General features: G+C 45.6%; 11 protein-coding genes and 1 long non-coding RNA gene across 18 annotated transcripts; 5 read left to right on the top strand and 7 right to left on the bottom strand.

The window, feature by feature from the left end:
* Nucleotides 1-1,697: 1,697 nt before the first annotated feature.
* On the bottom strand, nucleotides 1,698-2,084 carry LOC6587534. The gene has a single exon (XM_002013043.2). The coding sequence runs from the start codon at nucleotides 2,071-2,073 to the stop codon at nucleotides 1,783-1,785; it is 291 nt and encodes a 96-aa protein (XP_002013079.1). The 5' UTR covers nucleotides 2,074-2,084; the 3' UTR covers nucleotides 1,698-1,782.
* A 15,267-nt stretch (nucleotides 2,085-17,351) lies between these two features.
* Nucleotides 17,352-39,359, bottom strand: LOC6587530 (Down syndrome cell adhesion molecule-like protein Dscam2). 2 transcript variants are annotated; one of them, XM_026995421.1, is made up of 33 exons: nucleotides 39,132-39,359; nucleotides 38,373-38,610; nucleotides 35,983-36,125; nucleotides 34,362-34,523; nucleotides 33,951-34,100; nucleotides 33,763-33,883; nucleotides 32,022-32,139; nucleotides 31,610-31,833; nucleotides 29,546-29,673; nucleotides 29,362-29,462; nucleotides 28,983-29,187; nucleotides 26,684-26,815; nucleotides 26,464-26,613; nucleotides 26,221-26,366; nucleotides 25,973-26,108; nucleotides 25,352-25,471; nucleotides 25,019-25,171; nucleotides 24,431-24,953; nucleotides 24,146-24,356; nucleotides 23,810-24,065; nucleotides 23,583-23,726; nucleotides 22,759-23,067; nucleotides 22,523-22,678; nucleotides 22,160-22,339; nucleotides 21,678-22,052; nucleotides 21,372-21,497; nucleotides 20,585-20,900; nucleotides 19,736-19,899; nucleotides 19,359-19,607; nucleotides 19,065-19,292; nucleotides 18,788-19,004; nucleotides 18,362-18,625; nucleotides 17,352-18,287 (listed from the first exon to the last, which is right to left on the bottom strand). In XM_026995421.1, exons 1-33 carry the CDS (start codon nucleotides 39,169-39,171, stop codon nucleotides 18,266-18,268), a joined length of 6,207 nt encoding a protein of 2,068 aa, XP_026851222.1. In that variant the 5' UTR covers nucleotides 39,172-39,359; the 3' UTR covers nucleotides 17,352-18,265. The 2 variants fall into 2 exon arrangements, with proteins under 2 accessions (XP_026851222.1, XP_002013078.1); XM_002013042.2 differs by having other exon boundaries at nucleotides 17,352-18,231.
* A 41-nt stretch (nucleotides 39,360-39,400) lies between these two features.
* On the bottom strand, nucleotides 39,401-46,640 carry LOC113567461. Its single transcript, XR_003409452.1, has 3 exons — nucleotides 46,608-46,640; nucleotides 45,035-45,178; nucleotides 39,401-39,431 (listed from the first exon to the last, which is right to left on the bottom strand). It is a non-coding gene; the product is annotated as an uncharacterized LOC113567461 (long non-coding RNA).
* Nucleotides 46,641-56,299: 9,659 nt separating this feature from the next.
* LOC6587264 lies at nucleotides 56,300-58,363 on the top strand. The gene has a single exon (XM_026994958.1). The coding sequence runs from the start codon at nucleotides 56,334-56,336 to the stop codon at nucleotides 58,134-58,136; it is 1,803 nt and encodes a 600-aa protein (XP_026850759.1). The 5' UTR covers nucleotides 56,300-56,333; the 3' UTR covers nucleotides 58,137-58,363.
* A 6,570-nt stretch (nucleotides 58,364-64,933) lies between these two features.
* On the bottom strand, nucleotides 64,934-66,543 carry LOC6587524 (ubiquitin-conjugating enzyme E2 J2). 2 transcript variants are annotated; one of them, XM_026986409.1, is made up of 4 exons: nucleotides 66,135-66,543; nucleotides 65,624-65,966; nucleotides 65,492-65,562; nucleotides 64,934-65,427 (listed from the first exon to the last, which is right to left on the bottom strand). In XM_026986409.1, the coding sequence occupies exons 2-4, from the start codon at nucleotides 65,919-65,921 to the stop codon at nucleotides 64,948-64,950; spliced, it is 849 nt and encodes a 282-aa protein (XP_026842210.1). In that variant the 5' UTR covers nucleotides 65,922-65,966; nucleotides 66,135-66,543; the 3' UTR covers nucleotides 64,934-64,947. The 2 variants fall into 2 exon arrangements, with proteins under 2 accessions (XP_026842210.1, XP_002013076.1); XM_002013040.2 differs by having other exon boundaries at nucleotides 65,624-65,955.
* A 1,186-nt stretch (nucleotides 66,544-67,729) lies between these two features.
* On the bottom strand, nucleotides 67,730-68,467 carry LOC6587457. The gene is made up of 2 exons (XM_002013039.2): nucleotides 68,309-68,467; nucleotides 67,730-68,244 (listed from the first exon to the last, which is right to left on the bottom strand). Exons 1-2 carry the CDS (start codon nucleotides 68,426-68,428, stop codon nucleotides 67,792-67,794), a joined length of 573 nt encoding a protein of 190 aa, XP_002013075.1. The 5' UTR covers nucleotides 68,429-68,467; the 3' UTR covers nucleotides 67,730-67,791.
* A 922-nt stretch (nucleotides 68,468-69,389) lies between these two features.
* Nucleotides 69,390-70,589, top strand: LOC6587522 (pyrroline-5-carboxylate reductase 3). The gene is made up of 3 exons (XM_002013038.2): nucleotides 69,390-69,517; nucleotides 69,581-70,246; nucleotides 70,357-70,589. Exons 1-3 carry the CDS (start codon nucleotides 69,439-69,441, stop codon nucleotides 70,428-70,430), a joined length of 819 nt encoding a protein of 272 aa, XP_002013074.2. The 5' UTR covers nucleotides 69,390-69,438; the 3' UTR covers nucleotides 70,431-70,589.
* LOC6587520 (nucleolar protein 14 homolog) lies at nucleotides 70,438-73,426 on the bottom strand. Its single transcript, XM_002013037.2, has 3 exons — nucleotides 72,772-73,426; nucleotides 70,755-72,711; nucleotides 70,438-70,689 (listed from the first exon to the last, which is right to left on the bottom strand). Exons 1-3 carry the CDS (start codon nucleotides 73,271-73,273, stop codon nucleotides 70,587-70,589), a joined length of 2,562 nt encoding a protein of 853 aa, XP_002013073.1. The 5' UTR covers nucleotides 73,274-73,426; the 3' UTR covers nucleotides 70,438-70,586.
* A 217-nt stretch (nucleotides 73,427-73,643) lies between these two features.
* Nucleotides 73,644-92,672, top strand: LOC6587518 (serine/threonine-protein phosphatase 2A 56 kDa regulatory subunit epsilon isoform). Of its 4 annotated transcripts, XM_026995007.1 has the most exons (10): nucleotides 73,644-73,811; nucleotides 75,735-75,838; nucleotides 88,929-89,249; nucleotides 89,317-90,202; nucleotides 90,302-90,501; nucleotides 90,572-90,766; nucleotides 90,830-91,020; nucleotides 91,086-91,419; nucleotides 91,489-91,718; nucleotides 91,783-92,101. In XM_026995007.1, the coding sequence occupies exons 4-10, from the start codon at nucleotides 90,061-90,063 to the stop codon at nucleotides 92,099-92,101; spliced, it is 1,611 nt and encodes a 536-aa protein (XP_026850808.1). In that variant the 5' UTR covers nucleotides 73,644-73,811; nucleotides 75,735-75,838; nucleotides 88,929-89,249; nucleotides 89,317-90,060. The 4 variants fall into 4 exon arrangements, with proteins under 4 accessions (XP_026850808.1, XP_026850810.1, XP_026850809.1 ...); XM_026995009.1 differs by lacking the exon at nucleotides 75,735-75,838; XM_026995008.1 differs by lacking the exon at nucleotides 75,735-75,838 and having other exon boundaries at nucleotides 73,644-74,189.
* A 4,148-nt stretch (nucleotides 92,673-96,820) lies between these two features.
* Nucleotides 96,821-98,375, top strand: LOC6587515 (solute carrier family 25 member 45). Its single transcript, XM_002013035.2, has 5 exons — nucleotides 96,821-96,936; nucleotides 97,255-97,367; nucleotides 97,420-97,660; nucleotides 97,720-97,834; nucleotides 97,887-98,375. Exons 1-5 carry the CDS (start codon nucleotides 96,891-96,893, stop codon nucleotides 98,293-98,295), a joined length of 924 nt encoding a protein of 307 aa, XP_002013071.1. The 5' UTR covers nucleotides 96,821-96,890; the 3' UTR covers nucleotides 98,296-98,375.
* A 1,821-nt stretch (nucleotides 98,376-100,196) lies between these two features.
* On the top strand, nucleotides 100,197-110,040 carry LOC6587510 (kinesin-like protein Klp98A). Of its 2 annotated transcripts, XM_002013034.2 has the most exons (12): nucleotides 100,197-100,243; nucleotides 103,467-103,690; nucleotides 105,684-105,997; nucleotides 106,054-106,223; nucleotides 106,295-106,724; nucleotides 106,789-107,520; nucleotides 107,584-107,757; nucleotides 107,944-108,066; nucleotides 108,181-108,294; nucleotides 108,354-109,407; nucleotides 109,477-109,655; nucleotides 109,723-110,040. In XM_002013034.2, the coding sequence occupies exons 1-12, from the start codon at nucleotides 100,197-100,199 to the stop codon at nucleotides 109,963-109,965; spliced, it is 3,804 nt and encodes a 1,267-aa protein (XP_002013070.1). In that variant the 3' UTR covers nucleotides 109,966-110,040. The 2 variants fall into 2 exon arrangements, with proteins under 2 accessions (XP_002013070.1, XP_026840251.1); XM_026984450.1 differs by lacking the exon at nucleotides 107,944-108,066 and having other exon boundaries at nucleotides 109,723-109,965.
* A 1,107-nt stretch (nucleotides 110,041-111,147) lies between these two features.
* Nucleotides 111,148-112,549, bottom strand: LOC6587508 (putative gustatory receptor 98b). Its single transcript, XM_002013033.1, has 4 exons — nucleotides 111,679-112,549; nucleotides 111,541-111,617; nucleotides 111,314-111,481; nucleotides 111,148-111,255 (listed from the first exon to the last, which is right to left on the bottom strand). Exons 1-4 carry the CDS (start codon nucleotides 112,547-112,549, stop codon nucleotides 111,148-111,150), a joined length of 1,224 nt encoding a protein of 407 aa, XP_002013069.1.
* Between the last annotated feature and the right edge of the window lie 1,696 nt (nucleotides 112,550-114,245).

The raw sequence follows: 114,245 nt of genomic DNA, 5'->3' as shown, positions 1-114,245 counted from the left end.
CACCACACAACACCATCCCTACTGTTGAAGAAGCCCCAACCAGGCAGTAATAAGTGTCAAGCCGTTCCCCGTCGGCCCTTTGCAATCACAATTTATGCTGGCCAAAGCACTTCAAAGAGCTGACGCCACAATAATAAACCATTGCACAGCCCCGAGGCGCAGCAAGTAGAGCGTCAGAGACAACAACCAACCAGAGAAATCGGAATTCAAGCAGCACAGCAGCCCAGTGCAGCTCGGTAAAGTTGCTTTAAAGAAAGCCTCTACTGACGGGATATTGAATCCGGTGAGCCTGGAGTTTTCGCTACTGTCAGCTGGCCGAAAATAGCTGGCCTTCAAGCGAGTTGGGGCAGCCACGACAGCATTGAGTCGCGTCTTTCTCCGCTTGCGCATTGTAAAAGTTTTCCTCTTTCTATACATACCCCGTGCTCGTGGAGTAGAAGGGTATATTGTTTGAGTAGATTGTTCTTCAAATAAGCTACCCAAGACAAGCCCAAAGGACTATATGCATGTTTCTGTACTTTTAATACAAATACATCCTGTAGGAGAATGTAGATGTAAGTTTGGTTTGGTATAAAGAAAATCTGATCAGGGTATCTTATTGTCGGAATATTGACTTTCGTATTCTGTTCCATGCTTTCTTTTTGGTGTTTTTTCCTTTTTTATTTGAGTTTTCACTTACCTTGTGCTTAAGTGTTTCTTCTACCAGGCCATTTGCCATTTGTTTCGTTTTTGGCGGCGCAACATTCTCTGTCGATGTGAAAACTTTGAGCCAAAGGTGGGTGAAATTGGGGAGCCGAAGCAGAGGCAGGGCGACCGAGCATGCGGGCTACTTTTATGATTATTGCTTTCCTGCCTGCTCAACCTCGCCAGGAAAGTATCTCGTATCTGTGCGCCTGAGCCTATGCCCATGCCAATGGCATACTTAGGCCTTAATGTTAATTTTAAGCATTTTCAACCATAAGCTTTTGATTTAAAGCAGCCACAAGGCCAGGCCATTCCATCCGAGCAGTCTTGCTGGCGTGCTGCCATCCCAGGACATGGACATGGACGCGGACATGCAGATGGTTGTGCTGTGCTGTGCTATTGCAACCCCGGCCAGGGCAACTGCAGCTGTTCTCTCCGGCTCTCTGGAAGTGCACTTCACTTTGTCTAATTGTAAAATAAATAAATGAGATAAGAACGGAAAGTGGCAGGGGCGTGTAAAAAATTCAAAGGAAATGAAAAATTGTGCACGAGTTGCGTCCTCCCTGGCCAACCGCACACAGTTACACACGGATGTGGTTGGAGATGCGGCTGCGGATGCTTATGCTCCCATGACTCCAGTGGGGCAGAGTGTGCTCCCTAAGCGCACGGCAAGTGGGTGTCTGTGGGGAGGACTGTCGAAAATAATAAATCAAAGTGACACATTGAAAATGTAAAGATCGCGCCCTGGCTTCCCGATGGGCGCATGCATCTCTGGGAGTTTTGCACCTGGCTGAGACAAAGAAAGTGGAGCTTTCAATTTCCACGCGCCTCAACGGCAAGACTGACGTTTGAAATACACAAGACGCTGCTGACTGGCAGGCAGACCCAAGGAGTGAGTAACACAAGAGGGATGCAGTCTCAGTCTTTGTGGAAGCCACCCTTTCGTCATTGTCAGACAGCCCGACAAACCCGACGAAGTTGTTTAAGTACTTTGCGGAGAGAATAGCTGGCTGTCGCAATTTAGATAAATTTTAATTTTAATAAAGTGTTTGCTCTGCACTTCTGGCCCACTTGAGCGGATACTCTGCGCATTATGAATTAATTATCGCAGTCCGCCGCCGGCTTTGGTTTGGACCGTGCCGGGAGCCGGCGAGGCTTGGGCGGCACGGCGTAGTAGAGCTCGCCCACTTGTCCTATGGTCTTGCATGCCATGCCCTCCTTGAGGGCCTCTCGTATGATCTTGTAGCAGACTTCGGCGGGAAAGCTGGTCTTGGTGGCAACAAAGGCACCCAGTTCCTGCAAGGAGGTGGCCTGGGAACTCTCCCGGAGCCCAGCTAGGATGAGTTCGAGGGGACTATTGATGCTGCGATCGTAGTAGATGAGAGCCATGCCGGAATTGTGTGATTCTGATAAAATAAACGTAAATTTTGTGCTGTCAACTGAAAGGAAAATCCATAAGCGCTTTTCAATATCAAATTTCGCTGGCAAAGCCATCTTCTCGACTTGAGCCTGTGGCCATCTTTGGGGAATCAGAAATCACTTGCTTCCCACACGCTGGTGCCACACGAAGCGTTAAGTTACTCATGAGATTTTTTTCTTTTTTTTGTGCCCCAGAGCAACAGTTTCTCACCCCTTTCGCCCTCGCACACATGCCTGCATCCAGACGTTGCCTGTCAAATTAATGCCGCTCTTTATGCGCCCCGTGGCGCCTCGCTGTGTGCTTTGCTCAGCTTTTTTGGGTCCACATTTATCGACTCCGTTTAAATTAAAATTAAAGCAGCTGGCTGTTGGGGTTTTACTGGCTACTGGCTACCGGCTACTGCCTGGCGATTTACCGACTCAATAACACATCGGCTGCCAGGCCAAAAAGTTCAAAAGGCGGTCAAAACTTTTCCGTTTCTTTCATTCTTTCTTTTCCATTGCAAACAATTTGAATGAGGCGCGCAAATTGAATAAAAGACCATTGCCACAGATCAAGCTGAAAAACTGCTGGCTGTGATAAAATCATCAGCTTTCATCCTCATTCCACGATTTCCTTTTTCTCATTCTGCAAGTTTTTTATAGTCATCCGTCCAGTCTACGTGGACCGAGCAGGATTGGATTGGTAAGTCAAGGCGTGGGGGAAGCTGCAAATAAATTTTTATTGCACGAACGAATTCAATAAAATGGGCAGCAGAGGAATGACGGCCAAAGGGAGGGATAATAGAACTAGAAGCGAAATAGGGAGAGATGCTCGCTACTTAATTAAATAATTCCGTTTTTGTTGGGATATAAAGACATTAAAAGATATATATATGGTATGAGAGCGACCAAAGGATACTTTAAAAATTGTTGTATTCAAGTGACTCTTACCATACTACCATAATACGAAGTCAAGTTCAACATTTTACAGTCATTTCCGAACAAAATATCATTAGAGTTATTCATGCAGATACCATATAAATGTAATTTATCTCATTTTAAAATATGTATTAGCTACATTTTATTTATTGTATTCGAACTGGCAGAGTTTCGTATCGGTTGGATAACCGTTTGGTGCTGATTACCGGCAATTATCCAATCAGCCACGTACGAGCTCATTTCGCACTGCCGTTTCTGACCGGAATATTCATATCCAACTCCATATCCAGCGTACATACATTAAACGCAATTTATGTAAATTGTGTGCCGTCATTTGCACTAAGCTAAAAATGGTACAGTGCCGTCCAGTCCAGCCCGACTAGGGTCAGTAAAAGGGGCGTGACCGGAGTGGGCATTACATTAAATCAAATTTGAATGCATTGAGCAGTCTGTGTGTCCGGCAAACACAATAGATGCAATAGAAAGAGGTTGGGGAGGGGGGTGGAGCCTGTGTGTGCGTTCGAATTGAATTTAATTTTATGCATTTGCAGTATCAACGCATAAATTATGATAAAAGGCATAAAATATGTATAGTGGTGGAGAGTGAGCCAAAGCGGAAGTCCAAGTAAATTATGTTGATGGCCGAGTGGAGAGGAGAGCGGGCCTCGAGAGAGGTCAGAGCCCATTCACGACTCACTAAATTTATGCAGCAACAATGGCAAAGATCACCCCGACACAGATGCTCACTGAATTAACCAGCGCAAATATTTATGGCCCTCTGAAAGGCGAAAAGAAGAGCAGGTTACGTAAATGTTTGTCACCTGCCACCTGTTCACAGTTTTCGTATGCGAAATATACATGGAGAAGGATGCAGGCGGGCAGCCAGGCAGGCGCAAGGGAGATCGAGATGGCAGAAAGCAGCTAATCCGACTGAGCGCCAATTGGGGACACATGTCCTGGCAGGGTCCTTTAGTTGCTGAAGCTGCAGCTTCCTCCCCTTTTGCCTTTGAAACTCATTTGGGGCAAAGGCAAAGCTGACAAGTCCCGGGCGGACACGACTTAGCCAGAGTAGACTGCTAATTGAACAGACGGTCATCTGGTGGGGCACAGGACATGCCAGCAGAGCATTCCTTTAGTATTCGTTCTTTTATTAATATGTCCCCAGCCGGCTGTCCTCGACTACACAGAAATAAAGCACAGGATGGCTGGGAAGGCACAGCGACAAGCGAAATGCAAACTAATTGAAAACACTTCAAAGGACATCAATATCAAAAGCATAGACAGCGACTCAGACCGAAGGGTACAGATGGAGATGGAGGAAGACCGAGATACAGAGAAATGGAGACAACCCGTCTTTCAGCCATCTAGCAGATGTCAAACGAACAAATCGAAAAATTGTCTAAGGTCCGCAGAATGTACCAAAAAAAGGAAAGAAGGAAAATGCACAGGGAAAGCATGGAATCCTCAAACGCTTGCCCTCGGTTCCGATTGGCCACAGACTCAGACACAATCAAATCAGAGCTATGCCAAAATTAAAAATATTTTCGCATTCTCCCAAATAAGTATATCCTTCAATCGAGGCACTTTTCCGCAGCAGTTTCCCTCGAGTCAACTAAGGTCCAGCTATGGAGCAGCATACTCGTCTGATATTCAGCTTTTGCGCAAACGAATCGGTCCGGTCGGAGACTTGTAGTTTCAGTTTCAGGTAGTGGCCGGGCCGTGCTGGCCGCCCCATGCAACAATAAGTGGATAAAATCCTTTTCATTTTCCCACAGTGTGTCCGGCTTGCTACAAAATCAATTTACAACGGAAGCTTACTTACATAACCCCCCCGAGACACATAATCCTGTTTATACGAGTATGTGCAGATGATTCGAGCCGACCCTCTCTCTTGCCCAGCTCCGGTCCTTTCCAACCCAATCGCCACTGAATATTGGAGCTGTCGCAGGCCGGGTCTCTGTTTTCCTTGGGCATTTCACAAAATATCACAGGTAACTGTCTAAGGACAATGTCATCACATCCTTCGGTTCAACTTTGTCGTTGCTGTGGTCGGAACTTTTGCATATCGGTCACATTGTCCTCTGGGGCAGCACGTGTCTTCCTCTATCCGTATCTTTCTCCAACCCCACCCCCGTTCTATTCATGGCGTGTGTGTGCGTAAAGGCTCCGATTGCACTTTATAATACGGTTATGCCTCCAGGCATTTATTTGCCTTAGTTAGATTTTGTTTGTTGGGAAAATTTCATAAATATTTACTTGCTGCCAGCTGCAGTTTCTGCTATTGTTCACGTACTCTTACTGCTATTCTCTTAGTACTGGACCGAATAAAAACCCAATTTGTCCGTGTGCACGAGGGAGTGTATTGAAAGCTGATATTGTTATGCGTTACGACATTTAATTACGAGTCCCCAACATGGCTGATGGCCATCGTTGCGTATGCGTGATTTGTTCAACCTTTCAACAGCGATTTGCCGGATATGCAGAGAGCAGAAATTAATGCTTACATATTACATGCTATCTTTTCTTATTAGGTCAAACTAGATTCCAGCTTGAATGCATTGTTACTGTTCGTGAGAGTGCTTCATAATCCTCTGCTGAATATTCAATTTGAATTAATACCTTACGATTGATTTAGTTTCATGAATTGAAACTTAAGTCGCACAGAAAGGTGCTTTGACAATCTCGAAAGCTGACATTTATTCAAAAAGCCCCGAAGTGAGGCTTTTAATAAACGAGTATGTACTTATTTGGGTCGATACGGACTGACAGGGAAAACTAAATTGAACATTTCCCCAAACTGCTAAGAGTAAATTTAAAATTCTGCACATTAGTCCGGGCACCATTAGATAAGTACGGAAAGACATCTTAATGCAAAAAAATATGAAATCAATGCATTTTGAAAAGCTCTCGAAAGACGAAGATTAGGAAGTGTACTCCTATGGGCTGTCGGCGACAGAACTTTTATGGCTTATCAGAAGTTAAGTGCTGGCGAACAGAAATATCATTAAATGTTAAATAAATTGAGAGCCGGCAGAAGTGCATTTCAAATGCAAATAAACGTAGTGCAACGAGTAACTCTGATTCAAGCTGCAATGTAAAACTGATGGCAAAGTAAACTGTGGCTCATACTCGTACCCCTGCTCGTGCTCGTAAGTTTCCCCTATTAACTGAGCCAGAACTTGAATATGCAAAATGATTATGTCTACGCCAACGGCGACTCACAGACTCGCAGACTCACAGACTGACTGGCTGACTCTCTGACTGGCTGAAGTAGATTAAAGACACCAAAAGCCACTCAAAGTCAACTGAATGGGATGCGAGAGAGACGGAGTGGAGTAAAGTTGGATGGGCACTCGAAAGTTTTTTTAAAGTTTTGTGCAACAATGAGATCCTTATTCTGCTCCTACTGCACCTTTATCCTGCTTCTGCAGTCAAAGTTGGCTGGCTGGCAACATTGCGCCAATTCAATTGATTTGCTTCTGAAGTGCAATGCGTTTTTGAGCGCTGTGCAAATAAAACTAATGCAATGTGTGCCCCGAAAACTTGGTTAAGTGATTGCCCACTCCCACTCCTTCTCCCTCTCCCTTTCTCTCCCCATGCTGCTTATAAAATTGAATGGATATTTTTTCTTTAATTAAACTGATTGGTATTTCGGATTCTGGCTAACCAGTTGGGTGTTTGCTGTTTGGTTTTTTTGGTAACTGGATTCCATCTCCTTGCTCAGCTTTAAACTCGCAAGCTGAGACTAGCCAGATGAGGGAGGTCTAGAATTTATTAGCCTCCGTTTTTCCAACACATTTTTATTGGCATTTTCCGTTTGCGTAACAAGTTTTGGCTAATTTATTACAATCGACGCATCGTAAATTGCGAAAACGAGTCGTTTCCTCATTCCTCATTCCTCATCCCTCTCCATATCCGTGTCCGTGTCCGTGTCTGTGTCCCTACTCAGTCCATGTCCGTGTTCGGCTGCTGTTTTCGAGCAATGAGCATGTTAATGCTGAAATTTATGCTCAGCAAACAACTCACGAATTTCATTTATTTTCCAAGGCGCTCAAGAGCGCTGTCCAGACAGTTTTCAACTTGGCTCCTGCATAATCCTGCTTAATTAGCTCCAATTGTCACTGTCATAAAGCGCATCCTCCAGAGACACTGAAGAGGCCAATTTGCAAATAAGTCAGTCAGCTTGGCAGGTGCTCGCCTACGCACCAAACTCTGACTAATTTTCTCAGCTCATTGGCAAATTAATTAGCTGTCAATTTGGTGAAAAGTTTACCTCACTGGCTGGGCAGCGGTTGCCCAAGTTTAATTGCGTTTTTGTGCTCGAAGTGTTGGGACCTTTCAGGCTCATTATGGGAAACTTTGGGGAGTTTTATTTGAACTGACAACGAGTCGGAAGCCCACATACCGAACAGCCGGCACATGAATCAAACCGTAGAACTAACAAGAGCCGAAAACAAACGCAAAAACACAACCCCCTGCCATGCTAACGAGTTCCTAAAGAGACGACAATGTCGATGGCGGCATTCGAGTTTATTCAAGCGTTATGAAATCTTGAAAAGCGAACAATTTTATTTGTCTTCCACCCTGCAGGAGCAGCGGGACCTTCATCCAACCACAAGGACACTCCGTATGTGGGAAGGTGTTTGGTTTTACAAATCGTTGCGATGTGGGAATAAAACATCTGTCATCATGGGGTAACATATAGCACATAGCTACAGAGCAGGGCATGGGATTATGTCCCAGGGTGTTGAACATAAAAAAACAGAACAAAATCGTATGGTTGTTCTCTCTTTTAAAAGTTTAATTTTATATAAGATATCGATAATAGGACTATGGGATACCCGAAGCTCATAATTAATTAGTATAAACTTAGGTTATCAGGTAGATCTCTAAACTCTAATAGAAGACGATTCTGCACATACCATACGTGCAAGTGGTAGAAAAATAAATTTTCTTCTTTCTGTTGTATATTTCACACCAATACGATATGCCCTGATACCTACAACGTACACCGAGTGTAAATTTAAAGGTAAACTAGAAGAGAAGTATTTATGAACAGCTGAATCAGAGGTCTCGAGAGAAAGAAAACTTTCAGAAACAGTTGCTCCACTTGAGAAAGATTTTTCAATTAAACTTTACCCTGTCGGCACACTCCATCTTCACCTGTAGCATGGGTGGTGGTGGAAGGTGAACCTACTTAAGTGCTGCGTCTCGCATAAATATGCACATACAAATGCTGGTTCTTGCTGGATACTCCTACTAGTACCCCTACTCCTACTCGTCTATAAACGTATTTACGACACGTGCTAACTTTGATTGTCTTTGCCAGTGGGCCATGGATACCCATGGGTGTGCATGGCTAGTATATGTACTTCTATATAGATTCTGTCAATGCTGACTGGCGGCAACTATCTCACGTTTTGTTCTTGGTGATAAATCAGACGCCCTTGCAGTCAGTCGGGGCCGACTTGGCCTTCTTCTTCTGGCCAACTTAAGTAACGCAATCAGCGAGAGTGCTTTTTCCAATTTTTCCTGGGCTGATGCTGGCTGTCCCTGTCGCTGTCCTTGCTATTACCTTATTTCGCTCTCTCTTTCCGTTTCGCTTTTGTGGAAGTAACAGAATTGCATTTAAATAAAGCACAAATCCAATCCATTGACCAGCTGAAGGCAAATTGAGTTATTTAATTTGCCCGGCAATTATACAAGCTGGCTCTGAGGCTGGTCCGAACAATGAGCTGCAAATTGGTTCGTTGCATAACGCTTTTGTTCCGTCATATAATAATAATGGCAATCATAGCCATCAGCCAACTTGCTGATGCGCTTTTGTTCATTAGTGCTTTAGAACCCAACGAAAAATTCGATGTACATACATATAGAACGCGTTGCCGGAGTACATCGAAGAAGTGCAAAATCCAGGCTGCTCTCAATTGAATGTTGCATAAATAATGGCAACGAATTCTCGCCGCCTTCCACAGCCAGCCACTTCCTCTCTGGCGACAACATCCGCTACAAAATCGCAAGTGTGCATTTCCGTTTGTTGCATATGGCTAAAAGCATATCACTCCTCAATTGACAATAAGAAATGAAATTTGCTGACAGCACATACATGGGGAGTGCGGGGCCACAGAGCCCCATTTGCAATGCCATCAAAAATGTATGAATTTGTTGATTTGACGGAAGCAAATATTTGGAAAGCGGATGTGTGTGTATGTGTTGTCGTCCTGCAGCCGCCGCCAGCCAGAGCATCTGGAAAATGTATTTTCTATGGCTTTGCAAGACGCAAACATTCGACGTGCATAAAGCAATCGATTGCACTGCCTCGGGGAACTACGGCTACCCCGCTCATTGATCATCGGTTGGCCGGGCCCCCAGGGGACAAACCAATTTCTTCTCCCTATCTCGCATGCAATTAGTTTATGCTGGCAACGGCGCCGCCTTCACAGCATTACTACCATTACCCTCCAAAGGCATTAGTGTTTGCATATGAGCGTTATCGCCGCCCCGTAGCGTAGCCAAAAATTGTATGCACAGTTCGATGGTTCTGCCCCTGCAGGCAAATGCAATTTTGGATGAGGCGCGTGCCTAATCTTTAATGTGACATGTTCCAATCGAACATTAAACCCATATGTTCACGATGAGACAGAGCCGAAAAATCCAAAAACATTGTAAAAAAAAAAGGAAAGAAAGAAAAACGTTACAGTGAAAGATATCGTCGTTGTAGTTGTATGCGCTGGTGCCGCCGATGCATCCGCCTAATGAGGCTAATGTAGAGTCATGTGTGTGCGAGCACGAGTGTATCTACGTGTTTGTGTGTGGGTCGGTAACTGTGTCCGAATGAGTGTGCTGTGTGTGTGTGTGACTGTGTGCGGGGCACGCATGCAGACACTCTAAAAATGGCTGCCTGCATGCTGCTCAACTAAGCATATCGACGTCAATAAATCATCCAATAATGCGCTGATGCTGATGCAGTGCAGGGCGCAAATGGCGCTGGTTGTTGGTGCTGCTGGTGGCTGTCGGTGGATGGTTGGATGCTGTATGCTGTATGCTGCTTGCTGCATTCTGGATGCTGGGACCATGTCTTTTGCCATTTCCGGAGTTACATACGATACGCCGCCTCTGTTCCTGCCTCTCGCTCCTCGCTGAGTGCTTTTTAACTTGATGCTGTGGCGGAGCCTGTGACTGTGGCTAAGGCTGATGCCGATGCTGATGCTGATGCTCAGACTGGTTGCTTCGAAGCACTTATGTTTGCAGATTGTCAGCATAAAATGCAAGCGAAGAGAGCATTTCACAGATTGAATTTTATTCGGCTGCGGTTATTGCAGCCATTACGAGTGCTGTGCCCCATGCGCTGCACTGCGTCGCGCGGGGTCGAGTGCATGCATCAATTTACTAGATGAAGCTTATGTGCTGCGATGGCAGACTTGCCACGATTCCGCTCTCGCACTGCAAAGTGCCTGCCATTTGTTCGGATAAATTTCGCTGGCGTCAATGTTGTTTTCCCAGCACACATAGACACATGCCACATGCCACCATCCTTTCAGCTTCAACCTCCTACACGCACCAAGCACCACCCGCCCGCCACTGGCAAAGTTCATTAAGTTTCATTTGTTTTTTGCTATGCGCGGGGCATGCGAACGCCCAACTACTTAACAACTTATCTTCGCCCTGCCACCCACACTGCATCCTGGAGCGCTTCGAGTGCGCCGCGCTGGGGTGGCAGTGGCAGCTAATCATTTTATCGTTAACGCCCCATTGCATCAACTTGCGTGGGGCGCGCCGCTCTTGGCCCGCTTTGCTTAGTCGTGTGAAAAATAGTTTCGTCATGCCAGACCGACTGACAATCTTCATAGATTTGATAAAATTGCTGCTGATGTTGCTATTGCGCTGGCAGCATTAATGCGATTTTAATGCTCTGATTTGATTGAAGCCAATTGACAGTTTGCCTTCGTGCCCCAGCATCCTGCTTCCCGCCTTGCGCTTCCTGATGGCAAGCGAAAGAAAACGGTGTTATCATTAATGGCACAGCCATAAGGTACTATAGGCATAGCAAGACACGCCGCTTTTAAAGCTAATATTGGGATTTACTTTATGTGAACTTTATGAGTTTAAAGCTGACTAAAATTTATATTTTTCACGGTATTTAAATCGTGGAAAATATACAATACAACCATTGTTACCGATTTCCATCCCTTTATTAAGCCCTGCCACTCAATCTTTTCCAGTTGTCTACGCAATTTGTGCAGATTGACACCTGTGCTCCGGCACCCGGCCTCTTGCCTATGGTGTCCTGATGCTCCTGCCAGCAGAACGTTTAATTAGACTAATTAAAACCTGACAACGAACAGTGCATTAATAAGCTGCAGTCTGCAAGTGCAACCTGCAATGCGGTAACCGCACATCAATTCATGCAAATCAGAGCCACGTCTTACGCAGCCTGGACTTCAATGCAACTGTGCACAACGTCTTTGATTTGAAGGCACAAATTGTCAATATTATACTGGATGGTGTGGTCTATTCTGTCCTGGCCTGGCCTGGCCTGGCGTGGCGTGGAGACAGCTAGCCTCGTCCTTGTCATGTAATTAACGCCATAATTGTCCTTCAGCGTATGACTCCCTCTCGAGTAATTCTTTTTAATTTGACATGCAAATAATGCCTGAGTAATTACATGCATATTTTATGCAAATTATTAGCATGCATGGCCAATGAGTGCCCTCCAAAGGAAATTATAATCATTCCCTGAATGAGGATGCTTCTGATTCGAAGGTTGCTGCAAGAGGCTTTGTACATTTTACACAAAGAGTTTCTGCTTTTAAAAATATTGCGACTCGTTTCAATTTCTTAGAATTTGCATTTCTGCCTTTGACAATACTTTTTTCTGTTGTATTTCTCTTGCTGTTGTTCTGTCGCTCTGTCGTTCTGTGCGTTGACTATTGACATGGGACTGTGTCCAGCATTGGCTAGGAGGAGGCAGTCCAAGTCCCATCCGTCCGGCAGGGTAAGTAGCCAGTGCCCGAGAGAGTCCTGGGCCGGCTGTGAATTTCCGTTTCCGGTGGCATGCGACACTCTTTGCAAGAGCACTCAAGCGCAAAAAGTGCCTTTCAACTTATTTTCCTGCTTCTATTTCGCCGTCTTCGGCGTCCTGCTGCGTCTTGTCTTCCGATGGCTCTGCGAGTGTCCCCTTTGTCTCGTGTTTTTTCTGATTAGATTTTTATTCTCATGAATTTTCATTTCCGTTCCTGAATTTTTTATTCGTATACGTACGTCCGGCGATTCATCAGTGCTCGTTGAATTCCTCGGAGTCGTGTCGATAAACAAAAAGCAAAAAGCAAAGAGCAAAGTAAATAAATAACAACTCTTCGGCCATTCTGCAATTGAAAATATATCTGTATCTGTTGTGTATCTGTATCTGTAAGCGTTTCTATATCTGTATCTGCGTCTCTGTGTGTATCCGTATCCTTAGCAGGCTCTCCGTTTGTTATCCGTATTCCCCGACGTGCGACTTAATGCACATTTCAAATTACCGGGCAGTTGTTGACCTGATTACAGATCAGCTCCCTCCGGCGCTACTCAGCCCACATTGGACCACAATCCCCTTCCCTTTGCCTTGTTTCCGTAACTATCTATTCATTTAGCGCCGCTTTAATTAAACCGGACGGATTTTTTCCCTTGCACTGTTGCGATAATGATTTTGTGGGCAATATTATAATAATATTGATTATGTAAACGCCAAAGGGAGAGAGTGGACTGGACTGGGGGTGTGCCAGGAATTTACTACACCAATCCCTACTGGGCACAATGTTTATTGAACCGAAATTAATTAGTGATTTTAAAGGGCAAGGTAAAAGCATAGTTTGTCATGCAACAGACATATTTATGGCCACGAGGGGTACGAACGGAAAAGGTGGATAAGATAGTATTTAATTTACAAGTTTAATCAAATTATGTTATCATTAAGTTTTTTGTTCCATTGAAGTTGGAATAAAACTAAAATGTGACAGTTATGATATTTAACCTCATATATAAATTTAGTTAGATTTACTTACGCGCTCGTTCCACCGATTCATTATACATTCATAAATGATTTCAATTTGAATTTTTCCATGTAGTCGTACACTCAATTGGCTGTGATTCCAGTTGAATTGGTTTCTGCATACCCCGGGCAATTGAGACGACAACCCGATACGACATCGTCGACAGCATCGATGACAACTGCACACAAGACCAAAGAACCCCCATGGAACTGGGAACTGGTAACAGGGAGGCGATCAACGTTGAATGAGCAAAAACAAAAGCCTGTGTAGGGGACTGAAAAGGTTTTGGCATAAAGGAAAAAGTTTGGCTAAACAAAAAAAGCTGGAACAAATTACAAAGTCTTCGTTCGGGGTGGACGAGCGTTCTGTCCAAGCGTGAAGATACCCCAGAAAGGGGAACCTTTCCCAAACAAACATCCCGTAAGACCATTGCGTGAAGAAAGTCAAAGCTAGGAGGAACGATTTAATTCCATTGAATGCTTAGCCGAGGACTAAGCGCCTGCAACAAAGGCTTTTGTGTTAAATAGTTGAACGGTGCAAGGAATTATCATGAATCCAACACCTCACATGTTGCACATGAATTGTGCTGTGGAATGGAGGGGTGGAGGAAGGGATGATAAACCTGTGATAATTCAAATAATCATGGAGCTGGTCTTGCAGACAGTCAGCCACATAGCAGCATCCGGCATTCGCACTCGTATCCGCATCCTGCCAGTGAGCCAAAGGCAGAGCCAGCCAGTCAGACAGGCAATGCAAAAGCACTTTATTTAAGTGAGTCCCACATGAATTGCACTTGGCTGTGCGTCTGGCTGTCTCTATGTCTCTCTGGCCGTCTGGCTGTCTGCCTGTCCGCCTGTCCGCCTGTCCGCTGGGCTGGCTGTCTGTCTCCCCTGACTGTTTGTATTTGTAACACTTCTTTGCATTTTTTATGCTCTGTCTTTATAAAGCATGCACCCACACCCACCCAGTCAGCCCTTTGGTGAGGCGGCAGCTACCAGCCCCAGTATCAAGTGCCTTTGGCAGCAGCTGTTTGGCATTTCTGTGGCGGTGGATGTGGCTACTGAATGTGGATCGAGGATGTGGCTGTGGCTTTGGCTTCTGATTCAGCTCCGACCTCGACTATGGCGGTCCGCGCCTGCTCATTATGTTAAGTTAGCGCCTCCTTTGCATTTCCCTTTGCCTGTGCTGCTGCTGCTGTTTGCTTGGACCCAACGCTTTCACGGCTTAAAGCGATTGCTTTTGCACTAAAGTTATACTCGTAGCCGGAGAGCACATCAAATATGGTCGAATCAAGTCAGATTTATAGCCACACATTCGCTTATGTCGAAAACATTTTACAATTTCTTTCAGTCATAAATCATAAGGATGTCAACGACCAGGCAGAGGCCAAGAAAGTCCCTGTCATTTTATGTATTAAAACGTAGCAGCAATTTATAGCTAGAAGCACTTGCAATGCGAATGGAACTAAAGCCATTTACCTTTAGTAATTTGAGAATTTTAATTAAAGGCACTGGCCGGGCAGCAGGCAACTGCATTTCAATCTACGACCTCGGATGGGAGCTAACGCACCCAGAGACACAGTGGGGCGCCATGTGCAAATGCATCAAAGGACATTTGCATTTGGCCGGCATTTGGAGATAATGTCCTACGTAGAGGAGGCCAACCGAACTGGACTATCTCTGGCATATATGGCCAGGGCAAGTGCTGGGACGAGGACGTTATTAAATGCAAGTGCATCAGGCGCAGGGCCGGGGACAGGGACAGGGCCAGGGCCAGGGCTGTGGTTGCCTAACGTCCTGCTGGCTGTCCTGTCCTGCATGTGCTTGTGTGTGTCCTGTGCGGGGGTGTGGCGGTGTAGGGATGGGTGGGCTGCTTCCTGTGTGCATTACAACTACATTGGAACAAGTGTGCTGCTTGTACTACTAACCTCTTGCAATTTTGGGTTTTGAATTTGCTTAAATTGCATTATTGTCGTTGTTGTTGTCGTCGTTGTTGGAGCTGGAGGTGGAGCTGGCGAGTGGGTTGTTGCTGTTACTCGGAGGCCTTCGAGCTGATTGCCCTGCATTGTGTTTGCTGCTCAAATTTATCCCTGTGCAATTTTGTGCTTATTTGTTGCAGACTTGCCTGCCTTGCAGCTTTAACTAATTGAAATCGATTTTGGCCGAACGCAGGGTAAGCGGTGTGGAAGAGAACAACGAGGGACCAAGTTTCCTTAGCTGCTGCCTGCTGTCTGCCGTCTCCTGTCTCCAGTCTACAGTCTCTCGTCTCCCGGAATCGGGAATCATGTCAGCGTTAAGCCTAAATACTACACCCCAAAGTGCATGTCGTGCGTGCGGTTTGCAGAATCGATTTTTGGAATTCCGCCACCCAGCGCAGGTCCTTCGCACTTCCTAATAAAACTTGCATGCGCCTTAAGTGCACTCCAACTTTCCACCAGCTGAACAAACTGTCTTCTGGCTTATGGATGCGGTTTGTATTTTCATGCTTAATTAGATGGCAATCGGGCCCAGAGAGCGTAAGAGTCCCATCCACATGCCACAGTCAGGCTTGTCTCATCCCAAGCCATAATTAATATCAGCAGGAGGCAACAGAGCGGCATGGCAGCCTGCACAATGGCAGCAGGCAAACATGCAGCCAATTACCGTTTTGATTACGCCCAACTGCCCCTCCTCTTTTCCCCGGCAAACGCCCCCTCAATTTGTAGACCCCATAAACAGTTCGATGGGAGAATTGTAAACTTTGCAACTGGCTTCATGTTAATTAGTAAAAGTTTTGTACTTGGCTTAGATGCGACTCACCTGGGGGCTCTGCTCTGAGTAGGTGGCACAGTACTGCCGTTAGGCTATTGTTAACCCATAAATAAACACGAAACGAGTTTTGCATTCTTCTCCCACCCAACTGTTATTTGTACTTGTAAATCTACTTTGGAACAACTTCTTAATGCAATTTTAGTCTACAAACAATCGATACATGGTAGCTTTTCGAATTTCAAACAGTATTTTTGTTCTCCAATGTGATGTGTTTAAGGGTAAAGCTCAAAGCAGTGGAGTTTATGGATGGGGGATATGGAAATATTAACCAAGGCAGCTGTTATCACATTTGAATTTGTCCCATAAAAGCACTATCAAAACACTTATCGGTGGATACGAATTGATCAGTAAAACAGTAAGGATATATCCCTTCGCACAAGAAAATTATTCCAATAAAATATGTATCTCTCTATTATATAAAAAAGTGTAAAACAATTGGGACGCGGGTTGGCTGGTGGGGCTATATTGAATATTATTATTATTCACCTGACACCACAGCAGACTCCCCATCAGTCATTTTCAGCTAATGATAGCAATCGTGGAGTGAGATCAATTCAATTCCGATTGTCTCTTTTATTACTCCATATACGCAATGGAAATTGTACCTCCCACAGGGTGCACTGAATATTTGCCTTCTAACTCTTTGGTAATCCCATTAGGTGGCGTTGTCTGGCTGTGTGTCAGTTTGCCACAGACAACACAAATGTTACCTCACACTGACAGGACTTCGAAAAAGTTGGCAACATTTGTGAAAATTGACAAAGTTTGAAGTCAGCAACAAACAGCTGGAAAACAGTGCAGTGCAGCGTCATGCCATGCATGTTTAATGCCGCTTCAACTGCGTTGCGTGTTCTGTATCTGTATCTGTATCTGTATCTGCATCTGTGCCTGTCTGTGAGTGTGTGAGTGCTTTGTCAAAGGCATCTTGTGGTTGCGTTTACCTAGGGAAATGGCAGCCACATTGTGGTGGCCATCGCTCCAACTTCCACTGATTGCCTAACTGACGTGCGTTCCATCTCCTGTCCCGGTGGCAACTTGGCCCTGGGATTGGGTTTGGGTTTGGGTTTGGGATTGGGCTGGTTCGTCTGGATGGCGACCGCTGGCTTGTGGTTAGTCTGCAGTGCTTTTGATTGATTTGGTTTGCTCTCATTTGCTTGCATAAATATTTGCCCAGCTCCAAGCAGAGGAAACGCAAATCAATAGAGTGGGGAAACCATTGAGAAAGGGACCCTGGAAGTAGAATATTCGGTTAGGCGGCACATGGAAGCCCAGCCTGGCATTTGCAAATTTGGTTTTAATGAAATTACTACGATTCGATTTTGTTTATTTTTACACATCTTTTATTTAATTAATTTGCTGCTATTTGGATTTTGGCTGTCGCCTCATCCCACATCTCCGCATCAACACATATTCGTTTAGATGTAATTTTCATACATACATATGTACATATGTATATGTATGTATATATAAATGTTTACCTATGGTAGCCATACAATTTTATTGTTGATTATCTACTTTTTAATTAAATTCCATAAATATTACAATAATTTTTGCCCAATAAATGCAGTAACAGATTTGCGTCAATTTCATCAATCAGTGAAAATGAATGGAAAGCCCTTTCCGGAAAACCAAATGACATCGAAAAAATACGAGTACATATCCGCAAACACCATCGGAGGAGTGCTCTGCTCCAGCGATAGAGAGTGTCAATCGAGTTAGGCTGTTCATTAACGCGACATGTTTTTTACATCGGCTAGTAATTCAGAACAATTTAATTTATCACAACAAATTGAATTACATATACATATATGAAATATAGGTGTAAACACGTGTACTTGTATATAGATGGATTGATACGGATAGTATATAAGTGTATAGTACTAGCTAGCAAATACAGTTCAACGGCCTACATCTGCATCTGCACTCGCCTCAAGATAAAGATCAAGATCAATATCAATATCAATATTGATTTTGAATATAACATCAGTTGAATCTTCAGTAATCGGTAATCGGTAATCAGTAGTCGTCAGTTATAGTTATAGATCAATTATAGCTAGATATAGTCTTTAATTTGCTCGAGTGTGCGAGAACTTCGGGTGCCTGCTTAATGCCTAGACTTGTTGTATAGTTAATGTATACACTTAATGAACAACACTTAAACTTGGCTAAATGCATTTAAATGCCACAATTTGTATTTCTTTGTGTTCGTGCGTGTTCGTTTTCGTGTTTCTGGGTGACTGGGTGACTGGGTGTCTGGGTGTCTGGGTGTTAGTAAACGCCATTAAGGTGTGAGCCAAGTTCTGAGTACTTAGTATTATACGTGTATCGTGTATTCTTGGCGCTCCTGTTCCTTCTTCTCGTGATACCTAGGGGGCGCAGGGCTGGTTAGTTATTTGCGTTTCAAGTGCGGGGTAGGTAGACGCTACGGGCATGCAATACAAGCTACGGTCAAGCACTGGGAGCAGCGATTCAATTCATTCACGACTGATAGTTTACCTTGCCAGCAGTGAGGTCAACTCCTCGCGGTCCATCTTGGCCAGTTGCGCGTCCCCGGTGCTCTCCATTACGCGCTGCACCTCCAGGTCCAAAGCGCGCTGCTCGCGCTCGCACTCGCTCTGGTCCTGGCTCGGGAACTCACGACCGTCGTGGAAGCCAGCGGGCGGACGGAAACCGCCCGTCAAATCCACTCCGGCTCCAGCCATGGCTGCTATAGAGGCGGCCAGCGAGGCAGCCGTCTCCGCATCGACCTCACTGTCTAAACTGCGGATGTGCCGGAGAAGAAAGGGAAGAAATTTGCTTAACTAAAAGTAGAATGGAATCATCTATCTTCCAGCTAATCTAGTCCGCTAATTCTGTACTCTTTTGATCGATTCATAACTTTTGATTGATTTGGATTGGTTAGGGTTTAGGTACCTGAACTACCTGTTGCTACTACCAGGGCACTTTCGTCGCTCCAACGTTTGGTTGCTGGGCTGTGCCGCGTGCTTGCGGCTGCGTTGGCCGGCGCTCCTCTTCTCGCCGACCACGCCCACACCCACGCCCAGGCCAAGGACGTGTCGGGGCGTATTGTGGCGCCGCTCGGGCGCCGGCGAGCCCTGATCGTTGTTGGACTCGGTGCTGGAGTCGGGCCGGAACATATCTGCAAGATAGCATGGGTTGGGTGCGATCAAACGCCCATGAGCCCGTGCTCTATACGAACCTACGACGGCGCGGCCGTCACTGCTACGAGAGGACTTGCAAGGAACTCGATAGGTGGGCATGTTAGAAAACTCGGTGCTGGGGCTGATACTCGTGTCCGACTCGGACTCGGCCACCACTCCGACCGAGCTGCCGGCGTTCTTGGCGCTGCGCCCCGCGCTCGACTTCTTCGAGTGACCGGCCTGCGAGCCGGCCACAATTGTCATCGACTTGCTCAGCGTGGACTCATCTAAGCGGAGAGATACATGAACATCAACATTGTAAGGCAATCTCCAGAGCTGGCTACCATCTTTACCATCTGTGTTGTAGTAGCGCTGCTTGTGCCAGCTGGACTTGCTCTTCACGTGCCCGAAGCCAGAGGTGGGCAGCAGCGGATATGCGGTGGCATTCAGATTCTCGCCCTCCGGGTGGCCGAACGTCTTGAATTGCATGGTGTAGTCAAGTGGAGTCTGTGCCGCTACGGCACGTGTGGGAGTCTTGGCCGGAGCCCCAGTGCGACCTCCATTCACGCTGAACGTGGCATACGGTGAAATCTCGTACATTTCTGCAGGAGTCAGAGCCATGCAAACGGGAGAAAAAAATGATAGAGGGAATAACAAGGATGCGGCCTTTGATTGCCTCTCTTCGCCCGGACACGTACACAGCCTACACCTCAATTGACTCTCGACTCACCCGACTCGTTGCCCTTGTCCACCGTCTTAACCGGCGAGGCGCTGTACACCTGCTGGTTGCGTCGGTTCTCGTGGTCCTCCTTGTAGTCCCCAGGAAGGGCACGACTTTCGTAGCCCTCGGCCATGGGTCCGCACAGAGTGCGGCGGTGCTTGATAGTCAAAGCTCTGCACGAGAAAAGATACATTTATGAATCTTCATTATGGCTTTAATTGAAAGATGACAAAAGAATTATTCCCCCAGTATGACTGGGAGATGACTGCTAATCACTAAGCAAGGAATAGTCCCTTCAGTCGTGGAATGACACTAAGTATACAATTTTGGCGTAACAAAATAATTAGTTATTACACTGAGATTTATCTTTCGAAGTTTGACTTGCAAGAACAATGTTTGATATATGATACATTCGCAAATTAATATTACAGCCAGGATAGGGAAAACAAGTTCACTGGAGAAGTTGTTTGTGACTCTTTCACCTTATCTCCCATAGTTAAATACTGAGCACATCGGGGAATGTTCTTATACTCGAAGCACACGCGTCGTATACGGAACATTTTTATAAATAATTTTCTTTCAGCGAAAAACCATCCATAAAGCTAGAAATAGTTAATAAATCCGTTGGATTGTCAATTATGTGGCACTTTTTCAAGCAAAGACAAAGTCTGTTGGGGTGAAAAACTCTAGTGTAAAGCCACTTTGAAGCTCTACTTTCCCACTACCATGACAGTTAATAAATCCTTAATTAACATTCGCAAGCAATTAAGAACCAGCGGCCCCCAATGCGGGCCTCCGCCCTCCCACTCGCTGTCCCCGATTGAATTCCCCAGTTACAGGCACCCAGGACGCACTTACATCGTTATGATGGAGACTGTGATGATGACGATGACAATTAGCGTCGAAAACCAATCACCGCTGGTGGGATTTGTTGCATTTATCAGATTGTTCATCAAATCGTTTTCCGAAGGGAAAACCGAGGGTGGCGGAATGGTGATGCCGTCAATGCTCGTTGTGCTGAAATGATAATGCTCCGTCGTTTTGCCCGCATCGTTGGTGGCGGAGATGCGCAGCTGATACCACTTGGCCGGCAGAAAGTCGCAGAAGATTAAATTTTCACGATTTTCCTCGGCATTCGAAATATCCGATGTGACAACTGTCCAGCGTATGTCGCCTGCGGGGTGATGTCCGAGGGCAAACATACACACACACACACACACACACAATGGAATAAAGAGAGAGGAAAAAAGGAAATTATGCATCATACGCCACGTTGCACACAGCAGGGAATACGGAATAAATTTGATAAATATTTATAGGTACAAATGGCTATAGATTGGTCAGTTAATTGAAAACAAAAATAATTATATTAACAGTATTTAATTTAATGGAAATACGTAGACAGAGAGAGCGGACAAGGAGACTGAGAGCCAAGCTGACGGCCGGATACTCTCAATTGTGCATTTAATAATTTATTTAATTAACAATTTTACAGCCAGTTGCAAATAGAAATAAGCTGATAGAAAACCAATTTTGGTTCAGTGGAGTAATCTAAAATTATTCATCAAAAGTTTAACTTATTCTATACACTGCGGCTGCAAAAAAGAGCTACGATATTCCCAATTCATTGCTAATTTGCACTCACCCAGCGGTCGGTGTTCTATGGAAAAATGATGAATACCACAGCCGCCGTTGTTCCACGATGACAGCTTCAGATTCACGCACGTCGCATTGGTGGCAATTAGTTCGTTGCCATTTGGCGCCTGTGAGGCTGGAAATGCAAATCGAAATTGCAAAATAGAAGGGAGAGAATGTGCAGAGCATGAGTATTCAGAATGTCGCTTCACCAAGTGGCCCTTGCGGTCGAGCGCACAAAAATTTGCATTCACTGGCGCACTGGTGGACTGGTGGACTGCTAGACTGCTGGACTTTGGTTTGGGCCTTCACTCACCTTTGCCTTTCGTCCAGACATTAATTTCCTCACTGGACACACCAGAGCCGACCATATTATGCGCAGACATTTTTATAATGTACTGATTTCCGCACTTCAGGCTCGTAATCGTGTAGGCGTTGTTCTCCGGCAGCAGCTCGGTGCTGAACCAACTCTCACCGGCCGTGTGGTGGGAGATGCTGTACCCCTGCAACGGGGCACCGCCGTCGTCTGGCGCATCCCAGCTGACACGTATGCTGTCGGCGGAAGCGTACTGCACGATGATTTGTGGTGCGCCGGGCGGCTTCATCGCAATGACCTGATATTGGATTTCGTCACTGCCAAAGAGATTGTTCGCCGTACATGTATAATTTCCGGACAGGCTGCCTTCGACGCCTGCCAGCCAGCCAGCCAGTCAAAGAGGAGAAACGACGAAACGACAGAGAAATGGAAAAATCGGTTATAAATGTTAATGTGTTTCAGCTTCGTCCCAGCCCACTTACGGTGTATCTTCAGGTTGCCCTCATTGGTCACCTCATAGAAGGGACTGAAGGTGACGGGACGGTCGCGGGTCAGCCAGCGAGCCCTCGGTGTGGGATTTCCCACAGCCAGGCACTCCAGCACTAGGCCGGTGCCCACAGCCTTGCGCACCACCTGACCAAATGAGGCGATGCGTGCTGGCGCTGAAAAACAGAGGACAGAGTGGAGCACAGAGGCCCAGGGCAAACAGTTAGGTGTGCGAAGTGTGCGAAATTAAAATGTTGCGGCTTTTGTGGCTTTTCGCCGGCTCGCAGAATAAATGTCAATTTTTAATTAAAGCGAAAAGTTCCCTGCTTTATGTATATGTGCACGAATACTGTATTTACCTCGCGTATTGGTGGCCTGGGCAACCACAGATGTGGGCTCGCCCTCGCCCACGGACGTGGACGCGGATACCCAGAACTCGTACATCTGATTCTCGGCCAGGCTGCGTGCCTCGAATGTCACCGGATACCCATTCTCGTCCACACGCACCATGTGGGCTGTTCGGAAAGAAAAATCACGTATACATACATACACACTATCCGTGTCCGTCGAGTCCGTTTCGTTTTGGGCTACTCACTCTTGGCCTGGCCCTTGCGGCCCGCCTCCCGTGCATACACCGTGTAGTGCGAGATGATGCCATTGCGATTCTTCGGCGTTAGCCATGAAATTAAAATTGAATCTGCTGTTAGCGCCGCCGCCTTAATGGCTGCCGGCGCATCGGGCACATCGTCGTCCGTCTGGCAGTACAAGGGCTGGCTGGCAAGGCCATCGCCAGTGGCCGTGTAAGCCAGAACCCTCAGCGAATAATTGCTGGCCTTGTGCAGCGTATGCAGATAGGTTTCCAGGTTCGAGGTGCGTTTGATCTCCAGCTTGGCAGGAAAGTCAACTATTGGGAATCGAAACGGAAGATAGATAAATGGTAGCGGATTTAAAATTAACTTTAGCTCGGAAAATATCAGCAAACTGAATGTATTCATATCGGGTTGCTGACAAAATTGATTTGATGAGATTTGATAAATCAGTGCCAAAACCAACAATTTGCAGGCTCATCAAGGGACCACCACTGCACCGCCCATTGAACTCCTCGCCAAAACCAATAAAGTCAAGCAACTGTTCGCTCCGCTTCCGTGCACTCCCTCTGATTCTGATTCTGACTTTTACTCTGCCCGGGCATATCGTGCTGGATGCCTGGATGAATGACTGGCTGGATACATATCATATCTATTGCTGTTTGCACAGCGCTCTTGCGCTGGCAATATCAACAAAATCAGCGTCATAAAGTGCCAACTCCCAGCGAACTCCCAGCCACATTCACAGTCGCTGGATACTGGCATTGGCACTGGCACTGGTACTGGTACTGGAATTGGAGCTATGGTAGCAGAAAGAAATGCATATACTCACTTTGGTGCACAATGGGGCGATATAAAATTTTATAGCCCTGTATGATGCCGCCATGGAATTGGAGCGGTGGCTCCTGCCACGAAATCTTCAGACTCTGCGAAGACAGGGCCGTGCAGTTGACATTCTGTGGCGCGGCCTCTGGCACTGCAAGAGTTACAGATACAGAAATACATCCGGATTGTAGTAGGACGGACAGAGACTGAAAATCGAGCTCATTAGATACCCACCTCCCTCGGCCGTGGTGCCGAAGATGGCCGCACTCCAGGGTCCAGAGCCAAAGCTGTTCAGGGCCCGGACGGTAACAGAATAGCGGGTATACTTGCGCAGATTCCGCAGCGTGGCCTTAGTGGTGGCCCAGCCGCTCACAATTACCGACTTCAGGGAGCTATTCACGACGCTAATGTAATTGATGTTCTGCTTCTCCTCTGTACAGTTCACGGTGTAGCCAATGAGTTCTCCATTCCAGGACTCTCGGGGTGGAATCTGCAATTAGTTAAAGATATTATAGGGTAACTCGTGTGACCCCCTCCCTCACTATCACGTCATCCCATCGCCCTTCGCACCTGCCAAGTAACTATTAGCTCGCTTTCACCGCCCGTCTGCACCTGCACATTGGACGGTGCCTCAGTGGGGGCCTCTTCCTGGGTCTTGAGGACGATTGCTTCGGTATAGGCGCTGCGTTCAATCTCATTGATGGCCTGCATGCGAATGAGGAACGTCGTCGCCGGCGTCAAGCCCGCCACAATGGCGCTCTCGCGCAGGTCACTGTCATAGCTGTCAAAGGAGGGAAACACAACATGGCAAACGTTCGACAAAGACAAACAGACCGAAGGGCAGCAGGCACATACCTGCGACTAATGCTCGTCGACGGCAGACTGACGTTGATGACGTTCAGCCCGTTCCAGTCGCCCCCAGCCGCACCAAGAGCCGCATGCGACTGCAAATACTTGAGGGCCTGATACTGCACCAGATAGCTGAGCACGGGGGAGTTTCCATCGAAGGGGCGACGCCAGCTCAGCTTCACTGTGCGGGAGCCCACCTCAAAGACCTCCAAGTTGGAGGGCGTGTCGGGTCTCTCCTGCACAGCCAGGAAAATGATTTGCTCGGCGCGACCGTAGGGATTTTCTGCGACGCAGCGATAGACGCCCGAGTCATGGCGATCAGACTGGCCGATGGACAGCTGTGAGTCCACTCCTTTGTCCGTCTTCATCTCGGCGATGCTGAACCGAAAGTTGTTCAGATCGATGCGTCCATTGTTGTGGGTCCAGCCAATGGTGATGGGTTCATCGCCCTTGGCATGGCAGTCCAGGGTCACGGGATCATTCCGACGGGAGCTAATATTGCGGGCGGGCTGCTCGAAGCGGGCGGGTTCTGAACGAAATAGGGTCATTAAAGTACCGCATTCGGGTTCTCTTCATTCGCTAACTTCCAATTACCATTCACATTGATGCGAATTATCTTCTTGAGGCCGGCTCCGATTTCGTTGGTGGCCCGGCACATGTAGTAGCCCTCATCGTTGTCGGTGGCCAGATTCAGCAGCAGCGAGTGATTACGCATGCTCAGGGGCTTGAAGTCCTTCGAGGCTTTGCCTGAAATGGGACTCTTTTAATTTAACTAATTGCCGAGCAGAATCCAGCACTGCCGAATGTTAATTGTCAGGTCGAATCCGGGCGTAGGCGTCCCGGCTCAACCCATTGGGATGGGAAGGGAGGGGACTTTAATGAGCCGTATGCCTAGGTCCGGGGTACGATTTTGATTGGCAAACTTACCCTGGCCCTTGAACCAGGTAATGGCTGGAATCGGATATCCTTCCGCCTCACAATTTATCGATATTGTATTGCCCAGCATAATGGCCGTGTCCATAGGCTCGTAGCTCCAGCGAGGTGCCACTAAAACGTGACCAGGACCCGGAGCCAAGCGTAACGAACGGAGCGGAGAACGAAGAACAAACAACAACAAAATTAACAACTCTCGGGTCGGTGGGCATGTGTGTGTGCGTGTGTATCTTTGTTTTGTGTGCATACACTGAGAGAAAGAATCTTTCTAGTTTCGGATATTTCTATTTTAGAATATAGCTCTAATCAAATAAATCCTTCCTTCAATCTCCTCTCAATATGAACATACAGTACAAAATCGCGTTAGGTAAATAAATAGACTATGCATACAATCCATCCAATCCTTCGTTGTTTTTAATTCTAACATAATCATCCCAATATTGGCACTTGCCCCCGCTTGTAGTCTTGATTTCAAAACCTTTTCTCTCAGTGTAGCCCGAAAAAAGGGCAAGCAACTGGCGCACAAATCCTGTGTGATTTATTTTTGAGTCAGCAGCGAGTCGCTTCAATAGACACACAATAGCATCGTATCCCATCCCAGTAGAGTCCACTCACCCCGCACTTGCAGCTCTGCCGTGTAGTTCACCTTGGCAGCCGCGTTGCCAGCGTAGCAGGTGTACTTGCCGCTGTGCTTTGCACTGATGTCCTTGAACACCAGCAGGGAGTAGAACTCCTCCTTCTTCTCGGTAATCTGGTAAATTGAAAGAAACACAGGAGTAGCGACAAAGACGTGCAAAACTTTCTCGATGCCATTTTGGACAGTTTGAAACAAAGAAGAAGGACTAGATGTACGAAGGACTTACCTGCAGGCTGCTCGGAATGGAGCTGTCGTCCTTCTTCCAGCTAAAGTAGATGGGCATGTCGCCCGAGGAGACTGCACAGGTGATTTGAGCGCGGCCGCCCTCCTGCAGGTTCTTGGGGAACTTAAAGGGCTCGATGACGGGCGGACCTTGATGAGCGATTAGCCAACAATGCGGACAGACATTAATGTGTGTCGGGAGGAGCCAAAGAGGGCAGGGACTGACACTCGAGTCCCCTCTACTTACTGTTCACGTTCAATTGCATGTCACGGCGCGCTTCCTCGCCGGCCCGACTCCGCACAATGCACGTATAGATGCCCTGGTCCCGGCCAGGCTCCACGTTCTTGATGACTAGCTGTCCCCCTTCGGCAACTGTGGCCAGCTCGAAGTGGGTGCCTGTGCAAGGGTAGGGGGAAAGGAGGAATGTCTAAAGTGCTGTCGAGCGCCCTTCTCCAATTTGTCTTACTCGTTGTCAATTCCTGATGCGCTTTCTCCCATCTAATTTGTTCGATGGGATAACCGGCAAACGGACAGTGCACAATTATGTCCTCCCCGGCAACGGCTTTGATCGGTCCGATGGCTCGCACATACGGCGGTCCTGGAAAGGAAACGTACATAAGATTTACTTACATGCAGTTTCTGTCATAAGAAAAGTTTATATACACATGTTTATGCTTTAGGAAAATATTTCCCAACCTGGCTAGACTAGTTTGGACTTTCATAAACTAAACTTTTAGAAAAATATATACAGGAATGTTATTAAAAATTCATAAACTAAGTAGAATCTGCATCAATTAGCTACATATATTCGGCATAGAGTACACCATAACTAAATTTTATACACTTTGAGAATAAATTGTGAGAAAGTAGCGTTCCTTTCTTTATATTTTTGTGGCAAAATTCAATTGGTTTTTCTAATACGTTTTGTAACTATCGATAATTTTTAAATTTAAATGAATGACAAACATTTATTTTGGGTTTGGTTTCTGTTGCAGATACAGCAATTAGGGCTCGGAATTGAAAACTACAGCGGGTGCTATTCAAGTGAGTGACAGTGCAGTAGCAGTAATACTATTACATTGACCGCAACTGTATGTGTCCGTGTTGGGGTATTGAGAAATTTATTAAATTAGTTACAAAATGCAATTAGGCAGGAATACGGCACGAATGCTGAATAATTCCAATTATATTCGTTTGGCGCACAAGCGACGCTAATGCATAAAATGCAGATGCAGCCACAAGGCTGCATTCGTTTTACTCTCTGTGTGTGTGTGTGTGTGTGTGTGTGTGTGTGTGTGTGTGTGCCGCATCTGTGTGTTTGTATGCATTTTTAGTGCTGCTAATGCGAAGCCTCTGCGTTGCATAAATTGCAATATTCATAATTAAACAGGCGGACCAAATCCTGTGGCTTCGCCGCCGCCCAATAGGCTTCATCGGGCTCGGCAGTACTCACAGCACTCGTATGTTAGATGGGTGGTATTGACGGGGCAGGAGGCGGTGGCTTGCTCATAATCGAAATCATTTTGACGCAATATAAGCAGCCCGTGTCTTTGAAAGTATAGGGAAAGCCACTAAAACCAAGATGGATATTGATTGGGTGCTGCCTGCACTCTGCAGGAAGATCTTCCGCCTCCTGATTTATTCACTCGTTTACCCATTCACTCACATTTTCCATACATCTTCAATAACTATGGCGAACAACTGGCCGTGGCTAATTTGATTTTCAATTCAGCTCCAAGTGCGGGCCGGACAGCTTTCAAAACAGCATCATTTATCATCAATACGCACGCCCACTTAAATATCAAGTATACGCAAGCACACACACACACTATCGTGGCACAGACAACCCCGAGCACACAGCATACAGCACACAGGGATTGAAAAGCTGCACGGAGCTGCCAGAGCCGTTCACCATCAATCATTGGGCATACAGGGCGTATGATTTATATCTGTCACATATCCATTCCTTTATGCATTATTAACACGTTAAGATTACGCATTCGGAACTGCTTATAATGCTCAAAAGCTCCAAGTTTGAGCGAGAGGAGGCAAGCGAAGGAATAACGAGTGAGATTCCCGTATGCTGACACTTTTATATTTACAGTTTATACTCCGATGTGACACAGAGATTATTTGTGAGTCTGTATGCGGGATAGCAGCCATTGGCAGAGGCAATTCACACGAGCCGTCTTCACAGAAGACTCAGAAGTTGGAGAGCAGCAGCTTGTTAGCGGGCTAAAGCCGAGGCATTGATGCCGTGGCTTTGGTTGCATATCGTGTGGCATGATTGGAATGAAAGAAACATCATCATCATCCTCATCGCCTGAATCCGCCTCCTTGTTGTCGCAGTCGATGGTGCTGCCTCAAGAGATTTTCTTTAACGCGCAGCCAAGCATTTTCTTGCTGAATAGCAGAGTTATTTTCCCCATATCTCTACACTCTACACTCCTTTTTACACATTCAGTTTTTGTTTCGTAGCCTTGGCAACATTTCCAATCAGCTCCCTCCTCGATTGGCGACTCCCGATTCCTGATTTTGCTGCCGCTACTGCTGCTTCTGTTGTTCCGGCGGCAGTAGCGAAATTCGTGGTCCGGAATTGGAGGCCTTTGTGATTTGCATTGTTTGGCCAGCACACAAAAGGGGCTTTTGAAGGCGCGATAACAAAGTGGACGGCGGCACCCATTTACAAAACATATATGTCACAATTAAGGGAGACGGGGTGTGGCAGGGGGAACTTCTGTTTGTAGGCCAATCTATCAACTTACCGTAAACATTTAGCCTGGCCGAGTGCTGAACACTGCCCATCGAGTTGGTGGCGACGCACCTGTACAAGCCGCCGTCGTCGGGACGCACATGCGAGATATTCAAATGGCTTATCACGTCACCAGACATATCAACAAATTGCCCGATGGCAAACCGATGATGCAGGGAGACGTCTATAATGGGCTGCGAGTCCAGCATCCAGGAGAACTGCAATGAACAGAGCAAAATCAATAAAAACCAGGAGCTCCGCCTAGTAGCTGGCCATAATTTCAGCGATTATTCAGCAATGTGTGGGTGAGTCGTGTACGTTATAATATTGCATAATAAGGCCAATAAAACATTTGTAGTTGCTGGTGTGGCACAGTGGGGGTCGCTGCTTACTTGGGGCGGAGGTGAGCCGCTGGCAGAGCACTTAAGCGATATTAATGGCCCGGGACGCACATTCTGCTCAATGAAGGTGTAAATCAATTCCGGCACAGTGTCTGGAAGGAGGTGAGAGACGGTAACCGCCTGATAAATGCCAAAACTCCGACTCATAAACTATGCATGTCGCCCGTCAACTTACCGCCCAGCTTCAGTTCGGCCATGGCCTGGGCACTGGCGCGCTGGTTCTCGACGAGGCATTGATAAACACCGCGGTCCCGTCGTCCTACGTTCTGTACCAGCAGCGAACTCTTCGATAGGAACCGTATGCTTCCAAGGACAAGGGGTTAACGTAAAAAAGACAAAAAAAACACGAGAAAAAGTGTTAAAAATGCCAAGTTTGTCGGGTAAACTCCTGAAAACTGACAACGTTGCAGAAAAAGCCAAGCAAGTCCCACAATTCCCCATAAACTCACACCAAGCCAGACACATGGAGACATGTGTGTATCTGTGTGCGCCCCTCGTAGCCCTTTGTTCATTCAGGCGAAATTTGTTATTTATTTTATTAGCATAAGCATACAAATTTCTGCTTGATTTGTAATGCTGATTTGCTCGGTCTCCCATTCGCCTTCTTATCCCCCCAGCAATTTTCTTTGGCCAGCAGCTGGCCATCGCAGCAACACAAACATACCTACACACACACACATACATATTTACATAAGTATACATATATGAGAGGGAGTGAGCCAGGGATGTTTGTTTTTGCCGGCCAGTTTGTTTGCCACCAGCTGCTGCTGTACAAATGCTGCCTTCTCTGGCTGCGAACTTAGTTTGCCTTCGGTTTCGCCCTGGCAATGGCAACGGCAACGGCTACGTATTATGCTGATTTCGTGTAATTTGCATTAAATTATCAAGATGTGTCCGAGCTATTCAGGCGAAAATATGCACACAGCATCTCTCTACCTCTGGGCCAAGGATATTCCCAGAGGCCTGGGTAAACACCCAGTATTCGGGGCATGCGATTTGCATCCATTATGCTGGCTGTGCACAGGTACATATACATGTGTAGGTGCTTGGATTTTCTAGGCGAGCCTTAATTAAAAACAATAGAATATATCTTTCTAATTGAACCGAGCTGCCCATACGCATACGCATATGCTGAGTGCGCTACGGATTAATTGCTTTTGGCCATCAGCAGACATCGAAAACCAATTCAAATGAAACTATCCGCAAACATTTATGCTGCATTATCAATGGAAACAATCAGAGTCCTTTGAGCACTGACCTTACACAGCATCACTCAATCAGCCCCCGCCGAAACAGAGCAAAGCTCTTAAACAATCAACCGAATCGAACAGAACCGAAGCGCACTGAACAGAACGAAAATAAAATACAGCTGCGGAATCAGAACTGCCACCGAAAAACGTCAAGCGTAATGCTGGTGTGACACTTGCTGAAAGTTAAACTGACTTTCAGGATTAGTGGACTCGTGCAGGGTCTGCATACAAAAAATTGTTTATTTGTATTATAAATAATACATTGCAAATGAAAATGTGTAGTTGCGACTTAATAAAAGATACGTGTTGTGGACGTTTTTTCTCTTTTGAATTCAGATGTTTTTACGGCTTTAACAAAAATATTTATGTTAACTAAAACTATTTTTTCCCAAATATTTCAGGCAGTGTAATATAAAACAGAATACATACGATTTTACAGAGAATTATTCTACGATCAGTACCTATACCAGTATCTATAAAGTAACTGACATACCCGTTCAATGGCGAAAAAATGAATTTGCGGCTGGCAGGCAATGAACTGCTATATAAAAATCGTTCGCTCACCCGCCCGTTGCCTTTGCCGTTGCCGTTGCCAGCCACGGCCACTCCGACCACGTTCATCAATAATAATAATAATAACAGTAACAATAAAACATTTTCGCTATAAGAAATGCCCTAACAACGCCGCCGAATAATAAAGGGCTGAGGGTAATCTATGGCTCTGTGGCTCCTTTTTTAATATTTTTGGGACGGAAGGCTTTGCAGCAACCGTTTTGCAACTGGCGAAACTGATAAAAATCGAAATCGGCTATACGTACAATGTTGCATGTGGGCTGTGGCTGCCAGCCTGGTTGCATGTTGCTCCTATTTCGCACGTCCTCTTAGTCCTCCCATGCCCCAATATACATATACGTAACAATCCCAATCCCGGTCCCAGTCCCCAATCCCCAATCCCAATCCCAGTTTTATTCTGGGCTGGCTCTACTTACTTATCCCTGCCGGTGGTGAGTGCATTATTCGCCTGCAGCGGCTTGCCATTGTGCAGCCAGTCGATGGCATCGATCGCCGAGCCCGTTGTGGTGCAATTGAAATTTGCCGTTCCGCCCGAATTGACAATTTGAACTTGCGGCAATATATGCACAGATACATACGAATTGACACTGAGTCGAATTTCGATGCGCTGCTCCCCGAACTGATTCGAGGCCTGGCATATCTGCAACGAGAACGGGAGCGACGAAAGGCCTCAGTTAGAGGGGAAATGGCAGATTTTTTTGGTATTTATATACGAGTACGAGTATGTTCGGAATGGAATCTCAATCCGAATGGGGGTATTCGAATGGTATGCGTATACGTCGCTCAGTGTTCTGTTTGTCAGCAGTTGGATGTTTAATGGTTACTTACCCACTTGCCCGCATCGCGTTCGTCAGCATTTTTGATGAGCAGCAACGTTCGGGAAAGTATCACTCGCTGTGACGAGGGTATGGGATAGAGGGCTGCAGAGTCGGAAACGCGATACCAGCTATAAATCAGAGAGTGTAAAGCGTAAATATGTAAAGTTCTTTGGCCATGCTTTAACTCATTATTGATTTAAATTTTGCTTTGTTTCACAGAAATTCATGTGGACCAAAAATGAACAAAAGATATGGAAAGATATAAAATGAGGCTCAAATTTGATAAGGAAACAAACTCCTCCTCATAAAGGTCACCCAGAGGGTATCAGTTTCGGGTAAGTATCGTTGCTCAAGAAATAAATTCAACCGCTTAAGGTTCTAAAATTATTTTACTAAATTTAAAAATAAATGTTTCACTGTTGAAATTATTAGAATAACTTGTTTTTCTTTCTCAATCTTCAAGCCACAGTACTTTATTCTATTCTCACTCAATCACTTAGGTTAGAATTTTGTTTTAGTCCGTCCTGCTTTCTTTTTCTATCCATTCCAAATAGAATACTTTTCAGCACGAACTCAATCACATACAGATTCATTCACGCTCGAGCACAAACACTCTAAAAAATCAATAAAGGACTCCTAGGGAATTTCCCTGAATAAGGATTCCGCAACTACCACTTCTGTTGGACATTCCAGCCACGTAGACAGCGGCTCACGCATAAACTTATGCTGAAAACAAAATTATCGCATTTTTCCCGCATTTATAGTAATCAGGGGAGTTCTCCCTCTTTCGCTGTTTGTTTGTAAAATATTTCTGGCAGTTTTCCTGTCTGCTTTAGCGTTTATGTTTTCCCACGGAAAACTTTGCTCTCAACGTGTTTGTCTTATGTTTTTTTTTTGTTCACAGCCACTCTTCGTGTCTGTCTGTCTGTCTGTCTGTCTGAATGACTGCCTGAGTCGTTGTCGCGTGTTTGCCCTTTTGCAGAAGGACTGTGAGTATGCCGGAGTTTGTGTGTATTAAGTGTTTAGAACTGCATGAAATTTTAATAAGCCCTGCTAAGTGAAACAGACTGTTAAATTATGTTCCCCCCGAGCATCGACGGGTCATACGAGTATCTTTTGCTAATTAGCTGTGACGGCCCGCCATGGGGTTACTTGATATGTGCTGTTCTTTGACTTTCATCCATTCATTACCATTCATTACTTTTTATTGTTTGGCCATCGAAGTGTTTGCCTTTGTAAGCCGATACTTTCCGAGTGAATAAACAAAATGATTAAGTTACTTCCAATTCCAACCAGACTGAGACTGGAGTAGCTTAGTCTTGTCCTGGCCCTTTATTAGTTTGTTTGTTGTGTGAGCCGTCGTCTGCTTCAGTAGATTCGTTGTCTATTAGCACATGGCTAATGCCCATGCCGGTTAGTGCCCCGGTGCTTTCAGCTGGTCGGTAAAGTCTCCTAATTAGCACTAAAACAGAAGTCCCTAATATGCAATAAAGCCAGCCTCCCCTGGCAAACATTCAAATGCACTTAAGTGTTGTCTATAACCTAGAACCCTCCTCCTGTCGGCCGCTGTGTGATGTTATTTTATTGCCAACTGCGGAGATACTCAGATACAGATACAGATTTGGGCCGCCAGCAGGCAATGGCACTGGCAGTGGCAGCAAACACGGATAAAATTAGCCCCCGAAACGAAACAGAACACAGAAAAGAGACGAACAAAGGCTATGGTAAAATATGGAAGTTGTATAACTCACGTGAATATGGGAAATGGATTGCCCTGTATGTTGCACGGCAGATGAACATCGTTTCCACGCTCCACGTGAATCTCCATCACGGGCTTCTGGGTGGTGCGTGGTGCCAGGTTCTTGCTTAGTTCTGTGGAAGTGTACAATGAGTGATTTTGCTGATGCTTCGCCCGCTGGGGTTGATTGTCGGAGCTTACCCTTGACCTGCAGCATCACTGCATCGCTGCGCTGCCGCTCCCCATTCAGAGTGTTGGTCACCAGGCAGCTGAACTTCATCAGGCCATCCTCGGAGCGTACAGAGCGAACGTACAGGTCCCCGGAGGCGGCCAGGACCACGTAGCGACCCGCTGTGCAGAAATAATAATCGTGGGTCAGAGAAGCTGAAAGAACTACAGCAAAATCAAAGCATTTCCCGCACCCACTGCGTATACGTAACCATTTCCAATAAATGTCAACGCTCTCCCATCCCAACCCCCCCGGAGCGATACTGCAACTTCATTGGTAGCACACAACAAAAAGAATTGTGTGCACATAAATTTCAGTAGCAGATAAACACCCACACCCACACAGGGGTGGGGGGGTGTGTGTTAAAATGTGGCAACACTCACCGACATCCGACAGATCCGGCAGCAGTATCTCCTCCCCGCGATGCCAGCTGGCCACGCGTACATAGGGTCGTACATATTCCGGTATGGCGCACTTAATCAACGCCGAATTTCCCAAATAGACTTCAGTGTTTTCCACGTGCACATGGAATTGACGACGCACCACTGAGAGGCGGAGGCAGAACAAGAACCAGACCCAGAGTCATAGTCAGAGTCAGGGCGAGCACAAAAAGAAACAGAAACAAAAATCAGAGAAAGACTGTCAGAGATATATCGTATATACGTATGCTGGATGCTGGAAAGGAGAGAGCAGGATCCCGAGTGGAAATAAAAGTCAACAAACGTTGCTGTCTGCCCGTTGGCGCAAACGGCGCATACAGATGAGCGCATAAAACGCTTTCGGGTGTAGCAGCATCGCAATCCATGGCGACCATCCCGACCATCGGGTAACGCCTGCGACAACAGCAGGACCAAGCGGGGGCAATAAACGTGGCACAATGCAAAAATGGCAGCAGTTTAAATGAATGAAATCGCTTGAAATTACATGCAAAACGGAAGTTGAAGAGCAGACAAAATACGAAAATCGAAAGAAAGGAAAAAGAATCACACAAGAGACGAAAGGATATATGTATCTGTATGAGTGTGTCGGTGTGTTTGTCAGTGTACTCATGGAGGAACAGATCGAAGCAAATAATAGCGCTGAAGTCGACTGTAAGATACCAACTACTAAAGTACCCTTCTTCAAGGTATATGAAGTTTCATAGTTCCATTTACAATCCACATTCTCACATTTTATATATTCCTCTTAAATTCTATTTCGAATGGATAAGGATTCCGACAATGAGTCGCAATACAACAGAAAAGCTGTTATTGATGATACAAAATTTCTGGGGTATACAAGGAGTCGATTCCTTTTGCCTGTTGTTCTTTTACCTCGTAGAAAAAGAGTGACACAAATGATACACATGGAAAATGCAGAGTGTAAATATTGAATGAGATTTTAAGCGACTATCATGCATCGTTGGTTTTTTGGGGACAGTGCTGGGGGATTGGTTTACTCTGGGCTTGGGGCTATGGGCCAGTAAGTAAATACGCTCAACGCTCGCTGTTTTCGAGGTCAAGCATTAAGAGGCCTGCGAACGGGGAAATGTCAACAGAGAGAGGATAAAATAATTAAGTTAATTTCGGGCAGAATGTTGTAGGGGAGGAGGGAAAATATGTTGCATTGATCGCCTCAAGGCATGATGGCAGCACATGTCAGGAAATGCACAGGAAATGAATGTTATATGAGGTAAAATAGGAAAAAAAAAAAATGGTGGAAAGAAAGAAAAACTGGCGCACAGGTGACAGGCCCAGGGTGGTGGCAGAAAGCAGAATCGCAAAGAATGCAGGGACACCCATCGGCGCAGAGGCATCCGCCAGCTCCAAACGTGAGCGGCTTCGAAATGCTGTCAACATAATGCGCCCAACAGCTTTCCCTCCTCGTGGATCCCCTGAAGCCCCACCATAGTTGGAGTTGCATGCTAATGGTGGGAGGCAGTGGCAGTGCCAGTGCCAGTACCTATAGCCTTCCACACTCCACTCTCAATAGTCGGCCAGCTACTTTACTGTACTTTACGCTTACCTGCCTGCACCTGAACGTTGCGACTGAGAATGGTGCCTGCCTCGTTGCTGGCCTTGCAGCGGTAGGTGGCCTCGTGCACATCCGTGCGATAATATTGCGCCAAAAACGGTGGGAAGTGCAGCGTGCCGTTGCCAGATATTTTCCTAGAAGTACACAAAAGAACCGAATAGCGAAAGGCAAAATGCAATATTTTAGTGGGCACATTCTTCGGGCTTCGTATTTATTTATTTATTTATTTGAAAGGAAGAAGGAGTGCGACTGAGGCGAGAACGTAACACACAAATTTGTTCCACAAAAGCGCCAGCAAAGTGCCTGCCATTTGCTGGCGAGTACCAGTATTTTTACGAGCATAGCACACAGGTCCAAGTACATGGAGCGCAAAGTGTGAATTTACATAAAAATGCAATAAGCGTAATGCTGTGTGTAGTCATAGAGGAATACTTATATCTATGTATAAACATATACACATATTTTACGTATGCATGTTGAACATAAATGATATGAAAGGGTCTAAGCTGCTGTAGTTTGCGGTAGTAGAGTCTGCAACAACAGCTTTGGGATGTCCAAAATCTGCCTTTGCATTCTGCATTTCTTAGTTATTTCGTATTCGAAATCAAATCGTAATTACTAACATTTCTCTCGCATTTCCAGGGATTCCCTTGCTGCCTGCCTGCCTTGTTCCGTAATCCGAATGTCAGTGCACATGAGATGCCAAATCAGACTTTAAGCTGCCACAGAGCTTTAAGCCATTTGATTATCGTTGTGGCTGCAACAGAACACAAAACCCATCAGGTTCCCATCACATAACTCATGCAGGCCCCATCATCCAGTCCTGCTGCAGTCTCACTGCCAGTGCCCGCTAATCATCTCCACTGCAGTCGGGACTAACAAGCACCAACGACAAGGATGAGGATTCGTATGGGGTCTGGGGCTGGGCTGATCCAGAGTTGTCCTTTGCGAGATGGCAAACAGCATCAACCGAAAAAGGGAAAACTTCATCAAGCGCTGTTTTCAAAAATGTTTAAGTGCCAGCAATTTGTTTACGTCTATTGCGTTCGCAGGGAGCACAGGGAAAAAGAGCTTGCCATTCCGTTGTCCGTTCTCCGTTCTCCGTTCTCGGCTGTCCGTCGACAGTTTTTCCGTCCGTCTATCCGTCTCTCTGTCTGTTGGTTGGGTAGATAAGTACACGTCCTATATATGTATGTACGTATACAACCCGTCACTTGAACTGAACTATGCTCTTTAGTAGCTTAAAATAAATTTTGTTTCATTTCTATGCACTGCCGTCGCATTCGAGTTCCTCTCCTCTTTTTTTTCGGGGGGACTCACACACTTGTAATGCCCGGCTTTTGCCGTGAGTATGCGCGTGTGTGTGTGTGTGTGTGTGTGTGTGTGGGACATATCCTGTGTGAGATCACGTATTTGGAATGACATTTCATTTTGCGAAACATAAAAATTCTTTTAGTAAATTTCGTTGCCATATGTGTTGCCCTGCGTGTGTTTTTACAATGTTTTATAGGTATTCATTTTCGGGTCGTGCCGTGGCATGTGCGCTATTTTTTACGATTTATTTCGGTTTCCGTTTGGTTTTATTTCCGCGTGCTTTCGTTATATAATAATCCGTTTAATAGCCCTCCGTATGGATCAACAGCAATTTGTTAACAGCAGCAGCAGCCTAACCCAAACAAATAGTTGCGGATGCAAATCTATGCGAGTGTATGCGTTAATTGTGCAGAGCCCCGGCTAATGGAGGCCAGCAGGAAAAACCGCAAATTAAAGATTTACTTGTGTTTGCACTTGAACGACTAATGTACTCGTCTTGATTAATGTTGCAAGTACATGTGTGCACTCTCGCATCGCATTTAAGTTGTCAGGCGACATTTTTAATATTTTAAATGTTCACAAAGCTGCCACAGACAAATAGATAGAAGTGAGCGGGGGTGGGGTAGATGGACTGGCGTTGTGGTTGGGGCCTGGCATTAACATATGACTGCCGCAGATGCCGTTGCAGCAGCAGCATTACTTTTGTGCAATTTCTTTGGCCTTTTCAGGCAACAAGCAAAAGCACGCCTTTGTTGGGGCCCCTCGGTCTCTGATGCTTCCATTGAAACCGCTGCCACAAAGAGGCTTCTGGGGAATGCGTCTGTTAACATTGATTTTCACAGCTCGACTTTGCAGCGTCTTCGCGCAGGCACGCAGCAATGTCAATTAAAACGAAAGCGATTCCAGAAATAACTTTAATGCAGGGCCCCCCGCGAACAGAAGCCGCAACAATGTGACTTCCAAAACCGCCGTCAGGAAGCCAGACGGCACATACTTATGCAAACACACACTACAGACATACGCTTATTATTACATAAACGCATTGTTGCGGCGACCGCAAAACTTACCTCAGTCCCGGCACCTGGGTCGCCAGCGTTCCGTCGCGCAGCACCCAGGACACGACGGGCGGTGGGTGGCCGTGCGCCGTGCAGCTAACCTGTGCCCCCGTGTCGTTGCCAAAGAGCAGCCGGGGTGCGGGCTCCAGCAGGAATGTAGGTACACGTAAGCCGCTTGTGGCCAGGACTGGCGGCAGTGGCAGGAACACGAGCAGCAACAGCAGTAGCCCTAATGCTGTGGCAGTGAGCGCTGAAAAGGGGTAACCCCCAAGGAGAGGTGGAAAGAGAGCGTGTAGCAGGTTAATTATCAACATTGTCGTTATACGTATACGAGTATAGTTTGCTTAAAACTTTAATGTCGTTGTAGCTGTTGCTGCCGGCAGTCTGCACTCCCCAGCCATGTGTGTGCTTTGTGCCTCAAGTGCAACTCATAAATGCGGTTAATTTGGATTCGGTTTCGTTCGCTTGCCACAGGGGCAAGCCTGATTCGCAGCCGAGCCTCCTTAGCAGCGGCTTGCGTGGATGCAGTTCACTTTTCAGATATATTTATGCAGTCTGAGTTGTTTATTTGCCAGAAGCCAGCAGCCACAGGAGCAGGAGCAGCAGTGCAACGAAAACAGGAAGGGCATTCAACACTGAACACCGACACTGGAAATACTCTTCCAGGTAATAACATAAAATAGTACACGGATGCAAGTACGTACATTGCAAGCTTCTGTGCTGCAAAAGTGGACTAACTCTTCTGAAAGGGTATAGAAACTCAGAACTTACCTTTTGACTTGGCTAGAAGAAGAAGCTCTAATAAACCCATTTCGTTGCATGTAAATTCTGTGTTGGATGTAGAAAATTAAATTTTGTTTCGTTTATTATTCCAGCTGCTTGTTTATTTTCTCAATATGCAATATGCAGGAACATCTACGGGCACAAAGGTCGGTCTTTCGTTTTGGTTGGGTTTGCCTTTTGCATAAACTGCTTGCTGTTTGCTGTTTGCTTATTTCTGTTTTTCCTCTTTTCTGTTTTCTGTTTTTGTTTGGAAATTTGTGCAGTTTTGTTTCCTTTGTATCCAGCCACCTGAAATATATAGAAAACGAAAGCCAACGTTTTAATTTACATATGCATTATGAAAATGTTTGGCTTTCTTTTGTTTGGCTGGCCAATTTGTAAAACTCAGAGTCTCGAGAGCAACAAAAAAGAGGAGGGGTTTAGCAATTATTGCATGCTTCCGGCCAGTCCGAAATGTTTTTGTAAATAAAGATTGGCAGAGCCAAATATAAGCTAAAATGTGTCGTTATATATTTAATGATGAGAATAGTTTTGGGGCAGTTCGGATTATTATTCAAACTTTTCTTATTGTCTGAACATTAGATGCTCGAGGGTGATAAGTGAAACAGTTCAGAGAACATTTTAGAGCCGTGTTTAAGACTGAATATCTTCAGAATACAGTGTGAAAGCTATGCATGTTATATATCAAATATGTTCCCCTTGTACCCTGTACTCTTAAATTTCAATATGCATACCCGATGAAAGCGTTTCCCCCAACCTCTTCTGTGTATTTTCGTGTCAAGTTCAAATCATTTTCGTGATAAAGGACACTGGCTGGGCAACGATTTGCAGTCTGAGTTGCGCAAACAATCCGAGCGACAATTACAACAATACGATTCGGGATACAGAACACAAAGTGCTGAATAAATACGTATGCCAGACTCGACAACACACGACGACATAGGCGAGAAATCAACATCAGTCCGCCGCATTGGGAGGCTTCTGGTACTGGTACTGGTACTGCCACTGCCACTGCCTCTGCCACATCCACAACTTGTACCCGTAAATACATGGACGACACACACTCGCACAGAGAGCAATCCTCCGTTTGCTTTGCTGTAGAGCTCTTGGTAAATACATTTAACGAGTATTTATGAGCGAGCATACGAAATGAATGACTTTTGCCATCATTAAATTTTATTTGGAATGGCACAGGCCAAGTTCTCTCCGCTTCGCTCCAACCCCATGGAATACATGAGCGCCCGACTACAATGAAGAAGACATAAACATGTTTTGAGGTCGAGAAGCAGGAGTTCAACAGCCCAGTAGAAAGTTCGAGCCGAATCCTTTTCCATCCTTAGTCGGGCGGGCACTTAGCTTAGCGACTAAATAAACATCATCATGACACCCATTCCAAGAATCGACAGGAGCTGGAGAGTCTGGGCGGGAGAAGGGGAAGGTCTATTTGGGCGGTGAGGGTCACACTGAAGAGTTCCTTTTTATGTTTGCAACTTGACACCTTTTCATTGAGTGGCGGGGCGGCTTAGACCCATGGTCTCGACCCATGTGTGGGCGTGTGTGAGGCATCTCTGTTTGCATTTAATTGAGAATTTTAAATGATTTGTTTATTTTTGCAGCGTCTTTTGTCGAGCGATTTGCCACGAGCAATTCGTTTCTTTGCCTAACACTTGCACGGCGTCACAGTCATTACAAACAAGAGAGAGAAAAAAAGGAAACGGAAACCTGAGTGTGTGGGCTCTTTCTCTCAGTGTGGGTGGGGGTGTGGCTGTGTTTGCCTTTCATTTTTAATGAGTTTTTATTTTCCCGCTTTTGTGTGTCGCTCTCTGGCCCGTCCAACTGCCAGAGTCTGTCTCCAAGCGCTCCTGCTTCAGGCGGGAGTTGGAGAGACCTGAGGCCGGGGCATCTCCAGTTGTCAGGATACTGCCACAGCCTCCGCTCCAGCTCCGTCGCACAAAGCGATTACTTTGGCTTGTCCCCGTATGTGTGCCTGGTGTCATAACTGCTAACTGTCAGCAAATTTGACACTAAATACGAGTATGTGGCCGCCGCTTTAGTTCTGTCACTCTAGATTATGGTAACTCCCGGCTCAGGCACATGTGTCTGAGAGCGGGTGTGCGTGTTGAGCTCTGGTTTTATTTAGTTTACTTATTTTTCTGCGATGTGTGACTATGAACATTATGGCTGTTTATTTGTTTTGATAATCCAGTGGCTGCGAAAACACACGCTCCTGTTGGCGTTGTCCCCAGCGTGGCAAAAGTTTTTTTCCCAACGTTTCGCTAATTGAGTATGAATTATTCAATAGAGGTTCTTCAACTGGGATAATTAAATAGCGCAAATGGATCGTAGTTTTACCAAAAAGTTGACTATTGGTAATGCTCGCCTTTGCTCGTCTAAATTAACTTTACCTTTAAATTCAAATAAATCCCAGTACTTTCATAGGATTTTAAAACAGTTTCGGATTTCCAATTTCGATTTATGAGCTTGGTATTATAAATCAGTTTATCAGACAAATAGATTTATACATATGTTAAGATATCTTAAACGTAAAACCGTTCTTATTCGATATATGTACTAGCTGACCCGGCATGTTGTTGGAACGAGGTAATTTAAAAGCATAATGTGAATGTGCTCGTGGACCTCAGGAACAGGCTTGAAACTGGATCCGTGCCGATGAGCAAGTCCGTCTTCATTTCTGGTAGTCGCACTTTTTTCATGTTTGAATTTGAGCGATGACAATGCGGACATTCCTTGTCTATAGCACAAATCAGCACTTTCGGATGAGCGGAATACTCAATATTTGTCTCGTTAGATGTATTATACATACACGCATTGGTTTAAGGAATTCTATAACCCTACCATCGTGCATGAGTAATAAGAATTGCATTTGTTCTGTAAGTATATTCTTCGCTTTTTAATCCGACAGACAAGAAAAACTTTAGAAACATCTTGAGTGACTTTCGACTATAAATCAATGTGAAAATGAGGCGGAAACCTTATTAACACTAATTTTACTCAGACTGATATTTTTATCTTATTCCTGACATTTCAATAGACGGACAGCAGCGGATAGCAGAGCCTTAAAAACTTTTCTACAAATCTGAAGTGACTTTCGAAGTCTTTGACGGTCACTTGGGACTGGGGACACCAAAAGGTTTCCTCAACTTGAAGCAGACACTGTGAACTTTTGTTACATAACATACCTAGGAGTTTCCAGAGAAAGGTAGATTTTTTGAGAATGTGTTAAAATGTAAGATGTATGCTACTGAAATTGCGCTACTCATCCTCCAGCACCAGCTAGATGATAATAAGCCAATGAGAGAGCTCCCCAAGAAAGCATTAGCATCCTGAAGCTTAGCTCCAACAATTGGCAATAGTTGCTAACAGGGTAATCAATCTTGCACAATGAAATCCCCAAAAGAGGCTACTTGCAAAGGCTCCTGCTACTGCTGGCCAATGGGCCTGGATACTCCAGGAGTCCTCAGCGCGGCATGCACCTTGAGCACACGAGTGGACGGATGGAGGTGTTTTTTTTTTTGCCCCGTGTATGTTTTGTGCGGTGTGAAAGGCTTTAAGTGGGAAACGCCACAACAAACAGCAACAGCACGATGCAGCGTAAGCAAAAGCAATAGCAGTGTGGCAACAGCAACAGCAAGAGCAACAATTCAAAGACTGGCACCCTTGGTCATGCCTTCATGTGTTTCAGAGGCAGTCGAGCGCAAATGCCATGCCACCCACTAGCCACCCCCTCACTAGGTGCCTGGCTGAGGTTAAACGTTGCTGCATCCGCAACTGCCACGCCCTTATCCGGTGAGAGGCGCGGCTGGAGAGGGTGGCAGGCGTTAAGCAATATAATTTTTCTTGCTTTGAGTCGGAGCTGTTGAATCGTTTTAATGCTCGTCACCTGCGATGTTTGCTTTCTTTTTATTCTCGGCCCTCGCTTGCAGGCGCAGTGCATGCGATGTGAACTGTGTTATGCATACTCGTACTCGTACTCGTACTCGTACTTTGGGGCGGATGTGTTTGCGTTTAGCGTCGGTTGACAGCCTGGCAATTTATATGCCCGACTTCCTGCCCAACGGGAGTTTAAAGGCGACTTTAAGCAACACAACAGCGCCCCAACCCAAGCAATTTCCTGTCGCCAGCACCCACTTCAAGTTCTCTCCTTCCCAATCCCCCTAAACAATGGATCCATTTGCACTCGCCCAGACTGAAGTGCAACTCTTTGGTTACGGCCAACAATGGCTTAGGCCGCAAGTCAAAGAGCATCCGTCGCGGACTCCACACTCGTAAATGGCTATGGCTACGGCTATGGCTATGGCTATGGCTACGGCTATGGCTATGGCCCCGCACAAAAGCGGCCACTGGAACAATGTACCCAGCTCCCCAGCACCGGACAGAAGTGGAACTCGAACTGGAGACTGGGACTAGGACTGGGCGGAAATCCAAAGGCGACGAGCCACCTAATAACATTTTTCCCTGCCAGCCGCCTTCCCCTATGCAGAGTGCTCCTCCTCATTTCGCGTGTCCCAACAAATGTTTGGCCACCTTTTATATTACATCAATTCTGGCACAACAATTGTCTGCCGGGGCCGCACAGCAACAAGAAAAATGAGCCAAAGCAACAAAATGTAATGGGCGCGCATATTTTTTGTTCTCCCATGGCAACTTTCTATTGTTTGTCGTTGCAATGCTCCCGCTCCCAACGGGGATCAAGAGGTGGCAGATACTAGTATATATTGTATGTACCCGTACATATAGAAAGGTAGAATGGTATGGGATAGGCAGCAGCTGGGGCAGCTAACGGTTCAGCGATGCTGCATTGTCACATTGACAGACCCCCGAGCTGGGGGCTGCCGCTTTATCATTGTTCTTGTTCTTGTTCTTGTTCTTGTCCCTCTGGCGTTTTGGAGTGCCTTTGTGCCATTGCTGCCTCTGATGCCACTGTCACCGCTGCTGTGTGTATTTCTCGTGCAGCGAGAGGTTCTTGTTGTTATTATGAATAAAGTTGACTTGAGTGGATTGCGAGGGCTTTGGCCATGGCGCTGTCTAACAAATAAATTTAATTGGTACAAGAGCTGACAGCGAACCTCGCAGAACTCTTTAAACGGCTGAATGTTGCCGTTGATGGCGAGTAAAGGTGATAAATGAGGAAGTAATTTGCGGCGAAATTGGTGCGATGGAAGGACGTGACGATATAATGAGATCACAAATTACAGCAGTACTTGGAAAAACGGTTATATCTTATAGAGCGTTGATTGTATTGAATGGGAAGGCTACAAAAACTCTGAAAACTTTGACGAATGTTTCGAAAATCCAATAAATTCCAGGGCGAAGCAATGCGCAACATTTATAAAAGATACTCGTAAAAGCAACAAAGAAAAAGCACTGCTCGTAAAACATTCCAATAGAAATGTACACGTTTTTCCAACCCGAATTCCCTTTTGCTTTGTAAGGGCCCTATCACAGCCAGAGCTCTCTTTCCGATTGGCTTTTCACTCTCATTCGGTGCATACAAATATTTTCACAGATTAAAATTTAATAGAGGACCCTACCCGCCTGGGACCCATCCCCCTAACCGGCAGCCAATTCCAGCCCGTTCGAGTGGCAATGCCAACCTTATGCAACATTCGAGCTTATCTAGGGGCAATGCATAATTCAATAGCTTGTGGATCCCAGAAGCAAGACCCCAAAATACGCCAACGATACAGAGAGAAACAGAGAGAGAGAGAGAGGACGAGGAGGAGCGAAAAAGGATACCAAAAAGCCATCGAAGTTGTGCAATTTTTATTGGCGCTGCAAAAGCCACTGCAACTCAATTTGCTTAAACTAAGCAGCACAGAAATTCCGAGCCGAGCGGAAAATAAAAACTGCGAATCATTCAGTGAAATTACCTCGTTATCTTGGGCCGCAGACTGCTGCTGGATTTGCTTTTCGAGTCCCAGCTCCTGCTCCAAATGAATGGGAGTCCTTAGTCTTTTGGAGGAAAGCTGCATGCATGCAAGATCTTCGGCCAGCCAGCACTTACATTGAGTTGTCTGGCATCAAATTGTGATTTTATTATTTTTGGCACTCAGCCAGGGAATGCCTCATGCACACACACACACTCACACACACACATGAACTAACACATATGGCTGGCAGCTTACATATGCTAGACGAAAAAAAATGCGGCTGCATTCAACAATTGCCAAAAGGTGGCCAGAAAAAACATATAAGGAGTGGGTGGAAAAGAAGGAAGCGGATACAGAGCAGAAAGGAGCCTCGCGACCATAAATTATACGCAGTGCATAGACGGTAAATTTTTATGGACTGTGACTAGGCTACGATTTTTCATCCTTCTTCCTTTTATCCTCCGGTTTCCTCTCTCCTCCTTCCGATACGTTTTTTCCTGGTTCCTTTTTTTCGCTTTTTTTTTTTTTTTTTCTTTCTGGCTATTGTTGCCGCAATTTTATCACACTTTGATAATCGCATGGCACATGCTTCACGGCACGTCAGCGTTGACAGCGCCGTGGCCATTCGATTCAATTTGCCGCCTGGCAGCGCTCTGCGCTCCATAAAGTTTCACAAAAAGTCACCATTGTAGCTCTTCGTTGGCTGTCGGTTGCTGCTACATTTGCATTTTTCCCACGACTGACTTGAAAATTGGAATTTCGAAGGAGTTTCTCAGTTTTTTTTTCGGGTTCACTTTGCAACCTTTTTCACACTTTTCCATTAGCCTTCACTTTGCAGACCCCGGCCGGCCTGCTTAGCGCTCAAATTATTTCACCTTTTATTCAATTTACTTTATCCACTTGCCAGGGCTGCCCCTCGCTGTGTCTGCGTGTGTGTGTATGTGTGTTGTGTATGCACCAGCCAGCTTCCGTTTCCGCTTCCGTTCACGTTAGGGGGGCGTCCGAGGCACACACAAAGCGTTTCGGGCCAGCGAAAATCCACTTTTGTTACATTTTTTATGAACACATTCGTGCGGACAAATAACCCGTAAAGTCAGTAAAATCCACGATAAAACCAAACACCATACACACACACACAAACCGAGAGGTCTCACAGAGGCCCAGACACACACATGAGCAAGCGAGAGCGCAAACAAAAATGTCAGCAAACAAAATTGTGCTGCATAGTTTTAGGCAGCAACAAAATCATACAGCCCAGCAGACCCACACAGGCACACACGTGTACATTGATACATATTTATCCCTTTATGCCCAGACACACGCACACACCACACACGCATACATACATACACACACTGGCCACTATCACCGATGGCGCTCTAGCTGTAGTCGCCCCGAGGCGGCAGCGGTAACGGCAGCATCCATTAATGCTTTTTCCATTAAATCCCCAAATAGTGCCTAGCACACACACTCACCCATACACCGATACATTTCAACTATCACATGTGTGTGTGTGTGTGTGTGTGGAAGGATATGCTTAACTAATACTAAAACACTGTGATTCTGCCATTACCACTCGCAACAATTTCCGATTTCGTCCGATGGACACGTCCAAACAGTTCGAAACGCCGGCAATGACTGAATCCTGCAATCGTCCTTCGCTGCCTGCTGCCTGCGTTACTGCCAGCAGCCTCTGCCCGTATCATCCTCGACAGCAGCGTCTGTCGGTGGGGCTTATCTCTGTCAGCGTAATCGCTTCACACCCGCCCCCAAGCCCCAGTCCAGGCTGTAACTGTAACTGTTGCCACACGTGGCCCCCAATCGAACGGCGCCGACTGCTCTGCCAGCTCCGCTGTCAACGCAGCGCCGACGCAGGCTTTGGTGTTTCTCTTCTCTCGCTTGGCGCTCTCTTTGCTATCTGTCTGGCATGCACCAACAAAGAGAGAGGAGAGTATTCTATGGCATAGAGTGAGAGAATGAGTAAAACAAAGTCTCAGACAAAGCGAGAAAGACAGTGAGAAGAGCGGAACAGAGGCAGAGTACACTTGTTGTTGATATTGTCGTGCATATTTCAATATAATAAATTTTAGAAAAATTTTAAAAAACAGAAAACCTGATAATTGTCGAACAAATTATTTTATTTGGACGAATGCCTTGTAATGCCGAGGTTACAATTTTTACAAAAAACTAACTACAGTTTTCCCACTATTTTCAGTGAACGAATTCTTAAACAACGCTTAATCAATTCGACTTTCCATGAGTTTTTCAATATAAAATTATACTGGTTTATACAGGCTGTACTCTTCAAACTTAAATAAAATTGAAAATTCATTTATTTGACAACCCATATTTATTTTAATATCTATTCAATGCTAAGCCATCCTTCTATTCATTGTTATTTCATAAAATATTCGAAATCTCATCTGTCAATAACCACAAAGTTCAATACCTTTGACTAGTTTTCTATCCTTATTTATATTTACTATTTTTTGCCATTTCCATTCAGAGTACAACTCGTTTTGCCATTTCACAATCCTGCGGCTCTGTGGTCCATGGACACTTCATCACCTCGGCGGTGGCATCTGACATCATAAATCACACGGACTGTCCGATGCACGAATGCCACTTTGGCGCCAAAAGTTATGCTACATAAAGCACGACAGCCAACCACGAGTCTGTTTCCCTCTCTCCCTCCCGACCATGGCACGCCGTTTTTCATCAACGCCAGCACCGCCTTACTACGCGACTTTTAGCGTAAACTGTCATTCAGCTTTTCGCTCGCACATTTTGTTGTTGCTTATTTATTTGTTTACCCTTCATGTTCACCCCCACTCTTCAATAAATTGGTCGAGCACGTGTTGCTTCCGCTGCTGCTGTCTCTCTCTGCTGTCAACAAACGCAGAGCGCAGGCGCGCTCTTCCAGCGTCGACTGCGGCAGAGCACTGGCAGAATTGAAAAGTTTTTCAAAAAAATACTTGACCTAGGGCAAATCGAAAGACAGCGAGCGGGCGAGCATGTTGCACGCATTGAATGCCACTTGAATAGACACACATACTCGTTATCGTACACATGCTCGTGCGCTGGGAAGTGTGGCTGTGTGGCTGTGTGGTTGAGAGCTACAGCTGTCAAAGCGCATTATCATTTTCATATATCATGGCAAATACGAAAGGTTATTCCCATATCGTGCGGTCGTAACGAGGGGGAAAGGTGAAAGCTATTATGATGTTTCTGTGCTCCGGCAAAATGATGAATCCACTCAATTTCCAGCACTTGCCGCAGGCGGGAGAGGCACGGCACCCACTTGGGCCGATAAATCATCGCCGGGCGTCAAATGAAATTGCATAACTCGATTGCCAGCCAAACATATTTGCTTTGTCATTAATATTTCCATACAGGTATGCTTTGCTCTCTGCCTTCTTCATTCTGCTCGCTGCTCTTTCCTTTCCCGCTGCCGCTTCTGGTCTTTTGCTAAGCAGCGTGGATATTGAGTATACGCACTGTGCGATTCACTGGCGAAAATGCTTTGTAATTAAATTTAAAAGCATTTTATGCAGCGCAGCTTAAGTGAATTATTAGCACACATACAAACAAGAGCCAGGACAGCCACATGAGAATGGAGGACTGGGGGCTACGCTTAAACAAATGACTTTGGCCATTTATGTGCAGCTCTTAAATAAATTACAAAATTGTTATAATTTGGCGAGAAGGCAGGACCAAGGGCCGACAAGCAAGAGCCCGGGCCTGCAAGCTTGAAGCTATTGAAGATGTTTTGCTGCTGGGTCCTGTTGCTTTTTGCTCGGCCTTCCGCATGTGTGTGGCATGATGGTGTGTGGCTTTTTGCGCCTTTTCGTGTCGGAAATTGTTTGGTGTGAACTTGGGCCCAAGCAAATGGCATAATTTACGTAGTCCGCTTATCTCGGCATTTAATTTTAGATTTACGGCTTTAATGGCTATCCGGCAGGCAGTGCCTCTTCGTGCCAGTTCTCCTTTGGTTTAGATAAGTATAACCCGAGTTGGCATGTCTGAATTTTATGACCAGGAATGGACTATTTATGTTCCAGCTCTAGCCATCCGTGGTCTCTAAAACATGGCATCTGCAAAGGTTCTACTTACTTGGTTGCACATGTATCAAAGTAAAACAGTTATAAGAAACCCGTCCAATGTACTCTGGGAATATTCATTAATTTTTGGTGCCTCTTTCACTATTTTATATACCTTCTAGGACTTCTAGGACAAAAGTTGCCAAGTATAATAATAATTAACTTTATAACCCTCAAATAGTTGCCATAACCTACAGTCCCGAAACTTTTCCAAACTCATTTCAAGTTCATCAAGCTTTCGCACCTTCCATTTTCAATTTCCAGCCCCCTCCCAGGCCAGGGCCAGGACCAGGACACACACACCCAGAGACGTCATAATTTGTGCTTAAAGTGTCATTAAAATATAATTACGCCACAACAATAAAAAGCCCCAAAAATAAGCAAATTATTTAAGTTGCCATGGCTGACACAATGCTAATACAAGCTCTTCCCCCCTTGGGTGCTTATCCTCCCCCTCTGGAGCCCTCTGGAGCCCAAAGCCATGGATACCCTGAACTTTCTCTTGCCGCAACAACTGCAACAACAATAACTACGAGAGAAGCGGCAGCAGCAGAGAAGGAGTTGAAGGAGGAGGAAAAAGTGTTTGGCAGTACACGAAAAGTTTTCGCCGAGGTTGGGTAGGTCTGCAATGCTTGTTGAGTGGTGCAGACCGCAACAGTCTGGCCCCAAAGAGGGCGACGGTGATGGTGCCGATGATGATGCCAGTCGTGGTCTCTGGCCTGGTGCCGGTGTCGGTGCCAACAAAAAGCCATAACAAGACCGCATCATTATCATGAAAGCAAGAAATAGAGCAACGGTGCCAGCAGCCAACAGCCAGCAGGAGCCAGGAGCCACCAGCCAACAGCCAGATGAAGAACGAATCGGAAGCGTGGTGCTGTGGCAAACCCAGGACAGCAATTTTGTGGCTGGGACTTGCTCAGCTTGTTATAGCAGCGGCAAAATTTAATAAGCGTTTTATTATATTACAAGAGCACCAACAACCACAGCCGCCCTGCCATAGTCATACAGTCAGCAGCCATGGCAGCCAGTGAGTGAATCATAAGACAAAGTTCGCTGAAAATCCGAGCCAGGGGCAACACTTGTTGCTATCCCTACGCCCATTAGCCAAATGTGTTAATTGTTGGTTAATCGATTACTGACTCTAAACTCGTAAATATTCGATAAAATGCATCATCAATTTCATGGACAGATCATATCTTGCTTGGGTCAACAACTATGAAAAGTAAACTTTTATTGAGGTCGAAAAGTTTTGAACTTGCACCTCCTCCTCGTAATATTAATAGTTTTTGGCAGATTTTGTGAGTTCGCTGAGGTGGATAATTGTGCGGCATATCGGCAAAACCAGGAGAACAACTCCATTGCGGCTTGTGGGTGCTTGTGGTATGGTTCCCGTTCCGTTCCCCCATCTTAGGCAATCGGCAATCGAGGTTCATTTGCCACGCTTCATTGGGTTTTATTGAAGCACTGGAAATGCGAGTGCGAGGTCTGCGGCTGGTCATTTCATTTACCTGTGCGCATTGATAAGTGGCAAATTGTTTAAGCCATAAATCATTTAAGCCAACGTTTAATATGAGCTCTAGCCTGACAGGGAATTAATTAAATGGCCATTGAGTCAAGGCTGGTGGATAGAGTGCGTCCGAAAATGTTTGTTAATGAAAGTGCAATAATTTATGCATGCCCTCGGATTTTAATGCATTTTTGTGGCATTTAAATTGCTTGACTACAGCATGAATGCAGCGCCGGTGGTTACGCATACGCCACGTCCGCCCGGCTCCATGCAAAGCGGTAGTACGTCTGGTCTGGTCTGGCCTGGCAATTATTAACATCGACTTGTTGGCGGCATGCAATTTCCGTTGATGCGTGGCAATGCAATTATGAAAATTATGCGACAGTCAACTTTCTCCTCATCGTCTCTCCTCGTCTTCCTGAGCAAATCACTCAGTGTCCGTAGATAATGTCAATCTCCCAGGCTTACGAGAAAACGAGCAAAAACCCTATAGCTGACATTCCAACTGAAAGATACCCACTGCTCGTCAGAAGAGAAATTTCACAAAAACCTCCAAAGTAAAATGGATGCAAGGACTATAACATAGAAAATATTTGTTATTTGAAACAGGTATCATCATAATTGGAAATTACTAAAGTTTCTTATATTTAGGCTGATCAAAAATAAGTTCGCATTTGATCGAGTACAATATACCCTTCTGCTGTACGAGAGTACCTCGCATAAAAAGATAGAAAATTTCACCGCACATACTTACTCATACAGCCAGAACTCTGATATACACATACGTAGGCGGGGCAGACTCGAAGCGAGCTGTCAGCGTCTACTGGCAGGGCTTTTGTGTAGTTGACTTAAGTTCATCCTCAGACCCGCCTCCCCCTGCTCGTATGGGTGTTGGGTTGGGAGAGAGAGAGAGGGAGAGAGAGAGTGGGAAGAGAATGAGAGTGCGGGCGCGGGTCTGTTACGCCAGCATTACTTGTCAAGTGAGCTTCAATTTCAATGACATTTAAGTGTGCCGTCGACTTCTTGGTCGTCCTGCCCCGGCTCCTTCTATTTCTGCCACTGGCACTGTCATTGCGGGTGCTTCTGCTACTGCTACTGCTGCTGCGGCTGCGGCTGCGGCTGTGTTGCATTTGACACATAAGTGGCCTTTAATGATATCAAACGTCATGTTCCTGCTGCTTCCACTGCCTGCGTCCTTAGTTTGCATGCCTAACTTTTTCATTGAGTTGTCATTGCGACCCTTTCATTTTGTCGAGTTATACGCCAGATAAGGATGCTCCAGAATACTGGGATTGGGCCAAAGCAAGCAGACAGCCATTTTCGTTGTCGTTGTCGTTGTCGTTGTCGTTGTCGTTGTAGTTGTCGTTCCCAGCAACTGGAGGTTCCGCTGATAAGGACTCCACATGGATCAAGTGTCATCAGGGACAAATTTCATCTGAGCGGGGGCTTACTCAAAACAACGAGTCGCAAGGTTGTAACGATTTAAGAGTTACATTCTTGAGCAGAGTGGGGTAAGTATTAACTAAAGTAACTAATACAGAAATGATTATACAAGTGAATTTAAACTAATAAAAGTGATAAAATAATATCCTCTTCTTCCAGTCTAACTTATTTTCATTTTGGCATAGTCATAGCCCACCCTAAAGTCGAGAGGTATCTTCATAATTTTGTAGATGGTTCGATCATTGGCCTCAGGCCAGATGTTGTCCAGTGGCCCAAGAGTGCCCCGTTCCTTGCAATTATAATGATAAAACTTTACAGCCCAACCTCCAGAGTCGCTCACAGCCATGAAAATTGTGTATAAACCATTGAAATCAAATGAAAAAAGAAAAAGAACGAAACGGAAGCTCCGCGTCCGCGGTTTGTGGTCTGTGGCTCCGGACAGTGGGGGGACAGGGACAGCAGCTGACGGTGGCGTTGGCGGCGACCCTTGTGAATGTGGAAAGTGCTTAGCCGTGACAAAACCTTTTTTCCATTTAGAAGAGACGAGGAGGGATATGGCTGGCCTGGACTGGACTGGTCCGGACCGGACCGGACAGAACAGGACCGGAACGAGAGCGGCAACCGGCAAAGCGTGGCAGTTCGCGCCCCCCAATCGCATTACGGCAAAGGGCCCGCCTGGCAGCTACTTTCTATGGCAGTTTTATGCGCTCGTCTCAACTTTTCCTTTTGGAGCTCGCCTTTTCAATAATGAAAGAAAAAAATACGAGCGTTGAATTTCCAAATGCTACACGGGTCCGGCAAGGGAGTGTGCGGGGAGTGCCAGACAGATATACAGACAGGCAGTTGGACGGCGGGGGCGGACAACTAAAGTCGCAAAAGGAAGTGGCGAAAGCAAAGTTTGAAAAGTGGACGTCGAAGTGGAAAAGGCAAATTAAATTATTTCTCATGAAAATGCAAGACGCGGCAACGGTTAAGGGGTCGGAGGGGTCGGAGGGGCCGGAGAGTTTGGCTGGCTGGCCGGAGGGAAAATTGAAAAAAGCGTTGACGGAAATAAAACTAAAATGCGTGGCGCGTTGAAAATTACAATTAAATTGACTTTGCAGGCGAAGCGATAAAAGCAAATTAGCATAATTCAAAGACCCGGCAATCGAATTCGAAAGGAAGCGGAGCAGAGCGGAGCAAAAAACCTGCGAAAAAATGCGGCATACTTTCAGGTGCGCTCGGCTGCTTATCCCTATCTCAGATGGCTTTTGTTATTAATGCCACTTGACAGGTTTTGCCCTGTCCACTTCAAACCCTGAAGTGGCAGAGTCGTCCGCAGCCCCTCTGACGCCCTCTGGGTTGCATCTTACACTTTTGTGAGGATAATAAAGTGCAGCAGGAGAAAGGCGGCATCAGCAGAAGCAGCAGCAGACAGTCGGGCCAGGACTGTTTCGGGGCAGCAACAAAGCGTAAAATGTGAATAGACTGAAGAACTGTACAACTGTACAACTGTCGCTGCAGAGTGGAGTGTGGAGAGCGGAGTGGATAGAGAGGTCTAGGGCGCTTTGGGGGCGTGCCGGGCATGCAAAAAACAAAAGGCAGCCAGCGTGTCCTGACTGGGTAATTGAAAGCAACTTTGCGACGTTGCCCGCATGGAATTGGCTACAGTTTTTTGTGCTGCTCTTTGCTGCTCCCCTTTGTTGCACGCTCGGGGTGCATGCGGAAATTGAAATGTCAAGTGTGCGCTGCCATGTGTGCAGAGTCTGAGGCATGCCCCAGCCTGAACCTGAGCCCCCGGCGGACTCGCACTCGCACTCGCACTCAAACTGAGCTTAATGGTCTTTGGGCCTGTTTAAGCGCATCAGCTGGCGCTGCCATTGATGGGTTTAATTGTTGCAAATAAAAAAGATCGAGCGAGAGAGAGAGGGAGAGGTAGAGGAAGAAAGAAAATGGTTTTCCCAGGAACGGTTTGAGCCGGAACTACCTTCTGCCTGTGGCCATAATGTGCTTGTGGCTATCTGACTGCTGGCTGATGTCTGCTGTTTGCTGTTTGCTTAATGGAAAATACGTGCTTCGACATAATTGGATTTTTTGTTATTTTTGCAGCCATTCGAATGGCTGAGTGATAGCCCAGGTAAAAAAAAGCAAAATGGTGCACTTTCGTTTGCCAATGCATTGGCATGATTTAAAATGTTTGGCTTATGGTCGCCAATAACAATTATAAAAGTTGTACAAATGAACCGCCGAGCTCCCAGAGACCCCTGCTAAAGTCTAACTATTCCTGACATCCAACAAAAGTATCTCGTAATGTCACGTAGAGGCTGATAATTAAATTGTATCACTCTGATGGGAAATTAATTCAATTTTATTTCCTCGAGCGACCATAGAACACTTAAATATATACGAGCAAAACGACACACACAAATAAATGAAAAACATTCGAAATGAATGCCAAGCCAAAGAAGATGACAAACGAGAGATGTCCGGGAAGTTTGTGGGTAGCGGGAAAGGAAATATTGCCAAGATTAAGATTATCCTTCAGAAATTATTCCGCACCCTAGACCAACAACAAGTGTTGTTTGCCGAATGTCCTGAAATTAATGAGACATCTCTCGTGGCAGGCTCCTTTCGGTATGTGCACTTTTATTTGATTTGTCGTGAAAAATAAACCACACGCTGCTCACTTTTCTCTTGTTTCTCGACCTCTTACCAAACACCGTCGTGCTGCTACGCTTATTGCAATTTACTGACTGCGCACGTGACAAACGAGCCGCACGTTCCCCCCATTGTACGCGACCAGCTCCATATCGCACATACGCAGCGTGGTCCCCGCCAGGAGAGAGTGTGGCATGAGCTAAACGAGGAAAAATCACCCATGTCTTGCTTTCTTGCAGTGTAGTCGCAGACATTAATTTGGGTAGCTCGGTCATATTGCAAATTGATTTTATCCTACGCATTAATTAAAATCATGTTTAAGCCCAACCGGAGCCTGGCGCACAGATAGAGATAAATCACCATGGAAAATTACTTAGCCTGCTAAGCATATTTGATATTTTGACAATGCTCATGTATGTCCCGATGCTCATATGTACACACCATATACAAGCATATGTAAGAGTACATACTGCCAGATTGTTTGCCGGCTACTCAATTTATTCTGGATTGCTTGCATACTCGTAGCTGGAGAGGACAGCAGGGAGCACCGGACAGGACGTAGCACACAGCACACAGAAATGCAAACATGCATCAGCATCTTTTGCTAAGCTGTGATATGATAAGACAAATATGGCAACTTGCTTGTTTGTTTGCCTTGGCATTGACAGGACCCCCCACCCCCACCCCAGCCCAACCCAGCAGTCAGCAGTCAGCAGTGTCTCTGACTGGAGAGTGAAAATCATTAATTTGTATTACGGACTGCAGCGGCAGAATACTAACTACGTGCTCGAGCCAGCTTCGACCAGCTCAAAAAACATTACCCGGCCGCCGAGCAGCTGAAGGCGTTCTTAAATGGCACACTAATAGTCACGTTGCACGGGTCTCGTCGCCCTTCCCCATCCCCGGCATCCAGCATTACCCCCAGCCCCCTCCCAGCAAAGCACAAAATAAAAATGTTGCCATATCCGTGTTGGCCAAGGGAAAAGAAAGAAATTGGCCCACTATTCCGAGAGCAGAGAACGTGTAAATCGCCGGGAAATAGCGAATACAGCGAATACAGCGAATACAGACGCGAAAAGTCACGGAGCCGAGAGGCGCGACGGGGCGGCATGTGTCGGAAATATATTGCCCAAGCAGCAGCGAAACGGAGAGAAACTGTTGGAGCGGCACTGGATGGGGCCAAGATGGAATTCGAAAATGGAGGATATCCAGATGAGATTGACAAAGAAGATATTGAAAAACAAAGCCAGAGACGCTTTAAGCTATGGCCAACAGATTAAGTTAACAAGAAATTGGTTTGCTACAGATTGAAAGCTCATTTTGTGTTCTTTGGCGATGGTAAACTGATATTAAATATAACATATATAAAACTTCATTGTTGAACCATCGAATCAGAGATTTAATTTGGCTGAAAATATGTCTGCATAATTGCAATATTTCCCCATAACTTTTGTTGATGCTGATTAAAGGCCTCTAATAGATAAACTTTTTATGCCAATCAAAGACGTTAAGTAGGGAAAAAAACATTTCTAATCAAATTTTAACTTTTTGGAAATGAAAATAAATTCAAAAACAAACAAATAGCATTTTAAAAACACACTCGACTGCCGAAATGCCGTCAAAGAGTACGAGCGCCAGTCAAACCAGAAGGAAGCATATTCTGATTCAGATGTCGCAGCTGGCCAGCCAGATCAAGGAGTTGCAGGACACCTATCAGCAGGTGCATTTGCAGCTGAAGCATCTGCGAATGGTGGCAGGGCAGAGTCAGCGACCACACAAGAAACGTACCCGCAAACATATCCATCTGATCGTGCAGCAAATAAGAACAAAGCTGGCCCAAGAGCAGGGTATGCTGTCTCTGCAGATGTCTAAGAGACTGAGAAAAAAGATGAAAATGCTGAAACAAGTGGCCCACAAGACGCCTCAAAGCTGGAAGTCTTTCAAGTACGTCATCAGGCGCTTGGACTTGGCAATGTCTGGCCTGCTGCCCATAGAGCTGGCTCTCAGCCCGGCCCCCAGACAAAGTGACAAGCCGAGGGCATCAACTGATGCGAGTCTTGGACACTATCGTGTGCCATCACCAGTAGATAGAGCAAGTCTGCGCTCTTCTTTGCCACTGTCCATAGGTGTTTTAAAGGAAGCTACTCCTAAGATCCGCTCCGTTGAGACATCTCTGACCACTCTAAAAGAAGAGCCCAGGCGGAGCCAGACTAAAGAGAAAAGCTACAATCACCGGCGAAGTCGTAAACGAAAGTCTAGTCCCAGGCCCAGAGCCAGACCCAAGATGGCTGAAGTGAAGACAGACAGTGAAGTGCCTCAGGATATCACGGTGAAGGCGAAGCTGGAAAGCAGCCGAACCCCGGGTCGCATTCAGAAAGATTTCAAGAAAAAATCCGTCTCAAAAGGGACTAAGAAACACACTAGCAAAAAAGGATCTGCCATTACCGCTAAACAAATCTCTCAGTTATCTATTTCTGACACGGAAAGTTTTAGAAAGAATATGAAGATTCCCAAGATTCGGACCATTCAAGTTGAGCCCGAACCCGCGAAAACGAATACAAGTGTCGCATTTTATATTGATCCTTGTGCCCAAAGCTCATACAACGCGTCAAGTTCCTACAACTCGAATGTATCAGAAGCGTCTGCAATAGACTCTTACATTAGCTCTATTGGTTCCGTACAATATTCGAGCACAGGGTATAGAAAGCCGTTTAATCTCAATAGCAGGTTCAGGTATACTGATCCTCTTATAGGAGAGACAAAGACAGGGTCTAAAGAAAGTCTTCACAAGCCTTTGGACATAATGGCCTGTATCCGAAGTGCTATCACCATCAGCATGACATCCTTTATCAGTAAAGTCTCCGTTAATTCCGAGGTCGATGATGATTTGCTGGAGGAGGACAACCTACGCGAGGACAGGATTAAGAAAGAGTCGCATCAGCGCCAGAAGCGACCTCAGCACTCACCCAGCCTCACTTATCATTCCAATATCGAAATAGATACAACAGTACCCGAGCCCGTGCACGAGCAGCTCGAACTTAATGTGGCAGAGCTGCGTGAAGGCTGGGAACGATATTTTGCTGAGCTGGAGAAGTCACCCATGGAGCTGTTGCTCGAGCAACGCCGCAACGAGAAAGCCGCCCTTGAAGTCCAGCGACAGGAAGCCCAGCTGAAGGAAGCCGAACGACAGAGACGCCTGCTCGAAAGGCAAACCAAGCCATGGCGGAGGAGGCGGACAAAGAAAATGGTCCAAGACGACGTCCCGACGTCTGGCCTCGTTCCTCAATCAGAGAAGGCGCATCAGGAAGTGTGCCCAGAGTGCGGAATGTCCTTCTGCTACTCGGAACACAATGAACGCCCAATTATCGTCACCAAAGGCATGATCAACAAGTTTAAGTATTTGCGAGCAGGCTGATTTTGTGACGTTTTAAGATTTAAATTAAATTGAGCGTTCCGTATGGCTTGGCCGGTACACTTAAAAACAGATGGGTTATAGATATGCACATAAGGTAGAGCCTTGCCGATAGCTGTCCTAAAGCATACCGGCAGACACCTTTTTGCTCAGTGAAATCTATAGATCCAAAGAAAGAAATTTCGCAACATTTTTACAGCCGGTATTTGAGATCAGGGTTTAAAGATGTTCATATCGCAGTCAGAGAAAATAAAGCAGGTGTGTCTTTAAAACTTCCAGTCAACTAGTTCTTGGAGATTTATAATGATTACAACCCAATTTTTTGTCGCTTAAATTGAAATATCTCAACCAGATAATAATATCAGCTGTCATTGTCGCATTGCAATCGAAATTGGCATTTAAATTCCAATAAATATAGGTTTGACTTGTTGCCAGGAGAATTTTACCTTGTTCAGCTTCATACAGCTTTAATACAATACGGATTTATATTTTGGGATCGTACCTATTGCACACATGAAACGACAAAGCCAAAAAAAAGTGTGCTGACCATGTCTTCAATCAGCACAGCGGAGCAGAGAAGAGCAGAAGCGAAGGATGCGGCTGAGGCAACGACGTTTTGCACTAAATTGAAATACTTTTTACGACTTCCGGTGTTTTGCTGAGCTGCAAACCGTTTTTTGTGCTGTGGATATGTGTGTGTGCTTCATGACAAATAACGGCTTATGTATGTATTTCTTCCCTCTCCAACACACACACACACACACACACATATCAAACAGAGAGACTTTTGACCCGCCGCTCTGGGCCACAGCAACAATGTGTCTTCGTTTCCGTCATGGCTGCCATTTCCGGCTAGCGAATTTCAGTTGAGCTTTTCCCCGAACGTTTATTAAAAAAAAACAAGAAGGAAACCAGCCTGAATATAACGCCATGAATGTGGGGAACTATCAGTCTGTCGTTGCTCATATGTATTCATGTGTCTGTGCATCTGTGTACGAGTATCTGTGTATACGTATCTGTGAGAGAGAGTAAATTGATTGAAATGACCAGCGGCGGATGTGCTCGGGGCTCTGGCGCCCAGCGGAAGGAAGGGCCAACAACTTCAGCCACTGCCTGTTCATTGCTGTTCACTCTGGCTCTTGTATTTTGTATCTTGTATCTGGTTGCTTGTTCCTTGTAGCTCTTTAGCTCATTTTCAGTTGGCTTTTATTTTCATTTGTCAGCCAGTTTATTGCCTGGTCTGCCCGGCCCGACTCTGTTGATTTTCTGTCCGCTTTGTCGGCATTTTCTTGAGGCTCAACATATATTTTCCTACTCTTTTTTCTTTGCTGTTGCTATTCGTTATTTTCTTTGTTACTGGGCCTAAACGTGGCTGTCCAATTTTCATGATTGCCATTGATGTGTGTGGGTTTTTGTTGTTTTGCTGTTGTTTTTCTGTTTCCGGTTGCCTGGTAACTACTATCATTATCGTCTACTGGCCAACGACTGAGAAGGGGGACCGGGCCGGACCGGCTGAGACTCGGATTTATCCAACTCCGAGTTTCGACTGCTTAATTTGTTTGGAATTTATGAGCTTTGATTGTTTGTCCTAGCGTCTTGTAGATGCGGCGGCCTTCCAACACAGGATTTGTTCGAAAATTAATTAACTTTGGCTCGTATTGTTGCTGTTTTGGTTCGCTGTCGATTTATGCTAACTGCCCCCAAAAGCCCAGCTCAATTAGGGAGGGATTGGGCCACGCCCCCCCCCCCCCAGCAAATACTAGATGTAAGACTGAGTTTTATGGATAAACAAGAAAATAAACAAAAATAATGCTAAAACTTTATCGTTGCTTTGCCATTGCTGCAGAGGCAGATGCGGAAAACTCAATTGAAAAGTTTGCTGTTCATTTCCGGGTCCGAGTGCTGGCTCCAGAGAGGATGCTGGCGCGGCTGCACGCGGATGCTGGAAAGCGGCAGCCGATGGCGATGCCGATGGCATTGCCGGAAACAGGAGGTGTCGACCGGCAGGGAAATGCATTTGAATCTAATATGGCGTTCAGTTTTCCGCTTTCAGAGTTCAGAGAGCGCCAGAGGACACTACGTGTACGAGTGTGTCTCCTCTGTTCTCGCATTGGGATCGGGAGGCTACATCCTCGCTTGTGTCCGCCCCGCCGCTGTTTCCCGTTGTGCATAAATTAACTTTGTCCCCTTTTATTCGCTTTAAATTCAGTTTTTTCTGCGTATCTCCCACAACGGACATCGTCGATGTCATTTAGCTCGTTCCCGGCGCTTTGTTAATTCAAAAAGTTTTAATAATTTTACTTTTAGACAGCGCTGTGCTCGTGCTCGTGCTCGTGCACTACAGAAAGTGAGCAACAAGTGGAGTTCGTCCTCCTGCCCCCCCCTCCTGCCCCACGTTTTGGCTTGTTTTGCATATTCTAGTGGGGCTCCCGCTTCCTTTGCCCGGCTAGTGCGTATCTCCTGTGACGACTTCTGTAGGAGTATCTATTAAAGTTGTCGCATAAGGAAACTTTGCCAGCAACAGCAACAGAACACAACTCGAAAACAAATGCGAAAGGAAAGTGTCTTTGGGATCTAGCTTTAACCTTAAAGCCCTCTCTTTCTCTCTGCTGTAGAGCACTTGCACTTGATCCATCAGTAAATGAAAACACTTGACAAATGTGCTTCCACTGACAGGCTGATCCATAAATGCCAGCCACTGACCACATGAACGCCCCCAGCCCTCCTTGGCTCTCGCTGGCCACTCAAGTTAATTCCAAGCGAAGGCCCACACACATGGACATACATAAAAACGACAACGAAGCACTTGAGAGGCTCAGGGAGGAGGAACAGGAACAAAAGCCAGGGCTGGAACTGAAACTGAATGTGGAGGTGGCAGTGGCAGTGGAAGTGGAGCATCTGTTCGCCGAAAGTGGCTGCCACTTATGTTAGTGTCGCGTGTTGTAGTTGTACTGCCTCTGCTTCTGTTTGTGTGGCTCTTGCCACTTTTTATTATGCTCATAATTTGTTAGAGTTAGAACAGCAACAACATGACAGTGACACACACACACCCCATCGTAGTTGTTGGTGTTCACGAAACAGTAGCCAACATCGTGACCCAATTGGCTCTCGGTGGGGCCGTACTGAACAATCAGACATTGATTAGTTGATCCAGAAACCACCACCCACCCACTGGTGGGTGCTTCGGCCGCAGCGCAACTCAATCAGCAATTAGTCGGCTCGAAAATCCAAAGTTCATAATTCAAAATTGGCACACGCAAATACACGCGTATACATCCGCACTAATGGAAATTTATGGCGCTGTGGTTGAGTGCTTCGCGTACTCTTTCCAGTGCCAGCCACATGCCAGATCGCTGGAAACCCATAGAAAATTTTGAAATTTGCAAGGGCACCCCGCACGGACTACAATGCTGCTGATGATGATGAAGTGGACAATGCAGCCCATAAAGCACATCGTGGACCATAGATTAGCCTCCAAGTGCCCGAGTTCCGGCAGTAAACGAGCTCCAGATCGTTGACAAGCTGAATTAGGGCTTCAGCTGGTCAGTGTCCACAATTGTCCAACCCGAAACGCCACTCTCAAACCAACTGAAGTGTGGTGCCCCTGCAACTCCTTTCCATGCCCACACGTGCACTGCCTTCGCCCAAATTCATTCCATCCATTATCATGAATCGATTTATGCAAATTTTCGACCATAATACATACCCTTACCCTTGGAAGCAAAACAAAGCTGCATAATATTGTATTGTTGATTGAACTGCACGTCAAAAAATACTTTGCAGAATTTATTGCTTGGCCAGTGCTGTCATAGGGTTTGGCTTTTTAGCTGAAATTCAGCACGATTTTACTTTACCAAATACCTATAAATTTATGAACATATTCCCTCGGATGTGGTCTGCTGCTGGCCCATTAATTGCTGGAACATTGCCAGTTCCATTTAGAATATAATATGGTTTTTTATCCAAACTACTTTCCAAGTACACAAAACCGGCATCGCTGGTTAGATGTTTTCCTCTCCTTGCGGACTGTTTCAGGCTCCCATAATCCGTTATACGCAGCTGAGGGCCATTTGTTTATGCATTGATAAAAAGCGAATGAATGCTAAGAGGACTCTTCGGGTGTTGCCATTTTTGCGTGGCCTTTGCATATTAAGCTTATGTTTTATCGTTTATGGCGCTCACTGACACACGCACAAAAGTATGTATATTGCCCACATAATTTAGCAAACATTTTCATTTATATGCGTGTCTCACTTTGGCCATGTGTCTGCGTATCTGTGCCTGTGACTGGTCAAGACCCACAAGCCAGGAGCCATGCTGCTGGGGTCTCAGAGCTGGGCGGCGGCCGGCTGCCGGCCCCCGGCAAATGGATAATTCCGGAGTATGCGTCCGGGCCCACCAATGAGGCGTACTTAATGATTATTGCATTTGTTACTTTTATTTATTTATATTTATTTATCTCTTGCGCAGGCCGAGGACGCCGCCGGCACTCGCTTTGTTTTGGCCATTACTTTTATGGCTCAAACGGAGTCCAAGTGCATGGCCGGACTTCCCTTTGTGCCCATCCAATTGCTGTGGCCCCCGCGTTATTACTTTATGTATTTGTCTTTTCCTTTTTGGTGCGAGGGTCCCGGCTCTAAGCGGCTTAGCTTAGCCAGTGCCGCGGGAGATTTGGGCCTACAGAGCATCGACATTTATTGCTGTCTACTAATGTCGTGTACCCATTTGTTGGGCATTTAAGCCGGCGCATGTTGGCCTATCCGCCGGCTCTTCTGGCCGAACAATGAACTCCGCAGATACGTACTCGTATTAACCCCGCTGACCTCTTTCGGTATACGAGATAGGAGATACGAGAAGCTTATAAATGCTTCGAACAAATGAGCAAAAATTGCACACAAATGGCCGTGGCTTCCGTCCGAACAGCAAAAGGATATAGTGCGGATATGGCGGGGACAGCTGGCTCTGGCCAAACATGTCGCCATCTTGGTGGGCACTCAAAATAAATTTGAACAAAAAGCACAGCAAAGCAGAGGACAGGACCGACAGGACCGACCGGACCGGGGTCCCTGACTCATATTTCGGAGTCGCAGCACAACTTGGGTTCTTCCCACGACCCCGCACCCGCCCCCGCCCCCACCGCACGCCACACGCCACACGCCACACATGCCACGCCAGGATGACATGGCCATACGAGTATAAGAACTGCAGAAGTGCAGTCGTTGCTCTTCATATAAAATTTCGGTTTGGAGTTTTGTCTTCTTTCGGTTGTGGTTTTTCTTCCTCCGCACTCGGGACTCGGGCTATCATTTAATGTTGCATTTCTGTGTCTGTTCGTTTCTTTTGTGCAACCAAAATTGGCTTAAACTGTTGCAAGTTCATAAAACAAACAACTAAATTTGAAAAGTTGCAAGTGGCATCCAGAGCCACAGCCAGAGCCACAGCTACAGCCACAACTCCAGCTACAGCAAACTTTCCCATTGCCGACGACGACGACAATGATGTGGCCTGAACTTGAAATTTACGTTATTTGAATTATCAACTTCAGCGCTGTGGCGACGTCTGGCCAAAAACTTTCATAACAAAGTGAAATTTTTCTCTTATATCCAAGGAGTTTTCAGTCCTCTCCATGGGGAAGACTTGCAGCAAGCTGCTGCACTGCCACTGCTCTGTGTGCATATATATTTTAAAGAATATGCTTTTCATACCTATTACTCATGGACTACAAAGGTGTGTTAAGTTTGTGTAGATAAGAAACACAGAATGGACTTTCAACCAACCTTTTCGAAGTGCCTGGAACAATGGAGATTTCTCTAAATATATGTATGTACATTCTACTACTTCCTAAATTAAATTTACTGTGTCCGCGAAACTGGATCATTTCTTTGGTGACAGACTCTCATTTATATTCCTTTCCTAAATCAAAAATAAACTTGGTTCCAACTGCTAGGCATACAGGCGTGTACCTCTTTTCAAAGAAAATTCGTACGAGTATGTACAAATGTGTAGGTTGCCAGTAGCATTATTTCCCATTGGTGCGATGTGCGGCACAAAGTATGCCATAATTCGGCAAAGCAAACACAGTACAAAGTCTCGCCAGGCTCCGACTCATGTGTGTAATTTGGGCTTAAGATGGCCAACAAAGTAGCCGCAAGAAGAATTGTGTTAAGCGGTTTAAATGTGAAACATTGTTGACGTCCAGCTTCAATTATTGGATTTTCCCGTACACTAAGGCTAAGGAAAAATTATGGTCAGCTGGCAGCGACATTTGTGGCCGACTTTACTGGAGATCTAAGCCGCTTAGCCACAAATTATTACTTATAGGTTTAATCAAACTGAGTAGCTTACTGTGAAGATACTTTAAAGATTTTAGGAACAGAGACTAAATTGGATAATTTGTACACGGGCTCATACTATGTAGCCGTTCTTATTTATTCATTTACAAACATATTCCTGGCTTCATTTATGTTGCATTAAACTATAATTTAATAGTACTGAATACATAACAGATCAATTTATAAATTGTATAAATTGAGTTTAAAAGGTGTTTTATGTTTTATGTTTTTGTTATTTGTTATTGCCAATATTTGCACACCAACAGCGATTGTGGGAATTTGGAGAACGGGTATGGTATGGTATCGTGTACGGAGGAGGCATTCACGAGAATGGGCTTTGTCGGGCGGGTGGTTAAGCAGCGTCGGTAAATACTTCTGAAGCGGTACTGAATTCACGAAGACTACTTTAGAGTAAACTAGATTAAATATGTGTACGTCTATATTCACATAGAAATATAGAGGGGGCTGTATAGTAGTTAATTCTATTCCTGATTCAGGTTTTTGATCACGTAATTAACAATAAGGGCAAATATCGCAAAGCAGATGACGATCACCAGGTTCGAATAGACAGACTGCCAATTTAGATAGGAATTGCGCGGGCTGTCCAGCAATGGCGCTACACTATTGGCCACCTCCCTGGCAAGAGCATCAGCGCCATCGATGCCGTTCGCGCCATCCTGAAAGTAGGCCGCGTTGGCTGGCTGGTTTGGATTGGCGAGCGCAGCTCCTCCGTTGGCCATGCCATTGGCGCGCTTCGATGCGTCCGATGTGGATGCGGTGGCAGCACCACCCGCTGATGCCGCCTGGGTGCCCTGTAGCCGCTGCTTTATCTCCTCGACAATGTCGGGAAAGAGCTCACAGAAATTTGTGTTGCGGAGGTTAAATGCTAGCGACTTTTGAGCAAACACTTGCTTGTCGTAGTTCGATGACTCAATGGAACCCAAAGTTGGAGTGCTTTCCAGCTGGAGGACATGCAAAAATAGTTTGTTTTAGACTCCGATCAGTCGCGGCATTTCACAGACTCACCATGAAGCTTAACAGACCCGTCAGAATGGTGCCCACACACCAAGTGGGGTTCCAGGTGTCCGGATGAAAGTCTGCACGGAGGAAACACCATGACTAAATGAATCCAAATTGCTCATATTTGTTTATAGCTACCTGATATGCTCAAGCACAGTCGAGTGTTGGTCTTGAAGCGTCCGTTTGGGGTCGTCATGTAGATAGATGGCGGCTTGAAGGGGAACTCGCGTGGAAACAACAGTGTTCCGTGGTAGTAGCCGCCATAGTAGGGCGAGTCCTCAGGCCCCTTCACGCAGTAATGCCACTCCAGTATGTTGTTGGGCAGCGGCTCGGCTGTGATGTACGGCAAGGGATCGCGCTTCAGGCGCATATAGTCCTGCTTCATGCGCGACACGGCTGTGGGCTGTTTACGGCCAGGCGCGGACGACGAAGTCATGCTGTCTATTTAATTTTTAGAGTATTGGAATTTCCTGAAATGAAACTGATGTGTCGAACAAAAATTTAAAATTTTCGAACACAAGCACACTTGTTCCTTGGTGCCAGATATGTAGATAAGAGCAGGGCCAACCGAGACCGAAACAAACACGTGGCCCCCGAGTTATTGCCATTGAATCGAATTGCATTACTATTATACAATGTACATACGTACCCTCCTCCTACAGCCGACAGCAGAGCTGCCCACTCCAGTGCTCGAGTAATGGGACTCGTCAGGGGGCTTCTTCGGATCTGTTTACTGTTCCGCCGTGCATGCAGTCCAGTACGGCTCGCGTCGCGTCCCGCTGGGGCTTGCTTTGTTGATGTCAGTGTTGCCGTCGCCGTCGCCGTCGGAGCTGGGCAGTGCGATCTCCGTTGTTGCTACTGTTTTGTTGCTAATTGCAAAGAATTACAGCTGCTGCCTCAGCGAAATTGTATGGGAGAAAACAGCGCACACACACAGACAGGCCGTAAATTATAGCTGGATTTCGATTTCTGCGCGGCCCCCAACTGCCCTGCAGTCTCTTAGCTTGTTTTTGATTCTAAATACTGCAGTATTAATATGCGATGTTTAGTTTTGGGAGATTTTCTGGCATTATTTTCTATTTTTGTTATAATAAATTTCTCCTGACGTGCTATTGTGTGACCGCGGATTTATCGATAAAATATACCGTCCTACCCTCAGAAATATACCGAAACATACCGCCTCATTTTCAAAATATACCGTAAATATACTGATGAATTCAAGTTCTATTTTACATATTCCTCGTTTTTGATATTCCGTCGAATATTACTAGCTAGATAAAACATTTTGCCATGCCCACATAATTTTATACGATTGATGAATCAATTTTCTATATAACTGGTGTATTTTTAATACTTGCTTTTATTGCATTTTGCGTAAAAAGAGGTTTTAGCGAAATAAGTCAAACAAAAAACAAGTAGCGAAATAGGTCAATCAAAACAAACGGAAAAGGAAATTGCTCAATTTTGATATTCCATTGAATAATGCTGACTAACTAAATCTCTCAGCAATGCCCACATAGTTTTATCCCATTGATGAATAAATTTTCTATAAGATTGGATAGTTTTTAATCCTTGCTTTTATTGTATTTATTGTAGAACGAGGGGGAACGTTGTGAGTTGCTGCGGAGACCGCAACTCTACAGTTATACCCGATACTAAGTCAGTATGGCTCTCCGCTAATATTGAACTACACGACAAAGAGTGCGTGCGAGAGAGACAGAAAATCAGTCTGAGCGTGACGTCGGGTGCTGCGTAGCCAGTGCAAATTGATTTGTTCCTTTTGGCTATAAAAATTATCTGATCTGATCCAGATTCAGCAATCTGATAGATATGATCATTATCTATGATTATGCGTTTTTAGTTTTCTCGAATGTGCAATATTGTGGATGCAACAGATTTTCGTCCTTTGTGGGGGCGGAAGGGGGCGGGGCAAAGTTTTGAAATATTTTCGTAACAGTGACATATCACAGAAGTCTGGATCCAAAACATCGTTGCTCTAGCTCTTATAGTCTTTAAGCACTAGGCGCTGAAGGGGACGGACAGACGAACGGACGGACAGACAGACGAACGGACGGACAGACAGACGAACGGACGGACAGACAGACAGGACTCAATCGACTCGGCTATTGATGCTGATCAAGAATATATGTATGTATATACTTTATGGGGTCGGAAACGATTCCTTCTGGACGTTACACAAATCGGCTTCAGTGCCGACAGCATCGAAGATGCGAAGATTCGATGTCTTAGTTTATAGCCTTTATTGAAAAAGAGAAATTATAAATACAACGGAAACCGGTGTCGTACTATTTAATGATATCCCCAGTACGAACGCCAGGGCGAATGGCCCAGTGGTTGGGATCCTTGATTACTTGTAAGGCGCTCAAGTCATAGCCAGCAGGAAGTACAAGTGGCTTCTTCAGACCTTTCAGCAACGGTGATTCCTTTGGATGTGGCTGTATTGGCATATTTTGTTTAAAAGGTGATACATATTCCTCCTCCACAGGCTTGGTGTGACGGAAATAAGAATCCAAGACCAAATCAAACTGTTTACGAGGCGACCAAAAGCACTCTGGCTGAGTGTTCTGGGAGTTGTCAGTGTGCAAATTCTTTTCTTTGGCCTCATCAGGCCGGTTGCTGTTGGATTCTATGCGTTCTTTCAACATCGATGGGGCTCGATCCAAACTGAACACCTCAACGCTGGGCAACTCATATGGCACTGGAGGCAATTTTCGGAGACTTTTCTTCTTTGAATACAGCTGCCAATTAGACAATTTGTTTGTTTCTTTCTTTCTTTAGTTCTATAGATTTTGATTAACTTACAGGAACTTCATCTTCACTGCCAGAGGCACTGCGACACGACGACGAAGCGTACAAGAAATCGGACCGCTCGCTCCCATTGAAGGAGTGAAAGGAACTGTCGTCTGAGTCGGAGTCACTCATGTTGGCTTTTGATCGGATATAGAGTTCTTTTAAATTTTAATTCAATTATTTTGCGCAATTTACGGCGTGTTATTATCAGTGTGACCGATCCTTAGAAATATACCGTCTAATTTTCAAAATATACCGTATACATACCGATGAAAAAAGAATTTAGCCCACTTGCATCCCCTTGAGATCAACCGCGAAAAATAATACTAATAATAATAATAATAATAAGAATTGCAGGTCCATGCCATCCTTCATCTGCACATAAAAATAGATCGCGATATCTTTCACCTAAACTACGCCAAATTCTACAAATTTCATAGTTTTCGTGGGTAGTATTTCAATAGCCAATATTCGGTTACATTAGTTTATCCCATTGCTTGATTTTCTACAAGATTTGAAAATTTTAGGGAATTCTTTTATTGGAATTGAGTATATTTTTTATATACTCTAGGTTTTTTTTTGTTTTTTATTATACCTTTATAAATGAAATTTAATAGATTGATGAAATATACCGATATACCGTAAATATACCTTCACTAAATTACGACGTCAAATATACTGTAAAATGGATTTTCGATTACCTACCGGTTAGGTTATCGGTGCTAGCGGTTAGCGACCGTTATCTTCAAAATTGTGAAATGGTTTTGAATTTGACTGTGATTTGCCAGAGTGTGCTCCAGAGTGTACGGAATACATACAGAATGCCCCACTTAATGAACAAAACATCTGTGTGACTTCGTCACACAAGCAAAACGATTGAAAGAGTTCTAATCTCTCGCAGTTGGTCTTTCAGCTGATAAAAAACACACACACACCCAAGACCCCATATAGCCGTATGAACCAAACGATAAGCACCGATCATTGGGTTTGTTGTTTGCACTTCCAGAGGGTGTAAAGAGGAATGGGGGTAGGAGATTGCCTTATCAATCTACGCGACGGCGGCTTGTTTTTGTTAACGCTCACAAAACAGTTGCTGCTTCGAAGGCGCAAAGTGCAGTCCGTCCGTGATTAGATATTTGAATATGGCATCGATCGGAAAAATAGGATTCCTCGGGGGCGGTAACATGGCCAAGGCCTTGGCCAACGGATTCCTCTCAGCCGGTGAGTAAGGTATTTCGCCACTGCCCCGCACTCTTGCAAAACTTTGTGCTCCGCTCCACGCAGGTCTGGCCAAGCCGAGCGGAATGATTGCCAGTGTCCATCCCGCGGACAAGGTCTCCCTGCAGGCATTTCAGGCATTGGGCGTGGAGACCGTCGTGCAGAACGCCCCCGTTGTGGAGCAGGCCGAGGTGGTCTTCGTGTCCGTCAAGCCGCAGGTGGTGCCAGCTGTGTTGAAGGAAATCAAGCCGCTCAGTCGCGGCAAGCTGTTCCTATCCGTTGCCATGGGCATCACCCTGCAGACGATCGAGTCCAGCCTGTCGCCGGAGTCGCGTGTGATCCGCGTGATGCCCAACATCCCGGCCGTGGTCCGCTCCGGCTGCTCGGTGTACGTGCGCGGCAGCCAAGCCAGCGATGCCGATGCCCAGATCACGCAGCGCCTCCTCGAATCGGTGGGCACCTGCGAGGCTGTGCACGAGTCACAGCTGGACACGGTCACGGCGCTGAGCGGCAGTGGGCCTGCCTACGTCTTTGTGATGATCGAGGCCCTGGCCGACGGCGCTGTTCACATGGGTATGCCGCGGGACCTGGCCTACCGACTGGCCGCGCAGACGGTCCTGGGCGCCGGGCATATGGCGCGGGACAGCGGCCTGCATCCCGGGCAGCTGAAGGACAGCGTAACCAGCCCGGGGGGCTCAACGGCAGCGGCCCTGCGGCAGCTCGAGCTGTCAGGTAAGTGCGAGTGACGTCGAGAACGTCAAGGCTGATAGCTGGCCCTCGCTTATCGCCGAACCAAAGCTCAACTCACCCTCACCTCTCCTCCATGCCGATGTTGTTTCTAGGTTTCCGAGCAGCGGTTGCGGGCGCCGTGGAGCAGGCGACGCTGCGCTGCAAGCAGATCTCCGGCCAGAAGTAGACGTAGACGCATTAGATTTGTTTATATTATTTATAGGCTACCATAATTCGCATGATTCTGTACAATATCGAAGGTCTGTCTGCGGTAGACAGAGCCGCAGAAGATTTCCTGATAGTAAAAAACACTTTGCTCCAGTCATTGGCTACTGGTCCTCCCCTACTTTTTGCGCTTCTTCGAGCGGGCCAGCTCGTTGAGCTCGCCCTGCTGCATGGAGGCCTCCTGGTAGATGCGCTTGACCTTCTCGTGCCGCTCCTTGTCGCTGTAATTGGGAGAAAAATATATGAACGGATTATAGAAACTGAATCGTAAACTTCAAGGACAAACCTTTGCAGCTGCTGCTTGAGCTTGAGCTCCTGCACGAAGGCCGTGTCGCGACGAATCTCCCGGATGGCGCCCTTCTTTTCCCGCTTGATCTTGTGCAGCAACTTGGCGCGCTCCTCCTTCTCCTTGGACATCTTGGGCCGCCGCTTGTCATCGTAGACGGTCTCGAATCGCGGCTCCAGCATGCGCAGGGCCTTGGGCTTCCTCTCTGCAAGAGCCACGGGCTTCATTTTCTGCTCGGCCAACTGTTTCGCCAGCTGGCTGGCCTCCCTGTGGTGCTGGTGCACATGCTCGGGATATGGCTTGAGGCGCAGGCGGGCGAGCAGGGGAATGAACGGACTGGCCAGATAGCAGGCACCCGTGTGTTCCCCCACCAGCTGCAGCGCCTCCTGGATCAGGCACAGCGCCGTGTCCAGGGCACGCACCTTAAAGTCCAGGGTGATTGTGTGAGTGACCAGATCGGCGGCCTGGAGCTTCTGGTGCTCCAACGCCTTGCTCTCTGCCGTGGCCGGAATGGCCAACAGCTTGCTGAAGGGTCCGTCCAGGTCGAAGGGGGGCGTTACCACCAGTTCGTCGGCGTCTCGCTTGGGTATCGCGATGTAGAGGATGCCCTCGAGGAAGTTGAACACGGAGGGCAGGAAACGCTTTGACTGGGAGCCGAATTCCAAGGCAATGGCCACCACAAACAGGCCCATGGCAATGTCCTGACGCGTTCGAACCCGCGCCCTGGACAGGATGTGCTCCATGAAGACGTACGTGGGCGTGGCCACGGGATGGCGAAAGTCGGAGGTCGAATACACATTGGAGACCAGCTTGAAGTAGACGAGTGTGTCCAGCGTGGGATATGTCTTGCTGTTCTTCCGGTGGTCCCCGAACTTCTCCTTGATCACGTCCAGCAGGGCGCTGGACATGCGCTCGGGGTTCATCTGGGTGAGCGTGTACAGGTGGGGCATGAGGCGCGAGAGTAGCTGGAAGTGCTGCCGGATGTCCTGCTCGCTGGCATCCTCAAACAGATCCTTCAAGTACTGCAGCAAGAAGCAGTAGAGCTTGACCACATTCTCGCGATTGACGCCATCCAGCTTGGGGTCATTGCACTTGATGATCCGCTCCACAATGGTGGCCTGCTGGGCAACAGCGTGCCTGGAGAGCAGCTCCGTGAAGTCCTCGTAGCTCTTGGGCATTTTAATGGTGAAGGGTATGCTAGAGTCCTCGGTGGTTGCCGGTGCCTTCAGCTTCTCTTTTTTGGGCTTCCTTTGGGTGGGCTCAGCGGAGGCTTCCTCTGTCTCGGATTCAGCCTCCGACTCGTCCAGATCACTGTAGTTCTCCGCCTCAGACTCACTGTCGTCCTCGGAGTCCTCCTCTTCGCCATCATCATCACCGTCCGCCTCCTCATCTTCGTCTCCGCTGGCCTCCTTTGCCGGCGCCTTGCCACTCAGGTGCGTGCCCAAATTGCCGTCCAGATCGTAGGCCAGGGTGTCGTCGCCGTCGTCCTCCCCACCGGCCACAAAATATCCATCATCCAAGTCATCCGCTGATCGATGCTTGGGCTGTGCACTGGCCGCCGGGTCCTCCTCGCCCTCCGCTCGCATGCGACGCAATCGCTCGTTCTCCAGCTTCTCGAGACGCTCCGCCTCCTGCTTGGCCAGCTCGACGGGATTGATCAGCTTGTCTGTGACGCTGCCGCGCGGCTCGAATATCATTTCCTTCAGCAGCTTGTCATAGGCATCCGCCGGGGGCTTTGCCTCCTCCTCATCCTTGGTGGCCTTGGCCACCAGCGGCAGCAGCAGCTTGTAGTTGGCATCTAGTTTTTCCGTGAGGTCGTATACCTCATTCTTCTCCTTGTCGATTTCGTTCTTGCGACGCTTCTGCTCGGCAATCATCTCGTCGATGGCCACCTGACGATCATGCGGGCTGGTCTCATTATCATCGCCACCGAAATGGGCGGCTGATGTAAAGTCGGCTAAAAAGGAACACACATTTCAGTTAAAAGAGGCTGTGACAACCTTTTGGTTCGGCTTACCATCCAGAGCCTCGTCGTCCAGCTCTTCGTCGTCGGAACGCTCGTCGCGGTACTGCTCAATCTCCTCCAGCGTCTGTCCCCTGTGCGTCAGCAGCTCGTCGTCGTTGAGATTAAACTTTTGGGCCTTTTGCGACGTACGCACTTGGGACATCTTCTCGGCCAGATAGCGAGCATTCATCACCGATTCCGTCAGCTGGTCGCCGCTCAGGTGCCTGCCAATCCGGTTATCCTTGAATTTGTTCGTCTTGTGCTTCACCGCGAACTGTTGGCCCAGCGTCTGGGTGCGCTTCTGCAGAGCCTTGGAGCGCGCCACGCCTGGCATGCCCCGGTCATGCTTGCAGATGCGTCCTAAGATCTTGAACTTCTCCTTATTCACATGAACATCGAATGGATTCTGTCGCTTCGCCGATTGAGCTGTGGCACTGTCGAAGGGATTGCTGGACTTGACCGTCTTCTTGGCATACACCGCATCGGCGTTGGCCCGTTTATTCTTCGCACCCATTGCTTAATTGCTTAATTTTTACGGGAATTAAGTCGAGTTCATTTGGAGGAAAACAAAATACTTGCGGCACACGTGCAGGTTTCAACGAACTTAACCCACTTAAACCCCCTCTATTAAAACAGTGGAACAAATTAATACCGCGGAAAATAATTCTGTTTGTAAATTCTTCTTGTAGATCCATCCCGTTTGCTTTACATCCAAAAAAGGACCACGATATATATAAAATATGTATGTATATAATATAATATTATCTCTAACTTTTTTCACCGCTTTCCAGCACTCAATCGATGTCTGAACGTGTATATGCCGCTATCAAAGATGGCGTCACTTCTACGGTGTCTGTGTGAACGATTCTAGTTGCCGCTGAAAAAATTAATATTTCTCGCATAAAATTTAACTACCGGCCGCCTTACCCAATCGAAAAGCGTTAATACATAATTCCGGTGTGATTTACAATTGAAATTGTGCCTGTGCGTGCGCCAGTCGCTGTTAAATCCCAACGCAAACGATTGTGTGTGTGCATCCAGAGAATTTCGAGGTGTGTGCATTGCAGCGCTTTTTTTGTGTGTCCCCATAGTACCCCCGCATCCTGTTCAGTCGTGTGTACCCGCAAACATTGTGCTAAATTATATAAAAATAAATTGGCGAAAAAGGCAACAAAAAAGAAAAAATTCTGCTAGTGGAATGCCATATAGAGCGACAGCGAGAGAGAGAGAAAAAGAGAGGGAGCGTAAGCGTGAGAGAAATCGATGACGATAGCTTTGTTTAGCTATCGCCCTCGATACACTCCTCCGCAGCGCAGTAAAAGCGGCGGCGTCAAGGAATCCCTTGCAGTATGACCGTGCTGTAGATAACCAAATACACCGAACGCAAGTGAGTGCGAGAGAAAAGAGACGCCGCGCAACAACAATTCGTGGTGAGTTAACCGCCACTCAACTCACCACGCTCTCACCCAGAAATCTAGCACAGTGGTATCGAAATTTATGCCTCTTAAACCAATCTTCCTCCGGTTTCATCGCTATTTGAAATATGTAAAATGAGTGCTCAGGATGTGGCATGCCACTGCATCCTCTATTCCCGTTGTTCAATCGTGTTAGAATCGTACATGTCCCAACTGAGGCGCTGTGACTCGTCGTCGGTGTGTGTTTGTGTGTGACTCCTCTGTGTGCAACCCCAAAACGTACCCATTAATCTGTACTACAACATTTTTTCGCTACTTTTACTATGTCACAACAAAAACAACAAGTTTGTACAACAATAGCAATGCAAAAAATATTTTCATGAACTACTCGTTTCGCTGTGTGTGCGGTCGTTCTCTCCCCATAAAGTATATACACACACATATAGAAGAGAGAGCCCAGCGAAAGAGAGTGGGAGAGAGCGTGAGAGTGAACGGCAGAGGAAAAAAAAAAATCGTCTCAGTTGCCGTATGCGTATGCCGCCTTCGGTCGTCGGTTTTAAAAGATATAGAAATCTTCTATACCTCCACACACTCCACACTCTCTACCCGCCGCCGCATAGTAGAGCGCAATCTGTTTAATCGGTCTTAACAGCAGAGCAAAATATCAAGTAAATCACCCAAATCAGAAATACAAAAGAATACCAGTAGCAAATAAATTCGTGGTGAATGCAAATTTTTCAAGTGCGCAGTATAGCGGCGAAATTCCAGACGCAATTTGGAGTATTCCCAAAGTTTTAATAAATAAATAAATATGTAATTACACACTCAAACACTCGAATGGACACACAAGCCCAAAATTCAGAGAGAGAGTGTGTGGCTACAATTGAGTTGATTTTTGGATTTTATATATGCATACCCATACATGCATATATACATGTATATTTTTTACTTATATTATTTTTAGAATATCGATTTTGTTGGCCGCCTCTTAATGAGTGTCTGTGTGTGTTTTGTGTCTCTCCCCTGCCTTCGTGCGGTTGTGTGTGTGTACGAACTATACATATTTGTGATAAGTGTGTGTAGCATCGTCGGACAGTAAAAATGTGTTAAGAATTATGTTCATATAGACATAAGTTACCTAATCTAGTGCAGAAGAAAGAAGGGAAACTAAGAAAAATCAAGTAAAGCGAAATTAATGAAAGGAGAAAAATGCCTCATCAAAACAGCTGCGCCGCTCTCTCTCTCTCGCTCTTCCTATCTCGCTTTCAAGTCTCACCTCATGTCTCCCCACACTCGAATGTCTTCCTCTTTCTTTTCACACACGCACTCACTCACTCACACACACATGCACACACACCATAGTGCGCTTCTGCTTTGTGCTTTTGTGTGCGTGTGTGTTTTGCCTTAACGCCACATCGTATTTACATGTGTTGACCCCACTTGGACCCCATCTGCCTAACCGCATCTTCTTCCGCTCCCCTCCCCCACCCCACCACGCGTTGCGTTGTGCAAAAAAAAAAAGTGGAAAAACGCGAAACTACAGTTTTAATTCAATTACAGTGCTCCCAAAACCAACGATAGTTAAATAACAAGAAGAGAGTACACTACGCTACGCCATTATCTACCGTGACATCGTATGCCAATTAGTGGGAAAAGCGAGACAGGTACGACCTACCGGAATTTGATAAATAGCTGTTAATCGAAAGAGAGAGAGAGATAATGTAAATAAATAAGAATAGGAACCATGGATATCTACACTCTCTACGCTCCAGTTCAATAACTTTTCATAGAAAGAGTACTCTACTGCACTCTACTCTCCAAGTAAGGGCAGAGCGAGAGAGCTATGGACCCGTGGGCCACAACAACGGAAGTTTACATCCATTTTTGGGTCTCCAATCTCTCGATTTGCACGGCCGAACAAAGAACTGGTTCTAATTGATTGAGTGATTGAGTCGCTGAGTAAGGGGCTATATGGGGAGACACCACTGTGTGGTGCGGTGTGGTGTGCTGTGGCGTGGTGTGGTGTGGTGAGGTGAGGTGAGGTGGCGGTTCCAGAACCTGCTCGACAAATTAACAAGTTCTCCAATTGACACATACAGGGGCACATATTGTCCGTTCGCCGAGCCTACTGTTTGAAATTAACATAAATGTGTCAAAATGGTAAATAATGTCCAGGGGGGCAGCCCCCCCTCACCATCACCATCCCACACTGGACAGGTGACAAGGCCCTTGCAACAGACCAATGTTTGACAATATAATTAAACCATTAACCATAATATATCGCTCGCTCGCTCTCTCTCTACACCAGGATTAATTATAATAATTCATGATACTCCGTAGAGCACATCCCAACCCAAAATTTGAACGTGACTTGTATGCAATTAAGGTGTTTCTTTGGAGCTCCGTCAGAACAATAAATACAACGAAAAGAACGATAACGAACGAGCGAACGGAACGTATGCAAAAGGCAGACAATTTCCAGTTTATTTTTTAGCTGTGCGATCGATCGATCCCCGGGATCCAAGTGTTTTGTTTGCCTAAGCGGGTTTGTCACTTGCTATTCCGTGCCGCGCACTACTGCCCCACTGCATGTCTCTGTTTCTGTGTGTGCGTGCGTGTGTGTGTGTGTGTTTGTGTGTGGGCTTCTCTCTCTCTCTCGCTCTGTGGCCCAGACTGGGCTTTGACGTACAAAAGTAGATACGTAGACAATTGCAAGCATCGATTCGTATGGGAAAATAAAGAGTATTCTTTTGGCTCCCTTTAATCATACATATTTGCATGAAATTTTTATAAATTTCTTGTAGCTTTAATATATCTCGAGGGTAACCCACATTCTGGGTGGGGAGGTTTCTACTTCCAAGTAATTTAAATGAATTAACCAAGTCGGTCAACTGAAATAAATGCCATGCCATCAGCATGACTCCCCCGTTTGTGCCACACACACACACACACAGAAGACAATTTGCGTTTCCATTGGAGATTTCACAGCAGCGGAATTTGTGGCCATAAATGCCTTGGGAGGAGCCACATATGAAAAGTGCTCCACATTCTCCAAAGAGGAGCTCTATTAAGTCCCTCTCCTCCACCTCCATCTCCTCCCGGGGGCGACCTGCTTGCCGTCTGTTCACCTTCTCTCACGGATGTTCATTTGGTTGCAACTTCAACAATTTCTGCCTGGCTGCAGCGGTTAAAGAGCGTGTTTAAAGCTCCCCCCCATGCCCCATACACCTCTCTCTCTTGGTTGACACAACTGACCTCACTTTTTGCCACTCATTCTGTTTGTCTTTGGATTGCAGATGCCACATGGAACAGCAGAAAGACCTTCTCTGGGTCTCTCCACCTGCTTCGTGTTTTCCCCGTCTGTTTACATCGTTATAGAAGGGCGATGGAGGAGGAGCCGGAGCCGGAGCCCCTCGTCTGCTCTAAAAATAAAGCGCAAACTCCATTGCAATTGACTTGATTTACACAGAGTTTTCTCCATGTTTTCGCCATCGATGAGCATTGCCTGGCATTTTCCATTGAATTTTCTGCAAATATCTATCAAAGTTCTTGGCTCAAAATGTCTTATTTAATCTGCAGCAGAAGTTCTTTCAATTTGTTGGAAAATATTCAATTCGGAAACACTCTGGGAATAGAACTCCTGTTTGTTCAATCGAAATTCTGTTTACTTGTTTGTTAGAGAGATGAAAAACACTCGTAATATTGGTAGAAACTCGGAAACAGTCGATGGAAAAAGCTGAAAACATACACGATTTTTCACATGGAGCTAAATTCACAAACATCTGAGTGTAGAGGGCAAATGTTAATCTCGTTATAATTAGATGATTGCTCCCGCCACGCCCCCAGATTTCTGGCACGTCTCGCTAACGAGTGGCACAATCAGCTGCTGGTGGGGCAGTGGAACGTTAAAAGGCCTCCCAGCATCTCACAGTTTTCAGTTCCTCAAAAGTGGTTTCCTTCCTGTAAGAGTTCTTGAAGAACCCCCCTGAGAAACCATTAAGGAAAACTATTCGTACATTCATTCCGACTGCCACAAACTGTAGAAATAATTTCACATTTTCTGTCCCAGACATACTCGAATTTTCAGCTTTTCCTTTCGCTTTTCTCCCGCTGCTTCTGCTTTTGGCCGCAATTAATGACGTTTTTCATCGCTCATAATATAATTTTAGACGCGGGGGAACATTTTGAGTGCCAGTGAAAAATCTTTTTGCTGATTTTTTCTTTCCGTTGAGGAATCGTGGGGAGGGAGGGGGTGTGTTCCGTTTTTCTGCGTGGCATCCTGTGGCGAAAACCCGTGCGTCGTCGGCGGCATCGTCGTCGTCTCAAGTGCAGTTCAATGTATTTTTGTAATGTTCTTAATTTATTTTCAGTGTTTATTTATAGCATACAGAATATGGTAAACGGAAATTCCACAGCTGTGCATGAAATCATTTGACCTTGAATGGGTTGGATTCAATATTATTTCAATGACTATTTAGGGAGCCCCCCCCTTCCCCCCGTCTGTTGGGTTCCTTTTGTTTCCTCGAGTGGCGTCATGGCCTTTAAATCAATAAAAAACGAAAAAACACTCGGTGGAACAGTACGACAGACAGACAGCTGCAGCAATTAAATAAAATCGCACATTGCACAATTAATAATTAGCACTTGTTTAGCCACCAGCGAGGGCCCGAGAAGTGAAACAAGTGCACCTCCACCCCACAGGTGGGCCAACAGCCACTGGTCTCCCTCTCCCCTCTCCCCTCTCCCCCTCCCTCTCCTCGTCTCTGTTTGTTTGTTTCTTTTTTTTGTTTTTTCAGGTGGCAAGAACACCTACCATATGGCTATCTTATCTTTCACCTGAGATACATTTTTACTTATTTTCTGCGCTTGATTGTCTTTTTTTGTAGTTCACTGTTTATGCGACATTCATATTTTTGTGCTGATTTTTGATTAGATGGGTGCCACGCCCACACACACACAGAGGCATACAGCCCCCCGACTGGTTATCACAGCTCAAAATCTCTTAATTAAAAAATAGAAGAAAAAAATACAGCCAATAGATTGCGAAAAGAGAGAGAGAGAGGGAGAGAAGAGAGATGTGGGCAGGGCGCTTTTCAATAAAAAAATTTTCCATGCTTTGGCATTGAATTTGCATTGTGGCATATATTTTACAAAAAGTAGTACGTAAATCTATATAATACCTGCTGCCTATATACATGTATATAATACATATATACCTACCTCTGTGGGTGACGCGATAGGTAAATGAAATCATTGAACTGAAAGGCGGCGTCTGACGAACAGAAAATAGAACCTCCAGACTATTGGGATACCCATTCACCCAAAGAAGTAAACGAGTAAAGAACGCAACAAATAATCTCCCCCTCCCCCTCGCGTTTATTTTATTTCAGACCGAAAAAAGCTTAAGCGCTGTTTACACTACATGGTTTTCTGTCCGAATGCAGGGCAACTCCACAGCCGAAAAAGCGGTGTAGTGTAAACAGAGCTTTGGTTCTCTCACAGAAGATCAGGCGATAGCGGTGTGTGCAAGAGAGTAACAGAGAGTGAGAGGGCGACATTGCATTCGCTTGCCGTGTGTTTGTGCGTGTCTGTGCGCGCATGGAAACAGGGAGAAGGAGGAAAACGAGAAAAGGAAGAAACTAAGCTGCTGCTGGGCGGGCGAGCAGTCTTGAGGGCAAATAGTGTTCATACGAGGATCCGATTGTGGGGAGAATAGGGTGGATATATTATTTAATATTCCTCCCACTTGCATAAGAATTCGCCTCAATATTATGTTTCCTTTTCTTGTCTTGTCTTTCTTTTTTTTTAATTAGTCAAAATGTTGTGTCTACCCGACAACGCACCGTGTCTCAGCGCTTAATTATTTAATTAAATTGAGGAAATTGTTGTGACTGCTGTTGTCTTGTCTCATCTCCCGTTCTCCTATCCGCTCCACCCTCTGCTCTGCGCTCTCTGCTCCGCTGCTCTGCTCTGCGCTCTCTGCTCCGCTGCTCTGCTCTGCCTCTCTGCTCCGCTGCTCTGCTCTGCCTCTCTGCTCCGCTCTCTACTCTGCTCCGTTCTCTGCTCTGCGTTTTGGTTCGTCTGCTTTTCGTGTGTTTTACGGTTTCGTCATATGTTTTGTGGCTTTGGCTTTTGGGGGCTTTATTCCAAGAGGAAAAAAGGAAAGAAGTGTTGTTACACCCCCTCCAATGCCAGCAGCAGCACATAACAGTCGTCGGCTGATGCAATTAGCTTTGTGCCTGTGTCTGTGGCTGTGCCTTTGGCTGTTGTCAACTAATTTTGTGGCTTTCTACTTTCCATTTCCATTGGCACTTGGCGTGGCTCTGCCTCTGCTGCCAACACCAACAATAGCTTACATCCAATGTTATGTAAACCCTAGAAGACAGATGTTATGACAGATGTGTGTTTCTTACTTGACGACTCTCCCAAAAAGCCCCGCCACTCGATAAGAACTGTTTAGGCACTTCGGGGCCAGTACCAAGGCAGGGCCAAGGGCCTCTTTTCCATGCGGGATAGTCCAAAGCTGTCCTAAACGAACGGCCACATTCGTTTTGAATGGCAAGCCATTCACGTGTCATGATTGCATGTGAATCCGCCGCTTATGGACGCTTAGTAATTGATGATATTACAATAACAACAACCCATAACGACTCGTAATTATATTAAGTATTCGCCTGCGGGAGGGAATTTTATTGTAATTTTAAAAATTAAGAAAAAAACAACAGGTCCATCGTCTAACCTTCTCTTGAAGTGAACCTAGAGTGCCCCGAATACCATCTTTTTGATGATGAATCAACGATTAAATGTTGTGAATGCTGTACCATAGGGGGGTGGGGTGTTTGGGTGACCCAATTGATTCCGTTACTCTCTTCCATTACCTCTGCTTCAAGGGTTTTAGTTAGTAGTTCCTTTGAAGATGGGCGATATCCGCCAATTAAGGGAAACTCTTCTTCGGGCATTCCATTAGCCAAATCTTTCAGGGAACCGGGACCACTCCTCACCTGCTCTTTGCCCCTGCCAGTGCCTCTCACTCGGCTTTTCTTTAATCATTTACGAGGAAAGCACACATCGACATTGCTGCTTGACCCCATTGGGGTTTTCCAAGGAAACTTACTCACGGCTTTCCCCTCTCTCTCTCCCTCTCTCTCTCGCGAAGAGCTTTCCATTTTCACTCTCGCTGAACGCATTCCACTTTGAATAATTAAACATAAATACGTGTACATGGAAAATCGTTCAATTTTCAAGCCGTGTTGCATCGCACTTGGCTCTTTCCTGACGTCAACATCCGCACGTGGAGCCGCAATTATAATTGCCCTTCTGCACGGCTGCTGGAAAATGCGTTGCCAGTCAATGGCTGTGGGTGGGGGTGGGTGGGGCGACCGCCTCTCTGACGTAGTCGCATCGGGTTTGTGGATTTGAATCTGGCTTTGAGTGTGCCACTCCAAAAATAGATGTAGAATGTTCTGCAGTTGTCGGTTCTATTTTTGGTGGCCCATAAATGTCGGCGGGCCCCCGCTTTGCCACTGCTTGGTCCCCCTGCATGTGTCCTTTGCAGGAGCAGTGTGTTATGACTAAGAATATCCTTTGTATATCCCTGGCAAAACGGGGGGGATGATGAGAAGGATGAGTTTCTGGGGAGACACTTTACACAGATCCTTCGTCCGCTTGGGCACAATTGTGTAATGTACGAATTTCCCCATAAGCGAACGGCTACACATTCGTTTCCTCTGAAACCACAAGAGTTTTGGGATATTTTACAATAAAATCACGTAGAAATATACGCCAAATTATTTCCCCCATCATATTTCCGATTCCTATGGCCCTAATGATCCCAAAAGGTCATGATCCAATGGTTTGATGACGGATCAAAAGCAGGGATACACATATTCCATATGTAGATATATATAGGCTTCTGTAGGGGGTACCAAATGCCTCGAATCTTGTTATTTCTATTTTCATTTGTCGCATTGCGTGCGTTGATTACATTTCCACATATTTTTCAGTCACATTTCCCAGGGGGTGAAAGGTGTGGCCTGGTCTGGTCTCCCTTTGGCTCTGTCCAGGTGTGGCACGTGGCAGCAACGTGTGGCAGCGTTCAGCGTCAAGTGGTGCCTATCAATAAATTGAATCCTCTGCTTGTCAATTGTGAATTACTAAAAAGCATTAAGCCCTCGAAGGTGGGGAAAAGTCCTTGAATTGCTTTTCTTTTGTTTCCGTCCCCCCCCATCCCCCCTTTTGCTCACCTTTTATTCCATTTTCCCCCTGTCCTGCGGATGCCATTCCGCTTTCTTTCTACTTTCTTCCATTTGTTGGCTTCATTTCATTCTGGATGCCATTCGTATGCGTTGAATGCAAATTTCCCATAAGCGAATGGATACACTCTCCCTCTCCTCCTCTCTCTCTCCTGCTCTCTCTATCGTTTCTTGGATTGGCAGGACACCAATCGATAGTTTGGCCTGCCATTTAACTGTGAAAACTTCAACAATTTCCAACGAGCTGCCAACTTTTTTTGCCGACAGTTGCCTCCCCCTCCCGTCCCCCTCCCGTCCCCCTCCCGTCCCCCTCCCCCCCCTTCCTTTGGGCTGTTGTTTTCGACTTGTGCGACTCTCTGAGTGCTGTAAATATTTAAAATTCATTTTACTTGCAATATTTACCCCCAGGAGGAGTGACCCAATTCCCATTGAAATCTAGATCTTATAATTTTGTTAGAAAGGGGGCTTTTCGGTGTCTGGTGGGGCCTGCAAAAAAAAAAAAGCACCAAATAAAAAATGCAGGCACGCCAACGGAACGACGAGTGGGGCATGAAATGTAACCGAAAAGGGGTTGGGAGGGGAGGGGAGGAGAAGCAGCAGCCGCCATCTTCCACTTTTGACCACCCACCCGATCCACCGTCTACTCTCCGCCACTCTGCCCCTCTGCCATCCACCCACATGACATTTACAATGTGTTTTCCCTCGATGTGTGTGTGTGTGTGTGTGTGTGTGTGTGTGTGGCGTGGCGCCTCCTGCCTTGAGGGCACACGCAGCAGCAGCAGCAGCAGCAGCAGCAGCAGCGGCAGAGTCGGCGCCGCGAGAGGCACTTTCGTGTGGCGAAAAACTTTCGCTTCTGTTGCAGCTCCATCCTCCCCCATCCACTGCTGCCTCTTTCTTGTGGATGCAACAAAATCGTATAAAACTTATTGTTCCATTTCCTTTAGCTTTATGTAAATTAAAAAAGGCGCATTTTTCCCAGCAAAGACTCAAAGCTGCTGCTGTGGCACGTTGCGTTTTTCACCGATGATTTTTGGAGAAATAAAGAAATTTTTCACCAAGAAAATATTCAATACAATGCCAGAATGGGAATATATTTCAAAGAAATATTTCACAATAAGTGTTTCGCCGATGCTTTTTGGAGAATTCAATGATAGCGAATGCAATTTTTCACCAACGAAATATTCAATAATGATAAATCAACTTTAATGGAAATATATTTCAAAGAAATATTTCCATATATTTTTCACCGATGCTTTTGCCATGCGATTTTTCATCGACGGAAATCTTTGGTTTGGTTGTTTGGTATTATCGGTAACTATCGGTAGTCGATGGCAGTCCGCGGAATGAAATAAACTCGAATTTATTTGAGAAAAGATTCATAGTTCTGTTAGCTTTATGCCCCCTAGAAACATGGGATGACAAAGGTACCACAGAGTCGCATTGTAATATCCATCGATAGATATCGAATCATTTACCAACGCGAAAAAACCCCGCATAGCAAAAGGGCCTTCAAGGAAGGATATCAGTGGGTATGTGCGATGTGCTACGTGCCATGAGATACATGCCACACATCCCCCCCCCACCCCCCTCTCTCCACCACCTCTCTCTCTCTCTATGCATATGCAATGTCGCTGGCTGGATGCTGATTTGATTGATTTAATGATATCAATACAGCCACAAAGCCACCACACATAGAGGGAGAAAGGGAGAGGGGGTGGTGCGGAGGGAGGGACACGACCCAAGGGAGGTCAAGGTTTTGAATTTCCAGTGCGCATTGGATGAAAATTCTATTAGGACCGTACGGTGCCGCCCACAATTCCATCGATCGAATGAGGGAATGCTTTCCTCGATAATTGTTGCCTCTGCGTGGAAATGGAAATCAATTTCATGCATGCGAGATTATGATGGGATGATGGAGATTGTACGAGATGCTCTCTCTCGCACGAGACACGCAACGGAAGGCAGCTTGTAATTTTATCGGAAGAGAGAGGAGTCGGAGTCCCTCCTGTGAAAATTGTTTAAGCATTTTCCACCCATTCTAGTCACGCATTGCTGCTGCAGCTGACGAGAAATGAAATTCTCAATCGTCCATGAACTCTTTTTTCCCCCCCTTGCCCCCTTGTCGTGTGAGGATTTTCTGTTTGGGGTGTGAGATTCCTCCCATGGACAACGGCGCGATGTTTACTGCGTAGTTTTTCCAGCATTTTCCCCGCATGCAGTTCCTGAGACACGTTTCAAGTACGCAGCGAAAGCGAAAATGAAAACAGTGCGCAATTTTTACCGCCACACGTGCCGCCCCTCCCTCCCCAAGGCGGACCGAGGGGCTAGATGGCGGAACCTTTGTTCCTTATCATCTCTCAAGCGGACATTATCATTGCTTTGCTTTTTCCCGTGCAAAAAGCTTAGACTTTTCACCTAATAACCGTCGCAAATATGATGAAAATGTCGACAGAAATTTCACTGAAGCGGCACAAAAAATGTAATATTTCTGAGATGATTAAACCCCATTGGAAAAATCAAAGAAAAATCTAATATAAATATATTTTTACATGATAAAAAGCAATGAATATTTATTTAAAAAAAGCAAGTGAGGAGGTTTCACTTTCGCAGGCTTTTCTTTGTAAAAGAAATACCCACGGAAAATATTCAGCGTGATACGAGTAGAGCAGCGATGTTGTTTTTGGATTCGTGGGAACGAGCCTCGCTTCCAGTCTCGAACAGGAGTCATGCACACGCCTGAATGTTGTTTTGGGCTTTCACGAGGTCGGGGCGTTCTCCGCATTTTCGGCTGGCTTGAGTCGGTTTTCGAGGAGCAAATCTGGGATTAATGGAAGCGATGACAGCTAGGTTTAGACGAAGCCTCCAAATCGTAAGGAATACATTCCCTTTGCCTATTTTCTAGTCTTTTTTCCACGATTATCGCTACAGAAATACGTATCAGCTTTCCATGCAACCTACGTTGGTATATTTACATTTACTTGAGTGGAAATAGCAAATAGTTGATTCTCAATTGACACCAAACAGCAGCTGTCGGAGCAAATATCTATTCAGCTATCAATTGAAACATATTCATTAAATATTTGCACTTGACGCCAGTCCCGAGAACACTTAAGGAACAATCAATAAAGAAAGACGTACATTAAAAGGGGTTCCCTATAAAGATTGTGGCACTTGAATGAGGAAATATCATTAACATATGAAATGCTAAAGATATTGATATCGATAAAATTGGTCTTCAACGGGCAGATTGGGTTACGTGTAGGTCAGGGTTTTGGCCCGACATTAAACCGAAACAAAGCGACAATTGACGACAATCGTTGGTAGCATTTACAAGTCTCGAAACAGTTTTGTGGCTTATTGATTGTCTTGAAAAAAAAGGAAGAAAAAAGACACGCAATGGACATGCGTCCGGAATACATCGTAGCAAGAGGAAGAGAGGAACGAAAGAAGAGCGCCCTGTGGCATGTGGCATGAAGTGTGGAAACGGAATAGAATTTCCCCCCCGGCTTGACCGAGGGTCGAGGGGCGAGGGTCGAGGCGAGTGGCTTAGTCATTAGATGGCCTGGCCGAAACGATGAGTGGTGGCCCACTCTAAGCGGCGAAAAATCGTACAAATGCCAACACGAAAACAACAGCGAAACAAAGCAAAGCAAAACAAAACAAAAGCGAAGAGGAGAATAGAGAAAGAGAGTGAAAAAGTGGCGAAAACTTGTCTCATTATAAATTGCGAGAGGCGCCGCCCTGTGCCGAGAGCACCCTGTGCCACAGGGTATTATGGTTTTTGAAAGGTGTTTGATTTTCGATCAGCAAAGGAAAGCCAAAGAAATGTGGCATTGGTCTGTAATATCACAGATCCATTACCCAACGTTCACATGTGAATGGCAATAATTCGTAAAAACAGCTGATTGCGTGTTACAGCTGTTTTTTCCCCCTTTTGATGCCTTTTTTGTGGTTCCCTTGCAAAATATCCCGAATCTCTCTCTGTTTGTGTGATTCGAAACGAATGTATCCGTTCGTTTATGGAACATTTTGTGCTTCAAGGGTATCCAGCGACTCGGCCATTTCCTCTTGGGTTATTGTTTCTTCTATGATGAACTTTTTTGGCCCTCACTACAATGTTTTATTGTTGTTTTTGCTGTTGAGTAAATAATGTCATAAGGTCACACACACACACACACACAGGGACACCCCCTCCCATTAAAGGGGGGGGGGGGGGGGGGCACTCCCAGGCCTAATGGTCAGCCATTCATCGCGCTGCCAATGTCCATGCCGATGCCGATGCTGTTGTTGGTCATTTGTCTCGGGGCTGGGCACACCCTCCTCCCCCTCCCCCTCCCACCTTTCATTTTATATAAAATATCATGGAATAAATGAATGGAATGGACGCTATCTCTCCCGATCTATCCGATATATTTAATGCCACGATGGGGTCCTCTGTTTGTTGTTTTGTTTTGGAGAGGGGCTCGACCTCCCACGGCGAAGGTTATTCAGATAAATTAAACCAAAGACACTGCGAAAACCAACGGCCACACAACTTTTCTGTGTAAACAAGCTGATGAGGTGTACGATGTACATATGTATATGTATGTACATATATGTGTACATAATGTATATGTATTCTGTGGAAAATTCAATTCAATTGTGAATCGCAAAAGGGGGGGTGCCCAGGGTTCGACTTTCAGATACCCAATATTTTATTGTACCTATTTTGGATAGTAAGGATTTTTTTACATCTGTATCTTAACAAAAAACTAGATATTTTTGTTTAAAATAAATGTAAAAAAAATGTTTTTAACACAAAACACAAAAAACATTAAAAAAAATTTCAAACAAGAATTTTAATAGTTTTTTTAAATTTTTTTTTAAAATTGTATTCAAATTAAAAAAAAAATGTATTTTAAAAAATAAATAACCAAACAATTGTAAAAATTAAAAAAAACTATGTAATATTTTGGAATTTTATAATTATCTTTTTATAATGATTTTTGGAAAATAGGTAGAACAGATAATAGTTTTTTTTTTTTAATGTTAGCTCCACTAAAAAAAGCCATTTATCTTTTAAATTGTGGAAGCCGCAGGTACTTTTGACATTTTACAGTCCTCAAAAATTGTCTGATTGTGATGATTTTTAGCAGATGGGTGGATAATATCATTATATGAAACGCTACGAGAAAGAAAGAATGTATCTTTGAAATTAAGGAAATTACAGATATTTCACTCTTTGCTTTAGAAACCGAGTACGAAAGAAAGCTCGCAAGAGCCCATCATATTTTGCAGCTGGAGAAGGTATTTACGGGGTAGGTTCTGGTCTTTAGGGGAATCGAACAAACCCTCGCCTCGCGTGGATATACCCTGCTCTCGCCCCTTAACGCTGTATGGAAAAAAGGCAGCTGGGCAAACTTTTTCTGTGTATGCCACCCCTCCCCTCTCTCCAGCCAGTTCCGGTTGGCCAACACACACAAACACTCGATGTAGCGACGCGCCCACGCATCAGCAGCGGCAGCAGGCGGGCAGGCAGGCAGGCAGGCGGGCAGGCAGGCGGGCAGGCTGGCGGGCAGGCAGGCAGGCAGGCAGGCAGGCAGCTGTTGGCCAAGTTTGATCGCATTTACCTGTTTGTCACTCATACGCCTTGTGGTTCCTGTCTCTGTGTGTGTGTGGGCCATGTTTAACATGTTTTTCACTTGGGAATTGACTGCAGGCCATGGACTGCTCGCATGGCATCCGAGGTGTTTGACTTGCATTTTTGTGCGCAAATTTGTGTGCCTCCCGAGTGCCCCTCTCCTCCACTGCGCTGGAAAATTGAAGTTCATGCAAATGAAGCCTCCTCCTGTGGCTCCTGGTGCGTCCTTCATTTCTGGCTTCATTTCCGCTTTACATTTCCTTCGCGTAGAGACAGCCGCCTGCCGCCCCTAACTAGTGTTTCCGGTCAATGGCTTTACCGGGGGAAAGGCATCCTAAATGAGATTCAAAATGGAATGTGTAAATTTAATTAAACGCCGCGGCGTCTGCTGCCATTTGCCACAAGGATTGTGCGGCTCCTTCAGCCATTTGCCGCAGGGATGGTGCGGCTCTGAGGCAGAATGGTTTTCCCCCTTCCAAGAGGGGGCATGTTAATTGTCAGGATTCTGGCCAGTCATCAGTCAATCATTCAAAAGCCCAAGCATTCGCCTGGCAACCCCACCCCATCGGGCGGTGCTTCCCTCTTCTTGGGGCCCCTGGCCCCTTATCCGCCTATCAGTTATCTCTTATTTGTCAGCACAAAGAAATCACAGTCCCCGAACACACACACACACACACACACACACACACACACACACACACACACACACACACACCTGTAATAAAAAAGAGCTACGATTAGATATAACCTTCATATATTTTATATTTTTTATCAAAATTCTGCCTCGGTTTTCGGTTTGTGGTTTTTCCCCGCCCCTCCTCCCAGCTATCTATCCGACAAGCCTTTTAATGTCAATTCCGTTTACTGTATTTCCATTTGCAGTGCATGTGATGCCAAATCAAAAGGAAAACACATAAAATATAACCAAGCAGCAGCAAAAGCCAAGAGCGCAAAAGGCCAGTGTCCGCAGAGAGAGAGAGACAGAGGAATATGTGAAGGATTCAAACCATAAATCGATGTGCCATTCAGGAGCAGAAGCAGAAGCAGAAGCAGCAAAACCTAGAAGCTAAGACGAGACGCGAGAGTATTAACCACAAGAGAAGGCGCAACAGTGCAACAATCCCTCCAGCAACAAAGAACCTGAAAGCAGCAGCAGCAGCAGCAGCAGAAGTGGCAACAAACAGAACGTAAATCTAGAAACAGGTGAGTGCGATTCTAAAACGTTTTCAAGGGGAGAAACTAATGAATATATTCTCATGTTTTCTGGCAGTGTAAATACAACTGTAACGAATTTAAAGCAAACAAAAAAGCAGACAACACACTTGATGTCCCCCCCAGACGCTCGTTGATAGATGCCAAGATAAGTCGCTACCGTTTCAACACCGCCATCAACATCACCCAGCAACAGAAGCAGCAACAACTGCAACAGCAACAGGCGCAACAGCAGCAGCAACAGCAACAGCAACAGCAGCTACAGCAGGGCATACAGAACAGAGAGAAGCATCCGCCATCCCATCAGCATTTGTTGCCATTGGAGGAGCAGCAAAGGAGCAGCGGCAGGACAACAGCAGCAGCAGCAGCCGAGCAGGAGGAGCTCTGCATAGGCGGCACCGCAACCGGCAGCGGCAGCAGCAGCTTAACCAAAGGTCGAGGAAACAACTGCAAGACGCCAAACTCTACTGCAAAAGTCGCCAACATAACACATAAAATTTTCGGTTGGCTACGCAAATCGCGAAACAAACGGCCAGTCGAGATCCTAACAAGCGATTTCGAAGGCGAAGACGGCGACGGCGACGAGGGGGAAGGAGGAGCAGGAGCAGGAGCAGGAGCAGGAGCAGGGGCAGGAGCAGCACCTGGGAGTGCAGGTGGGTCAGGTGCAGCGGGTGGTGCAGCCGATCATCAGCAATTTTCAGTGGCAAACGTTCGATACAAAGCCGGCAAGCTGAATACCACACAGACAGCCACGGAGACCACCACCACCGCCATCGATTCAAACGAACCCAAATCTGAAAAGATGTCATCGGGGGGCACGTTTGTGGATCGAATCGACCCGTTCGCCAAACGTTCACTCAAAAAGAAGGGCAAAAAGAGTCAAGGTTCCTCGCGCTACAGAAATTCACAGGATGTTGAGTTGCAGCAATTGCCGCCGTTGAAAGGTACGCTACTCCCTGATCCCTGATCCCTGATCCCGAAGGATGTCCTGGTTAATAATAATTCCCTGCCTTTTGTTTTGTTTTGTTTTGTGTTTCCGATAGCCGATTGCTCCAGCCTCGAACAGGAGGAGCTGTTTATACGAAAGTTGCGTCAGTGTTGCGTATCATTTGACTTTATGGATCCCGTGACGGACCTCAAGGGCAAGGAAATCAAGCGGGCGGCACTCAATGATCTATCCACCTATATAACGCACGGGCGCGGTGTGCTCACGGAACCCGTTTATCCGGAAATAATACGCATGGTACAGCCAATCGGAGGAACTAATCTTTTATGAGGAAATATCATATTAAATCAAACATTTTTGTACACAGATTTCTTGCAACTTATTTCGCACACTGCCGCCCAGCGAGAATCCAGATTTTGACCCGGAGGAGGATGATCCAACATTGGAGGCCTCGTGGCCACACCTACAGCTGGTGTATGAGGTGTTCTTGCGCTTCCTCGAATCGCAGGATTTCCAAGCAACCATTGGCAAGCGTGTGATCGATCAGAAGTTTGTCTTGCAGGTGCGCACAGCTCTTCTTCTCCTTCAAGATCATGCCTATAACACGACCTCTTCTATTTGACAGCTCTTGGAACTGTTCGACTCTGAGGATCCACGCGAGCGTGACTTTCTCAAGACGGTGTTGCATCGCATCTACGGAAAGTTCTTAGGTTTACGCGCTTTTATACGAAAACAAATCAACAACATATTCTTGCGATTCATCTACGAGACGGAGCACTTCAATGGTGTGGGCGAACTCTTGGAAATACTCGGCAGGTGCGTTCGAAAAGTAGTTTATTCCTTCCCTGCTCCCTTACTAATGGCAATCCTCTGATATGCAGCATCATCAATGGCTTTGCCTTGCCACTGAAGGCCGAGCATAAACAGTTTTTGGTCAAGGTCCTGTTGCCGCTGCACAAAGTCAAATGCCTGTCTCTATATCATGCACAGCTGGCATATTGTATTGTACAATTCCTAGAGAAGGATCCATTCCTTACCGAGCCGGTGGTGCGGGGCCTGCTCAAGTTCTGGCCAAAGACGTGTTCCCAAAAGGAGGTCATGTTCTTGGGCGAAATCGAGGAGATACTTGATGTGATCGATCCGCCGCAGTTTGTCAAGATCCAGGAGCCGCTCTTCCGGCAGATTGCCAAATGTGTCTCGAGTCCACACTTTCAGGTACGCGACAGGACATCCCGAAATTGAGCGTAGACTGAACGTATTTTCGTGTTTTTTGGTGATTTGCAGGTAGCTGAACGCGCTCTATATCTGTGGAACAATGAGTATGCCATGTCGCTGATTGAGGAGAACAATGCGGTGATCATGCCGATCATGTTCCCGGCCCTATACCGCATCAGCAAGGAGCACTGGAACCAGACCATCGTGGCGCTCGTCTATAACGTATTGAAAACATTCATGGAAATGAATTCAAAGCTGTTCGATGAGCTCACCTCCAGCTACAAGGCAGAGAGGCAGAAGTATGACCAAGTTCCTCTCGTTGGAATAAATATATTAATAATATTTGTAATTGTTTCCGCACAGGGAAAAGAAACGTGAACGCGATCGCGAGGAGCTGTGGAAGAAGCTGCACGAACTCGAATCGAATCGTTCCAATGGGCGCACCGCAGGCGGCAGCGCAGCTGCGAATGCATCGAACAGCGCATCATCATCCAACGCGGCGGCGTCCACGTCCTCCCAACTGCAGCCACCATCCATCAGCACAGCCGCCATTAACTCTCATCAGCAGCAGCAGCAGTCGAATAGCAGCAGCAGCGGCAGTCTGTCCAGCGGCGGCGCCGGCGGCGACAATAATCCTGCGACCACAAATGCAAAAATCAAACAGGATAAGGCGGATAACTAAACGGGCAAAGCACAAGCGAACGCAAGGCATGCGCCCGAAAAAACAAAACTAACAATAAACGAGAGCCGTAGAGCGCAGTCCGTCGGCTAACACGTAAAAGCATCTCTGTCGTTCCACATCCCACACGTAAGAGACAGACAGACAGACAGACAGAGAGAGGGAGGGAGGAAGGAAGGAAGGAAGGAAAGAGAGGCGATAAATAGTTATACTAAAAACAAAAACACATACATATGCTAAACTTTAAACACAAGAAAATATGAAACTAAACACTAAAAAAAATGTATACTCGATTGACGAAGACACCAACCAAGCGGACATCAGCGGAGGAGGAGGAGGAGAAGGAGGATGCTTGAGTGGCTGTTGAGAGGCAGAAGGATGGAAAGGAGTGGAAAGCGGAAACGGAAGTGAAAGCGATAGCCCTGTCTGTGTGTGTGTTATGTTTAGAAAGCCGAAGCTTCGTCGAGTGCGGCATCAATGGAAATCTATATAAATAATATATCTTACACCTAAACAAACGACACGACACACACACACACCCACACACCCACTCCCACACCACACCACACCACACATAAACACCCGCGCACACACACACAGACACACAAATACACCCCCACAGACACATATAAATATATATATTAAAACAAAACAAAACAAAAGAAAGAAAATATTATTAATTACGTTTAAGCATTAAAGAAAAAGAAAACCCAAGTTGAATAAAGAGAAAAATCATGTTAGTAAGTGAAAAAAAAAGCAGAAGAGAGCCGATAACTATAACTATAACTATGATTGATTGATTGATTGATTGATTGATTGATGATTGATTGTTGAAGTAGATGAAAGAGCATTGAATTATTATTAATTAACAACTAAAACATACTACTGCTAACTAGAAGACCCTAACCCCTACCCTAGCATATAGATCAGCGCCATCCCATCCCATAACGAACCCAACCCTACCCCCAAAAACACTTACTAAAATATATATATATATCACCTAAATGTTCACTGTGTGTAAAATAGTTGAAAGCTGCGCTGCTCTGATGATTGAGTTTCCTGATTTTCCATTACACAGATTTCCATAGAACGAACGAACGAACGAACGGCGTGTCTTAGTCCCTGAATTGTATATAAAATGCAGCATCCATGCAAACGAAACTTTGTTACTTAGCTTTAAGTGTTGCACACACACACACACACACACAAAAACACAAACACATAGCCACTCCGTGAAGACTTCTCTCGAACATACAGAAAAATCCAATCATTTGAAAGCCCCAGCTTTTAGTACGTTGTTTTAGGAAGAGCAGCTGGCAGAAAATCTATGCATACGATTAAGAACAGAATTATATATATCCCCCCCATAATCGATGGATCTATATAGAGATGTATGTAAGGGAGGGAAAATATTATGAATTGTAAAAAACAACCAAGCAAATGTTAGTCTATATAGAAGAGCCACACGGTTATGGAAATTGAAAACTGTCATCTACTAAACGCGATATCTACATATATCCTATATCCATCCTAGACACCCACACACACAAGACGTTTCTCTGTGGAAAGCGGTCCAGCTTCAGCTTCAGGAAAGTCCTTTCGTTTCAATTTCTTCGTGGAAATGCGCACAATTGTCATTCGATTTGCTAAAAACAAAAAAACAAAAACAAGAATAATTTCATTTGTAAATAAATCTAGCTAAGGTGGAAAACAACAACTGTGGGGGGATGGACAACCAATGGACTGCTTTCCCCGGCCTCTCGAACACACACACACACGCACACACACACACATACACTCACTTAGGCGCACTCACTCATATATTATTGAAATAAAAAATATATAAAATTTATATATTAACAACAAAAAGAAAATATACTATACATAATGTATGTTTGTTCATTCAACTCTCACGCCCATTGCAAAGTATAGAAGCATGCATTATAGTACATATAGGAAGGAAGGAAGGAAGGAAGGAGGGAGAGAAGAGAAGAGAAGAGAACTAGGAGAGACAGGAGGAGGCGCAGATGAGATGCAAGTTCTACTAAAGAGGAATGAAATGTATCTCGTAATCGCGTACAGTTCATATAATATTAAAGATAATTGTGTCTGTGAATCGTGAGTTAATATACACCATATAATATAATGCAACAACTAAGAAAAACCTAAAAGAAAACATACAGCGTTAGCGTTATTATTATGAAAAAATATGTTTGTAAAACGTGAATGAGAATATGGAAGCAGCAGATAGCAGAGTGAGGGGTAAACCGAATCGTATAAAGGGGCGTCGCAGGAGAAAGAGAGGAAATTGAGGGAAGAACCCATACGGCCTAAATACTAAGCAACGTGTGTAAGAAAGTTTTGCATCTTTATATTAGCGTGTAATTAAACGAAATTAAAACCGAAAGCTAAAGAGCGAAAGCCCAAGGATAGCCATTGATAAGCAATAGACACTGAAGTTAGGTCTTAACTGCCTTTAAAGACGGAACACACAGAGACAAACCAAAAACCAAGAACAGGACCACAGGGAGAGTCCACACAGCAATATCGCGTAATTCCTAAGACCATAAAACACCCAGACTTCAGGCAGCACCACCACCCCCCCCATGGCCCAACCATCTCTAGTTAATGTTTGAAGAAGCTCACATAGGATGCCAATCAGAGGAAAAAAAAACAAAAACACAGCATTATTATATAGAGAATGATGAAATGTAAAAAAACAAATGTTGAAATGAAAAACGGATATAGAACTGTACTCGTTAAAGTCGAGCATAAGTGTCCCTTCAAGTAATGATTTGCGTTCCGTTTTGTATTCTTGTGATCGTCGTTTTCCGTTGCACCCTGAGTTAATCAATCGGTTTAGTATCTGTATCTGTATCTGTATCTGCTTTCAATAACTTGTATGGTAAACTTAACTATAGTTTCTATTATTGTATTTATATGTACTATGTATAAACTATAAATCGAGCATGTTAAAATGTAGTAGCCAGTATGTAGCTATGCTTAGGATCGGACAGATGATGATGATGACAGATCATGATGATGGTATAAGCAAAAAATGCAAAAGCAAAACTCGTTAAGTACTTTTAGAGACAACAACAAAAACCCTGTACTAAAGAAGTGTACTAAAAGAATAAAGTCGCATTAACAACGTTGCAAAAGGTAAACAAAAAAATTAAATAAAAAAATTAACTTAAAGAACAAGAAACCCCAAACCACAATAAGAGCAAAAAAGATAGTTAAAGCGCTTAAAAACAATTTAAAAACAAAAATACTATGGATACTAACAAATCGGATAAGTGGATGATGATGATGATGGAAGAGCATAAAGGATAATGGAAAAATGGAAAAATATATGTGAATTATGTACGTATTTTCTTATGTTCTAGACTTGTATAAAAGAAAAGAAAACCTATCTTATATGATGAATGAATATGATGACACATGCTATTATTATTAATCTTTTAGTTCTGTTCTGCAGGACAGTGTTGTGCGAGGATATTTCGATATGTTTTCATGGATTGAAGGCACACTGTACTACACACACACACACACACACACACACACACACACACACACAGACACACTCACACACACATGCATACACTCACTCATACAGGTACACAATCAATCACTCAATCACACAACTAAACAAAATCTTATGCTGAGAGTAAATATAAAGAGTAAATTATAATTACACACACGAAACAAGATATGAGAAAATAAATGGGAATAAATATATATATATATGTAGATTAATATACATAAATATATATTTAAACGAAAGTATATATACATTCGAAGCATTCGAAAAAACACACAATGGTTTTTTAGTTGAAGATTTGCTTTCGAAACTCCAGAAACAGAATGAAATGAACGCGAATGAAGAAGCAAAAACCTAAGGGCAAATAAATGCGCAGCAGATGAGCAGCATAAAAGTAAAACAAAACAAAAAAAAATTGCAAAAAACAAATATTTAGCTGCAAGCAGAATTAACCAAAAAATAAAAGGAATAAATGAAAAAAAAAACAAACAAAAATTAAAATATAACATGAGAAAAACACACAAGCAAAATGCATGAGGATGGACATGAAAGCGGCGCGAAAAGAAGCAAAGAGATCAATCAACAATAAAAAAAATTAATAAATACAAAATATAACAATCTATTTGGTTTTATTTTGAAAACTGTACAAGAGATGGGATGAAATGAGATGGTTGTGTGGCGGTCAGCTTTTGTATTTGGGCCTGAAAGCTCTTCATACCCTGTATTTGTAGAGTCGAAAGGGTATAGTCGTTTCGGATGAAGGTTGAAACGAATGTGTCCGTTCGATTATGGGCTAATTGTACAGGTAAACAATGTCATTGGGTCATTGAAACACCCATCTAAAATTATATAACTTTGATGTCGAATCCGGATGCTGAATCGTTTAAGCCTTGTCTTAGAGATCATTAAAAGCCTGTGGTAGCCTTATGGACTGTCGCTTTATCTAGCAAAATACCAAAAACCATAACTAATCTACTGAATTTCCTTTTAGAATATAGTATACAAAACAAGTCAATCTTTATTTCCACTAACCTTAATCTTTATCTGACACATCGCAAACACGTGACCAATAGGTGGCTCCTTCTGGTCGCTTTTATGTAGTTTGTAAGCTTTTGAGCTTTTGCAACATCGCCACAAAAGCTGGCAAATGCAGTTGGTCGCTGCCGTTGCAAAAGTGCAGTGCCGTCAAACGCAAAGCGAGAAAAATCAATTTTCAAAGTTTCCACCAACTCGTGGCCATCATCCTTGATGAAGTGGGAAAACTATTGTGATTTCGTGGCCGGATGCTTTGGAGGTAAGTTAATTGAAGCAGCAACTATAAGGGAAATCCAAGGAGTTGGGAGATGCACAACGAGAGATGCGGAACGGATGACGCAATGGCTGTGAGCCAGATGTGTGCCACTTGTTGAGAGAGCACCAGCCAACGGGCGCCATGGTCAAGTTCACGTGCGGCGCCCCTGATCCGCGAGGCTTATTTCTGTGTGCGGTGGTCGAATTTTTTGGCAGGCAGCAACATGCAACATGCTACATGTGCGCTGGTCATGCGGCATGATGGGAATTTTAATTAACATTTATTCTATGTACGGCCATCCGTTTGATCTCATCCGCACAGGTGCCTGCGGCGTGGTGGTGGCCCATCCGCTCGACACGATCAAGGTATGGCAGCAGGCATCCAATTCCTCCGTCCAGACGGCTGTCCATCAGATCTACAGACGCAACAATGGGGTAAGTACTTGGCAGAATGCAGGAGACTGGCCGGTCAGCAATCCTTTTAAAGATCAACGGTTTCTACAGGGGCATGTTCTTCCCATTCATCTCGACGGGGGCCATCAACTCGCTGCTGTTCGGGATCTATGGCAACCACCTGCGGCAGCTGCGGAAGGTGTGCCACAGCGACTACCAGCGGGAGCAGCTGGAGTACCACAACATGTTCCTCGCCGGATCGGTGGCCGGTTTCGTGCAGTCCTTCATCGCCTGTCCCATGGAGCTGATAAAAGTCCGCCTGCAGACGCAATGCTGTGAGTGCTTCAGTCATTCGCATTCGGAAAGAGTTTGATAAATCCTTCTGTTTCAACAGACTATAATGACTATCTTTATGGCCAGCGACGTACAGCCTTTGGCACATTCAAACGGATACTCAAGACTGATGGCCTCTCTGGCCTCTATCGGGGTCTCCTGCCCATGATGTGTCGGTTAGTACGAGAAGTCCCCTGAAAATGCTTCATCTAATTCTGTTTCCCACAGCGACGTCCTGCCCTATGGCATCTATATGCTGGCCTACCGTCAGGCCGCTGATTATCTGAACACACGAGACTTTGTGCGCAAGCGGCGTAGCCATCCGGATGGTTCGAATGTGAATCTGTTGATCACCACATTGGCCGGCGCCTGGGCCGGGGTTATCTCTTGGGTGTGTGTCATTCCATTCGATGTCGTGAAGACGCTGATGCAGGCCGACGAGAATCACAAATTCCGCGGCATCTTCCACTGTGTAAAGGTCAACTACAGAGCCTACGGATGGAGGAGCATCTTTCGCGGCAGCTGGATGCTGGTCGCCAGAGCAGTGCCCTTCAATGCGGCCACCTTCTTGGGGTACGAGTATGCCCTGGAGTGGTGTCATACGTACGATAAAAGGAGCCTATTTGCAAGTGATTGAGAGCTTTATCTAGTTTTTAAAATATTTATATTCATATTTACTGCACATTTATTTTGCTAATAAAACGATTTGAAGCATAATTTGAATTCAAAAGACAGTGGGAGTGCTGCAAAATACCTGTTAATGGCTGTTTATCGATTATCAACCACATCAAGCAATGAACCAATATCTATCAATTCATCAATCCATCAGTTCATCAATACATCATTCCATCAATCTATATATCCATCAATACATAAATCTATCCACCGATAAATCTATCAATCTAATCCATTCCATCAATCTATCAATCTGTCAATCTATCAATCCGTCAATCTACCAATCCAACAATCTATTAATCTATCAATCCATCAATCCATCAATCTATCAATCAATCAACCACTGAACCTAGATTGATAGATTGACAGATTGATGGAATGATATATTGGCAGATTTATAGATTGATGGATTGATAGATTAACAGATTGACAGATTGATAGACTGATAGATTGACAGATTGATAGATTGATAGATTGACATATTGATAGATTGATGTATTAATAGATTGATGGATTGATCAAATCAATGGATGGATTGGTTTATTGGTTCATGTTTTCATTGGTTCATTGATTTATTGGTCATTGGTTCATTAGTTGAGTGGTACATTGTTGTGCACCAAAATTGAGGCAAAAACAATCAAAGCAATCGCCGTAGTACGAAAACAAGTCAAGTACTTAAAACAAGCAAGTCAAGTAGAAAATTGATTCATTAATCGGATAAAATTATGTGGGCAGGGCTGAGATATCTAGATAGCTAGTAATATTCGACGGAATTTCAAAAACGGGGAATATGAAGAATTCGTCGGTATATTTTGAAAATGAGACCGTATATTTCCGTATTTATTTGAATCGGTTATAACCGGTAGGCAATATAAGTCCCATTTTAATCGGATAAAACTATGTGGGCATGGCTAAATTTCCTATCTAGCTTGTAATATTTGACGGAATATCAAAAACGGGGAATATGTATAAAATAATTCGGAGTTCGTCAGTATATTTACGGTATAATATTTTGAATTCAATGGTATATTTGTGAGAGTCAGATGGTAAATTTTATCAAAAATTCTGCGGTCACACTGTAGCCAACAAAAACAATTTGTACAAAAAAATTTTTCAAGACGACAACATCGCGAACGCATATTTGAAGATTGAAGATAAAAGATTGTGAAGAAAGCAAATAGTGCACGGTTCGTTGTTTTTTGCGCTGCGATTAACGCGTGTGCCTTTAATGATGTGTGTTAAGGCATTTACAGCGCAATTTTCATGCGGTGGTGCTCGTGCCCCTCCAAAACTTAACAAAAATCCAATGCAGAGGCAGCAAGCAGATACTTATGCCTGCTCCCTGCTGCTGCTAAACAATTAATCAAATAATAATGATGACTGCCCAAGGTGCCAGTGGAAGTGAATCGAAATTATATTGCGCACAATCATCATTATTAGTACGAGTATTATGTGCAGTTGTCTGCGGAGGCGCCCAAAGTACGGCCAAGAAGTCGTGGACAGCGGAGCGCTGCTGCTGCTGCTCGACATAAGGCACAACGGTGGTGCGTCGGTGCACAAGAAAGGCAAAAGAAAAACAAACTAAAACAAGGCCAAGAAGGCCAGAGAAAACAGAAAAGAAAACAAAATACACAAAGTGTGTTCACCATTATCGAAGTGCTTCGCATAGTCCCCCCCTAAGAACGCCACACACCTCCCCACTCGATTCAAATTACGTGGCTCGTGGCAGTGGACAAACCTGCTGCTGCAAAAATCTCAATCTGGATATACTGTACCGCGCACCCACCCCCGTGAACGGCACATAACTTCAGATCCAATAGGAAAAAAAGGAGTACAAGAATCCGAGGAACAACCACCACCGAAATGTCATCGCTCAAGGTTGCCGTGAGGGTTCGCCCCTTTAACACTCGGTAAGCGGCGGTTAGAGGATTAGAGTAGAGTGTTAGAGAGTGTTTGTCCAGACCAGCGATAAAGTGGATGTTTATAGAACGCCCCCTAATGCGTGGGCGAACTGTTGCATTTCCTCTGATTAAATTGAGATTTACATACATATGTATGGCTAGAGCTCCCTCAATAGGAGCAGCTTTTCGATTTGCAAGGCCGTCGACTGCCACGGGATTGCCATAGAACGTGGAAGGTCTTGATTTATTTTTGGTTTTTGGTTAGCCAACTATTACTTGGGAGAATGGCGTGTAATGGCCTGTAATGGCGTGTCTGATGTGGGCTTGCCCAATGTGTCTGTCTGTCTGCCTGAAGCCCCATTCTAGTACCTCTCTTTTGTAGTTGTTGTAATTCTTCGAACCGCCAGCGAACATTTACCTTTTTTTACTCTTTCTGTTTTTGTTGTTGTGTCTTTATCTTGTCTATCTGCGGCGCAGCGGTCATTGCTTTTGGCACAGTTACTTGCGTACAAAGCGAAAGACAGGCAGAAAGAGAGGACAAAAGAGAACTGCTGCCAAACAAAGAAAGATGGAAGGAACCCGTGTAATGATGTCATTCATCTCCTCGCACATTCGATATAAAACTCGCCAAAAACATCACACACATAAGCAAAATATAAGCTATTTTTTTTATAGGTTTTCTCTCGTGTGTTAATTGTGCCTGAAACCGACCAAACAAACAAAAAAACTGTAATTATAATAGCAACTCCCGCCGGGGGCTCCGCTTTGAAGTTGTGACATCATCGTTATCGTAGTAGTGGACTTATGCAAAGCACTCCACTGTTGCCCAGATCCATCCATTGGATACCATTGGTTCATCTGTGTGTTTGGTTAGCCTCCAAACGGGCACATTTCCACGGCTCTCCTCCATCGCAGTCATGCTAGAGTGCCGACTGAATCGACCGAGTGTTCGCAAAACAAAAAACAAAAAAAAGAAGGAAAAACCTACAATAATTATCTACAAGTACGAGTATGTTTATTGCACCCAAATTTGATTCGTAAAAACACTCGCACACACATCTACGAGTTTAGAGCGAATTTTTAGCACGAATCCGAAACCAAAACAAGTTCCCATATTTCTCTCACAATGGATTGTATATGCCTCATGACTCACGGCTCAGACAAACAATTTTTGTTCGTTTTTAGTGGCTGCATGAATGTTTAATTTGAGACATGAATCAACGCTGTCGTCTCTCGGAATTGTCAGTACGAACGAATGCACAACCCAAAATCCCGCTCAAGCAGCTCTCATTCCTGTAATCTCTGGCTCTGGGATGTCTGCTCTCCACAACGGGCCAAAGATTAACGAATTAAAACCACTCAAACGCACTGAGAACCGAAAAGTGCCACAGCCACAGCACAGTAGAGCAGAGCAGAGAACGGCCAAGTGGAGCAGCGCAATCATGCCACGCTATGGGGCAAAGAGAGGAATGACCTAAAACTGCCGCTCGAAATGGGACAAGACATTGCAGTGACTGCCGAGAATGGGAGCGAATGTTAGACCGATTCGTAAATACCCTTGTAATAGTCGAGAATGGAAGGAATGTTTGCTTTGGAAAACGGATCGTTTCGAGGCGGAAATGACTGGCAGCCTGGGTTTCTTTCAAATGCTCGCTATTTTGGTTTTCTCTGCAATCAGCAACGAAAAAGTTCAGCAAAAACTCTCACGTCTCTGGAGAGATGTCCGCTTAAGATAAATGATCTTGAGAGTAATAAATATAAATGGGGAAAAAAGAGATTATTTCTTTCAAACAATAAAGTAATGCCTTTTTCTAGTCCACAATATAACAATATTTATTTACTTTAAGTACTTGTTTAATTCCCATTTCTGGGTAAGCTTATCAGCAATTAATTCATCCTTCAAATGTTCAGAAAACTATGATACAAAAAAATTGATAAAAAAAAATACTAGAATGATACAAAAATAGCTCTAAAGACGAGCCGAAGGTCTATTTGTTAGAAAGCCTATTAATTTTAGAATTAAATGATTTAATTCATTTTGTAAATAAATAAATAATTCTAAAAAATACTAGCATAGGACTAAAAAACATTCCAGAATCGTACTTGATTACTACTCAAATAATCCTAGAAAAATACTAGAAGAAATACTAGAAAACGTACTAAAGAAATCATAAAAAAATACTAGTAAACTCTGGGTAATAAAAACGTAGAAAACTACTGGGATATTGATACCAAAAAGCTCCTAGAGGAAATGATATTGGAATAATCCTGCAGTAATACAAGAATAATACTAGAATAATTGTAGAAAACTTCTGGGATCATACTCTAACAAATTCTAGTCGAGATGCCATAGAAAAAGGGCTTGGGACAATGGGATCTACATATGTATATACTAGAAATCGTATACTTTTTTCGAGTCTCTCTTTTCCAATAGGTTTTCCTCTCTTATTTCTGATAGAAATGACCCCTATGATAGAATAGAGTTCTGAAGAGGAGCAGAATGCTCTCTGGCTATCATTCCATTGAATTGTTTGTGTGGCATCGCGGATGATGGCTCTTCTGTTTATTTTCTTGAATGCTCGAGTATATACCATGCATCTGTGTGTGTGTGTGTGTGTGGGGGTGCCCCTATGAACTCAAGTCAACCGGTTCCCCGTTTCCCCGTTTCTCCGCTTTGCCCATTTCCCCTCCATCTTGGAACGAACGAAATGTTCTATGCCTTGTTTTTCCGTCTCTTTCATTTGTGTCGCTTTTCCTTTTGATGTTGCAATAAAGTTTTCCAGCATTTTATTATGCCCTGCAAACCGGATTTTCATTTATAATTTGTAGCTGTCGCCCGATCACAGAGCTCCAGAGCACCAGAGCACCAGAGCTCTAGACTGTATTTGGAGCTGCCAGTGGAATATGTCAATTGGATTGCATGGCAGGGCAGGGCAGGGCAGGGCACCTCCAGCGGGTGGCAGAAAGGGGCGGGAATTTGTTTAGGGCATGCAAAAATCGTTAATAGGAATATTTATGAGCTGCTGTTGTTTTTTGTTGAAGTAAAAATTGCTTTATTCCGACACGGAAAGTCGTTAAAATGGGGAGATGGAAGTGAAGGCAGGGAGCCGCTCGGAAAGTTATATAAAATCGCAACAATAGCTCTCCATCAACCAACCAAGGCCGCCAATTATTTTAAACAGATAACAAATGAAAATGCCATCCTCTCATCTGTCTTTTTTCTTTGTTGCAGCGAGAATGACATGGACGCACAGCTCATCATGGAGATGGAGGGCAAGAAGACGCGCCTGATGAAGCCCCGGCTGCAGTCGATCCGCGATGCCGGACGGGACAATCATCATGACTTCACCTTCGACTACTCGTATTGGTCGTTCGATGCAGAGGATCCGCACTTTGCCACCCAGGAGCAGGTGTACAGCGATCTCGGCAACGATGTGGTCGATTGTGCCTACGAAGGTGAGAGACGCTCCACCCCGCGATGGCACCCCGCACCCCATTCGGATGGCTGTCTGTCTGTCTGTCTGTCCCGTGACGCATTAACCCCCGCCCAACTAATTGCCCCCCGTTTTCACGGGGTCTCTGCCACATGACAGCTAGATTTTTCCCATTAGCCGCACACAGAGACACCCACAACAGCCGAGAGTTTTCTCTTTTTTCGCTTTTCTGTTTGCCTGCACTTACGGTTTTGTTTACATTTTCTTTGTGCGTCTGCTTATTGGCTTCGCCATGGCCGAAGGTGGGGAGGGGCAGGGGGAGGGGGTGGTTTCCCCCAAAATGTTCCTTATTGTAAACACCATTTGGGTCTAAAAATAGGAGCTCCACTGTACACACAACCCAAGACCAAACTTCGACTCGAATGAATATGAATGCGCCGCTTGGAATAATCATGCAAATTTCCGGCTGCCGGCTGGATGCCACTCGAGTGGAGGAGGAGGAGGAGTCATCAGGCTGGGCGCCCCTCTGGCGGCCTTGGGGGCTAGATTTGATCGATTGATGGCCACCGCCGGAGGTGGGATTCGGTGCCTGGGTGTCACGTGCCTTCCGAAGATTTTCCCTGCAATTAATGCGTAGTTTTTTTTTACGCGCTTTCACTTGAGCAAAAACTAATTTATTATTTCATTGCAAACCTGAAAAGGAAGGCAGACTCTTTTGATACCCTTCCAAAGACCATGAGCAACTCCTTTGTTGTAGTTTTTGCCAAAGGAAATCAGAAGAAAAGTCACGTTTTATTCAGCCGGAAATGGCTTTTGCAGAACCGGAGATGCTTCAAATTGTAATACCCCCCCACTTCAAGGGTAACGAAACAAAGCAACAAATAAAACTAAAACTAAAACAAAAACAGAAACAAAAAAAACAAAAACAAAAACTTTCGCCCACAACAGAAACGGAAAATGGCAAGCGAAATGGAACAGCTGTCGGCTGCTTGGATGTCGGCTGCCTGGCGTCTGCTGTTTGGCACGCTTTCAATATTGAATTACAAGCAGAGGCCGAAGATTGGCCAACAGGGAAGTGGATGGGGATGGGGCATGGGGATTGGGGCATGGGGATTGGGGCATGGGGATTGGGGCATGGGGCCTGGGAATGACAAACATTTGAATGAATTATGCAGTTAGGAAAACAAGCCATAAACAAACTGCATAAACTGCAAGTGGCGTCCCACTGGCTCCGATGACTCGTCTCGGAGTCTCCGCCATGTGGGACGGGGGGACTGCCTGCCTAAACGCTGGACAGATGGCCAGTTGTTGTTGCGCCACTTGTGCGGTCTCAGATGACACGATGGAAAAGCTAATCTTACACACCTGCCTGAGCGCACTTCTGTTAACCGCCCAGTGGGCGTGATATGTCTGTCTATCCCCCACTCCACGGGACGCCACGTCACGCCACGCCATTCCACTTTCTGTTTTTCTCGACTCCCTGTTGACGGGGGGGGCGCCAGAGATTTCGTCACGACTTTTTGAATGCAACATCTTTGACGGTGAATCATCTGTATTATGACATCAACAATGCCATTTATGGTGCCGCGATCTCACAAAAAATACTATTAAGTGGATAATTATCCTTGAGACTAGCAGCGTCTGCTATAGATAGAAGAATGCTTGGGGGCTGACCCTAAACTTTAATGGGATCAGTGTCAATGCAGATAATTCAAATCTCACAGTAACAAAAAGTGGAAAATCAGCTTATCTGCCATTTCCACCTTGTTCAAGTTCATTGCAGCAATTTCCAGTTGCAGCAGAGACCCCATAATCGATCTGTCGGGAAGATCTATACTCTGTAGGGCTGAGGGCTTTGCTGCCATTGAGCAAAAGAGCAGACATTGCGTGTGCATGATCCCTCCGCTTGCAGCAGAGCTTCTCCCCTGACATGCGCTGACAGAGTGGGAATGTGCCATTCCCATGGACACGCTCGAATGAATGGATGGTAACCTTTTAACATTTGCTTCTTGCAGGCTACAATGCATGTGTGTTCGCCTACGGACAGACGGGCTCGGGCAAAACCTTCACGATGATGGGCACGCCGAACAATCCGGGCTTGATACCGCGCATCTGCGAGGAGCTGTTCAATCGCATGCGCGTGGGCCAGGAGTCGGGCACGGGCTATCGCACGCATGCCAGCTACCTGGAGATCTACAACGAGCGGGTGAAGGATCTGCTGGCGGCACAGAGCACCGGACACGGGCTGAGAGTGCGAGAGCATCGGAGTCTGGGCCCCTACGTGGAGAATCTGTCGCAGCATGCGGTGTCCGATTTCGATGAGATTCAGGTGAGTGAATCTTGAGTGGATCTTTTAATCATACTCATTATGTACGTCCCTTGCAGGAATGCATTGCTCGAGGGAATGCGCAACGCACCACGGCCAGCACAAACATGAACGACACGAGCAGTCGCAGTCACGCCATCTTCACGATCACATTTGTGCAGGCGGTCTTCATGAATGACATGCCAAGCGAGACAGTCTCGAAGATCCATTTGGTCGATCTGGCTGGCAGGTGCGTAAGCGGAGCATGAAGCTCTAGAAAGCGCAATGACTCTCCTCTCCCCTTCTTTATTTGGTATTTAGTGAGCGTGCCAATGCAACGGGTGCGACGGGTCAGCGCCTGAAGGAGGGGGCGCACATCAACAAGTCCCTGGTGACGCTGGGCAGCGTCATATCCGCTTTGGCGGAGCAGACGAGCGCCGCACACAACAACTCGACGTTGGCCACAACCCCGAACAGTGCCAGCAAGCGGGTGCTGTACATACCCTATCGCGACTCCATTCTCACGTGGCTCCTGAAGGACAGTTTGGGTGGCAACAGCAAGACAATCATGATTGCAGCCCTGTCCCCAGCGGACTGCAACTACAGCGAGACCCTGAGCACCTTGCGGTACGCCAATCGAGCGAAGAATATCATCAACAAGCCCACAGTTAATGAGGATTCCCATGTGAAGCTGATTCGAGAGCTCAGGGAGGAGATCAACAAGCTCAAGTCCATGCTTGCGGGTGACATTGTAAGTCGGAAGTCAGGGGATGGCAGGATGTTTCCGATTGGTTCTGATTACTCTTTTGTTCTAGCAATCATTGCAGCCGTCTCTCAAGGTATTGGCCGATCTCCAGAAGAAGGAGGCACAGGAGAAAGTACTCACCGAAGAGTGGACGGAGAAATGGAAGGTGGCCCAGTCGATTCTGCAAGAGCAAAAGAGCCTGGGTCTGCGTAAGTCCGGTGTGGGCGTGGTCCTCGACTCAGAGATGCCGCATCTGATTGGCATCCACAACGATGTGACCACCGGAGTGACCCTCTACAGCCTCAAAGAGGGAGAGACGCGCATTGGCACCGAGGAGGCGGAGCTGTCGCAGGATATCGAGCTGGCGGGCGACGGAATCCGGGCCCAGCATTGCAGTATTGTTCTGAAGGGCGGCGTGGTTACGCTGCATCCCTGGCCCCTGGCCCAGTGCTGGGTGAACGCCCATTTGATTGACGAACCCAAGCAGATCTCGCAGGGCGACATCATACTGCTGGGACGCACGAACATCTTTCGCTTCAACAATCCCGCGGAGGCGGCCAAGCTGCGCAAGGACTTGAGTCGTTCGCAGCTGGACATGTCGCGACTGTCGCTGATCACGTCGTCGAAGGAGAACCTGCTCACGTGCAGCATTTATTCGGACGAGGATGGGGCATCGCCCTATAAGCGCCCCGAACGGCAGTATTATCCTCAGTGTCCCATGTCGCGGGACGATCCAGAGTTGCAGGATGAGAATCGCAAGATTCTCGACACCATCGAGAATGCCTTGAAGCAGCTGAATGTGGTAGGTGGTTGCGGAGAATGCAGTGAAGCCAACAGACGGCGATAACCTATTCTGTTCTCATAGGAACGCGTTCAGATGCACGACCAATACAAGACGAAGGTGAGGAAGCTGACAGAGGAACTGATACGCCTGGAGCAGGAGGAGATGGATGGCTTGCAGCTACTGAATTGTCGCGAACAGGAGCTGGTTGCCCGCAAGGATATGCTGCTGTGGGAGAAGACCAACGAGAAGGTTCAGGTGCGTCTCCCGGATCCTTACTGTGGCATGCAATGTGAATGGATTGATCTTTTGCGTGCTTGTTATATGCCTGTCTATCTCTGGCTGCCGTCTCTTTTCTCTCTCTCTCTCTTTCTGTACTTATCATTTCCTATGTTCTGGCTTTTGTTCCTTATGATTTTTCCGTTCGTTCCATTTTCGTTTTAGATCGACATTGTGTGTAGACAAATTTCAGCGTTTCAGACGCAGCTCGACTCTAAGAAACGCGATTTCTCTGAGTATGTAGCGAAAGAATTGCAGGAACTGCAAGATTGTGGCAAACTGGACGAGGTTTGTTGTTTGTTTTTGTTTTAGAACTCGTTTGCCTAGAACTACAGTAGTTAGCCGTAGAAAAAGAAACACAACAAGTGTCTAACCAAAAATATTAATAAAAATCTTTTATAGATGGGCATGAAGATCGAGGAAGGCACTCCTCTGAATGATGAGCTGCTGTTGCAGGTCTCTGATTCGTTGGATCTGTTTGCCGCTCAATTTATTAAGGACACTGTTCGCAGAAATGTAAGACTCACTCTGAAAAACCCCCCTAAATGTATATGAATCATTAAACCACTTTACAGAATGAGGAAATACGTAAACTGGATGAGGAGATAGCCGAAAAGGAGCGCATTCTCAATGCCAGCACCAGCAAGATAGCCAAAGTGGATGAGACCATGCTGGAGATCCAAGCTCAATTGGAGCGACTGCGTCTGGAACGCGCCGAGAGCGAGGCCGAGGCGCAGGCGATGCGTGCCAGGAAGCAGACTATGAAGCTGCAGCTCAGCAACAAGTCCTTGTCCATGTCCACCTCGACCAGCACAAACGAGGCAGACGATGTGTCCAAATCGGACACTTATGAGACCTGTGATACCTTCCATACCGCCCAATCGAATTTCTCGCTTGTCTCATCGCCCACCATCACGGAGGGCCAACAGACGCCGCTCAGCAACTGCTCCTGCGAGGCAGAGGATGAGGCGGAAGACACGCGCAAGGATGACGACATTTCAGGCAGCAGCGAAGATGCCTCACGCACCTGCACTGCCGGCCCAAGCAGCGGTAGTGGCAGTGGCAGTGTCAGTACCAGCACCGGAGGTGGTGCACCCAGTGCAACGCCCAGCTCGCAGGCTATAATGAGCGACAGTGGCGTGTGCCTGGACAGCCGAACACAGGCGCTGCTCCAGAATGGACACGTCAACAATTATAAGCAGAGCGTGCGCACCAGTGACGAGGATACGGGCTCCTGCTCCTCCTGTGAACTAGGTCGGCACTCGGATATCTCGCGTCCGTATTGTCCGCTGCACTCGCTGCGCCGCAAGATTGCCGCCCAGAAGGCATTGATCATGAAGAACCTCGAAACGGACCTGAACAAGACCCAGTTGGATGAGCAAATTGCAGATCTGCAGGATCTGCAGAGACGCTACATTCAAATGGAGCAGGAAATGCTCCAGAGCGTGCAGGACTTGGAGGCGCACGCCCAGTGCTGTGCCGACGAGCGGTCCGGAATGGAGCGGCAGTACGAGCTGGCGAGCTCCATTATGCGATCGAGTGTGATGAGCCCCACCAGCATGGAGGAGTCCACATCGCAAATCTATCCACCCAGCATGACAAGATCCTGCCCATCTATGCGGGAGTTTCGTAAGTAGCAAAGTCTGTCCCTTCCATGGTCTTTGGACTTCAATGTGCTCTTCTGTCTCTCCCATTCAGCGGCTGAGGGCGATCACTTCATAACGATACCCTCCTTTGTGATGCGTGGAGCTGGCAAGCAGACGCACTACGAGTACGAGGTGCGCATCGCCCTGCCCGATGGCAAACTGAACATTCTCCGACGCTACAGTCGCTTCCGGGAGCTGCATTTATGCATGAAGCACTGCTATGGAGCCAAGGTAGCGTATCTCAACAGGAAAAGGCACACAATTTACTTATATTATTCCCACGTTGTGTCCACTGTAGATCTCTGCATTACCATTCCCACGCCGAGAGCTCTTTGCGTCGAACAGCGAGCCAGTAGCCAAGCATCGTCGACGCCTTTTGGAGCTCTACTTACGTCGGCTTTTTGTGGTCTGCTCGAAGATACCACAATGCCCGATATATGAGGGACCTGGGGGACCGGGCCTCACGCGGGCCTCTCTCGTCCAGCTGTCGTCTTTTTTCAAGAAGGGCCTGTTCGAGAACGGGAAGCATGGGACGGGATAATAGTTAACCTACTGCTGAATTATCTCCTGCCTACAGTGTGTCTTTTTATTTATTTGTACTACCTGTTAAGCTATATGAACGACAACATGGACCTGTTTTGAGTAGCTATCTCCCAAGTATGTACTAAGTAGAGTAATTATAAAAAAGAGCGAAATAAATGTGTAAGCCCTTAGAATTGTAAGACCACCAGTGTCCTTTCAACCACTTTTTTTTATACATACATATATACCAATTGTTATTATTATGAACTGTAACTGTAATGGAGCTTTATATTAAACACACACACACACACACACACACTTGAAACTGTAAAACTCTAAAACTGTAACTGCCAGTGGCAATGTGTTGCAATCACTGAGATAATTACTAGAACTAAGTGCAAAAATATGTCTGTTAAAATGTCACGTTGAGAATTGTTTAGATTGGTTTGAAATGGTATGGTATGGCAGGATGGTATGTATTTCGATTTTGGCCCAAGCACTGTTTTGCTGGCGCATTTTAATTAGTTAATTATTCCTCAAACGATAGTTAAATATACAAATACTTCCGAAAGTTATTCCAGTTATTAAGTCTGTGATTATATCAATTGAAAGTTATCAACACGGAATCTGTAACTGAATCTGTATCGTGTACCCAAGCGAACACAAATCCAACAACTGACAAACTCTACAATCTACTTAGGCTTAAGATAATTGTATAAACAGGAGCACTGTAGACGGGTCTAGGTGGGCGGATATTTGGCAGTAGGTTATTCGATTATAGCATGTAAGAGTATTTACACTTAAGTTGATGATTGTCGCAATTATTTAGTAAATTAATTATGAGTACAACTACTTGAAAATGATGAAACAAACATGAAATGTTCAATGTAAGGAAACGCGTTTAGATACAATACTTTATATACACGATTTATGATATTATGATGATTGCAATAAGTGAAACAATAATAGCGTAAATCCCCTCTCTCGGGCAGGCCAATCCCGATTTACCGATGACAGTAGGTGTGCGGGTGTGCTGGCCCAAAAATATACACAATATACGTAATTATACACAACAAAAAGTGTTTAAATCTTGTTTTAATTAATAGTACGCGTATTTTTTTTGTATTTTACATACAAATGTAGATGCAATGTAATGTACATGTACGTGTACATGACATGTAATCTACATGGTATTTTAAGCTTAAAAGCTTTTGCTGTTATTGAGATCGAAGCGACCTTTTTCCTCCGCAACGGCCTGCAATTTGAATTGCACAAGAATTATTGTATATCCCAGAATGGTGACAATCAGCTGAAAAATATTTGATTAGAAGACAGCTCTAAATAACGTTGTATTTGCAATGTAGTACCCCGCCAAAGTTCTTCAGATTGATATCGAAGAAACCTCCGCAGGTAAAGAGCAGTCGGAGGTGTTGCAGCTGCAGGCAGTATTCCCGCAGGCCCATGGATAGTGCTGGAAAATTGTTTGCCACAGAGAGGCAACGAATCTGATGGAGAATGCGTGGAAAACTATTGTACTGAAAGGGATTGAGAGATGAGGTTCTGTTCAGGTGGAAATTTAAATAGAAACACTCACGGCATTGACGCAACGCTGGCTGAGATAGCAGGCCACTAGAGGATTGATCAGCAGCAGAACACAGTTGCCGAGTCTCACTATAGAAACGACAGATTTTCAGTTGAAGGAATTTAGTAGATACTTAAGAGAGAGACTTACCGTAGCGACAGCAATCAGCCGGATTGAATTGGTTGATATAAGCCCAGTTAACTACGTGCAGAATGGTAAGACCGTTGAACAGGAACAGAAACATCATGGGCAGCGTAAAGTACTTCTCCAGTTCGCCCACCAATCGCCAGACACGGCCGAGTAGCTGCTGATTGCGTCGCAAAGCCACGCACAGAGCCTGCAGCATGTCGCGCTGATTGCAGTCGGCCAGCTCCACCTGCAGCTGCCTCAGAGTGTGACGCAGGCGGAGCACCAGCTCATAAACCATCACCACGAACACGCAATACTCCAGGCACTTCAGCTGCAACATTATTAGTACCAGCTCAGAGAGAATTTTGCTGGGCCAGGACACAAACGGACCCATAGCCTCAATAGTGAATCGGGGCATCAAACCGACCAGCGCGACGAGCCACAGGCCACAATTGGTGGCCAAACGGTAGCGAAAACTGTTATGCCCCGGCTGTCCGCCAAAGCACTGGGAGGCATCATCAATCTCCATTTCCAGATCTGCAATATCCTCATAAATGTGGCCCAGACGACGGTAGTTCAGGAGCATGTTCAGATGAATGACAATGCCCATGGAGGCGAGCACAACCTTCTGCACTCTGCCCATGGCTCTGGTAAAATCTTCCAGCTTGAACTGTTCGATTTCCGCGTTCAAGGCCAACACATTCACATACGACATACATATGAGAACCCCAAGTAAAATGAGCGAATAAAATCCATATCCCACAATCAAGAACCGCCTCAGACGCCTATTTGTGGTCCTGTCAAAAAAGTTGGGCGGAGGCGTCAGCGCGAACACGGAGAATATCTGCAGATACGGACGAGCTGCGGCCAGCAGACGGCGACGACCCTTCATGTCTACCAAATCCCAAGGAACTGAAACGAGCTTCAAGGTGGGCCAATCGAGTAATGTGCAGTTAATTTCTTTAATTAGTCGGATAACGCGGCGCAATGATCGATGGTGGTTTGTGGCTCTATGGCCTTTGAAGATCTTTATCCCCAGTGCCTGTCCCATTTTCACATCAAAATGCTGGTAATTTCAATTTTCCTTTCCATGCAAATGTGGGTTAAATTGTTTTTATCTTGGCTGGGCAATCAGCATTGCGAGTGTCTCAGTGGGTGTGTGTGTGTGTGGGTCCCCTCTATTGCTATCCTTTGCATTGCAATTGCATCTGCATTTCAATCCCCACTACCCAGCCCCAGCCCCAGCCCCAGCCCCAACCCCGAACTCTACCTCTAGCTTCAGCTCCATCTGTCGCTTTCAATTGCTCCACTTTCTTGCTTCATTTTCCATTTTGTGCACATAATTGCACTTCTTGTGAGCTAAAATGTGCAAACATTTCCCCATCATACCCATCCACCTATGCACCAGACATGCCCCCCCCCCACCCCCCATTCATGGAAGGCAAATCAAATGAAAACACCCTCAGACCCCGTGGCAGGGACTAGGGACCAACGACTGGGGACCGGGGACCGGGGACCCGCCTGCTAATCCCAGTGCTCGCTGAGACCCTCGTCGGGTTTGGCAATACATTGACTGGATTAAGTATCCTTTTTAATTTTTAACTACTTCACTTCACTTTGCACAGGGAATGAGAGCCGTACTCGTATTCGTGTCGTCCATCTATGGTTGGGTGGGGGCTTGGCTTGGGTTCGTTTTTTATTTTACTTTGGCTGTGCCATGCATGTGGCCTTTCGAGTCCTTTTCTTTTAAGCTTGATTAAGCACTTTGTGTAACTCTATGACAGGGACATGCATTTGCATGCTGGACGGCCAGGACGCCAAGCCAATGGCATTTTTAATTTTCTACAGCTACATATTCTGATCCAGCTCGAGAGTGGGTCGTCTCCCATGTCCCATTTTGCACTCTCTCTGGCTGAAGGACAGTGAAAATAGCTATGCATTAGCATCTGCAGAGCTCTCGTGGCAACAGCCCGGTGCTCGCTCTTTCAACGTGCATGATTCTCATTTATTATGCACTGCAGGGATGTAACAATGACTTTGGATTATTGTTTCCTCCCAGCCTCAACAAACAATTGAATACACAATAAAATTAAATAATTTTTAACAAGCCACAGGAAAACGGAAGTCCTCATCCATACACACGCACACACACACGCACACACACAGTCCCGACCATAATAGGCAATCTCTGCTCGTGGCACACAGATACGAATATTGTAAATATGTAAATATATACACATACGAGTATGAGTATGATTACGAGTATGAGTACGAGTATGACTACTCGTATGTGCCGTGCCTTTGAATATATAGTTTTTTCCATTGGCTTTTATCATTCTTACTATAAATATATTGTATATTGTTTAAATTGCATTAAGTCAAAAAAAAAAACGCCAATATATACGAGTATGGATTTATTTTATTCGCAAAGGTAAATAAATTCATATAGAGGCAATGTGTTTAAGGCCGTGTCTGTCTGTGTATGTTTCTGCGTTGTCTGCGTGCAATAAACAAATAAAATTTTATTATTTATGTATTCATGGCCATTAAACGGATATCCGGGAGCACATTGCGCATTAAATTGCACT

Source organism: Drosophila persimilis, unplaced genomic scaffold, assembly GCF_003286085.1.
Source record: "Drosophila persimilis strain 14011-0111.01,24,50 unplaced genomic scaffold, DperRS2 tig00000000-arrow-pilon, whole genome shotgun sequence".
Classification (NCBI taxonomy): Eukaryota; Metazoa; Arthropoda; class Insecta; order Diptera; family Drosophilidae; genus Drosophila; species Drosophila persimilis.
This window is presented reverse-complemented; position numbering and strand designations above follow the sequence as displayed.

Bases quoted from the DNA above. Each gene is read 5' to 3' on its own strand.
- LOC6587508 (XM_002013033.1), bottom strand. From the start codon at position 112,549: ATGAAGGGTCGTCGCCGTCTGCTGGCCGCAGCTCGTCCGTATCTGCAG. The intron at 111,618-111,678 runs GTAAGTCTCTCT...TCGTTTCTATAG, and splicing joins GGCTGATTGCTGTCGCTACG to TGAGACTCGGCAACTGTGTT. The intron at 111,256-111,313 runs GTACTACATTGC...AATATTTTTCAG, and splicing joins ATCTGAAGAACTTTGGCGGG to CTGATTGTCACCATTCTGGG.
- LOC6587510 (XM_002013034.2), top strand. From the start codon at position 100,197: ATGTCATCGCTCAAGGTTGCCGTGAGGGTTCGCCCCTTTAACACTCG. The intron at 108,067-108,180 runs GTTTGTTGTTTG...AATCTTTTATAG, and splicing joins ATTGTGGCAAACTGGACGAG to ATGGGCATGAAGATCGAGGA. The intron at 109,408-109,476 runs GTAAGTAGCAAA...TCTCCCATTCAG, and splicing joins CCCATCTATGCGGGAGTTTC to CGGCTGAGGGCGATCACTTC.
- LOC6587457 (XM_002013039.2), bottom strand. From the start codon at position 68,428: ATGAGTGACTCCGACTCAGACGACAGTTCCTTTCACTCCTTCAATGGG. The intron at 68,245-68,308 runs GTAAGTTAATCA...TCTAATTGGCAG, and splicing joins GCAGTGAAGATGAAGTTCCT to CTGTATTCAAAGAAGAAAAG.
- LOC6587524 (XM_026986409.1), bottom strand. From the start codon at position 65,921: ATGACTTCGTCGTCCGCGCCTGGCCGTAAACAGCCCACAGCCGTGTCG. The intron at 65,563-65,623 runs GTAGCTATAAAC...TCCTCCGTGCAG, and splicing joins ACTGTGCTTGAGCATATCAG to ACTTTCATCCGGACACCTGG. The intron at 65,428-65,491 runs GTGAGTCTGTGA...CATGTCCTCCAG, and splicing joins CGGGTCTGTTAAGCTTCATG to CTGGAAAGCACTCCAACTTT.
- LOC6587534 (XM_002013043.2), bottom strand. From the start codon at position 2,073: ATGGCTCTCATCTACTACGATCGCAGCATCAATAGTCCCCTCGAACTC.
- LOC6587522 (XM_002013038.2), top strand. From the start codon at position 69,439: ATGGCATCGATCGGAAAAATAGGATTCCTCGGGGGCGGTAACATGGCC. The intron at 69,518-69,580 runs GTGAGTAAGGTA...CGCTCCACGCAG, and splicing joins CAACGGATTCCTCTCAGCCG to GTCTGGCCAAGCCGAGCGGA. The intron at 70,247-70,356 runs GTAAGTGCGAGT...TGTTGTTTCTAG, and splicing joins GCGGCAGCTCGAGCTGTCAG to GTTTCCGAGCAGCGGTTGCG.
- LOC6587515 (XM_002013035.2), top strand. From the start codon at position 96,891: ATGAAGTGGGAAAACTATTGTGATTTCGTGGCCGGATGCTTTGGAG. The intron at 96,937-97,254 runs GTAAGTTAATTG...TCATCCGCACAG, and splicing joins CGTGGCCGGATGCTTTGGAG to GTGCCTGCGGCGTGGTGGTG. The intron at 97,661-97,719 runs GTGAGTGCTTCA...CTGTTTCAACAG, and splicing joins CCGCCTGCAGACGCAATGCT to ACTATAATGACTATCTTTAT.
- LOC6587530 (XM_002013042.2), bottom strand. From the start codon at position 39,171: ATGGGTTTATTAGAGCTTCTTCTTCTAGCCAAGTCAAAAG. The intron at 34,524-35,982 runs GTAAGCGTAAAG...TCCGCCTCTCAG, and splicing joins CAACGTTCAGGTGCAGGCAG to TGGTGCGTCGTCAATTCCAT. The intron at 18,232-18,361 runs GTAAACTATCAG...TGCGCCCCCTAG, and splicing joins TTGACCTCACTGCTGGCAAG to GTATCACGAGAAGAAGGAAC.
- LOC6587520 (XM_002013037.2), bottom strand. From the start codon at position 73,273: ATGGGTGCGAAGAATAAACGGGCCAACGCCGATGCGGTGTATGCCAAG. The intron at 72,712-72,771 runs GTAAGCCGAACC...GTTCCTTTTTAG, and splicing joins GGACGACGAGGCTCTGGATG to CCGACTTTACATCAGCCGCC. The intron at 70,690-70,754 runs GTTTGTCCTTGA...TCCCAATTACAG, and splicing joins CTCAAGCAGCAGCTGCAAAG to CGACAAGGAGCGGCACGAGA.
- LOC6587264 (XM_026994958.1), top strand. From the start codon at position 56,334: ATGCCGTCAAAGAGTACGAGCGCCAGTCAAACCAGAAGGAAGCATATT.
- LOC6587518 (XM_002013036.2), top strand. From the start codon at position 90,061: ATGTCATCGGGGGGCACGTTTGTGGATCGAATCGACCCGTTCGCCAAA. The intron at 90,203-90,301 runs GTACGCTACTCC...TGTTTCCGATAG, and splicing joins GCAATTGCCGCCGTTGAAAG to CCGATTGCTCCAGCCTCGAA. The intron at 91,021-91,085 runs GTGCGTTCGAAA...TCTGATATGCAG, and splicing joins CTCTTGGAAATACTCGGCAG to CATCATCAATGGCTTTGCCT.